The sequence below is a fragment of the Anser anser genome (assembly GCF_964211835.1).
Source record: "Anser anser genome assembly, chromosome: 24".
In the NCBI taxonomy this organism is placed as follows: domain Eukaryota; kingdom Metazoa; phylum Chordata; class Aves; order Anseriformes; family Anatidae; genus Anser; species Anser anser.
In genome coordinates this window covers 819,886-961,122 of record NC_139745.1, presented here as the reverse complement: position 1 = coordinate 961,122, position 141,237 = coordinate 819,886, and the positions used below count along the sequence as shown (strand labels likewise).

The following is a 141,237-nucleotide window of genomic DNA, read 5'->3' as shown; positions in this document are numbered from 1 at the left end:
TTCCAGGCAATACAGAGGCGAGTGTCAGAGAAGGAAAAAGAGACTGTTGCAAGGGCAAGAGCTGGATCCCGTATTTCTGTAAGTACATCACTAAAAAATTCCTACAAATAGTGAATTACAAGTGTTTTCAGAGATTTCTACTTGCCAATCAACTTCATATCTGCATACTGACACATAACTGAGGGCAGATGAGGCCTCAGTACATTATTTTGTCATTCCAGATGTCGTAAATACTAGGCACTCATTTTAATGTGCTGCTTCTCAATGTTAGTAGAGGAGGGAAGGAATCCTGGTAGTTGCAAATGTTGTGGAGGATGAGATGGGAACTCAAAGTACAGCTAATAGCTTAGTTTTGCAGGCTGGTCTTTGACATCAGCCCTAGGCTATAAGATTAAGAGGTCGATTGGAAGCTTACCATAACTTAAATTACATTTTAACCTCACACTTTATTTTATTATAGCTTCTGTCCTGCTAGCATCTCCAATGTATATTCAAATATTCTCCCTATTGTTTTTACAAGCTCCTGTAGCTCTTAAGAAGTCATAATAAAAAGACCAGTGGAAGCGTTTTTCTCCCCTTGTCCCAAGTCTTTGTGTTAAGTATGCATTCTTAACTTGTACAAGGGAATATATTTATCACTTGGTTTGTGCTCTTAAAAAATAAGTGACAGACAATGACACCTGATCTGAGTAAACAGACTCGCTCTTCATCTCTCAGTTGCGTCTGATACTTGCTGAGACAATCTAAATTCAAAAATTAAATCTGAAGATGAATCTAAGTCTAGTTTTAATTACCTTAAGTTAAATCTGAAAGTTGAAGTGGCAGTAGCATTCTCAAAGAACTATCTGGACAGTACATGCCTTTGTCTTTTAGATACGTCAGTTGATTTTGCTGCTGCTTCTGGTAGTCTACAAGTCTAATAACTTATTTATCTCTTCCAGGCTGATGAGCGGTTCAGAGAAGAACAGCTAGTTTCATTTGATAGGTAACACTTCTTGCATTCTTGGTTTGTACTGTTACCTATCTATAACTAAAATTATTGTGGTAAGGTATATTATTGTAACTTGGGCAAAGCTCTGTTAGCTAAATGAAAAGCCAAAAGATGTGAAATGCAATTATTACAGTACTCGTAGTATACAGCATAGAAAAAAAAAACCCACTAAGTGCATATGACAGTATTTTACCCTCCTTAAATGTAGGTTATTGATTACTGCCCAAATGGAAATAGTACAGTCCCTAGAATGTAGCAGTTGGGGCTTCTGGTTTTCTGGACTGTGAGCATGAGATTACCAGACATGTTTTCCATCACCATGACTCTTTCCACAAAGAGCTCTATACTTACTCTATAGGTTTGGCTATTATCTAGCAGCTGAGTTAGAGCTATTACAGACTAGTGTATGAGGCTGCCTTAAATTCAGAAGCCCTGGACATAATAACAAACAGATGTTATGATGCGCAACTCAACGTTACGATAGCGTCAGAACATACAGGTTCCGCAGTAACTGTGCGCTTGCATAGCAAGTAAGTTTGCAGCATGTTTTATCAACTCTATAGTGTGAGTAAAGTGAACTTTAGACGCTCTGAAAGTTTGTGATTACTGTGTCAGTTTCCACTATGTGTATTTTAGAAATGCGGGGTTGGCCCTATCTGTATAAACCTCCTAGTGTTCTAACTCGAGACCTAGCTTACGTGTCTCATCTACCCACACTCCCTCTGCAAACTGTGCCGCATCTGATCAGCTGTTTGGGATGCGTCCCCTTTGTTAGCCCTGTGTTTCCACGTACTGAGTCAGAACTGAAGACCCCACATTGTTCAGTTATACATACGCTGTGGTGAGTTTGAAGGCCTTGCTCACTAAAGGAAGGGGAACCACCTAAGTACCTGTTCATGCAGAGGCCTTTGGCTCATTGAGCCATAGTGGCATGTAGCAGCTACTCCGCTTTTAAAATTGTCCTTGTGTGCTACATGTCAGAAACTTCTGCCTTAAATACCTGAAAACCCTACAGTCATCTCAGAGCTGAATTCCAATGTCTCAGCTGTCTCTGGTCTAGTCATGTAGCTTAATTTGGTTTCTTTTTTATCTTATGATTTAGAGCTGTATACCCAACAGGCATATTGTGACATTAGTGTTTTCAGGTACGCTTCCCTCTTCAAAGAGGGAGATGCTACACTTGAGCTTCTTATGCAGAACACATAGATGACCTCGTATTATGCGTACTGCCTTCACTGCAAACTGTTTGTGTAATGTACACAGCAGTTACAAAGTGCTGAAATCAAGATGGGGGTAGATGAGGTGCAGAGTTATTTCTTTCTTAACATCTCTCTTGGTGTGTGATTTAACTTGCAGTTCTTAATTAAACTAATTAATTAAAATATACTCTTTATTCATATCTCCAAATGCCAGATTGCAAGTGAGCATCTTTGAACTGAGATGCTTCTCAGGTGTTCTTTTGTTCTGATAGTGTTGTGCTTGCAGGCTACTTTCCACCAAGAATTTCACCCTGACTGATCTCCCCCTTTTTGGGGTGGATGGTGAGAGGAAAGGAAGGTACAGATATTAAAAAAAAAAAAAAGTTTCTTCTATAACATTATAGGCAATGGTCACATCTTAGCATAGAATATCATATGCATGTACTGCTTTCCAGTTTCTTCACGTTTCCTGGCCTGTCCCTACTATGCAATTGTTCCTCTTTGTAGTTGTCCTAAATCTGCCTCTGTATCCAGTTGCAAGACCAGGAACATGAGAGATTGTTTTGTAGGAGTCTTTTTAACTTTAATTCACTGTTACTTTGGTATAAAGGTAGTATGGAAATAAGCCTACGCTGAAACAAACAGTATCTTACTTTCTTTCCATCTCTTCCCAGTGGTGAAGATTGGAATCAAATGCAATCTCAGGAAGATGATGTGGCAATAACTGAACAGGACCTTGAACTTATTAAAGAAAGAGAAACAGCAATCAGGCAGTTAGAGGTGAACAGTAGATTCTGCATGGTTAACAGTACTTGGAGATGAACCGAAGAAGTTGTGTGGTGCTAACTAATGGGATGGGCTGAAGAGACCTGAAGCTGGAGGAACAGAGTTTCTTGTAGGGAGGATTGATGCCAAGATCAATCTCCCTGCTCCTGTTGAAGGAGACTGGGTATATTTTCCTTCAGTGAAAGGAAAGATCCTGGCGATCCTTCAGAGATGGTAGGAGCAACTCATGTCACAATGTCCATCTCAATTCCCTACTGTGCTAATTGCTAGTGGCATGAAACAAATAGTGAGTAGTGGGAACATTGTGGGCTTCAGTGTTCATCCTGAGTTCCAGCAATAGTAGCATCGAGTCCCTTCTGTCAGTGAATGATGGTATCTATTCTGTTATTTCAAGCAATGTTCAGAAGAGGTACTAAGAATGAGGCTTAGAAAAGCTGTAACCAGTGTTTGTTGTAACTTGTCAAATTTGTCTTCAGGCAGACATTTTGGATGTCAATCAGATATTTAAGGATTTAGCCATGATGATTCATGACCAAGGAGATATGATTGGTAAGTGTTTGGATAATAGGAAGTTTCTCTTTAGTTTAATTGCATAGTCTGCCTGCATAGTTCAATTTTTCTGATATTTTGTATAAAAAGTATCATCATATTTCTGATATTTTTTCTAAACAGTGAAGCTTTGAATTCTTTTGCAACACGTTCTCTTATTTTTCCATAGATAGCATAGAGGCAAATGTGGAAAGTGCAGAAGTTCATGTGGAAAGAGCCAGCGAGCAGTTACAGAGAGCTGCCTATTATCAGGTAAATTCTGCGTGCTTGCATTATTATCAATGTACAAGTGAGCAATAATGGTACAGGCATAGCAGGACACATGTTAAGGATTGTAGCACACCAAATGAGCTATTTAAAAACAGCTTGTGCAAGCTGGCACTCCCACAAAACAGTTCTGAAAGGAATAGATAAAGCGCTTAAGTCAAGAAAATAGTATTGAATTTAGCATTCTAATTCAGATGAAGGAACAGACAGACTATACATTCTCTATATATGCTTAGCAAGTTAAATGTTCAGCTCTTTGCCATTCTCAGGAGAAGGCAGAACAGTTCTGCTAACAACAAATTCTCATGTTGTACCCATCTTGTAAACATCAGCCAAGGCAAAATTACATGTAAAGATGCAAAAACAAATAAAATCTTTGCCCAGATTAAGGAAACTTCTGATGACCAGGGTTTACAGCACCTTTCTAACTGCTCAGTTTCTATCCTGTAGTCTGATCTTCCTGTCCCGTTCACTCTTTTGCAGTGGTTCTCACTGCTGCTTAAATCTCCTTTACAATGCTCGTAGTTTTCTGTAGCATCTGTTCATTGTTGTTCATGGAAGTGCCTTCCCAGTGACAGGATGAGAGGCAGTGGGCACAAACCGGAACACAAGAGGTGCCACCTGAACACCAGGAAGCACTTCTGCACCGTGTGGGTGACTGAGTGCTAGTAAGAAGCTGCCCAGAGAGGCTGTGGGGTCTCCCTCCTTGGAGATGTTCAGAAGCCGTCTGGACTTGGTCCTGGGCACCCTGCTCTAGGTGTCTCTGCTCGGGCAGGGGGTTGGACCAGATAGACCCAGAGGTCGCTGCCAACCTCAACCATTCTGTGATTGTTGTACCTTACGTGTGGACTTAGGTTCTGTGAAGGAGCGAGGGTTCTGCTGGAGTCAGCCCTATAAACACTTCAATGCTGGGACTTCAGACTCCCATACAAGGTAGAAAACTGGACGCTCTCAAGCTATTGAGTGGGGAGATGCTGGAAAGCAATAGAATTCCAGTGCTGTTTAAGCTGCAAGGAGGGGAAAGTAGCTTTTGCCACCTGGCAACATGTAGTATTCCCTGTCTCCATGGCTTTCTTATTGATATTTCAAAACTTTTATTAAATCCAAGTCTGGAAGCTATTAGGCATATATTGGATGTGTTTTTCTGGACAGAAAAGGAAGTATTATAACTAGTCTCAAATCCTTAAAGTTATAAATATTTGGTGTATGTAGACAGACTGTAGCTTCCTATGATGAATAAGATGATCAAAGCTGTAAAGTCCAGGTACAGTAACTATATATTAAATCATTTAAACTGTAGAAATGCGATGATACTTCTGCACCACCTCCAAGTTGCTATGTGGAGATTGCATCAGAGGACTAGCGTTTTTATTTGTTTTACCTAGAAAATCCAAATAGCTAGAGATGTTTAGCTTTCCTTTGAAGCTGTGGGGGCATCCCTTAGGATGAAAAATATATGGTAGGCATTAAATTCCTTTCTGTAGCTAACTTGAAGTAAAGCTTGTGTTTTCCATAAAAGCAGCAAGTCTTGTTGCATTTTGACTTAATTGCCTGTCTTGGACCACTGTGCTCCTAAGCTAGCTACGTTTAGCTGCAGGATCGTGCTGTTTAAGGAACATGCAAGTGTACAGACTGCTCTGGTTACTTCCGCTGAATAAGTATGGATATTGAGTACTCTAGTTCACTGAAGCTAGTTACATTAACTGATAAAACTCTTGCTTTTTTGTCATCATCTGTTTTTGGTATAAGTGGTGTAAGTGGCTTTTTTTTTTTCTTCTTTTATTAGAAGAAATCCCGTAAGAAGATCTGTATCCTGATTGTTGGTCTTGCTGTGGCTTCTATAATCATAGGCTTGATTATCTGGCAGACAAAAAAGTGAAATCTTCACGTGGAACCTTCTCTCATTGCTGAGAATTTTTTTCCCCCCCAGCACGAACAGGCTGACTAGTCTCAGAAATGAATTGACCACCCTGAGAGAGAGCACAAGCTGGTACTACTTCTAGTAATAGCAACTAATATTAGCAACTAATGTGCAGATAACTAGTATTTGGAATTAGTGAACCATGGAGACAGTATCTATCAGTTTATATACAAATTATCTTGTTTTATGTAACTAACATCTTGTGGTTTTGCTTTCTGTAATATATTATTCCCTGTCCCAACTGTACGCTGAAGTGTGATCGATAATTGGAGATGTCTTGTTTTTTGACAAGTGGCACAATCTTAACTTTTTATATGTATAGGTAACTTGTTGGACTGGAATAAGAATGACATTCAAAGAGGGCACAACAATGATTTGCACTACCTTAATTCAGCAGTTTCTAAAGTCTCCAGCATCTGCCCCATGGTTTTTATTAGTCTCCAAGTGGCCGTGGTTCTAAATTCAATTGAAGAGAGATGCCATGGCAGATCTGAAAGGCAAGGAGAAGTATGTATGGATGATAGTTGGAACCACTGTGTACTTAGTAACTGGTCAGTTTGGCCTTGAGGCTCGTTGTTTTTAATTTTTGTGCATGTTTTTTTGTTTTGTTTTGTTTTTCAGAACACACAATTTGAGGACAAGGGTGTCCTTTAACTTACAGTCTGTCAATGCAGCTTCCTTAGAGAAACTAGCTGACTTGTTGTTAGACAAATAAATCTCTTCCAATGCTGACTCAAAGCACTAAAATACAGAGTTTAGCTGCTTGCTCCTAATAGTTTTTTTCAGGGAGAAAACTGTGCAAAGATAAGGAAGTGGGCACTTAAGTTTACAAGCCAGCAAGATAGATGAGTTATAGGTGAAATCTTGCATCTGGAAGATTATTGTAGTGTATTAGTAAATATTGTATGGCTTGTGAATATCTGGTATTTTCCATTCTTTATGAAATAAAGTGCAGAAATTGGTTGGGTGAAGTGCTAGGTTTTTGAGACTGTGGATGAGCGTGCAAATGAAAAAGATTGCTGGTTCCAACTGTCTTGCTAGCAGAGCTGGACAGAATGTAGCAAGCACTCCTCACTGTGTAGCTCTGAACTGACATGCACTGAGGGAACAGCAATCTGTCCAAAGCCCAACACAGTGTGGTAAATGCATCATACTGACCCATTTTGTATTTAATCCTTATTCCATGTCTCCTGTATAATAAAGTAAATGTGAAAGCTGGGAAGGGAGGATGTTCTCCCAATTGCACAGTGGTTTGCACTATTGCGCCATCATTCCATCTAATAACCGTTAATAAACACTTTTAAAAGCCTTTGTCACAGCTTCTTTCTCTTGCGATTTGGACATCTACCCTGCTTTATATAAGCAACAGCAGTGTTTCTTCTGACGTTAATTGTGTGGTCCCTGATTCTTCAGAATGAAACAGCTGAAACCACTGATTTTTTCACGTGGACATAAAACACACTAGCTGATATAAAATTGAATCTGATGCAGGTAAACCTTGACTACTTGCAGAGCAGTAGAACTTGAAGTCCTTGCTGAAGCTGTACTGTAAAATCGTACTTGAGAGCAAGGAAACCGACTGTATGTTGTTCTGCTCCTTATTTAAAATAGATCCTGCTGCTTCACGCATTGCCTGCTGCAAGGGGAGATTCCTTTGGATCTTACACCTCTGTAAAAAATGAAAGAGCTTACGCCTCCCCCTGCTTTAAAGCGAGCCTGGGTGCCTTATTTCCAGCCAATTTCAGGCAGTGAGAACTGAGAACACCAGTCCAGCTCGCTGGACTTAGGGTTGCTGCAGTTGCTTGACTCCTTTGGCCTCCTCGCTTTGTGGAGCTTAGCTGCGTAGCTGCTGCAGGAACTACTTTGAACAACGATCTTGAGCGATGGTCGGAAGCGTGAGACGTTGCAGTGAGAAGCGCATCTCTGCTGCAGCAGGGGCAGCTTGGTGCCACGCGTGGCGGGCTCACGGGTGGCTTGCGCTGCGCGGAGAGCCGGGGAAGGGATGAGCTTATTTGTGGGAGCAGCTGCTCTTCCTGTAGGGCTCTGGGTGCTTGCCCCTTTTAGGAGCAGCTCTTGTGGGAGTTGTGGCTCCTTGCTCCTTCAGAGCAGCCTGCTTTTCCTCCCTCGAAGTCCCGTTATTTGGAACGGTAACGCGGTGCGGGGCGGGTGCGAGCTGCCACCTGCTCTGTGCTCTGTCTGCCGTTCGCTAAAAGGCGAGCAGCACGCCTCAAAGCGACGCTTTGGAGCCCCGTTACGGAGCCGTTCAACCCAGGCTGTCCCTCGGCCGCTGGCCCCCAGCCCTGCCCCCCCGGCTCCCACACGGGGCCCGGCCCCGGCTCCCCGCTCCGCTCGGGGCCCCGCCCCCGGGGGCTGCGGCGGCGCCGCGCGGGGCACGCTGGGCCCGCGTCCCGCGCCGGTCCTGCCGCTTCCCAGCCTGCCTCCGCCCGCCTGAATGGGGCAGACGCAAAATGGCGGCGAACGCGAACTCGGCCGGCGGCGGCGGCGGCCTCTCGCTCTTCGAGTGCCCCAGCTGGTGAGCGGGCCGGGGCCGCTCCTCGCCGCGGGGCCGAGGCGCAGAGCGGCTGCCGGGCAGGGCCGGGGGAGCGGCACCGCGGCCGGGGCTGGCGCGGGCGTGCGTGGGGAGCCAGGGGCGGGCCGGGCCGCGGGCCGGCGGCGGCGGCTGAGGGGCGCGGGGATGGGGCCGCCGGCCCGGGCCCGGGCTCCCTCGTTCCGCAGAGGCGGTCGCGGAGCAGCGGCGGCCGCGCCGGGCCTGTCAGCGGTCCCGGCAGGGCAGCTCCGCGGGTGCGTCCCTCAGCGGCCCTCGCCTGCTTGGCGCTGGGGCGGTGCGCGGGGAGCGCGGTGGAGGTGCTGTGCCTCCTCCCGGGGCTCGGGCGGCATTCGCCGCGTACGGGATGCACGCCGCACGAGAAATCTGTCAGCTTGAAATAAGCCTGTGTGGTTTTTGTTTGTTTGTTTGTTTGTTTTGCGTTGCGTTGGGTTAGGAAGTCAGGGCAAAGCGGTGAGCTGCGGGCGCAGCCTTAGGAGCGTGAATTTTGCTGATTTTAGAATCGTAGGAGAGGCTCCGTTGGAAGGGACCTCTGGAAATCATCTGGCCCGGCCTTCTGTTGAAAACAGGGCCTTAGGTGAGGCTGTCTGGGGCCCTGTTTTGCTTAGCACTTCTGGATAGATGGCTAATAACAGGTCTCTGCTGTGCCATCTCCTTCGGGTGCCACATCACTGATTATTCAGGGGATGTGTGCAGGTTTAGTTTAGGTCACATAGAAAATGACACGACATTAATGTTGAAAACTCAAGGGCTTACATATTTGTATGAGCTAGCCGCATATACGTGTTCCTGATTGCAGTCTTTAATTGCATAGTCATCTGGATTTTACTGCAGGTCTCCTGCTTTTTGGTGCTTGATGGTAGTGCTTAATGCATGGATGCTTAGTGAATGTGCTTTCATATTTGTACATGTTCTATAAGTGCCTGCTTCAGTTAGTACAACCATTTAAATCTTAAATAAAAAGCGTGCTGAATGTGTACAATATCAAGTATCTGTATGAGGCAAGATGGCTGTAAAATAGTGATGTGATAGAGTTAGATAAAAACAAAAAAATACTCAGTATGTTCTGGATGTTCAGCTTGAAATTTGAAACATCATAGTTGTTTTTTTTTTTCTTAGCATTTTTATACAATAGTGTTCACAACTTGGATTATATTTGGTGGTAAATCTGAACAATTTCTGCCTCTAAAAGCCACAGATTGAACAGCTGGAACAGTATAGCTTGCTAAATGCCTAGTTTCAGTCACTTGCAAGCTATTGCAGAAGAATTCCTAAATAAATACCATCTGGAGGGCAGGACTGTATAGACTATAACTGTAAGGGCCTCTTCAGCTACATACTTTCTGACTTCCGCTACAAACAGGACAGGGTCTTACAGACAGACAGCTTTCTTCGTTGTGCTGGTGCTCACCTTACTTGTTTTTGAAGCACAATCTATTGCCCTGAATATTAAGGCAATGAGATGGGAGTCAGGAATATGATCCAAGCTGGAGTTTTCACACCCAGAAGAAAGGAGGTCGTGTTCAGGTACTGGGGCCTGTTTCTTTCTGACAATTCCAAGCTTTTTGGTGATAAATTTTTTGCAATCTGTATGTTCTTTTACCATAATTTCCTAAAGTACTTTGCAGGTAAACCAAAGCTCCTATGTGGACGCTCACCTTGTGCATTCTAAGGGAGCTCTTTATTTTTCTTACACCTCTATTGTACATGTGCAAATTGTAATATTTTAGGTACTGAGTCAGTACAAGCTGTATGTTTACACAAGGATACTAAAAGGCATACCTGATACAGTTTGATCTTACTCAAATTGTCATGCAAAGGTGTGATAATTAACGTCGATGAAAGATTCCTTTTTGTGGACAAAAAAACTTAAAGTTTTGCTTAACACTTGTTTCATAAACCTAAAAATAATAATAATCTGGAGCAGGAAAGCAATACAGATAGCTACCACTACGAGTGCATTTGTTTTCTGCTAAAAGTACAGGCAACTCAAAATGGAAAATATTAGGCAGTTGTGGCTAGTGGTATTCTACTGTCTCATCCACTAGGAGGGAGGAGCTCTCCTAGTTTGTTCGGTTTATTTACTTACGGTTTATTTTTCTTTTCTAGAAAAAGAGTAGAATATATTTATTGTTAAAGCTTTATGTGACTTCCCCTGGCATCTACTGCATTACAGATTCTCACAATTTGAAAGTAGTTATTTCCTCCAGGGCAAACCAAAGAGCACACAGATATGACATTGAATAAGTGATGGGTCTTTCATGGCTAGGATTCTCTAGAGTGAAAATAGCTTGCAGTAGCAGGCTTGGAGCAGTGGTATCATTATTTGAAGCTCTGACTTCCAGAAAATCTCAGTGTATACATATGCTGCATGGGCATTGAAAAATCTTTTGTCTAGGTAGCAGCACAGATCTTAGCAAAGAGAGATATAACCATGGAGTTACAGGGGATCTTCGTGGTGAGGAGCAGCTTCTTCTGCAGTGAGTTCTTTTCAATCTAATTAACTTACATTAAAATCAAAATCATAGTCTTTACCTGTCTATTTATTTTTCTGCCTCCAAGTGGAGCTGCCATGGGGACTGTGAACACCCATCATATGAGAAATATATCTTAAACATGATTAGAAATAGTTTTTTTCTTGTCTTTAAGTTGTTGGCCATGCTTTCGATGCCTGCTCCCACTGTTGTATCTGTTCTCCCCTAACATGGATAATGTTTTAGTGTCCGGTTTCCAGAAAAGACTGAACGGTTTTGTTGGCTTTAAGGTTGGACTTTGAATTAGTTCTCATGCTGGTATGGGTTACTTCTTCATAGTTCATAACATACTTATTCTTTCTTATGTTTTTTTAAAGTATTATTTCCAACTAGTTGGTCTTTTTCCAACAACAGAACTAGCTTAAGACAGATTAAAAATAATGAATGCTGTCTTAATAGTATTTCCTTACATAAGTGCTTGCTTATGCATGTACTGTAATTCTTCCATATGCATTAGTAAAGACATAGACTACAGGTTTTAAAATTGGAATAAAGTTGTTGTAAAGATGTTGATAACGCTTTTTGTGGATTAAATTTAGTCATATCATGAGATTAGAAAATGTCCTTATAAAACAGTTACATATCCTAGCTTTATTAACACCCTAGCATACCTTCTGAGGTAGTTTTAACGAGTAACAGTAGTTTATATCAGATATAAATTATCTGGGCCCGCTTTTTAGGTGAGTGTCATGAGTTAAATAGTTATTGTCCATCTCTCCTTTTGTCCTGGTTTAACCTGCATTTGGGATCAGGAATCTCTCCTTACTCTGTCTGGACAAACCAGTAGTTGGGGTGTCAGGCCTGTTCTGGAATGTACATACATTTAAAATAATATGTTCTAAAAGTCACAGTGGCATCTCTTCAGTTCTCTGAGCAAAGAACAGGGTGTTCTTGGCAATCATTTTACACAGATCTCTGGAGAGGGCATGCTCTAGAGTTCTGGAAGTTCTACCTTGTCCTTGAAGTTGGGCGTGACGGCGTGCATGGTAGTCACCTAGGCCAACATTTTAGGAATTGGCTAAATTAGGCTTCCGAGTCCACATTTAGAAACCTAAATAATTGACCTGATTTTAAATTAACACAATAAGATTAAAGTTGTCCTGTCTATGTCCTTAACAGCTAAAACTCAAAATTTCTCTTTAGGCTGGATAGGACTTGCTTCAGTGAGGCTGCTCGGTTTCAGCTGGATATAGGTGTTGTAACCCTGTTGGTATGTCAACGCTGAACCCTAGCGTTGTTGAAAAGTTACTGTCAGCTCATTTGTTTGACTTCTGTTCCATTATTCGGCATTTCTCCGCTAGCATCACATCCCAAAGCATTAATGGCTTTGTCCGCTTTTTCTGAAATGTTTCATTTTTTGTTGCCCCTTCCAGGGTTAAGCTCAGCTAGGCTTGTCTTCATCTTCTTGACTGTCCATACCTACTTTTTCCATTACTGTATGGTTCTGCAATAGATGGTTTGCCATCAAGGGCAGAGATCATCTATACAAATCCCTCACGGACTCATCCTGGCATAACGCAGAGACCAGCGCCTCTAGAGCGTGAGGTGAAGAAACTGAAAAAAAACATTGTTTAGTTTCAAATACAGAAAAATTGGTGACAAGCGTAGTCAGCATAAAGATGTCAGAGTCCTATCCAGTCCTTTGGTATAATTTGGTGTAATTTTAACATGAGAACAATAAAAATAAGACAAAATACAGAAGTGTAGGGTGGACGGTAGAATCACAGAATATCTTGAGGTGGAAGGGACCCAGCAAGATTATTGAGTCTCACTCCTGGTCCAACGCAGGACCACCCAAAAATCAAACCCTCTCTCAGAGCATTGTCCAAATGCTCCTTGAACTCACGGCAGGCTCAGCGCCATGACCGTGTCCCTGGGGAGCCTGCGCCATTTGCTCAGTCACACTCTCGGTGAAGAGCCCTTTCCTGATATCCACCCTGACCCTCCCCTGTCCCAGCTCCGTGCCGTCCCCTCGGGTCCTGTCGCTGTCCCCAGAGAGCAGAGCTCAGCGCCTGCCCCTCCGCTCCCCTCGTGAGGGAGCTGCAGGCCGCCATGAGGCCTCCCCTCGGCCTGCTCTGCTCGGGGCTGAACAAACCAAGGGACTTCAGCTGCTCCTCATATATCTTCCCCTCTAGACCCTTCACTGTCTTCGTGGCCCTCCTTTGGATACTCTCTAACTCTTATATCTTTCTTATACTGTGGCACCCAAAACTGCACACAGTACTCGAGGTGAGGCCGCAGCAGTGCAGAGCAGGACGATCCCTCCCCTCGACCGGCTAGCAGTGCTGTGCCTGGTGCGCCCCAGGGTACGGTTGGCCCTCCTGGCTGCCAGGGCACGCTGATGACCCAGATTCAACTTGCTGGCAAACAGAACCCCAGACCCCTTTCTGCAGGGATGTTCTCCAGCCTCACATCCCCCAGTCTGTACGTATAGCCAGGGCTGCCCCTTCCCAGGTGCAGAATCCGGCACTTGCTCTTGTTAAACTTCATACACCGCTGTTTGCCCAGATCTCTAACGAACTGCCTAAGTTAGGAACCTCTAAAAGCCAAAAACTTAATATTCAGAAATAAAAGGATAAAGCGCAAGTACGTGGGTTAATCAGGGAATGACCGTCATTCGCTAGTAACATCGTTGTTCATAAATAGATAAATAAAAAGACTAATACTCCACTTGATGTGTAATAGTGTAATGTGTGATGTGATGTGTAATATCTCTGTAAAGTAAAGGGGTGGCACCGCTGTTTTAAGAAGGTACTTATGAAAAAGTGTCTTCTCTGTTACCTGCATTTAGGAAAGCTCTGTTTGGATTGAAATAGATGCAATGGACAAATTCATAGATGGAACACTGGAGATTTTACTGAGACAGAACAGAGCTCCAGTCACCCAGTAAATAGAAATAATGCTGGTTTTCACTGGCTTCATATTTTTAAAGAGGGACAAGAGGGAATGGTACAGGCAATTTTTTTTTTTTTAAAAAAAAAAAAGACAACTGAAGGACAAGAACAATAAACAAATTTGGTATGGAAATGAAAGGAATTAATGATAAAAATAAGATAGAAATGAAACTATCCAAGTAACAAGGCTTTTGAACAACTATCTGGTAAGCATAGTGGTTACAGCAAGATGGCCTGCCAGAGCAGTGGCTGGCCTTGCTGATTTTTTTAGGTCCTTTCTTTTCTTCATTGCTACAGGGAAATTATCCTTCAACATACTTGTTCTCATTCAAAAAATGTAGGTATAGTTTTATCAAATAATTGTTCAATTGTTGCTCACTACTTAATGTTCATTTTTCTGTTTAATTCAGTGCAGTTCAAATTGAATTTTTGATGCCATGAAACAGTATCACAGAATGGCTGAGCTTGGAAGGGACCTCTGGAGATCACCTGGTCCCACCCCCCGGCTGAGCAGGATCACCTGGAGCACCTTGCGCAGGATGGCATCCAGGCGGGTTTTGATTGTCTCCGGAGAAGGAGACTCCACAGCCTCTCTGGGCAACCTGTCCCAGTGCTCTGTCACCCTCCCGGTAAAGAAATGTCCCGTCACATTGAGCCGGAACCTCCTGGACTTCAGTTTGTGCCTCTCGTCCTGTCGCTGGGCACGACTGAAAGGAGACCGGCTCCGTGCTCTCGACACCCTCCCCTCAGATACTTATGCACACTGATGAGCTCTCCCCTCAGTCTCCTCTGTTCCAGGCTAAACAGGCCCAGCTCTCCCAGCCTGTCCTCGTTCGACAGGTGCTCCGGTTCTCTCATCATCTCCACAGCCCTCCTCTGGACTCGCTCCAGCAGCTCCGTGTCCCTCTGGTACTGGGGAGCTCAGAACTGGGCACGGTGCTCCACGTGTGGCCTCCCCAGGGCTGAGCAGAGGGGAGGATCGCCTCCCTTGGCCTGCGGGCAACACTGCTGAATGCAGCCCGGCATCCCCTCGGCCTTCTTGGCCACAAGGGCACGCTGCTGGCTCATGGTCAGCCTGCTGGCCACCAGGACTCCCAGGTCCTTCCCTGCAGAGCTGCTCTCCAGCAGGTCATCCCCCAGCCTGTACTGGTGCTAGGGGTTATTCCTCCCTATGTGCAGGGCCCTGCACTTGCCCTCGTTGAACCTCAGGAGGTTCCTCTTGGCCCAACCCTCCAGCCTGTCAAGGTCCCTCTGAATGCAGCACAGCCCTTTGGGGGGTATCAACCACTCCTCCCGGCTTTCTGTCATCAGACCTTTAGTTCTCACTAACAGAATATTTATGGCTGTGCTCTCAGGAATTAAATTCTGTCTATGATTTCCAAATTTCACTGTGTTCCATAGAGACTTTATTTCTGAGTAAGTAACCAAGGGAACCAGAGTGAACCAGTAAAATCTTGTACTGCATGGAATTGTGCATTGTAACAAGCAGATACGGTGCCAAGGTGAAGTTGGGCAAATGCTTTGAATCATAGGATGGCTTGGGTTGGAAGGGACCTTAAAGATCACCTAGTGCCAACCCCCCTGCCTTGGGCAGGGATGCCACCCACCAGATCAGGTTGCCCAGGACCTCATGTGGTTCATGTGGGCCCACGTCTCAAGCTTGTCCAGGTCCCTTTGGATGACATCCCTTCATTCTACACACACAGGAAAGGTCATCAAGTTTGAACTGTAAGGTTTTTTTTTAACTGTATTTCTTACAACTGGAAGTTTGGCAAGAATCATTTTAATGCTTCTAAAAATAGAGGAAACCGTAAACGTTTCTTATCAACCTGTATTATTGAAAGTCAAAATGCCCTAACCGTTATATGTCTTCCAGACAGAATGAGGTTGGATCAGAATTACTGGTCAGCTCTTTTGGCAACCCTCTTCATCCAAGTTGGGAGAAACCATTCTGTGTGAGCTAAAGTAATTACCCCAAATATATTGGCCTTAACTTTCTTATAATACCTCTTTGTATTAAGTCACCTAACCAAGTTACAGTGCTAGCTTGGTCTCGACATCTGTGGTGTGTGTGCTGAGCTTTGAGAAAGGCATATGACTTATTTCCGTTGCTGATACACAAGATCACCAACATCAGCCTGTGTTTTGATAAGAAGGGGATCTTTCTTTATTCTGATTTCTTTCCGTAGGAAAGAGCTTAAGAATGGTAGGACTAATTAAAAGCGTCAGCCAAGGTGGCTTCCCATTATGATAGTGACCGATAACTTATGCACAAGCCCTGTGTATTCTGACCTCTTGACTACACTCTTGGCTTTTGGCTATCAGAAGTTAAGGGATTTTGTGAGCTGAATACTGTGTCTGGATGGTCGTGTTTAACAACTAACACCAGACCTAATCTCCACAAGTGTTCTGATTTTCCTTTGTTATCTTACAGTTTAACTCCACAACATCAAGTGACAGTGCTTTCCACAAACCATGCAAATGTTAAAAAAGGTGCTCTCCTTGTTTTCAAATCCAAGTCTCCTTGTTTCCTGTGTTTCAAGAAATAATAAATATGCTAGCTTTGTAGCACTCATTAAGAGGACTAAGGGAATAAATACTTGCCTGTGTGTTGCTTTTTTTTTCCTTAAGAGAGGTACTCCCATTTATTTTTTCCCTTTGTGCAAGAATACCTGGTTATCGTTCTTGTGCCCTTCTCTACAGGGTAACAAGAGCTTTCAAGATTGGAAAATGTTTTATTTCTGTAGCTTATACCTTGTGATGTCTTTTGTTTTTTGTCAGCTGTTGAGGAGTGTTCTTCTGATTCTTTCTGAACAAAGTCATGATGGCTCCAGATCTTTCCTGAGTGGCAATAAGGAATTTGGAACTCATAGTTGCATATGCATGGTTGAGGTGGTCTTCCTCTGTTGCATATATAAGCACTCAAGAGTACTCTTTCTTCCCACTCTTTCCCTCCAGAATGTCTTCTGAAGCAGTTGTTCTGTATCACAGGATTTATTTGCAGTATTGTGGTACAATTTGAGTTTCTTACATAGTGGTTTTCTTAAGTGATTCTTCTCATTTGTTCATTGGCTCCCTTTTTTCCAGACTGCGTAAAAACATCACAGAGCCCTGACTATTGATTGTTTACATTCCTTTGTGGATTACTGTATCTTTTCCCTGTCACACCTTAATTTTCATAAGACCATTTGATGATTTTGTCAAAAGTTTTTTAAAAATGGTGGTCTACTACACCAATACCCTTGCTGACATCATCTTAGTTGTCTCCAGTAATTCTGGTACACTGTGAGATACTACTTGCCTCTTCAAAATTCAAGAATGTGAATTCTTTCTCTTAAGTGTTATTTTTAAGTATTATCTCAAAGATATAGGAAGCTGTACTACAGATGGCTAGCCTAGGCTTCTCTGTGGTCTGGAAAAGGAACAACTGAAAGATACGTTGGATGTCTTGAATAGCGTACAGAAAATCTGTAGAAGGCAAGTATTTGCTGTCCTTTTCAGAATAACCAGGGGTTGTAAGATGAAATTAGTAGCAGATTTGTGGCCAAGAAGTGGAGATGGTGCTTTAGCTCTTTGTAGGTGATCTGTGAAACCATTTGCGTAAGATTCTGTGAATACATTAAGTTTACAGGGGTTCGCAGAGCAATTTATGTGGATACCTGTGTGTATAGACAGCAACCACGGAAGTCCTTGAGCTGGCAACTGTTGGAAACCAGGGAAGTATTGCTGTGTGAGGCATCCCATATTGGTTACTGGAGGTGCTTTTCTTTTGCAAAAGGTTCTATACTCTGTGTCACTTTGGTCTGCCCAATACAATTCCATAGGAATGCGAGAGAGAGAGTTCTTAATGTTTATCATACAGAAACAGCACTGCAGTCTTGATAGCCCTCTTGTTTTACAGAGGCACTTGAATATAGTATTTTTGGACTACTGTGTAAGTAGTACACATCTTTTATGTATTTTTGAAGAGAATCGTTTTAAGGAAAGTTCACCTTGCAGTGTTGGAAAAAATATATTAAAAAAAAAAATCCATTAATCCATTTGGGAATATTATGAGTGTGAAGACAGTCCGTTTTGTAACTCCCCATCTATTCTACAGGTAGTGAATAGCATGTACTTTTGTTTCATTGTCTGTTGGTGACATTTTTAGTCTCATTTCTCTGCTCGTTTATCATAGTCCATGAATACGTGCACTCTCTCTTGCAGGAAGTCAAATGATTTGGCTGGTAAGTATCAGTTTTTTCAACATGCCACATTCATAACTCCTTCTCATGATGCTCAGCTCATCTAAGTAGAACAGAAACCACTTCAGCGCTTGACTGTATTCTCCTAAACAAAGATGCTCCTTCAGCACGGCGGTTGTCGTCTTGGCATTATTACAGATGCTGAAAGGAGCAGAATATGTGTAATTCAAAACAAGATCTACCCTTCTTTAAAACAAGAAAAATGCTTCCCTGGCATTGGAAGAATTGTCATGCCCCATGTGTGGTCACCTATCTCCAAATGAAAATACTGTTGAATATTGGAGTACGGATTAGATGACTGTTGTGGTCGGACTGTTAATCAATTCCTGTGTCTGCCAGATCCTTTTTGTAATATGTTTTCTACCTATTTCCCAGTCAGAATTTGAATTTACTGTTTGTAGTTTCCACATTGCCCCTGAAATATGTTTTAAAATTAGTATCATTGGTTGATGCCTTAATTTATCTGAGAGCTGAGGGTAGTTTAAGCAATAGATTGTTGAACTCTTTAAGTGTAGAAGACTGATACTTGGAGTCTCTTAGAATACTTGGGTAAATATCTGGGTTTTGCATTTCATTACTCCTTTTTACAAATTGCTATAAATTCTCCTTTATTGACACTTACTTGAGTTCCTTGTACTCATTTTCAGTGAAGAAAAATTCTAGTGTAGGGTGTCCTCTTAGCTCTGATCAAGACAATTAATTTAATGATACTGTCATATTCTCCTTTCCAATCAGCTGTGCTAATTCGGTGGAAGGCTCCTCTTCTTCCGAGTCAGCCTTGGAAGATCCAGTCTATTTTGTTTCAGTTCAGTATATTAAATGAATGGTCAGTAACAGTCCATTTGCAGGTCTGATTTTAAGGTCACGTGCAGGATGCTGGCCTGTAGAGAGCAGAAGGTGCTCAGGCATTGGGGGTTGTGATACGTGACCTGAAGGGTGCAGAACAACCTCTTCTCTGTCAAACGCAAGCGCTTCTGGTGGAGCCAACTTGTGAAGTGAGATCACTTGTCTCACAGCAGTGCTAAGCCAGGCTGCCCATACCTGATCTATGGAGATAAGATTCTGGAGACCTCAAGTAACTTCTCCGTCCTTCATAACAGTGTAGGAAGAATAATTTAATGGATATTTTAACACATCAGTCAGTAGGAGAAAGAGAACGTTTTTGTATTGAAAATAAGAGAGGGAAAACTGTTCTAATGAGCACAGTACCAACTTTCTAATAAACTTTCTTCCAGTAGATTTTTGCAAGTGGTTTCTTTTCAGTCTTTTACCTCCTTGATGCATAAGATTGGGGGTCTGACAGGGCAGAGCATATGAGGGTTGTTGATACTTCCAGGTAGAGCTGTTAATACTGGTACTCAGTGACTGCGATTAATTACAGTTTAGAACATAGAACTTTTTTTTTTTCATTCAGGCTTTTACAGGAATCAAACTTCAGCAACCTTAGAGTGACACTGATTTAGTCTTTTCTAAAGGGCTTTTCTTACCAGAAGTGATTTCTATGAGTTTGATTTGGTAGTATGCTAATTGGTGTTTACAGCCTTACTCTGTTCAGTCTTTTATAGGAATAGGTAGAGAGGGGAGTTTACTGTCTGCAAAGGATTCTCAGTCCGTAAGAAACCAGAGAATGGATAAATTTTTAAAGAGTCTTAATTCACAGCTGAGGGCAACATCTTCCTCTGCTGCTGCTAGGCTTTTTTTGTGTGTTCAAAAATAAAGGTGAAGGTAAAAGCAGATTTAAAATAGCAACACTTTTCGTGATGCTACAGATAGGTTGAGGATGTTGCTAAAATCTTTTTTTTTAAGACATGCAGACCCTTGAGGAACCAGGAAGAGCTCACTGAAGAGGGGGGAAGCAGAGGCAAGACTGAGTAAGGGGACTTGCTTGTAGAGGTAATTTGCTGGAAGGCTTACTGATTTTTAGAGGAGGTGTGGCAGCTTTTCTATCGTCCAAGTAAGGCAGGCTTTGCAAAAATTATCAAGGGAAGTTATGTTGCAGAGTAACTAGAACTTGGCAATTTCAGTGGAATGGAGAAAAACAAGTTTTCTTTTTGCCCTCCAGCACTGGCAGAGACACTGAGAAGTGGACCTGAGGAGTAAATCTGTGAATGAAACCTGTCTTACAATGAAAAATGAGAGCTGAGACCTTAGAGCAGCACAGAGAGAGAGAGCGCGCTGCCTGGCTATGTGGTCCTAGAGGAATATTTAAGAGGAGATGGTCCCCTAGCAGTATTTGAGTGCTTGGCAGACTCAGTTTTTGTAAAACTAATCATCCACGTAGTGTAGCTTCATTGGGGGCATTTGTACTTGCTGATGTTTCCCCACACTGCCAGAATCCCATTCCTAGGAGAGAGTCACCATTTTAGCAGACTGCCCTTGGAACCTTGATTTGTCTGCTTAGGGCAGCAAAGATGGTGAAGAGTCTAGAGGGGAAGGCATACGAGGAGCAGTTGAAGTCACTTGGATTGTTCAGCCTGGTGAAGAGGAGACTGAGGGGAGACCTCACCGTGTCTGCAGCTTCCTCACGAAGAGGAGCGGAGGGGCAGGCGCTGCTCTCTGGTGACCAGCGACAGGACCCAGGGAACAGCTTGAAGCTGTGACAGGGGTGGTTCAAGGCTGGATATCAGGTAAAGGTTCTTCACTGGGAGGGTGATCAAGCACTGGAACAGGCTCCTCAGGGAAGTGGTCACGGCACTGAGCCTGCCAGAGCTCAAGAAGCGTTTTGCCAACACTCAAACACACGGTCTGATTTTTTGGGTGGTCCTTTGGGGACTCAAGAGTTGGTCTCGATGATCCTTGTGGGTCCCTTCCAACTCAGATATTCTACGATTCTACGCTTTTCCATGCTGCCATTTGTTTTTCATCCAAAAGAATAAAAAAGTACCAGCTATGTCCATCTTTGACATCTTATTTTGGTACGAAAACTTGTGGAAGTCCAACTGGTGTTTTCAGGAAGGGCCAGGGAGAGATCTAAGCAGGCTGGTGAAATGGATTTGAAGCAAGAATGAAAAATACTTGTGCAATACTTGAGAAAGAAATGAAGTAGGAATAATAGAGGACATGTATGAAGTTATCTAGGAGAGCATGTGTATAGTAACCAACTGACCTGAGGACGCAGAATAGACCTTCAAAACGCCCCAGGAGCAGAAACATCTATATTTAACCTCTTCAAACAACTTACAGGTGACCTTTCTTCTGCAACCATGTTGAGAATGTCACTGCCCATTGTCACCATTCTCTTGGCTTGTGTGCAGTCAGAAAAGCAGTAAATGGGAATGTGATCTCTGTGGCTCTTCTGAAGGGCAGCAGTGCAGCTGAGAACTGGGTCGCCGCTATTTCACAGAAAGCCTAATGCAGCCACAGAGACAAGCAGCAGTGATATTACCAGTAAAGCAGTACTACAAATACAGATTCTTAAAGGTTTGAGCAGAAAAAGATCGTTTGCTCCGAGCAGCCAAAGATCTTGCGTTGTGAAGGGCAGCATATCGATACCATGGGCATGTCACGTTGTGACCACGGAACGCCAAGCGTGTTTCTGATGCTGCTAATCCTTGTGTGTTAGATACGTGTTGGCATTGCTTTGCTGTGCATTGCCAAGTCCTGTGTGCCTCTGTGCTCCCTTTGCCCAGGTGGAAATAAAGCTGACTGGAGAATCTGCTTCCCAGGGTGAGGAGGGATGGAGCAAGAGGGATGGGGGAACTTCGCTGTTTGTGGTTGAGAATTTGGTGGAGAAAGGCTGTACAGTTGTAGGATAAGCGTCCCTTTGCTGTCTAATGCTGTGGTCTCTTCCATGCTACCTGTGTTGGTAGGAAAGGTTGATTATAGGATGAGCGTGGAAGAACACCAGCCATTGGCCAACATTTTTCTATATTGTTACTAATATGCATGAAGCCCCCTTTAGGCTTTTGGTCATTACCATTTCTAGAGGTGAGCATGGTAGAAGTTTCTACTCCTCTCCACAGCTAAAGGATCTACTGCTTTGAAGGTAACATGAGAAAATGGAGCCCTTGAGCAGGCCCTTAAGTGGACGGGTACATTCTGTCCTCTTCTCTAGTTGTTGGGGCCTTCCTGTTGGGAGGTGCTCTGTTAATTTTGTAAATTAGCTATTTTTTGGCTGGAGAAGTAAAGCTTGAAATGCTTCATGTTCTGTGAGTTTAAATCATATTGTAAAAATACATGGTTTGTTTGTAGTCAGAAGGAATCTGCAGGGAGGAAAAAGACAATCTTTGGTAGTTTCATATTTTTCCCAAAATAAATCTGCTTCCTTTTGTTTAGTCAGTAGATGTAATACAGTATTAGCTCTAATACTGATAAACCTTTTACCAAATATTTTGATGCCATATTTAACTTTTTTTTGTTTTCCAGGGCAGGAAAACCTCCACCTGGCTTACATCTGGATGTAGTCAAAGGAGACAAACTCATTGAGGTATGAAAGTAGATGCTGTATGAGTTCAGTGTATCATAAACGTAGGCACTAACAGTAGAAAATTTTCCAATGTTTTCCACACTTAGAAGTATTTCCCTTCTCTCTGATGTTCATTATTTTCAAATCACTGTTATGTTCTGAAACTTCTGAATGAAGTGAAAGTGTTTTCTGCCTGTACTGTCTCTACCTATGCAGTGCTTTTATCAGTTATCTTCCTATTAGATGCAGTGTTTAAAGGGATATAAAACTGCGGTGTTCAGCTTTCAAACAATGACAATTTGATCCCGGAATACTAACCCTGTCCTAGTGAGAGAGGAAAAAATAAAACGTTTGTGAGGGAAGTCAGTAGTTGGCAGAGCCTTATTGCTTCCAAACTTAATTTTGGACTAAAGTTTCCATTTTGTTTCCGACAACATACTTGTATAGGTAGTGTCAGACTGGAGCCAGAAGGCACATTGTCTTAGGAATTTCAGGAGCAGGAACTCAAATAACATGGGGAAAGAGATCTCAAATAGAAAAGACTAAGAATAAAAATTCGTGTTATGCTGCTTCTTTGAGGTACTCATCTGGTCAGTTCAGTTTTTATGTTGTTTTACAGTAAGGTTAACTGGACATCCCATGTTTTACAAGATTGTTGCCCTGTCTGATAGCATGAAATACAGCGTGATCTTCATCCCATGCTCTAGATCTGTGGTGTTGTGATTAACACAGATGTGAACCATTTTTATTACTGCAAAGGAATCTTTCTCCTCTATTTCGTGTTGTCTTAGCTCACTCTGTTGAGTCATATTATTGGTGTTGTACTGATTGACGTTCAGATTTTTCAAAAGGAGATCTTTCAGTCAAAAGTAATAAATTAAAACAAGGCTGGGGGGGAGGGCTTATACCTTTGGTGACAGAGAGGATGCAAGCCAGTGACCCTATTGTAGTCATCAAGAGACTTCTAACCTCCAATTGACTGAAAAAGACAAAAGTTTCTGGACTACAGAAGCTTACAAAGTTGAGTCAACTCTTATGAACAGAAGTTTGGAAAATTAAGAGCTCAATGTTAGATGAAGAAGGGCTTCGGCAACCCCATCCCTGGAGGTGTTCTAGGCCGGGTTGGATGGGGCCTTGGCCAACCTGACCTAGTGGGTGGCGTCCCTGCCCATGGCAGGGGGCTTGGAACTAAGATGATCTTTAAGGTCCCTTCCAACACAAGCCATGCTATGATTCTGTGAACTTTCTGTCTTTCCTGGTTTGTGCTGTATGCTACCACAGGAGCATCGGAAAGTAACAAGTGTTCTTTCTAGTGTCTAGCAGAGAGATTTCCTCTTTAAAATTTGATTAAGAGAACATAATGTGCTCTGCAAAGGAAAGAAAGTGGAGATCTTGCAAATAACCTTGTATTTTCCCAGGCCAGAAACCAATAAAATGATTATTTGTGGTGATATAGTCCATAACTGCTGGTTTTACAGATTGTTTTGAGAGAGTACTCCTAGTCCAAATTTGAAGACTCAGACAATTGGCAAAGCTAGCCTTGACCTATGAGAGATCTTTGCTCAGCCTTAGTTTGAAAGCAGAATCACAGAATGGTAGGGGTTGGAAGGGACCTCGAGAGATCATCAGGTCCAACCCCCCTGCCAAAGCAGGTTCCTTAGAGCGGGCTGCCCAGCTAGATACTAACACGTTTATCACATCTTCACAGTACTTCATTAGATCATACAAGGCATGAATGAGTTGGCTCCTACCAGCCACTTGGACTGCATTGTAGCTATCCCACTCCAGCGCTTCCTAGGCACTATAGCTTTCAACCCCATTGCATTTTTTGTTTTCAAACCACAGCCTGTGTCTTCGGCTTCTTATGGTACTGTTACATGTTCAGAAACATTTTTAGAAGTCAGAGAGCTGTATTAGGCCTGCTTCTCAGCTCAGCCTTCCCACTGCCATCCTACCGGTAGCATCTGGGGTAAGGGTTGTATTTGGCATAAGGTTTTCCACTTTTTCTTTCAGGCCATGTAATGAGATACAGTGAGCAAAGCCTAGTTTTTTTGGTTTGTTTTGTGTTTGTTTTTTTCTGGCATGTGGCAGGTGGCCAAACATAATGCAGCCTTCCCACCTTTGAGACTTACTCTATGAGACCGGCTTTTTCTTATCATGTTTCTTTTGGATTTTGGAGAATGGAGAGCTTTAGGATGAAAGAGTTTATATGGAGCTCTCTGCTAAATTAATCCATAAAGGCTACCGTAGGAGACCTGGTTGGGAATGAAAAAAGGCAACAGAACGCTATATGGATGCTGAGCATGCATCATTGCTTTTGACAATAGGCAAACAAATTCAGTGTTGATAAACTGGCAGTCCTGGTGTCCTCAGAATCTGAGGATGGGTAGTTAGGCTGTGCTGACCAAAGCTTTTGGATCTACAGAAGGCCCAAGTTGGCTTCGTAAGCCTGGCATCTCCTTCTGTATTGGAGAAAAAAAAAAAAAAGTGATACAACAAACATCCAAATTCCTTTGTCCTGCCATCAACTCTCTTGATAACCTAAAGGAGTTTTTTTGCCGTTCCAAAGCGTAGTGTTAGCAGCTGTTGCTACTCTGCTATCCAAGTACTCTGAGGTTCAGTGGGGAATGCGATAGCACGGAGATAAGGAATGACTGTAGAGCTTGTATTTTGTCTCCTGAGTATCTGCTGTAGGTTATCAGTGTCAAAGCATCTCAGTGCGGTACAGTTTGACTGCCATACAGTGTGTGCCATGTGGTGAGTGCCAGAGCAAGTGCTGACTGGGTACAGGCACCTGTGTGTGTATCTGGCTTCCTCTAGTGCTCTGTCTGCTAAAGTGAGGGTGAGAAAAGCTGGCTCAGTTGTGGAAGTCCTAGCAGACTGTTTCATGTACCATGCTTGCTTGCTCCTATGGTTGTTTGGTGGCCTTGTACGTTGTCTCTTGTAATCACCATAATTGAGAACTTAAGTCAGCAGCTATACATAATGTACTGTGTGTATGTGTGGGAACTCTTCAACAGATGAGCGTAATTTGGATCTGATACATCTATTTCTGGTTTTGGTTTGGGATGTGTGGTAAATAGTTTTACTGTTCTTTGTCTTTCAGGGTAGGCAGTAGTAACCAACTAAGAACATCCTTAAATCTTTGCGGATTATTGTGCACTTGATACTAACCGAGCCATCTGTATCCCAGGTCTTGTATAGAGGTCTGAGGTATACTTTGTGATTGCTGGGTCTGAAAAGTGCAACATTAAAACAAACCATGAAGTGTTTAAGCTCAGTGTATAAAGGATGACACTGGGTTATAGCTCAGAGGCACAAAAATTGTTAGAAACGTTATACTGAAGTAAAGGCAATAAAATGATTTTTGCTGTTGGTGATTTGTTGCAACATTTCAAATTTATGAATTTGTTTCAGTCTTTGCAAAATCTCTTGAAACACTGTTTAATGAGTGTAAGTTCCACAGATGGAACCGAGCTTGGCAAGGCATGCAAAGAATAACAGGAAGGGATTCTATAGGTACATTGCCCAGAAAAGAAAGGCCAAGGAGAGTGTCCCCCTTCTGATGGATGAGAAGGGAGAACTGGTAGGAACAGACATGGAGAAGGCTGAGGTACTCAACAACTTCTTTGCCTCATTCTTCACTGTCAGTCAGGTTTCCCACCTCTCTTGTTTCCCTGAACCCACAGATGGGGGCTGGGGGAGCAAAGTCCCACCCACCGTAAGCGAAGAGCGGGTCCAAGACCACCTGATGAAACTGAACAAGCACAAGTCTCTGGGCCCTGATGCCACGCATCCCAGGGTCCTGAAGGAATTGGCTGATGTAGTTGCCAAGCCCCTCTCCATCGTATTTGAAAAGTCCTGGCAGTCAGGCGAACTCCCTGGTGACTGGAAAAAGGGAAACATTGCTCCCATTTTTAAAAAGGGAATAAAAGAGGACCTAGGGAATTACAGACCAGTAAGCACCACCTCTGTGCCTGGCAAGGTCATGGAAAAGATCCTCCTGGAAGCAATGTCAAGGCACATGCAACACGAAGAGGTGATCCGAGGCAGCCAGCATGGCTTCACCAAGGATAAATCACGCCTGAGCAATCTGGCGGCCTTGTGTGATGGAGTGACTGCATCAGTTGACAAGGGAAGACTGACCGATGTCATCTACCTGGACTTCTGTAAGGCCTTTGACATGGTCCCACATGACATCCTGATCTCCCAAGTTGGAGAGATATGGATTTGATGGGTCGACCATTCAGTGGACAAGGAATTGGCCTGAAGGTCACACCCAGAGAGTGGTGGTCAGTGGCTCTACGTCTGGGTGGAGGCCGGTGATGAGTAGTGTTGCTCAGGGGCCTGTCCTGGGACTGGTACTGTTTAATGTCTCGATCAGGCTATTGAAACATTGTGTGGGCTTTGGTAAATGTTTCAGAAAAGCAGGAGAAACCATCTGTTAACAAATATCTAATGGATTGCCAGCTTTTGACTTGTGGAGCTGGAAGCATCACAGGTCAAATTAAGCTCTTGCAGTGCAGTGAGGAAGGTGGCTGCACTGCTTAGGTTCTTCAGCATTTAGGTTTAAAGAGTTCCTTTTAGTAAAGAATGTTAGTAGGAATACGCTGTACACACCATAGGACAGTGTCAACATGTTCCTTTGGTTTTCTTAAGTGTTTTACATAACTGATATTACAGTACGCAAAATCTTGCTTGAAGAAGAGATTAGAACTAGGATGAATTTTAAGAAGAAAGGCTTAAAATTAATAGTTTGCTTGAATAGGCTAGTATGGATTCATATGGCAGAACATCTTCAGTTTTACATCTTTATAATAAAGGTCTGAAATCTATATGCCCATTTCTCTTTTGAAATTTTATAATTTTGATGTTAAATGATCTCTAGTCCAATATAGAACATAGATTCCTGGCTTCAACGAGGCCTGAGATCATCTGCCTCAAGTGACACATAAAAATCACTGGGAGTGGATGTGAGAGAGAACCTTCTGTAGTGAGACACTCATACTTCCTTCCAGGCTGTCTTACATTAGCTGTTAAAGAAGGGAATAACTGGGTATCTTCCATATTCAGCTGCTTCAATTTTTAAAAGAGAAGATGTGAGTTTCTATATTGAACAGTGTCAGGCAAAACTGAAATATTGATCAGGTGTTGATGCTTTTCTTTGAATTTGCTCTCTTTATTCATGGTCTTGAACTTTTTCAGGAAGATCCAAAAGATTATAGGAGTCTAATATGTTCTTCTGTTTGATATTCTACCTCAGAAACTCATAATTGATGAGAAGAAATACTATCTCTTTGGGAGAAATCCTGATCTGTGTGATTTTACCATTGACCACCAGTCTTGCTCTCGGGTCCATGCTGCCTTGGTCTATCACAAACATCTCAAGAGGGTTTTCCTCATAGATCTAAACAGCAGTAAGTAACATGACATATAACCAGACAGAAGTACTATGTTTCAGTGCTTAAACATCTTTGAACGAGACGCTCCTTTTCTTTGTTATTGTTGTTTACACTGTGTGGCTAGATGGCGGTAATCTAAATTAGCATCCTAGTGAAAGATTGGCAATGGTTAGGAGCAATAGAATGTATGCTCCAGTCAACTTACCTGTGCTTCACATGGTGTTGAAAACAGTAGTTCTAGACTCTTAGGAGGAGTCTTCCTTTCAAGAGAGAGGAAGAAAGTGACTTGAACTTCATTTCGCAATTATAATGAAGCTTTCTGTTCTGAGGGCAGTTTCCCAAGAACTAAAACCTGATATACTGAGAGAATGATTCCAGACGTGGTACATTGAGACCTGCAAGAATCCAGAAACTGAATGATGTTTATTTTCATGATTTTCTATGGGCTGATGTGAGTTATCTTAGTTTGTGAGACATCAGGTAAAACATATGTAATAACTAATGTTTTCAGCAGTATTTCAGTGACTTGTATTTCATGGCAATCATGTACAGCTTCTGAACGTCTCGAGTCATAAACTTGAATACTGTGAGCTCAAGCAGATGACTTACAGACTTTTCCATTCTGATGTTCTTCTCAGCACATGGCACATTCTTGGGTCATATCCGTTTGGAAGCTCACAAACCCCAGCAGATACCCATTGACTCCACAGTTTCATTTGGTGCTTCTACGCGGGCATATACTCTGCGAGAGAAGCCTCAGACACTGCCATCAGCAGTTAAAGGAGATGAGAAAATGGGCGGTGAAGATGAAGAGCTCAAGGGTTTGCTGGGCCTGCCAGAAGAGGAGACAGAACTTGATGTGAGTATGATGTTACGTTGTACCAAGATGGCATATCCATCTAAACAAATGGCATTCCCTACTTGTTTGCTTGGTTCAGGTTCTTAATTTCTTGTTCTCGAAGATATCTGCTGGCAGAAGACCCCTCAGACTATACACAAATCATCTCGTTCTACCACAATAAGCCTGTCTTCATGCTGCTTCCCAGAATCAGTGCCCTAATCCTACTATTCCAATTATCTTTTCACAAAAGGTTGCAGAGAGCTTTCTTGTCTCTCTCCAGTTAGCATTGCCCTAGGTCAGGGGTGATTTCCCACACTGTTCTCCATTGCCAAATAACAGTGAATGCAGCCCTGTTTCCTACCGTTAGCCAGTGGAGTGGAAAAGCAGTTTGCATGATATTCAGAGGATCTGGTCCAAATCCTCTGTTCAGGCAGAGTCAGCTAGAGCAGGTTGCTGAGGACCATGCTCAGTTGGGTTTTGAATATCTTCACAGACAAAATTCCACAACCTCTCTGGGCAATCTGTTGCAGCACTGAAACACTTTTTCTTCCTAGCAGTCTAAAGTTGAACCTACAGTGGGTACAACCAGTGATTAACACAGACTTCATACACTAGGCACTTAGTAAACAGTTTCTTCTTCAAATTTTTTATTAGAACCTGACAGAGTTTAATACAGCCCACAACAAAAGAATTTCCACGCTAACCATAGAGGAAGGAAACTTGGATATTCAGAGACCAAAGAGAAAACGGAAGAATTCCAGAGTGACGTTCAGTGATGATGATGAAATCATCAATCCAGGTAAGTAGTTGGCTTTACGCTCTAGTTCATGACTATAAAGGCCCTCTTTCCAGTGTTCACATAGAGATTCCTCGTGGCTGTATACAGATGAGGAGAACAAAAATTTGACAGTGAATATTTGAGAATATTCTGCTATTTCAGAGAAGCAGTCACATCCTACTTAAGTCTGTGACTTCTGCCTTTTTCATCTCCCTGTAAAATCTCTGCATGATTTTTTGCAGGATACAGATACCACACTCAGCTTCATTGTTCAGTTTTTAATCAGATGTTGGAAAACTTTCATCCTTTTTGACCCATGAGATGTTCTAAATTATTTGCCTTCTCTAGAATCTAAATCAGAACTGAATTTATAGTTTGTTTTTTAACATGGCCCTTAATGCTTTCCCTTCATGTTGCCTAATGAATTCTGTATCTGACTCATGCTGAGCGTTTTTTGCTACCTGTCTGCATATCTAATCCAAAAGAACGCTTCTGAAGATGTATCCAATTCCTCATTAGCTGTTTTTCTTCCTTATCTGTTTTATATTAATGCCATTCCTATTAATGATAATTCGTATGACTAGTATTCCTATTAAGTGCAGTTTAATAAGTCTTAACGTATAGTCTGAAGTTACTTTCATTTGGAAGGGCATACCACACAGAATAACCATTTTGTTTCATCAAATTATGCACTTCAGGTCTCAGAACATCCTGGTGTTTGATTTTCAGAGTTCGTTGAAAGATTCAGAATTCTTCTGACTCTATCTTCAAGGTCTCCCAAGGTCTTGCAGGGCTAGCTCTTGTGCCTTTGAGCATGCATAGTGCTTTGTACAGCAGCGGCTTTTAGCCCAGAACTCCATTCTGTCCGAACAGTACAAATAGACTGTCCATCCCCTTTCCCCAGAGCACTTCTACGTTTTCCTCGAGTGGAAGTTTTTCCTTAATAGAATAACTGATGAACCCACCTTGAGACAAAGCCACTAGGTGTCCCCACCCATACACTTAGCTCCTCTTTTTGTTTAAGCATGCTTGTGTTTACTGAGGGCTACTAGAGTGCTGGCTTTTAGAAGAGAAGGTCCATGTACCAATTCTTCATATAGGCTGCTTTACTTGACATGTTTTATCTTTTTCTGTGTTGTTACTGAAAGCTGCACTGTTCTTGCCTTTACAGAGGATGTGGACCCTTCTGTTGGGCGTTTCAGGAACATGGTACAGACAGCAGTAGTCCCTGTTAAGGTACATAGCAACTTCCAGCTCTCTATTTGATCCATTATTACACTGATGAACTCAACATGTGGATTACACCTTAGAAGTATTGCAAATTTAAATATATATATATATAAACAATTTGACCACTTTCCTTAAAGTCCATCTTTAGCTCCTTTCTTTAACACAGGGGATCAATGGCATTTTTTTTTCCTCCCAAAAAGAACCACTTTCCAGAAATTCAGTATGGTAGTTCTAGGCATCAGTTAAAATTGTGGGAAGTACGGAAAACAAAAAGCAAAAATGAGAGAGTATTTGTTTGAACAGTGTAAATGATAAAGATTTCATAAGGTTGTTTACTAGAACTAGCAGGGTTAAGATTTCCCCCAAGATGAGTATGTTGCCAGTACAATATTTAATTTGAATACTCTAGGAAGATATGCAAACTTCCACTCATTTCTTTATAAGTGGCTAGTCGAGGTGTATTTTGGGAGGAAAATGGCATTGGCATCCAGTTTAAGTTGCTTGCTTGTTTCATATATTTTGAGTAATTCTTTAAATACTTTCTTCTACAGAAAAAGCGACTGGACAATCCAGGCTCACTGACCACAGATGATTCTGCATCACGGCGTATGCAAAACTTTCCCTACAGTGGAGGATTATATGGTGGCTTACCTCCAACTCACAATGAGGCGGGTTCCCAATCACATGGCGTCCATGGGACAGCACTCATTGGTGGTCTGCCAATGCCCTACCCCAATCTTGCCCCAGATGTGGACTTGACTCCTGTTGTACCCTCAACAGTTAACATGAACCCAGCTCCAAATCCTGCTGTCTTTAATCCTGAAGCTGTGAATGAACCCAAGAAGAAGAAATATGCAAAGGAGGCATGGCCGGGCAAGAAGCCAACCCCTTCCCTACTGATCTGAGTTAGGTTTTGTTGAGGGAGGGTGGGAGTTATGAACTCCACAAACTGTTTATGTGTAGTATTGTCCTTTTGAAATTTTAATGTCCTAACCAGATGTAATATGGAGATTGGAGAAGTGAAATAATTCTTTAAAGATCTGTCTTCAAACATTTTTATATCTGTTAAAAAAACAACAACAAAACAATATAGCTACCATCTCCCTTTGAACCAAAATATCTGGCAGCCTTTTCTTAGCCTCTGTCCCCTGAGGTCTCTTACTCTGAATTTTGATCCATAAGTTGAAGGGGCAGAATCACACAATTTAATTATCATTTATGGCATGACCCTGCAAATGCGTGTATTTAGGTGTCGTGCTTACTATGAGTAATATTGTTGCTGCTGGACTTGCTCATAGCAGGTCAGCTGTATCAGTAAATGTTTGTGGGGCCAGGCCTTTCAGAAATCCCACTGCTCTGAGTTCTAAAACTTGCAAAATACAGGCCAGCTTTTATTTTTACCTTTTCAAAACCCTACCAACGTGGGGCATTCTTTTTTTTTTTTCCTAGTTTGGCTGCAGCTTGTTTTAATTTCCACCTAAGACACTACATCATCCTGAGTTGATGAGTACCTGGAGTTGAGATAGACAAGGAATAGATGGACTTCCTAAGTTGTGGGGTCCAGTATTGCACAACGGAGTGCCGTGTAGATGGATAAAGGGGTACACGCATGGATGGATCCGAGCTTGTGTTGGTACTAAGGGCAGCATACAAGCATGGCAAGTCTAGGTACATTTGACTGTTGGATAGACACTATCTACAGTGTACAAATAATCATTGACAAAGTAGTGATAACTTACGGTGGAGTTAACACAGAGGAAGACACCTTTTTAAACTTGGTGGCCCTTTTAACTTAAATAATTTTGCTTTTATTTACAAACGGAACTTGTGAGCTTAGAGTATATGAGATGTGACAAGGCACACATGCAAATGAGCAGCCATCGGCAGTGTCAGAGTATTCGTATGTGTAACAACTAAAACTGTAATCTACACACTATTTTGGTTTTTGGCTGCTAGTAACAGTGGGTAGGAATCAAGTGCTACCTAAAGCTAGAATATGAATTCCTAGTAGAGGGTCTGCCTCACCTTGAATAAAAGAAGCACACAAGTTGGTTTCATGGCATTACTTTTTTTTTTGACTATTTAATCATTTTCTCCCATTGAATAAAATGAGAAATGTGATTTGGACTGTTGCTTTACCCCATCAAGTCCGCAGTTTCAGATTTCAAAATCTGATTCAAACGTATTCAGACCCTATGACTTTATACAAGGTAAGGCCAGAGCCCTTTCTTTCTTAGGTTTATTTTCATTTTTTTTACGTTGCATAATGCAGTTCAGCTACATAGTCACATTCCTTTGTTTGGGGGAATCCTCCAGGAAATGTGCCCTAAAATGGCAGTAGTATATCCAGCTGTTCATTAATGTGTACGGTACTGTAGCTACCTGGCTATGTAGAGTTGTGAAAATATGATGGTTGCTGGAACAGTGCTGTTTTATAGTGCATCTGCTGTGCTGTAGGCACTAGACCTGTTTTGAACAGATGCTGCAAAATCAGTGCAACTTCTGCATCTGCAGAGTGATTGCTTCTATCATGGTATTGAGGTAAAAAAGAGCTAGTAGCTACCCCGTTCACAAGAGTGATGCCTTTAGAGACTGGCTTGTTCCTCTCCATGCCTTCATATCTAGCTCAAACTATTACATGAATGAATGTGGTAACGTCTCCATGATATAGTTATGCCACTCTGTGCATAGTTGCTATTAAAAATGAATCGGTCCTATTACGTTCTTCTTTCAAACACTCCGTACTCTCTTAAAATCTTTCTCACTTTAATTTTTAGTTTTGCTTCTTTACAGGATGTAGTTTTCTTTTTCCAGCCAGTCAGTTTTATGAAGGCAACTCTTTACGGTAAGACTAGTTAGAGCAAGTAAAAGTTGAACAGGTCGTCTTTTTTTCTTTTCTGTTTTTGTTTGTTGGGTTTTGGTAGGGTTTTTTGTTTGTTTTGCAAGTGGCTCTTTGCAAGAACTTTCTTGAAAAGGGAAGCTTTACTGAAAATTGGTTTTTAAAGCTCTTCTCCTCCCTGGGTTTTTACAAGCTCTCATTATTTCAGAGCTTAGAGGCCATAGCTGGCCAGTACAGGAGGGGACAGTATAACATCCAGGGGCTTTGTACAGAAGTTTGTACACTTGTGTAATATGTAATAGGCCTTTTCACACTTTCTGTTGAGCTTTTTACCTGTAACCTTTACTATGTTGTAAATTAAACGCAAATTTTGCCAGTTTGGAGAGTGTAGTGTGTTCGTTCCCAATCTACACTTCTGCAGTAGACACTGTGCATTGTCTTGTGGCCTGTTAAAGGGTTTCTGCCATTGCAAAATGCAACTGTCACTGAAGGTCTCAGTAGCTGGCTCAGGCTGCAGCTCTTAAAACTGCTGCAGCTTCATTGCTTGTGACCTGCTGCTTTGCTGCCTTGTGCTGCAGTGCATTGCACTTTGCACGCAACAGTGCCACTTAACAGTGGGTTTTAAACAACAGTTGGCATTTTCTGAGTGGAGTTTTATCTGGTTCTAGCAGAATCCTCTCTCTGCAAAAGTTATGTTTCAGAGTCTAGCTTAGCTCTTCTTAGCCTGGCTTGCTGCCTCTGGCCTGTGTGCCATCCTTTGTCACTGTGTCTCTGCAGCTCATCCTAAACTTTCAGGGGAGAGCTGTATTAACAGCAAACTGGGACTCTGTTAAAGATGACCATGGTTCCTGCCATGTAATATTGAGAGGGGTTCCTAAGCTGTAATGAATTTAGTAACGTTTAGGCTATAGATTGGTATTTCTTTTCAATCCAGCAATATTTAAGCATCTGGAGCAGCTGTGTCTTCATTTTTGTCTGACAGCAGAAGAATGGATCTTCACAGAAATTAAGAAATCTGCTGATCTACCACAGGTAGAAATAGTTGGTGTAGGTTAAGCAATTAGCTTTGTGGTCTGACTTTTTAAGTGTCAGGGTGGCTAGCAGTTGATTTCCTAGAAGAGTATTAAAAAGGAGGAAACTTGTATGGTTATCTAAAGCACTCTCTGTAATGCAGTCTGCAGAGATGGAAATAGAGAAGTGGAGAAGAGTTTGCAGCTAAATAAATGATTGATCTGAAGAATAATGGGAGTGTTTTCCAGGAACATTGGCCCTGAAGCATTTGTCAGATTGTAACAAGGTTGTATTTCAAAACCAGGAGAGAGAAGAGTAGGACAAGAGCGCAGCACCCAGCAGCCATCCCGAGAGCTAGTAATGAGCTTCCAGAAGCTATCAATTCACAGTGCGCTTTGCAATAAGATACCAGTGTTTTAGACCCTGTGAGGAAGTTCCTGACTGACTGCTCTTGGAGAGCAGATAACTGCTCCCTGGGGCGTTTTAGGAGAGTAGGAACAGCTTCCGCTGCAGAACAGGTGAGTGTTCCAGCTGAAGTACGTGGTCATGCAACTACACCAAGTGCTTTGAAACAGCCGGTGTAATTGGGAAGGACTGCAGCAGAGGGATGGGCTGGGAGATGTGGCTCAGGACAAGCCAAAGAACTGGGGCTGTGGAATGGCTGTTACTGGTCTCAAAGGTCAGGTGGTGCTTGAGAGTTTGTTTTTCAAAAGCAGACCGATACAGTCAGATAATTTGTAGATTCTCTGGACTCAAAACTGTTTGTTTTAATCTAGCAGTGGCAAGTAAAGAGGAAAAAAACCTCACTTCAACCTCTGCTCAACACTAGGAAAAGCTTCTCATTCGTACAAGCTCTGTGGTGCTACTGAGACTACGCTGCTTGTGCTGTGTAGTGGACAGGAGTGTTAGTGCAAGGTGGACAGGGTGCAGTAGGATCGTGCCCAGTTCAGGACAGACAGCTTTGTGGTTTGGGTCACCATCTTCTACCCCTGGAAGTCCCATAACCAGTAAGCGGTACCTGGCGTAGTGGCAACAGCTTAGTGTAACTGTGATGCTTTTCCCCACCTCCTTCAAGAGGTCCTGCATCTTCCACAATAGCTGTCCAGCAGTTTTGATGGTTGCTTTGGTGTTATCTTTTGCTTCTTATGAATCCCCCAGAAATGCTGTCCTCTTCAGAGCAGCTGTAAGAAGGGGAGAAGCTGCTAAAGAGCCCACATCTGTGCTGTCCTCCATGATGTGTATGCTGTATGTCTTGTCATATCACCTGGCATGTTCTGACAAATTCAGGCACATTTGCAGAACACGGTAGAGGAGGAGAAGGAGGTCTCAAATAACAGGTGTGCTCCAAGTGCTGCTCTGGTTGTTCTGATATGTCTGCCGTGGTTGAAGTTGTTTACTGCTGCTTTGCAAAGATACCCAGATGGAAAGCTGCCAGCATCTGCGCAGGGCTGTGAGGACCTGGCCAGTAGTACTGGCTTAACCTATCAACTCTGGCCGTAGCTGGCCACAGGAGCTTTTTTGACTCATTTCTGGACTGCAGTGGATCAGTTCCTGCCAGAGGCTCCTCACCTACTTCTAGACGTGTCTAAGGGGAGTGAGTTGAGGCTCAAGGAGCACCAGCAGCATTTTTCCTGGTGGGTGAGCAGTGGTATGTTTATGCCTGTATTATGTCAGGGCAAGTCCTTAATGAAAGGAGGCACAACAACACAACAAGTTGCTTATCCAGTGTCTTTGTGAAAGTACTGGCTTTATGATTTCAGGAGTTTGCAGGAGTTCATTCTGCATTAGCCTTTCTTCTATAGGCATAGTAGTGTGCTCAGTTACTTTGATAGCAATGTCAGGGTTTGGTGGAGATGAGGAAAAGCCTGGAAGTGGCCTGTTTAACCAGTAGTTCTGCTGCCTGCTTAAGCTCAGATACCTCATAGCTCTGATACTGCTTGCTTTTTGACAGGTCAGAGGTGGTTTGTGCTCCACTGTGGAAAGCATTACAAGCCTTCAAGGTGAGGACACTTCAGGCTGACAGACTACTGTTGCTTTGGTCGTAGCAGCTGACTTAACGTTTCTCCTGTGCTAGTCTTCCTTGAGCCCTGCTTGTGGGATCTCAACTCCTGCTTCTGTCTGAGGAGCTCTGACCTCCCGCTTGTTGTAACTTCAGGACTTCAAGTGTAGTCAAACAACAGTAAGCTTAGGACTTTGAATGACAAGCAGGGCAGGATGACTTGAAACTGCCTAAAATCTGTGGAAACTCCAGTTGTCTGCCCTGCAAGGCGAGGCAATTCTTTAGGCAATTTTTAGGTTTCCCCAGTTGAGTGTGGACACCAGAAGAGCAGGTGGACAACTTTGGTCTCCGTAGGTGCTCATGGCAGTGTGATTTCCCACCCATGGCCTGAAGCTGACCTGGCCAAGCCTTGTTCCTGGCTTTCCACAGGAGCTTTCCTCTGCCATACAGCACAGACATCATCTGTTTGTCTCTGAGTGCCTCTACTTCTGTGTCTGTTTCATTTTGCTTTCTTCTGGGCAAGCCACACAAAGACAATGGAGACTGAACCCTCAGGACAGGAGCATGAAAAGTACAGCAGGTACAACGAAAAGTGCTGATAGCTAATCATCCTCCCTGGGCCTGCGAATACTGTCCAGAGGCCAAGCTAACGGCTAAAATGGACAGAGTAAGAAAGTGTGTGCTGCAAGCCCAGGTGGGCTTTTAAAGACTACAAATTTAAAGACTACAAATAACAAGTAGTAAATGATCTGATGTCATGTGGTACCCTGCGCGTGAGAATAGGAAACCAGTGTTTTCCCAGCTATCCACCAGCTGTCGCCTGCACCGAAGGGACACGACAGGATGATACTGCATCTCCTTGAGCATCTACTGCAGGGACTTGGAGAGCAGCTAGCAGCCCTGCGTGCTGGGGTGGAGTGAGTCCTGTGCCTGCAGGGACTGCCCGTGCGGTTCGAGAACCTGCCTATTGGCTTTCAGTTCAGTGTAGATCCCAAAATGCCCTTTAGAACATTGCGCAGCTGAGGGATTTGCCAAGGGCCCAGTCAGGTTTCCAGTAGCACCCGGAACTGTCACCTCCATCTGATGCTGAGTACAACGCAGGGCAAGCAGCAGACAAGTAGCTTATAGGGTACTCTGAATCTTTTCAACAGAAATATAAGACTTTGGATACAATCAGCCTATTCCAACCAGAGAAAACAAAACCATGGGTTTGGTGTCCCTTATCAAGCCCACCTGTCTCCTGCCAAAAAAGCTCTGCACTGCACTGACCGGCTAGGCACGCGCTTGGGGGATGCTGCACGCGAGATCTGCCATCGAGCTCAGTGAAAGCTGAGATAAACCACATGAATGTTTCTTCAGCAGCCTCCTCTCTGCCAGGAGATGGCACTACGGGGTGTTTCAGACAAGCTGTCGTGCTGTAGAAAGAGCTGTCCTTTGCATGCAGCACTGAGGTTGGTAGAGCTCGGCCAGGCGCCTACCCAGCTGCTCCCTTGCTCCCCCTCCTAAGCCGGATGGTGAGGAGAAAGTAAAATGAAAAAAACTCACTGGTTCAGATAAGGACGTGGATCACTTATGGATTACTGTCACGTATTAAGCAGACAGCTTGGGGGAGATTAAGTTCACTTATTACCAATTGATAACACAGTAAGGCAGTAAGAAAAAAATAAATAAAAGCACCTCCCATCCCCCTTCCCTGGCACAACTTTGATCTCAATTTTTCTACCTCCTCCCCTGAAGCAGTGCAGAGGAGAAGGGAATGGGGGTTGCAGTCAGTCCATTACACATCTCTGCTGCTCCTTCTCGGTCCCTCTCTGCCCCTGCTCCCCGTGGGGTCCCTCCCACGGGATGCCGTCCTTCCCGAACTGAGCCTGCGGGGGCTGCAGCTCTTCAAGCACTGCTCCCACACGGCTCCGTCCCACGGGGTCCATCCCCCAGGAGCAAACTGATCCAGCACGGGTCCCCCGCTCCTGCCTGGGCTCCTCTCCATGAGCTGCTGCAGCACGGAGATCTGCTCCCCTGTGGTACCCCATGGGTGCAGGGGACAGCCTGCTCCACCATGGGCCTCAGGGGAACTTCTGCCCCAGTGCCTGGAGCACCTCCTGCTCCTCCTTCACCAACCTTGGTGTCTGCAGGATTCCTTCTGTCTCAGTTTCTCAGTCCTCTCTCTCCCAGCTGCTGTTGCACAGCATTTTTTCCCCTTTCTTCCCACAGAGCTCATGGCTCAGCTCTGGTCAGCAGTTGGGTCCCTTTTGGAGCCCTCCAGAACTGGCTCGTTTCTAACACAGGGCAGCTTCTGGACTCTTCTCACAGAGCCCCCAGCCCTCACTACCAACACCTTGCCTTAGAAGCCCAATACATGTTTGCTCTTCCCTCGTCACACTTAGTCATCAGCCTAGGAGCACAGAAACTTCATGTGATTTATGAGACTTGTTTGCTGAGTTCTCATCACTTCCTTGTGGGTTTTTGGGTGGAAAAAAAAGCCAGTTCCAGGAAAAAAAGTTTCTTTTGAAAGGGCTGCTTCTGTCCACCCTGTCTTTTGCAGAAATCAACTGTGTGAAACTGATAATAGCCCTCTGGCTGCAGGCAGTTGCTAGCCAACAGTTGTTCCTATTTTGATATCACTGGGCCCTTCTGTTGTGTTTCATCTTTCTGTTCCCTTTTAACCACTTTGTCTCAGTTACTCCATATGCAGAAGAGAATATGCACTAGGATGTAGGTGTCAGTTGCTTCTTGATGACCAAAATCCTGGTCAAGATGTAGGTGTTGACCCACACCCTGTTCACTATTTGAATTTCTGCGAATCATCTTCAGCAACTTTTTTTTACCTAAGTGTGTCAGTGATGTAGGTATGTAGGTAAAATAGGTATTTTCTTCCATCTCAGACAAATGCACAATTGGAGGGAAAAAAAAACACAATTGCAGTCACTTTACTGTCAGTGAGCTGAACCAAGAGGGAGATTGTGGCAACTTCCTCTGATTGTAGTAACTTCCTCTTCCCCTGTTACCTCTACTGACCATTCTCACCCTTATTATATGCTTAAGGAGGGGGAAGGATCCCCTCGAGAGGAGTTTCCATCTCAGTTCCCTGTGCTGTTGGTGACCCCTCTTCCTCGGCCTTTCGGCTGCACGGCTTGCGCCGGCCTCTGGCCTTAGTGAGGCGCCGGGTGCTGTTTGCTGGGAGGAGCAGTGGGTCACCGAGCTCTGATGTCCTCCTGCAGAGTTGGAGTACCTCTCCGTGTTGTCCCACTGTCAGGGCACCCCTGTGAAGGGACCGCCTGCCAGGCCTCTGCATTTCAGTTCAGAGAGGTGGAGACAGTGGTGACAAAGGGGCCCCCAGCCCAGGGGCCGTGTGCCTAGCCCGAGCCTAGGTCCCTGACCTCAGGCTCAGGGTGCCTGATTTGTCCTTTCCTTTCCTGGTCCCTGTGGGGAAGTGAGAGCTGTGTGTGGAAGGGGTGGGATTTGTTTGTGACACCAGCAGTTCCCAGGGCCCTGCAGCCACTGTCCCGTTCCTCCCCTTGCAGGCAGAGCTAGCAGGAAGACACCAGCCTGGCGAGAGCAGGAGGAAGCGAAAGCGTTATGTGCGATTAGTTCCACTCATTTATTCAGCCCAGGGTTTTGGCTGTGTTTGGGATCACAGAGCCCTGACAAGTTTGCTGCCTCTTCCTCCTACAACTGCTCGGTTACTTTGCTTCCTACAGGCATCCCAAACCTCACGGGGCCATTACACGTGCTTCCAGGTAGCTGCAAAGCATTAGCCTTGTTCACCTCTCCCTTGAACCTTGAGTAGATGAAATCAGGCTCAAGGCGAAGCTACCATGAGAGCACAGCGGGTGTTGCTGCCCGCAAATCAGAGCCAGTCAGCCCTTTGGGCTGTTGTCAGCCAACTTGGACATCTCTCCCTGCCTTAAGTCCAGGCAAGGGGCAGGGAAACAAGCGTGCAGCCCAAAACAAGCACATTTGAAAGACTCGTACGACGAGGGAGAGTAGACTCTTGTCTCAGAACAGAGATGGAGGAGTCGTCTCACCCCTGCCCATGAAGTGCCCCTGAACAATAGATACGAGGTTCTAAGGCAGGAGAGAGGAGACTCCGGGAGAACGAGTAAAGACCTCGGAAAGACCAAAGAGAACTCAGAAAGGCCGACCACGCAAAGTTGGCTCTGGCTCCCAACTGCTTCAAAACCAGTGCCACAAAAAAGGCACAAAGGGTGTTAGTCATTGGAGACTCCTCTCTGAGAGGCACCGAGGCTCCCATTTGCCATCTAGACAATCTCTCCAGAGAGGTTTGCTGCCTGGGGCCTGTATTTGTGACATTACAAAGAGACTACCGAGTCTGGTGGGTTCCAAAGACTCCCACTTCCTGCTTTTTCAAGTAGGATCAAACGAAGCTGTACCGAGGAAACTCTGAAATATCAAAAAGGAAAAAACCATGTCCCTTGGAAATACGTTGAAGGGGTTGGGAGCGCAAGTAGCGTTCTCCTCTGTCCTCCCAGTTGGTGACTGGGACCCAGGAAGAAGGAGACGAAGGGGCCAAGTGAATTGGCTGCGAGGCTGGTGGCGAGCCAAGGTTTTGGGTTCTACAACCTTGGACAAACTTTTGAGAGACTGGGCCTGCTGATGCTGGATGGGGTGCAGCTGACCGGGTGGGACAAGAACTTACTGACAGCAGCCCTGCAGAGAAGGACTTGGGGGTTCTGGTAGACGAAAAGCTCGGCATGAGCCAGCAGTGCACGCTGGCAGCCCAGAAGGCCAACTGTGTCCTGGGCTGAACCAAGAGAGGCATGGCCAGCAGGTGGAGGGAGGTGATTGTCCCCCTCTGCTCTGCCCTTGTGAGGCCCCACCTGGAGTCTTGCGTCCAGGTCTGGAGCCCCCCCCAGCATGTTGACCTGTCAGAGCGGGTCCAGAGGAGAGCCACGAAGGTGATCAAGGAGCTGGAGCACCTCTCCTATGAAGAAAGGCTGAGAGAGCTGGGGCCGTTCAGCCTACAGAAGAGAAGGATCTGGGATGACCTCACTGTGACCTTTCAATACTTTGCTCAATCAGATAATGACAGGACAAGGAGGAATGGTTTTAAACTGAAAGAGGGGAGATTTAAATTAGATGTTAGGAGGAAATTCTTCACTCAGAGGGTGGTGAGGCACTGGAACAGGTTGCCCAGAGAGGTTCTGGCTGCCCCATCCCTGGAGGTGTTCAAGGCCAGGTTGGATGAGGCCCTGGGCAACCTGATCTGGTGGGTGGCATCCCTGCCCGTGGCAGGGGGGCTGGAACTAGGTGATCTTTGAGGTCCCTTCCAACCCGAGCCATTCTATGATTATATGATTCTCCCTATCCTCACTCCCCTTCTCATGCAGTTCTTCACATCCCTAAAGAAAAGAGATGCTCCTGGCCCATCTCCTTCCTCTTTGGCTCCGACTCACTTTGGCCAAGGCCAGGCTTGTCGCTGCTGGAACTCAGCAGCCTTGAGACTTGCTCATAAAGGCCTCTTTCAAGCAAGATCCAGTGTATGATCCTACCACCTCCATGCTCGCTGTCTCCAAATCCAGGGCTTGGATACCTCCATGACTCCTTGTATTTTTCCAAATTTCCATGGAGATTTGGACACCAGGTCCTCAAATGTCCTGTCACAGTTGCACTCTACACTTTGCAAACTAGCATCCCCCTTGATCATGTGTCCTTGTATCACTCACCTGCTCTGGGAATCAGGGGCGGGTGGACCTGCATCTCACAACAGTGTCAAGATGCAAAAATGCATCACTGAGCAGAGCTGCACTAGTGCTGGGTTTCCTGTGTGCTGTTTCTGCTTGGGTGTTAGTTTTTCAGTCTGTGGGATGAAACTTCAGCAAAGACCAAGGACAGTCTTTGGTGTCTGCTCCAACTACAACCAGCTTGTTAGCTTGGTAAACTATAGGCTGCTAAGCCTGGGAGCAGCTGTACGGTATTGATATTTAAAATATATACATGTATGTATTTTGTTAGCTTTACTAGAATTCTCACGGTTCTGTTTAAGCCACTGTATGTTTCTGTCCCATTTCATTTAATTTCCCCGTGTCCTCTTATTTTTAAACATATTTTTATCCACCCCTGGATGTGATAATGAGCTTAATGGAGTACATGCTAAACATATATGGCTATAACTTGACTCTCCACCCAAATCATGCTAAACATCACCATGTGGGGGGAAGTTCAAGTTTAGAGTATAAAGGACAATTGTTAGTGTTAGAAAAAACAGCAATAGTGTTAGCATTAGTTAGATAAAGTGAGAAAAAAAAGTTAGAAAAGTGGGTGGCGGGGGGAGAGAAGAGATTGGAGACCTAGAAGAGGCAGTTGGTGGGCTGTGCTCCTCCAAGACAACGATGCCTTCTTGGTAAGCTCTGCACCTTCACTTTTTGGTGAGGAATACCCCAGACAGCATTTTGCTAGCACTGTTATCATATATTAGCGTTATTGCAGTAAGTATATTTGTCAACAGCAATTGCGAATCTGTTATGTCTTGTCGACTTATTAAATACTTTCAATTTTGCAAACCTGTCTCAGCAAAAGTCCTTGGCAGGGCTCTGAAACAGGCAAACGTTTGACTACCTTTTTATGTGACACATATAGGGGGTGGTTTTGGGAGCTGGGCTAGTTTTGTCTGGTGAAGAAGAGGAGAAGGGTGATCTAATAGCGGCCCACAACTACTCGAAGGAGAGTTTCACAGGCAATGGAGCCAACCTGTTCCCAGACGTGGCAGACAAGACAGCAAGGGCCAATGGCCACACCTGCAGCCTGGGACATGCAAGGCTCAGCAACAGGAAAGCATCTCATTTGGGAGGGATGTGCAGCCCTGGGACAGGTCACCAGAGAGGTGTGGGGTCTCCCTCCCTGTAGGTTGTCAAGACATTGGCACAGCTGAGCTGCTCTGGTGCCGAGGACAGTCCAGCTCCAAGTGGCAGCTTGGCCTGAAATCCTTTGGACACCTCTGCTGCTGTGACATGCTGGAAGGCATACTGAAATTGCCTTCTGTGGGGGAATCACAGTGCCCCGGCACTCTCTGTCCCTTAGATTGCTTTGTGCTCTTCTTAACAGTAGGAAACACACACGTTTCTATGAAGGAATTAAGAAATTCCTGTTCAGCAAATGGAGTCAAAGCAGAGCAAGACACCTTTTTGTGCATCATCTATTTAAAAATACCTTTCTTCAAGTTTTATTCCTACATGCAGGCCCATCCTCCTGCTGTTCCTAGCCTGCCGCTTCAGTTTGATTCATCAGCTGAGTCGAAGGAAAGTTGTTAGAAAGATGAGGCTCACCAGGAGCTGCAGATCTCAGAAATGACGTTTCCATCTCAGCAGCCTGTGTGACTGGTGCGTGGAGCCTGCGGCCATGGGGACCGTGCTCCACTGCTTCGGCAAGGGACGGACTCACCTCTATGGGAGGCCGAGCTGGGTGCTGCTGCCTGTGCTGGATGCAGGAATGTGGCTGCTGCCTTGCCCAGGGCTGAGGCAGCCACACAGAGATCCCATCTGGACCTGCTGCTTCCCCTCTGCTCCTCTGCGTGCTGAACACAGCCAGGGCGTGATGCAGGAGGGATTTGTGACTGGGGCAAGGGGAATCTGAATGCCTGGAGGTGAGCAGGATAGAGGTGCCCGTGTGCTTCCAAGGAGTGAGGGCTGCCTGGACACAGCCCTTCAGTAGCTCAGCCATGGTCCGTTCAGACCTGGCCTCCGCCCCACAGCACCGTCACTCTGTCTGGCCTCAGACACAGAGGGGTAGGGCAGGCTGGCACATGGGAGGTGTGCCATGGGGACAGCCTGGGCAGGACGGGCCGGAGCATTGGTCCAGCCAGGACAGCACCATGGCAGAGCCAAGGGTCTGTGCCTTTGCCTGCCCTCAGCACCATCAGCATGGGCAGGGCAGGGCTAGGAGCCACCAGGCTGTGACAGGCCGTGGGTGACAGGAATTGGGCTGTCCCAGCAGCTCATCGGTCTGTTTACACGGACTGGAAAGCTGCCAGCAGCAAGTATCTGGAGCAGGAACTTACCACTGCTAGAAGCAGAAGTGAAAACCATGCAGAAGTGAAAGCAGAGCCCAGAGCTGTCTTAGGTCACTCCCTGCAGAGGACCCCGGAGCACGCAGCAGCACAGGCATGGAGCCCCTCTCCTTCCAGGAGTACATCTGCTCCCTGGACCCCACCACCCTACCCCGCATCCTCAGGATATGCTCTGGTGTCTACTTCCAAGGTGAGTGCTGGGTGCCCGCTGACGCAAAGGAGTGCCCCAAGGCTGTGCCACCTCCCCATGGCCCTGAGAGATGAAGCCCTGATCGGTGTAATTTCCTCTGCTGATGGCCGTGTTGGTGGTGAGATGGAGTCAGAAATTAGCAAATGTTTTTGCTGGATTTCTGGGTCTCCCAAAAAAATGGGAATGCACAGTGGGATCCTGCCCACTGTGCCAACACCAATGTGGAAGATACCATCAGGACTTGTGAGATTTCTAGCACTAGGTCACACTGACTTTTAAGGAGCAGGAGAAGCAGTGGTCTAATTCTTTTTCCCTGTAGCTCAGCACAGATGGATGCTTAGCTCTCCCAAAGAGCCTTTGCCCTTGATAACATCTTAAATTTGCTAAATGCGTAAAACTGCCACCATTCATTGAAACAACAGCAGTTAACATGTTTAGCAGTTGCTGGTAGTTGTGGTGAGGAGGCTGGAGCAGGGCGTTTGTCATGAGTCCATCCCAGAGGGGGGAGAAGTTTTAGGCTGCAAAATGTTTGGTAGCAGCTCGTAGAGTGCAGAAATTCAGGGTCAGAAGGGTTCATTGCTCGTGGTGGACGGTATCATGGCATGGCAGCGTAGTCTGAGGAGCTCCTGCTCCATGAAAGGCAGTGTGTCCCAGGACATACTTACCCTGTTCCTTCGCAGTACCAACTCTTTCCCACAGCTTGGAAATGGTGTTTGCATTTGGCATCCAATTACATTGTTCAGTCTCCAGCCATTCCTGTTGTACTCTTCTGCACCGTTTATCTCCTCTGTTATGACATCTGCACCGTTATCAGCACTGGAAGCTTTCCCGGGCATGGATTGTACAAGCTTCTAGGTATTTCTGACTGCTTAGAAGTAAGTGTCAGCACAACAAGGACCCCTTGGCCAGCTCTTCCGGGGCTCCCAGCTACATATTCCCTTGGCTGCTGGTGGATGGTGTTAGACCCTCATAGGCAGATGATTATGCACCGGGGTTAGTCAGCATTGCACTCTGCAGATGTGTTATCTTGCAGAGATAATGTTTCTTAAACATTTTGAGTTGCATATTTCTGGATTTCCTGCCATTACTTCTGGCTTTCTGTTTTGGGGACGGCAGGTGGGCGGGGAGGGTGTCTCCAAGAACTTCAGCAAAACTCCTGCCACTCTCAGCCCTTTCTCAGCCTCCTCCCTCAGCCAAACACTCTTCATGTCCTCCACATTCTTGCTAATATTTTGTGTTGCAACTGCTGTGGCTTGATGCTGTGATGGAGCTGAGGAGCAACTCCTTCATAGACTTTGTGCTACTGATCACCACCCTCTGGGCCAATAACCCAGTTTTCAGTCCAGCACAGCAGGCACTTATCTAACCCATACTTCATCTGCTTCTCTATGAGGATGTGATGGGAGACATGCCAAAATTTTTGGTGCCAAAAACCTTACTGAAGTTAAGGTAAAACACCACCCACTGCTCTCCCCTTGTCCACCAAGCCTAACACCTCATTGTAGAAGGTGATCAGGTTGGTTAAGCACAATATGATCCCCTTTTGATAATCTATGCTAATCTCAATCAGCAAAGCTTTTCATACAAAGATTAACAACAGTTAAAAAATGCTGGTAGAGGCAGATTCTTCCAGGAAATCCTGAGGGATGCTGGTTGCTCAGCCCTCTCCAGTTGTGCTGAGCTCCACTACACTTGGCACCAGGGTGTCCAGCTGCAGCCCCACTTGTGCAGGGCAGCAGCAGCAGCAGAAAGTGTGGCCTTGTGTGATCCAGAGCAATCTCTGCCCACTGGTAATCAAAGCATGTGGGCTCAAAATTAATCAGCCGAGAAGAAATAAACCCATTTGTGAGCAGCTTGCAAGCAGCAGCTGATGGGCTTGGCAGGAGTTGCTTCCTGCACGGCTCCCAGAGCACAAGTGCCCATGCTGATGGGTGGCGGCTCCCTGTCCCCATGCTCTGGGAGGAGACGGGCTAGCAGAGTTGCTGGAGCCACTCCACAGCCAGATGTGACCCAGGTGGGCTGCCTGGGGCCATGTGGGACACCTGCACCCCACAGCCCAGCCTCAGCACAGTGGCTGTCAATGACAACATGTCCCTCCTCTCCCTGCAGGGTCCGTGTATGAGATCTCAGGCAATGAGTGCTGTTTGTCAACTGGTGACCTGCTGAAAATCACAGCTGTCACGCTGCAGAAGGTTGTCTGTGAGAATGTGCGCACGGGGCAGACAACGGAGCTGCTGCCAACATTTAAGGGTGAGCAAGGACACCCTTCCCCAGCCCACCACAACCGAGCCCACGGCACCCCACGGGGCCCTCCTCCCTGGGAGCCCTTTGCACCTGCCAGGGTCTCAGCCTTGCCCTCCCACAGGTCTTTTCCAGCCTGCCCCAGACCTGGGGCCATGCCCCACGCCACAGGAACCTTTCCTGGGGGTCAGCATGAAGAAGGGCCTGACGCTGCCTCAGGCGCTGGAGTGGGGGGGCAGGCAGAGACAGCCCCTGCGGTGCCCCACCATCGGCCCCCACGCCCTGCTCCTGAGCCCCGTCTACGAGGTGCAGGCCACCATGAACCGTGAGTCCTGCTGTGGGGTCAAGCAGGGGTGCTGGGGGTGGGGGGGGGGGGGGCCTTACACGGGTTTGTTGCTAGAGCCCTGACACGGGCAGCGTGGGTGGTCACAGGCAGGGTGGGCACAAGGTGAGGTTCTCCACAGCATGGGGAGAGGCCGAGCACGAGATCAGGGTGGCTCTGCCCCTGCAGTGCGAAGGGATGAGGTGAAGATCCCCTCCACGCTGGAGGTGGACGTGGAGGATGTGACAGAGGAGTCGCAGGACGTTCACTTCTCCCGGCCACTGCTGCTGAGCGAGGTGCTGGGGATGGAGGAGGTGCTGCCGACACAGGCCGAGATCCTGGAGGGGCCCCGCAGTGCCACCATCTTTGAGAGCGCCTGGGTCCCCCGCCTGCGGAAGGGACAGCGGCTGCAGATCCACAGCTGCTCCCACACCTGGAGGGTCCTGGCCTCTGCCCGCAGCGGCACCCGCCGTTTCCTTCTCTCCAGTGCCTACCAGGGCCGCTTCAGGCGGCGGCCCCGGCAGTTTGCAGGGGTGCAGGAGCTGGCAGCCAGCCTGCAGCCTGGCCAGCAGCTGCACGTGGTGGTAACGCAGGACTGTGAGGGCCGCGAGGACGACGTGCCCCCACTCAGTGTGGGTGACCGGCTGGAGGCCCGGCAGCTACTACTGGCTGGTGGCAGCACCCGGCTCCTGTGCCTCCGCCATAGTGAGGAGGAGGATGAGGAGGAGGAGGGCGAGGAGCTGCTGCTGCCACTGGATCTGGGGGGCAGCTTTGTGGAGGAGGCGTGTGACAACAAGAAGTACAGGCTGACGGAGCTGGTGGAGCTGTTGCCACTGCCATGTGACGTCCGGGTGGTGGCCACAGACCCGGCCCTGGAGAGGGATGTGCTGGGCTCCTTCCCTGCACTGCGGCTGGAGGCCCGCATCACCCAGCCCTTTCTGGTCAGCAGCTTCTGTGAGGAGCCAGATAAGGGCTTTGAGATCCCACCCCAGTGGTTGGACCTCTCCCTTGTCCTCACTGAGGAGCCCGTCCACTCCCAGGCCCCCTCCACACACTGCTCCCATGTGGAGGAGCTGACCGAGGCCTTCTACTACAAGCTGCTGGCGCAGCTGCCAGGTGGCTCAGCCCCGCCACCCCCACGGCCCCCCAAGCCAAAGTCCGCTGGTAGGGCTGTGCAGGTGCAGCCAAGCCCTGCCCCGAAGCAGAAGGACAGGACACGCTCCAGGGGAAAGCGCTCCCTGGCCCCGAGCCCCACCACCAGCTCCCAGACACGCCTGGCTCCTCCACTGCCGCCGCCGTTGGTCCTTCCCCAGAAGGTGAAGAGCCTCACTACCCATCGGAGCACCCCCAATGAGTACAGCCCACGCCCCCGTCTGCTGGCATCTCCCCGGTCCCGCAAGGCTCCCAGTAACACAGGTGAGGGGACGGGGCCCCCAGCAGCAATAGCGGGTTCTATGTGTGTATTATTTGTATTGTTGTGGGGCACTGCTGGCCATGAGGCACCTGGGGCTGTTCTCATGGGGACATGAGGCAGGGACGTTCTGCTGGAGAGACCGGCACCCACCTACCCAACCCCAGACCAGCTGGGTTTCCATGGGTGGCTGCCCCATCCCTTGTCCCACACATGGGCCGTAGCATGAGGGAAAACAAGGTCTAGCCTCCAGGGCTATTGAGAAACGAACGCTGTACACGAGCACTTGGCCTTGACCTGCTATCAAATGCAGAATGTTCCTGCCCCACAGATTGCAAGGGACCCGTGGCACTGGAAGCCAGTGTCTATAGTGGCGAGAAGCCCTTTTCCTTCCAGGTGCTTGGTCCCATACTTGCTGGGGCTACTGCTGAGTCCTGGTGCAGGTACTCCTCCTGCACCACCACACCAGGGAGGAGGGGAGGGCAGGCTGAGGCATCCCCCTGTAGGGTTTCCACCATGCTCCAGCTCCATTTATGTACATAGTCTGTGCTTCTCTCTTGCAGACATGGAGAAAAGCAGTGATGAACATGACTATGAAGTCATTGAAGAAGACATTCAAAAGACAATTCACAAAATGCAGACTGTTTTTCCTTTCTAATCATCTGGTTTCTGGAAGCTGTCCAGCCTCCGAATTTTCTTAGATCTTGTATTAAATTAAGGCTATTAAATAGCCTATTAAATAAAGGCTAAATACAACCTTAGGGGTCCACAGCACAAATTCCAACTGCCTCGATGATGCAAATAATGCGTCCCCCTTTCCTTGAATGCATCCTAGTCTGCATTAGCAGAGGAGTGGCCAGCAGGTCAAGGGAGGGGCTTGTCCCCCCTCTGCTCTGCCCCTGTGAGGCCCTACTAGTGAAGACTCCAGTCCTGCATCCAGGCCTGGGGTCCCCAGCACAAGAAGGATGTGGGGCTGTTTGAGTGGGTCCAGAGGACCATGAAGGTGATCAAGGAGCTGGAGCACCTCTCCTGCAAAGAAAGGCTGGGAGAGCTGGGGCTGTTCAGCCTACAGAAGAGAAGGCTCTGGGGTCACCTCACTGCAGCTTTTCAGTACTTAAAGGGGACTTACAGAAAGGATGGAGAACAACTTTTTGCTTGGGCAATGACAGGACAAGGGGGAATGGTTTTAAACTAAAAGTGGGGAGATTTAGATCAGAGGTTAATAGGAAATTCTTCACTGTAAGGGTAGTAAGGCACTGGAACAGGTTGCCCAGAAAAGTTGTGGATGCCCCATCCCTGGAGGTGTTCAAGGCCAGGTTGGATGAGGCCCTGAGCAACCTGATCTAGTGGGTGGCATCCCTGCTGATGGCAGGGGGATTGGAACTGGATGATCTTTAATGTCCCTTCCAACCTCAGCCCCATATGATTCTATGCATGCAAGCAGCCCATATGCCTGAGGAACAGCCACATACGCAGACTAAATCCTCCCTGCTCTGCTGTAGCTGGCTGTTGTGCAATGGATTGCGTCCTCTGCTGTCACTCGTGGGACTCTCCAACTGCACCAGAGCAGCAAACAGTTGGGCAACCATCCTGGGAAATGAGCAGTCACCAAGATGTCATTGAGGTGCTGGCCAAGGCCCTAGAACATGTATCTCACTCTGCTCCTATGCACTAATATCATCCACACACTTTCTGCATAATAGCTTGGCTGGATCCTAAGGATGTGCCGTGCTCACAGCCATTTCAAACTGAAAAGTTCTAGAACTAATTCTTCTGTTGCAGTTGTTTTGCGGGAATCTACCAAAGGCTCATGAACCAGCATCAGCAGCTTTCTATATATCCTACTCCTACTGGACGAAGCATTGCCATCCTGCCTGGCTGCTGCAGCGCCAGGCAGCACCAACACAGGGCAATTTCCAGACCTCGCTACTTCAGATTAGAAGCAGGTACAAATCAGAGCTGGAAAATAAGTTTTTCAATTCCTTTACTAGTAAACTTTTTTTTTTTGTGAAGTGTAATTTTGGGTTGTTTTTCAGTTCATGTCATTCCTCGCCTAGGGTCTAGAGCAGATTTACAAAGTCACAGAGAGCATCTCCTCCCTTCCAACTTGGCTAAAACCCTACATGGGATTTGGGCTGGTTTCCTTCTCTTTGTTTTCACCCTGTGATTTACTGTCAGTATCAGGGTTCTCTCCTCAAATCACAGCATTGTGACTAAGACACTGACTCTTGCTGTTGAGATCATTTCACTGAATACTCATCAAAGCAAGAACTCATCTCTCCTGCAAACAAGCACTGTCACCATTTACAGCACCTAAACATTACGTACAAAGCTTCAACCAAGCAACCCACTGCAGTCACCCCAGAACACAATTTTTGCTTGCCCTGGAAGAAAAGAGTAATTGTTGAACTATGGCTGAGGATGAAGAGAGGAGCAGGAGCTTGGACTTCACCCTTGGCTCACTCATAGCTTTAAACATAGGCATTTTTCAAAGCAACAAACACTTCTGTCCCCAGCAGATCCAAACCCTACACCAAATTGTCCTGACGGCCAGACAAAAGCAGATGTCCTTTGATGCTTTGAAGAAAAAGCCAACTGGGGCCTAGGTAAAGAATTAAACTCCCTCTACAGCTGAAGACATTTTAACACTCCACTCACAAGCGTTTCATATAGTCCTACAACTACTCTCTTTACTGCAGGCAATTCCACTCACCTTCACTTCCAAAAATAATCATTTTCTTCCTAATCTGCACGCCACCTGCAAAATTGAAATTATTGTACTCTGGCTTCTAGGTCTGCTAGTCTCCATAGCAGTCTCACTTGTTACACATCCATAGTATGATTTAGCCCCAAAAGTACACCATGGGCTACAGCTGTGCCACCATCTGAACCCGCACAGGATACCTTGATTTTGCTACAGCATTAACAACGTAAGCAGATGCCAGTGTCACAAATGGGCAGACAGGGAAGAACTGCTTTCCCAAAGCCGGGTCACCTCATCCCTCTCATATAAAAATCTGAACTGAGACCCATAGTTTGCAACTCCCGTGGAAGCCAGCTGCAAAGCAGGGAGCACAAGCCATTGACTGCATGTGCTTTCTCCAGTAGGTCCCATACCTCGGTGAAAGCAGCAATCAGCTCTCAAACGCCAGGTCAACACAGCGCAGCAAACCAGGCTCCTCTCTGGTGGACAGCAGGCACAGTGCAGTTTTATCAGCATTTGGTTTGAAAGATCCCGGGTCCTGCTTTTCAGCAATGCTAAACACATTTGCCACAGAAACCGTGCATCCTCTTTGTGAGACCAGCTATGTTCTTTACAGGTTCATTGTGAACAATGCTTCTGAGTATTTATTAACTACTCAAATGTTCCCATTGACAATTGCAAAACAATTCCCAGGAGGTAGTTTTCAGCTTTGCATTTTATACAACAGGAAGCACGTAATGAATGAGAACAGATACCCTGAAGCAGCTGTCAACAGCATGCTGCCTCACTGAGCAAAACAGGATTGTGCAGAGAAAGGAGATGCAAATTTGTTACCTCCACACCGATGCATCACCACTATCCACACTGCTGCTTCCTAACTCAGTGTTTTCCTCTGTAATATCTTAAACAAACAAATCCCACCGCAACTTGTTACATGATGTAATTCATTTCAGCTTCACCTAAAGTGCTTTTGGTGGCAGAAATGATCCTGGCTCCACTTAAAACACTGGTACAACTTGTAGTTTCTTTCAGTAGTAGAATTATTTAATGTTTTCATGTCCAGATGTTCGTATCAGTTTGACTTTTTAAACCAATTTACCAAGTTAAGAAAATTTAAACCAGTTTAAGAAAAAATAAGTATAGTTAACTAAATCCTCGGAAAGCATGAGCTATGTTTTTACCCACGCATCTAAGTTTTATCAGCACATATGTTTTCTTTCATTAGGGAAGAACAAAAGCCTCTAGAGCTACACAAACATGCAAGACTAGCCAAGTTAAATTTTTATTGGATATAAAATTCAAAAGCTCCAGTAATAAGATTACCTCATAGTACAAATATAGATTTAAATGCACAAACTAATTACAAATCTAGTCATGATTACTGTACATTAGTGGAATATTACGCTTGGCTACCCACTTTGTGAATTAAATGGAATGAAAGGTGTGGTAGTAGAAACAGCTCCAGAAACAAAAGTCAGTATGCCCACAACAAGATTAGAAAGGTTTTTTTTTCTTTCTAACAGTCATTCTACTAAGAGACAAAAACAAACCGAAGGCTCTGAAGCTTTGAGTTCAGTTTTCCCATATTTGCTTATGCTTCCATCACATGGTCATGGCACAGTAATCAAGTCCAACGAACAGAATCCTCCTACACGTTCTGCTTGTCCTTGAGTTCCAACGTGTAGGCATTCACAGAATAACTGTGACTCTTACAGACTAGAAAGAGCAAAGATCACCTTCTACATTGCAAAGCTCGGCAGGTTAACTTGAAACACAGACAAGCATTTGCTTAAAAACAAATCCAGCTAGAAAGAATTTCACTCAGCATCCGTAGACTTATAGTGATCATCATCCACAGTGGAGTAGATGTGTCCCTCGCTGCTAAGGAATTCAACTGCTTGCCTTTGAAGAAAAAAAGTCAATTGCTAAGTAGTCCACGTCAACACTTTTCTCTCAGGTATTTCCTATCTACAGCACCCCCTTCCCACCGTTCCTTTCCAGCATCTTCCAAGGGATGCTCCCAGTGACTGTATCTTGTTAGCAATTAAAGAGCTGCTCCACCAATTAGTAGGTACAGAAAGACTTTGAAAGCTATGTCAGTATCATCCCCCAGCAATGCTCAGTCTCTGAGAACAGAGAAGGCCCCCACTCTCAGCATTTTTTTCCAGATAAAAGCAGAACCTACGGCTCTGGTTCAAACAGGACAGAACACAGGAATATAATAGACATTAATACTGTCTTTAAATTTCACTGTTCTTCTCAGTGTCAGGGAGAAGCTATAAGAAACAGCTAAGAAGAAAAACAAAACCAACCACCACCATCCCCCACTGTATTCCAAAATTTTGTTTGGGATGTAGAGAGAGAGAAAAATTGTCCTTGAACAGGAAAAAATACTGCTGAAGCACACCCAGGTACCTATTGCTTTGCTACTGAGCTACTGAACAGCTTGTTTTGAAAACAGAGTGATGCACATTATCATCACTTCAACAGACAATGTCTCGTTCTAAACCGTTTCACAGAAGAATTCAAAAGTTCAGGCTCACTACTACATGAAATTACCAGCCCTGTTTAAAAAGCAGGGATCTAGGCTTGCCCACTATTTTCTTCTTTGCCTCCTTTTATCAGTCTCCGTGAAGGACTACCCATATTTCAAGCACATCCTTTGTTTCTACACACTTACTTGATTGTTGACATGCTGACATTGTGGAGCTGAAGTTTCAGCTCTTGAAGACTCATACCTTCTGGGACAGGGCAGTTTTTAATCAGGTTCAGCACCTGGAAGAACAAGAACTACACCATTAGCACACAGCTAAGCTTCTCTACATTAGACAGCAAGGTCAAGGAAGAATTACCAGTCTTCAAAGAATAATCACTGCTTTATCCTACATCGCTCTGCAGCAGCATCCACTGCAACAGCTGTCTCTGGAGAAGCTGCTTGCACCCACCTGACTCTGATGTGCTGTGAGTCCATTCACTGGCAGACTGCCACCTCCACCATAGCCCCCCACGTCACCTATCCCAGCAGAGGTAAATGACTGAGGCGCTCTTGATGCTGCCTGCAATTACAAGAGTAGAAGAACTGTAGTTACACAGGCTGCTGTAAACCCAGGGCATGACAGACTCAGTGTTATATGTCAGAGACACAGTAATTAAAAATAGATTTCCAGAAGAAACCAATGGGAATTGACTGCAACACAATGTCTCTCCAAGGAAGCCAGCACTCCTATTACACCCTCACTGTAGCTCTTCAACAGTTGCAGAATTTCCATCCCCACAACTTGTATACGATTTCCCCAACGAACCAAGAGTTCACTCTCCTTGGGAGATAAACAATAATCCCGTAACGGCTAGCATGGAGTCATGAACTTGAAGTACGTACCATAAGATTTTTTCTGAGGATCATATGCGCATTAACAATCTCTAGTATGTGCGTGGTGAACTCATTCATGTTTTCCAGAGGCATGATCTTAAATGCCACCAAGCTTTTCTTATTCTTTCAGAGATTAAAAAAAAAAACAGAAAAAGAAAAAACAAGTACAATTAACAATATACAATTAACATGACAGCAACAGAATGTGCTTAATCATTCTAGCCAGGAACAGGGACAGTGGTGGGTAGGGAGTTTTTCTGCACGTAACAAGCATCAAAGTTTTTGGACTTAAGTTTTCATATGTGATCATGCAAAGCAGCGCAGGACAGGACAGCTTCTCTTTTGAACGGCTAGTAAGTAACTGCACTTTGCAGCATTATTTAAAGGGTGACTGTTATGAGGCAACTCGACTACATAATATGCTGCAGGAAGCATCCCCATTACCCAGATCATGGTTTAAGCTCTACAGGACAAGCATCCAATAACCTGGTGGCCAGTACTCTTTTCCGCTGAAAATAATTCACTGATAAACAGTGGCATTTTAAATGCATCTTCCATCCTTTCAATTTAGTAACAATATGAGTGATTCATACAGCACAGGCAAAAACATTCAAGGATTTGTCCACAGAAAAGGATAATCAAAGATCACAAATAACCGGATATTCTAAAGGGAGCCTACTAACACTTAACCAGATCCACTAATCCTTCAAGCCGCTGCTCCTGCCTCATTACTTGAGGAATCACATATGACCTCACCTGGAAGGACCGAAGATGACCAGCTACTTTTACATAAGTTCCTGGAGGTACCACGATATTCTCGCCACCTGCCTCCTTACAGAGAGGAAAAGGAGAAAGCAAGGTGTTGCTATTCACATTTCCATTTCTCAATTATCACAATCAATAACTTAAGAAAGGAGGTGTAAAGCCTCAAGCAAACACAAGTTGTATCCATTCCTATGACCATTAAGAGCAGTTAGGTAAATATAACTGTAAGTGAAAAATAGAACTTATCGATAAACGTAAAATTGAACTTATGATAAACATGCAGTTAGCCAACAGAATGTCTGCTGAATTACTCTCCCAGAGCTGTTCAACAGAACTCTGCTGTTCACTTGCAAATGCATTTAGATTTAAAGGCCTGCTATATCTGCATGAGAGTCCAGTGAGAACTAGCAGCACTTCAGGAATCATGCATAGGAAGACGAGACAATGTGCACTGGTACATCTTAATCGCGGAGTCACATACAAAACCTCTTTCACTCCCTGGTTTTATATTTCTTATGCAGTATTGAGCATGCATCTCTCAGTACAGCTATGGTTGACCTTCAGCAGCAAAACTCTAAAAAAAATTATCTGAAGTGATTCATTGCAGAACTACGTATGAATTACAAAACAGGAGAATAATCATGCACAACACCAGTGATCTCTGTTACAGCAACATCTTCCTTGGCTTTCAGAGGCATGTTATTCCCAAAACACTTTTCTAAACAGCTCTTTTTGTTTTGAAAACTACTCTCTCCACAGATCCTAAGTGCCTTCCACATAGCAGCCTCGGTAGCAAATCTGGCGCTTACATCAGTATCAACCCACTGCCTGACATCCATCGGCGCTGCCGTCATGTCGTCCACCTTGTAGAGAATGTTCGTTGGCGCTTTCTCAGCGTGCCGAATGATCCCCAGAATGGTGACCTGCGTTTGAAGACGGCCGAGTTAGCCGGGGAAGGGCCGGAGGCGAGCGCGTTCCTACTCGCGGCCTTCCCGCCGGTCCCCGCCGGTCCCCTCGAGGGCCACCCCCGACGCCCACCTGCGAGATCTCCACGTCCCGGATCCTGAAGGTCTCGTCGACCTGCTCGGCCGCCAGCAGCTGCGACACGGTGCAGGGCACGATGTTCTGGGAGCGGGCTCGCTGCAAGGGGAGGGCGGCGCCGTCAGCGCCTCCGGGCACCGGCCGCCCGCCGCGGCCCAGCGCTCCGGGGGCCGGGCGAGGCCCCGCCGCCGGCTTACCTGCTTCTTCTCCGCCTGGGTGCCGCTGGGCGAGCTGAAGCCTCCCGGGGACTGCGCGTAGCCGCCCGCGGGCCCCGAGCTGCCCGCGGGCCCGTAGCCGCCGTCAAAATTACCTGGGGAGGGAAGGGGAGAGCCCGTCAGGCGGCGGCGACGCGCCCGCCGCTAGCGCCGCGAGGGGCCGGGGCCGGGGCCGGGGCCGGGGCCTCGGCGGCCCTGGGCGCCCCCGGCCTCCGCCCGGCCCCAGCCCGGCCCCAGCCCTCCGGGCCCTGCCCGCACCGTGCCCGCTCCACATGGCGGCGGCGGCGGCGACAGCGGCGGCGGCGCTCGAATGGCGGGTGCCCGCCAGCCCGCGCGCCCCGCCCCTCCTCGCGCCCAATCCGCGGGCCCGCTGCGTCGGCCCGCAGCCAATCGTAATCGGCCTTCTTCCGGCTCCTGCCAATGGGGGGGAGGCCGCAGGGAGGCTGGCGGCGCCGCGGGGAGCGCTGGCGCTGCGAGGGGGCGGCTCGGCGGCGGCGGCGGGGCGGGCGGGGCGGGGCGGGCAGGGCGGGGCACTGCTCGGCTCGGCACGGCAGGGCACGGCTGGGCGGGGCACGGCAGTGCTGTGCTTGGCTCGGCACGGCAGGGCACTGCTCGGCTGGGCAGGGCACGGCTCGGCACGGCAGCCGCTGGCCGGCATGAAGGCGACCGTGCTCCTCCTGCTGTGGCCGCTGGCCCTGGCAGGTGAGCGGAGGGAGCGCGCCCCGCTGCCCGGCCGGCGGCCCCGAGCGGCGGCGGCGGGGCGCTTCTGGCACGTCACGGACCTGCACTGGGACCCCGAGTACGAGGCGGCGGCGGCGGCCGGGCAGGGCTGCCCGTCGGGCGGCTCGCAGGCCGGGCCGGGCGCGGGGCCGTGGGGCAGCTACCTGTGCGACGCGCCCTGGCGCCTGCTCAACTCCTCCGTCTTCGCCATGCGCGGCCTCCTGCGGCGGCCGGACTTCGTCCTGTGGAGCGGGTGAGGGCTGCGCGCCGCGGCCGCCTCCCCTGCCCGGGGGCAGCGGCCGTGCGGGCGGGAGCGACGCGCCCCGGGCTCCTCGGGCTCGCCTGTTTCTGCGTCTCTCTCTCTTTTTTTTTTCTCTGACGCCGTGGGAGCCGGCCGCTCGTGTCCGCGTCTGTAGAGAGCTTCGGCCGCGAGGGGAAACCGTCAGGTGCTCGAGGAATCGGCAGCGCCGGTTCTGTGGGTGCTCGTGCTCTCGGGTCGTGGCTTGGTCCCGCCTGCTCCCAGGGTCGCCAGGGCTCGGATGGGAGCCTCGAGGAGAGACCGGGGAGCCGGAGGGCCCGGCCGTGAAGGGTTTGTGGCAGACGTGGGGCTGCCTGTGTGGTAGCCCTTTGGGAGAGGTGAGATCTGGGCTTGTCTTATAATGTAACCCGGAGGCTTGGCGAGAGCATGGCCGCGAGAAGGCCTCCCGATGGGAGCTGTGCTCCCGACAGGCCCGTCCGTGAGAAACTAAATAAACGAAGGGAAGGTGTTGCAATTCACCATCCCTTTCTTTTCCTTTAAATTGTTGCCAGCTCTGGCTGACTTCACGCAGAGCGTGAATACCTGAAAAACTTGCAGGTGTGGGACGTGCTGTTTGTGTTGGTGCCCCAAACCCTGCCTGTTAGAGGCATCAGGAGAAGGCTGGAAAACAGCTTGTGGCGTTTCTTCAGGCTGTCCTGATTCACAGTGCAGTTGCTAAATTCATTGTTCCTGCTTTGTATGTGCGCGGAAGATTGTTCCTACTCAGAAATAGTTATGTCATTGGTCTTTATAATTAAAAAGAAAAAATCAAAGTAAGAGTCAATTTCCCCCAGTTCTTTGACATTGTTTTGAGTTTTGATCTTCCTCTCTGATGGGCTTGTAATCCTTGATAGCCCAGCATCATCTGCAAATGCCATAAGCATATTAGTGAAAACACTGAAGTGTGGGTCTGCCAGATTTTTGGAGGCAGATCTCAGTGATTGCTGCCTTAATGAAGGCATCCATTTGTTTCATTTTCACTGAAAGAGTTGTTATCCTGTTGGTATCTTGAGTACAAACAGATTTGTTCCCCTATTGCTGATCAAATTTTGCCCTGAGATTGCAAAATGCTTTCTCTTTTATGATCTCCGATCAGCTGTATTAAATGCCCTGAAGTAGGGTGAGCCTCCATTTCTCATGCTTGTGTATAGGTTTATCAAGGTATAATAAAGTGGAGCAAGTTTTCACTTTGAGTGATTCCCTGAAACTCCTTCAATGCTGTGGCTAGCCAGCATAGTGCCGATTCCTAGCCCCAAAAGCCTCTGACTTTATCTTCTAAGAGACAAAAAGAAAACAGAGGGCACAAGTGCAAGCTCTCTGCCTTGCTTATCACTTTAAGCATATGTCTTGCTAGACAAAGGCATTGACCATGCTGTTTCTGTTTCTCCAGAGATGATACTCCTCATGTCCCCAACGAGAGTCTTGGAGAAGAAAAGGTTCTACACATAATTGAAAATCTGACCTCTCTGATAAAACAGGTATTTCCAGGTAGGACTTGAGGGAAAGAAAAGGGGAGAGAAGTACAGAGTTTCATGGGAAGGACTTACCGGTGTGGAGCAATGACATAACAGGGAAGGGGGAGGGCCCAGAAAGGCTGTGGGTGATATGACTCCTTTGTCCTCTTGTTAGTTGCTGTATGGAGTGAGGCATGTCTGAACTGAGGCACCTGATGCATTCTGGTTAACGCAGAAGAGAGGAAAAAAAAGTTTCTGTAATCACTCATTAAGACAAAAAAGCTTGCAAAAATTCTTTTTATGTTATCTGTCTCGACAGTGGGGGAAGGAGTGTTACTAATGGTGAGAGCTCATTGATTCATCTGTAAAGCCATGTCTTTCGGTGGCTTGCTCCAAGGAGGGATTGTCTTTGCAGCATTGCATCCCGTCGATGCAACCATGTGTGTGTAGTGTGGGTGATAATGCTCTTATAAAGCTCTCAAGCCATGCTATTCTTTTTGAGTCTGCAAGTGCATTGAAGAACTTTGATGAGGATGAACTCTGAAACAAGCATGGACTTCTCTGTGCCTCCTTGTCTCTGTCTCTAGATACTAAAGTCTATGCGGCTATGGGCAATCACGACTTCCACCCCAAGAATCAGTTTCCAGGAAAGGGGCATAGGATCTACAACCAAACAGCTGAAATGTGGCGTCCCTGGTTGAATGAAGCTTCTATTCCTCTGTTCAGAGCAGGTATAGCACCACTGGCTCACATTGGCAGCACTCTGGAGAACTGGGGCTGATTCGGAGAACATCACAAGTCATTTTCCCTTCTTTTATGCTCAGAGCAACAGTATTTTCAGGGAAAGGGTACAATTTAATGCTGATTTCTAGCACTGAGTTCTACTGCATGTGAGAAAAGAAATTTCTCTATGCTTTAATCTCTCCTGCTTTCTTCGAGTTACTGGCAAGTATCCCTGCAGAGGATGCACAGTGGTAAGCTTTGGTGAGGGGGAGAGGGGGGGAAATGTGTTCTAAGCAAGCTGTTGGTACAGGCCAGCACCGTGGCTCTCTACAACTGCCCAGCTCCTGCTCCTGCACATTGTCCTTGTGCAGCATCTACCTTCACCGTGAGAGGCCTAAGAGGGGCAAGAGATGCATAGGGAAGAGTCGCACCAAGTACCCAACTTGGACTGGTCAGAGCGCTGTTGGCGCGTTGTCCAGTGACTCTGCTGTGGCTATTGACAAAGAGCTGAGAGAGGTGGAAACACAGGGATCTGGGGTCACGATAGCCAACTGGACCAGACCTCCAGCTCCTTCCCTGATGGTTGCATTTTGCAGGAGCCTTCTACAGTGAGAAGCTGCCCAGCCCAAATACAAGGGGGCGAATGATTGTTCTCAATACCAATCTGTACTATGATCAGAATAGTGAGACAGCTGGCGAGGAAGATCCTGGAGGGCAGTTCCAGTGGCTGGAAGAAACGCTGACCAATGCCTCTAAAGCAGAAGAAATGGTATTAAAATAAACAAACAAACTTCGCAGAGGGCTTCTCCCAGCATGGAAGCTCTTCTTGCCCCTGATCTCCCCTCCGTGCAGTCACCGCCAGCCAGTGCTCTGTAGGAAGTATGGGCTCTGCGTTCAGTGTGGCTGTTCACTTTTGTAGGTCTACATTGTGGGGCACATCCCTCCTGGTTTCTTCGAGAAGAAACGAGGCAAGCCCTGGTTCCGGAGTGATTTTAATAAACGATACTTGAAAATTGTGCAGAAGCACCACAGAGTGATTGCTGCCCAGTTTTTCGGACACCATCACACAGACAGCTTTCGGATGTTTTACAGTGATACAGGTACTGGTTCTGGTCACCCACATCTTTGCATGGTATCTCTGCCAACCCCAATAAAATCACTGTACGTGGGTATTTTCAGTGACTGCCAACCAAATGCAGCTGGAAAGCCAGAAGAGGCTTGTTTTTATCTTACTTTCTAAAAAATTTAGTAAAATGCTTTGGTCAACAAAACACGACAACGGCCATGATCCCTACCCACAACCTGTAGCTCCTGCTCTCCTCCCTCTTTCCCCTCAAATTTTGTAGTTTGCCCTCGATGCTGATCTTACTGCATGTTGATGGGCTTTGGACATTAGCTGAGACATAAGGGAGCGATTACGAACCTTTGCATTGGGTTTGTGGGTAGTGCTCTGGGTGTCCTTTGAGCGTGGTTCTCTTGTGCACCCCTCACCGTAAGAGTCTTCTACAGATGTGGAAAGCCTCTTCTTAGTTGCAGCAGTCCCATGTTCAATTCCTCATGCTGTTCAACGTGCTGGTCTTTAGGCACGCGCTGTTGGAACTAGGGCTGGTGACAAAGCTGTTTGCAGGGTGATCTGTTCCCGAGATGCTCGCTGCAGTCTGGAGCGACTTCGAATTCATGTTTTGTTTTGCCTTTTCATTAAGGTTCTCCAATCAATGTCATGTTCTTGGCCCCCGGAGTGACTCCCTGGAAAACAACATTACCTGGAGTGAACAATGGAGCCAACAACCCTGGGATCCGGGTGATTGACTATGATCCCGACACACTTCAAGTGCAGGTAGGGGATCCCCTTGTACTTTGCACTGCGGTTTAGAAGGGTATTTTAATTCCTTCCTGTGGTTTAAACAGGCAGAACTGCAGAATAGAAGAGGCTTTGCTGGAGACAACCTCTAACCAGATACTTCAGTCTTGTAGCTTGCACAAAGTTTTAGTAAGAGCGTCAGTGAGTGAAGGCAAGGTGACCACATTCAGCTGGTCCAGGCCTCCTGCTGGGATGCATTCCAGGCCAGCGCAGGACAGACTTCGCTACGTTCTTTGTGTCTTTAGTTAGTCTCCTTTGATACTTGCTTTACCATGCAGGCAATATGGATCACAGGACTTCTCTTTGGGAACTGACAGACTTGTTGAACCCCCTCGAAAAAATATGAACTGTCTAGAAGCTTATTTGGGTCCCCCCTAACTGCTGAATTGATTCATTTATAATGGGATCTGAATTTAGGTGAATTGTAGGGTCTGCTTCTGTTTGATTTGTCTCTTACTTGTGAATGGTGTTTTGTGTCTTTCTTTGCAATGGGTTAAAGCAGCTCTGCACATGTTTATAGGATAAGAAATTTATTCTTGTCTGTCCTAAAATACACTGCATAAGACAAGGGAGCTAGTGAAGCTGAGAGGAAAAAGGGCAAGAGACTGAGAACAGAACTTTTGAAAAACTTTATTCTTTAAGTTGCTCATGTTTGAGAAAATAATTTCATTCAGTAAGTTACACTGCTCCAGGCCTCAGCTCTGCCAGTGAACTGTATTGATGATATATACCAGAGTGATTTTTAAAGTAGGCCAGGCACAACATTCCTGATGTTTGGAGATAAAAATCAGACAGAGAAAAGCCATCCCTTCATTCCTTATGAAATAGTAGATGGGATAATGCTTCTTTTGTGGTGTGTTCTGGAGGCTCTCACCTGCATCGTCTATCCCCAGGTTGACGTCTTGATAGAAAGCCCCTGTTGGGAGATGGCTCGCCCCTCACTGGGCTGGGAGATGTGTTACTTGCTGCCAATCTGTGAATACGCTTCACTCTTTTACACACTGGCATCTGGGAGAAGGGGCTGATAGCATCCTAGGCAAACGTTTCACTCAAGGGCTGATCTTCTCCTGATTTGTCGTTGTTCTGTTTTTCTCACTCTGCAGGATGTGGTGACTTACTACTTGAACTTAACACGTGCCAACATGATGGGCCCAGTATGGGAGGAAGAGTATAGGCTGACGGAAGCCTTCCAAATCCCAGATGGCTCTGCACACTCCATGCAGACAGTGCTAGAGAGGATATCGAAGGATGCAAAGTACCTACAGCAATATTATGAGTTTAATTCTGTCAAATATGACCTCGACCTGTGTGGGGAGGACTGCCGTGTTGACCATGTTTGTGCCATCAGGGAAATTGATTTTACAAGATACGATGAGTGCGTTAAAGCCAACAGCTCTACTACTGCCATCACCAGTGTTTGCCTTTTATTACTCTGCTTGCTCTTAGGGGCTCTTCAGTCCCCAGCAAGCAGTCTCATGAGTTAGATCAAGAATGAATGAGGAGAGGACAGTTTCACAGTGAATTAGCAATTGTGAATGCTTTCGGAATTGAGAACTTATTTGGAAACTAAGACAAAATCAGCGTCTTTTACTAAAAGTTCTACGATGTCAACTAGACCACTTCTAGAAAGGCTCGATGTATCAGTGATTGCTATGTTGCCTTTTTGTGCCAGACTGACCTGCATCAGAGGGTTTGTCTTCCTTCTGCTGCGACTTCTGTGGTAGTTGCAGAAATCAGATGAAATCCAGGCCTCCCCATAAAGTTTAACTTACCTTCTGAATGTATGAGAACTGTGAGCTGCCACATGCTCCTGAGGAGCCTGCTGCCAGCTGAATTCTTCATTTTGGCACACGCTCCTCTTCTGAAAAGATGGCAGAACTGGTGGCCTGCAAAGTTTTGGTGGCCTTGTACAGCGGCAGCTTTCCCTCTGGTTTGTGAGCAAAGCCAGGTGGGGTTAGTGCTTCCTTTTACAGTGTATGAATTGCAAACAAGTTTAGGCCATGACATTCACATGTCAGTGTCCAAGATACGGTTCCAGTATAAGCTTGATTTTATTTTTCTTTTTTCCAAGCATCTTCTGTGTTCTGTTAACTCTCATACACTTATTTTCTAACTTCAGCTGGGCATTGCAAACTGACCTTGACTACTTCACTGTTAAGAAAGACTTAATGATTTGGTAATTTGCCAGCTTTGGGCTTTGCTCAGCTCCTGTGAGAACCACAAGGGAACAAATACAAAGTAATTCTGGGCCTTCCAGGTACAGGTGGATGAGCCAGTGAAGAAATACTCTCATTGTCTGTAAAATGCAGATTCCAGGGGTCTGACTGCAGGCTAAAGTGAGCAGGAGCTTGTAAGGCAGTAGGGTGCTGCATACAGCCTGAGCATCCTGCTGTATCAGTGCAGTCCCAGGCTACTCTTGCAGGCTGTCTGCGTGGTACCTGCAAACCATTTTGCTGGAGAAGTAAGGTTCGAAGAACGAAAAGAGCTGCAAAAGGAAGGATGAAAACAGTCACCTGTGAGCTGAGCAGTGTAGGTCAGGCATGTGAGTGTGGTGTCAGGCCCACGAGAGAAGTGGCAGTGGAACAGACGTGTTGGAAGAGAAACAAGGACACAGGAGGAACAGCTTGGCCGAAGTTGGTATTTACCCCTGGTACAGCTCAGGAGTGTATACGGGACCACTGTCACAGCACACACAGGTGCCAGGGAGGGAGGGATGCAGATGTCTGCTCTAGCAGACCGTCAGGACGGTCACGGTGCTTCCAGCCGGTCCTGGGACAGCTGGTTTGGTGCTGGAGTCCTTGTAATGGCCCGGGCCCCTCTCTGAGCATCTGCCCTCCTGCTCCTGGCCCTGCAGGATCCGAAAGGGAATGCTAGTGGACGGCGAGCATTTCTAGGTTTTGCTGTGTCCTGAAAATCACCTTGCTGTTTGCATCAGCATTCCACATGGCAGTACTTCGAACCCACCGCTCTGATGTCTGGCTGTCCCGGGATCTGCTTTGCAGCTTCCCGACGTGGGCGGGGAGGGCTGGTGGGGGGAAGCGGCCGGGGCCGCAGCCCCGGGAGGCGGCAGAGGAGCCCGCGGGGCTGGGCTGGGCGGGAGCGGCTCCCCGGGGGCGTGCTCGGGGCGAGCGCTGCCGGCCCGTCAAAGGGGCCCGGTGTCAAGGCTCCTGTAAATCGGCTGCTGTGCACGGATTAAGTGGGGGGGGCGAACGATTACAAAGTTCACGGGGCAATAAAACCGCGCCGCCGAGCACTGAGCGCTCTGTCGAGGCCGGGCCTCTTCTCCGCGGGGGGAGAAGCGGGGCCAAGGAGCCGCCCCAGGGGCCGGGCCGCGGGGCCGGGGGGCGGCGCTGCCGGGAGGGCCGGGCCGGGCCGGGCCGGGCGGTGGCGGCCCCGGGCATGGCGGCGCGGTGCCCGCCGCGGTTCGGGCCGCTGCAGCTGCTGCTGGCGGCGGCGGGGGCGGCGGCGGCGGCGCTGGACGTGTGCGCGGACGCCTGGGTGGCGGCGGGGTACGCGCGGGCCGGGCACCCCGGCTGGGCCGCGCTGGGGCTGGCGCTGCTGGCCGCCGCCTCGGCCGCCGCCCAGGCCTGCAGCTGGCTCTGGTTCCGCTCCGACCCGGCCGCGCTGCGCCCCGAGCTGCCCCGCTGCCTGCTCGCCGCCCTCCACCTCCTCCAGCTCGGCTTCTTCTACAGGTACGGCCCGGGGCAGGGCCCCGCTCTCGTGTCCCACCCCCCCGCCCCGGCCCGCACCTCCCGCGCTCTCCGCTCCCTCCGTGGCGGCTCCGGCCCCGCCGGCGCCTCGACCCCCGCCCCGGGTGTCCCCCCCCGGGTGTCCCCCCCCGGCCCCGCCGGGCCGCCCCTGGCCCCGGCCCCGGGCTGGGAGCGGGCCCCGCCCGGGCCCCGTCCCGGCAGAGCCGCGGCCGCCCCCTGCGGGACGGGCCCGGACCGCGGCCCCGGTCCCGCGCTTTCGGCCCCGAGTCAGGGCCGGTCGTCACCCCCCTGCCCGCCCGGCTTCTCCTTGCCCCTCGCTGCCGGCCCTTTCTGGCGTGGCAACCAGCGACAGCGAGCGGAAGCGTCGAGACTAGACGGTGCCTCGTCTTTTTACAGTAAAGATAGCGCCTGCGTCCGTCTCTGTTCCCAGGAGCGAAGATCAGCTCCCAGGACGGTGGAGCAGAGCACGGATCGTGTTTTGGCTTCTGCTCCCCCCTTCTTTTCGGGGGGCAGCACGGCCACGGTGTGCTTTGCCTCCCCGCTGAAGGAGACGGCCTGGCTGCTTGCTGAACTTCCCCCGCAGAAATCAGGGGTTAGGTCAGAGGGCAGGACGCGCACCGCTCTGTGCCTCGGTTTTCTTTTTCCTGGTGCACGAGCAAGCAGATGCCAGGGGCAGAGAAGCTCTTGTACGTGAAAGGCCTGGAAGCTGTGCAGGGGGCACGGGGCGGTTGCTGCGGGACCCCTCTGGTGGGGGCTGGCACCTTGCTGGTGTACCTCTGTCGTGGGGAAGGGAATTGCTTAAGACCGAGCTGAAATGAGCGGCAGCTCCAGGCTCGGACTTGCTGGTGCCACGTGTCCCACCAGGGCAGCGCGTGGTTGTCGATGGGCGCGCTGCTGCAGGCGCCCCTGGCCCCACGCAGCTCCTCACCGCAGCCGTGGCCCCGTGCAGGTGTCTCCACGCTCTGAAGGTGGGCTGGAAGGTGTGCTGGGCAAAGGCAGCGTCGGAGGAGGAGCAGAACCGCATGGCCTTTCTCTCCCATGACATCAGCATGCTGCGCCTCTTCGAGACCTTCCTGGAGAACACCCCGCAGCTCACCCTGCTCCTCTACGTTATCCTGCGGACGAACAAGGCAGAGCCATCCCAGGGTGAGGGGGCTGGAACTGGGGAGGGGTTGTGGGCTGCAGGCTTGAGCCTGAAGGGCAGGAGGGACCTGGTAGGATGTCTGCAGGCTGTAGGACCGAGCAGGATGCTGTTCTTCTGCCTTTGCTTGAGGTTCTCCAGTCATTCACGTCTCACATCCATCGCTTCCTTGATAGAATATGCAAAAGGGTGGACCCAGTCCTGTGTGCCCCACTGGCCTACGCTGGGCCTGGAGAGGGTTGAAGCTGGGGGACCTCTGTGATCATTCCCCTGTGTCCCCTAGGCTGTGCCTGAGGTGCGCCCCCCTGCACCTACCTCACCTTGTGGTCCTGTACAGCACAGCATGCCCTTGGCCAGGGCCCAAGGGTCAGGAGCGCAGTCAGGAGCATGCTGGGGAGCAGGGAGGTGCTGTTGGGGACACGTGTGGAGAGTGGAGCGGAGCCCATGGAGGAGGTGCTTTGGTACCCATCCCAGAAAGGGGATGAGCCCCCTAAGTATCACTGTGAAGAAGCAGGGAGCTGAACCATGTCCTGGCTCTGTGGAGCCAGAGCTCATCTCCTGCCACTGTGTGCTGGGGGTTTCCCTGGCTGGGGAAATGGGCTCTGCAGAGCTCTTTGGTCCTGGCGCCTCTTCCCCATCTCCTGCTCCAGCCGCCAGGCTTGGGCAAGGGAGAAGTCCTCCAGGAGCGGCACCAGCCTGCTCCTTGGGGAGGGCGGGAAGCCAGGGAGGCAAGAGAAGAAACAGAGGTGCCGATGCTCTGACTCCCCAGGGCTGCTGCTTTGCATGCTGGTGGAATGCGCGTTTTAGCAATGTCTGGCAGGGCGATATTTGGAGCAGGGCCAACCCCAGCTCGGTCTGCCCGTTGCATCTCTGCTGCTGTGTTTGCAGGACTGGGGATCTGCACTGCCTTCCTGTGTGTGACCTGGTCTCTGCTGGACTATCACCAGTCCCTGCGCTCCTTCTTGCAGGACAAGTATGAGCTGAGCCTGGGCTCCTCAGCTGTCTACTTCCTGTGGAACCTCTCCCTCACCTGCCCCCGCATCCTCGTGGTCGCCCTCTTTGCCTTGCTGTGGCCCTACGGCGTCGCTGTTCACTTCCTGCTCGTGTGGCTGGCGATGTTCCTCTGGGTCAGCTTGCAGGGCACGGACTTCATGGAGTCGCCTGGCCCCGAGCAGCTCTACCGGGCCATTGTGGCTGTGATCCTGTACTTCAGCTGGTTCAACGTGGCTCCGGGGAGGACGCTGTACCGCAGCATCATCTATCATGGCTTCATCCTGGTGGACAGCACGCTGCTGGCCCTGTCCTGGCTCTTGTGCCGCTCCCCTTCGGACGAGCACTTGTACCTCATCCCGGTGGTCTCTGCTGCCCTGCCCTGCTATCTCCTGGGGCTGCTGCTGAGAGTCAGCTACTACAAGTGGCTGCACCCCAGCGCACGAGCCCAGCAGCAGGACAGCTATGATGAGGTGGATGCCAACAGGAGGACCGATGGGCTGGAGTTTCGGACTGTCTTGGAGCCGGACCTTGTGAACAGGAGGATGCAGTGGCTGGCCCAGCGCCAGTTCGTGGTACCTGTCCTGGCAGAGCAGCACTTGCTGAACGGGGCTGCTGCTGCCGACGCTGCTGTCTGAGGCCGGGTCCTCCAGCTTCTCAGGAAGGAGTCCTGCCTCGTCAAGGCGTTCTGACTTGCTGGGGAGGGAGGTTTGCTAGTGCTCTCGGTTATTCCTCTGTGTGCCCCAGGCTGCTGTTTTGGGCAGCTTGGTGCTACGTCCGGGATGCTGGAGGGGCTGGGCCGAAAGCTGGGGAGATCTGCGAGTGCCTGGCCAGTCCCACGGCACAAAGCAGGGCTCCCACTGCTACACTGGAGGAGAGCCACGGTGCTCGGGGCAGAGGCCAGTACATTGTGAATGCACTGTTGTGTCAACCTCTCTCATTATTTATTATTAGGCTTTTCAAAAAAAACAAACAAAACAACTGTTCATCCTCTTTGTCTGTGCCTCTCTTGGTGCCTGCTGCCAAGGTTGCTCCTCATGGACGTGGCTGCTGGTAGTAGAGGGCTCATTCCCTCCTTGGCAGCAGCTGTGGGTGTTTCTGTTTGCAGGCAGAATTTTCCCACTTCTGGTGTTTTGCTGTTAAGGTCAAAAATTGCCCAGTATCGAGGTGTGACTCGGAGCCCTGCTGAGAGGGGCAGAGAAGAAGGTGAGGGCTCTCTGTGCAGCCTGGCACCCACCTGGGAGAGTGGCTGCCTTGGGAGGGCAGCGGTTGTAGGGTGCCTGCAGCTCTGTCGGGTGTTAGAGGGGTCCTGGGGTGGGATGCGGGGCCAGGGCTCATGTAAGTAGTGGCCTCACCTCCTGGCAGCGCTTCACCACTTTGAAAACGTGGGAGCACTTTCACACAGGGCCCTGCTCGTGCTGCCCCTTGATGCCTTTCCCGCTGTCCGGGGAGATGGGCAGCGCTGAGCTCAGCTCTCTTCAGGAGCTCGGCTCCTGTGCAGAGAGAGGGCACGGGACAAAGCAGCTCCTGCCTGCGGAGGGGCCTGTGCTGGAGTTCCTGCAGCCCCCAGCAAGCCGCTCCTCCTCCATCATCACTTGCAGAAAGAGCTTGCGTGAGCAGGGTAAGAGGCACTTGGGCGGCAGGCCCTGCGCTGTGCCCATGCTCTTGTCCCTGGGGCAGCTCAGGGCAGCCACAGCACGGCCGGGAGCTGGGGCCAGGCCCCGCTGCCCCGTGTCTGCTGCCCCACACCCCCACACGCACCCTGGGCCCAGGCTGGTGGGGCTGCAGCTTGGCTCAGCACTTGTGGCTTATTTGTCCCCTTACAGTCCCTTTGTAGCCATTCCTACCGCCACCAGCTACCGCTGTGACCAGGCTGGAACGACCCAGGGTCGGTTCCTTGGCTGTAACGGTGGCGCAGGGCTGAGGGCCAGACATGGGGCTGCAGCACGGGAACTGTGGCAGAGCCTGGCCCCGTTGCCCGGACACACGGTGCTTGCCCAAGCAGGCTCCAAGGCACCTCCTGGCTCCTGCTGCTGTTGCGTGGCCCACCACAGCCCCTTCCCCATCCACCCCCCTGTCACAGGAGGGGACTGGCCCGTACCAGGTGCTGAGGGAAGGGCGGTGCAGGGGGAGGCAGCCAGATGCAGCTGAACTGCTCCTGTCCCATGAACCTGCCACAAGATAAGCCCAGGGCAAAGGGCTGGTGCAGCAGCTGTGCTGTGGTGCCACTGGAGGAAGCTGGTTGCTGGACTTGTGCAAAAAGGGAAGGGGTGGGGGGGGGGAAGGCAGGGTTTGTGCCTCACTACCCAAGCATGATGCGACTTACGTGGGCAGCAGAGCAGAGCCAAAGGCCGTGGAACTGCACTGCTGTCTCCTGCAGGAACCCCCAGGAGAGCAGGGCCCTCCAGGGGCTGTGCTGGGACCTGAGGCGCAGCCACCCAAACGCCTTCGCTGTCACTGACCCCAGCCAGGGCCAGCACCGAGGGCAGGGACCAGCTGCGGGGAGGGGCTGTCAGAGAACAGACTGAAGCACTGACTATAGAAAATAAAGACTTTATTTTTTTTCCAGTTCATAGGACAGCTCCCGTTACACAGAACACAAACAGGCAACGGCTGCGCAGCCAGCAGCCCCTGGGGCTCCCCTCCTTCCGCCGTGCTGGGATGTCAGCGCAGAAAAGGCTGCTGCGGGCTCGGGGGGGCTCCTGCTGCTTTCTGCGCCACCGCAGGCTGAGGGCCAACACTGGCATTTCCCCCAGAGCATGTGGAGGCACCACACACACCGTGATCAGATGGTTGGTTTTTAAGACTCTGCATCTGCAGTTAAAAGCAGGGAGGAGGCCAGCAGCTGCTTGTGTGCACCCAGGCCAGCTCAGCAGGCCAGCGGGCGTTCGTTCACGTATTTGGATTTATCAGCGGTTCAGCTTACAGCCAGGTCAGGAATAACAGGAGAGCAAAGAGACACAGAAGCAAATCAATGCTTGGTTAAAGAGGCTGTACCTGCCACACGAGACAGGCAAAGTCTTAACATCAGCCAGCAGCGGGGGAAAAAAAATAAAATAGCCAGGTCAACCTTTATTATTAAACAAACACAGAAATGTACCATCAACCTCCTATTATAAAAGTACTTTACATACATTCAAGGAGACATCGTATAAATAGCAGTATGAAATGTCACTGGCTGCAACAGGTCCACACTCAGCTAAAATTTTGCTGCCATCTTAAAGTTTCTTTAAAACATTTTAAAAGTAAACAAACACAAAGCAAAGCCTGCCAGCTTCTGGGCTGCTTGGTACCTTGGTTCCAGCACTCGCTGTGAGTGCCTGGGCAAAACACATCCCACCTCCTAGCACGGACCGACATGGCTCTCCTGCAAGCGACTTTAGACGTTAGTGAAGCAGCGAGGCCACTTCCCTGTGCCAGGCAGTGGGAGGTTAAGGCACGGGTTTCCATCCCAAAGTTCAGCTGGCTGGAGTACAAGACGTGCTCACAGGCTGGGACATCTCCAAGCCTGCTTACAAGACCTTTGGATGGGCTGGGGACCTGCAGAGAGAGATTTAGGAACCAGCACAGACTCTTCCGTAACTTAGAGGTGTCCTGATCTAGGAACATTTCAGAAACAATGGAGCTGCTTCTCCACATGGCTCCCTTCCTCTCAGATCTGCTCTTGCTGATGCAGTAACAAGTCTTCTTCAGAGCCCTCAGGTGAACCTAACTCTCAGCCCTGCGCCATCTCCATCCTCCCACTCTGCACAGGGCTCACGCTGCTGCCAAACACCAGCATGCACCCACAGCATGAAAGCAGAAATTGGCTCCTCAGGTCTTCTGATGGGACAAGAGCTCACATTGCTCACAGGCAGCAGCTGCTACACGCACACAGCACAATCCTGAAGCAGCGGTTCCCTGTGAAAATATGCAGACCCAGAGCGTCCGCCTGAGAGCAAAGCACTAGGCCAACACCTGGCAAGGAGCTGGATGGAAAGCAGATGGCTCCTGACTCCTGGCCATCTTGGAGTGAGGAAAAACTCTTGATTTTTATATATTTTTTAAAACCAAAACTGGAGCTAGGAACATCTGAAACAGAGACCTCCATGTTCAGTCCCTCAGCTCTGGGGATCCAATGCCCTAGGACCTCTTCAGCAGTGGTGACCAGAGCCAGCACAGGGACAGACACCAACCCGTCACTCACAGGCCACATCACAGTGCATGGGCTGAGCCAACACAGCAACTCCCCCAGCACTGATGGAAATTATTCCTCAGTAATTAATGCCATGAAAGGAATGCAGCAGATATCACCTGCTTCTGTAGGCACAGCCTGAGTGGGTCAGCGTCCTCCCGAAGTGACAGGTTGGGTCTTTCAGACCAGACCCAGATGGGTTACGCTGGGCTGCAGATGAGATCTGGAAGAGTTTGGGTGCAGCTGCGGTGTTTGCTGAGCCCCACTACACACCTCTGCTTTTCCTGCTGAGCCAGACATCTGGCCTCTGTACAAAAACTTCAGGCGCCTGCCAATTTTGTGCCATCAGGGTACAGGCAGGTGGCAGACACCACCAAACACAGCCTGATCTCACACAAAACCAGCCCCCTGTGCCAGCACCCGGTCTTCAGCTGGTTATTTCTGGCTAGTGGTACTGCAGGTCACTGACTCCCCCCTTTTTTTCCGAGATAGTAGCAAAAATATCAGTGTAATCATCACTTCCAAGGTCAGTGTGCTCCAGGCTGGCAAGTCACAGTGTCTTACAAAATTAAGTCCCCCTTAACAAGGATTTTATTTTGTTTCTAACTATGTAGAGTTAGGCTAATGCAAAGAAGAATATAAGAAAATTGAATCTGATTCTACTAAAAGGAACATACTCTCACAAATGGAGTCAGAAAAGCAGAGGTGAAGATTAGTTACCATACCCTTCTTTGTAACATTTATGAGGATTTAGTTCTCTCCCAAATTATTCCTCGTCCAAATGAGGTTTCTGTTCACTTCTCAGCACTATCTGCAATAGTGTCGTGCTGTATCCAATGTTCACAGGCAGTTTCATTTTCCCATATAAGGAAAATCTGTGGGATCTGCAGTTTGGGTTGTGGATTGCTGGAATCCAACAACCTACTACTTGTTAACAGGGTTTGGAGCCATGTGCAATGTACACACATTGGCTAGAAGCCAATGGGATCAACCAACAGCAACACTTTCCTTTATGAGGAACCCCAGAAACATTCCCTTATCTTTTTATTTTCCAGAAATCCCACACTGAAGAAATAACGTAAGGATATCATAATAAATTATCTGCTTTGAACACCCAGGAAAGGAGAGAGGACACACTTTCACATCAGTAGAGGTATTTTGACATTTTCATTAGTATTTCCCATGGAAAAAAACAACAGCTCTTTTCGGCTTTGCAAAACAAGGGAAATTCAGCTCTGCCGTCAGTATTTTTCTATAAAAATAAGGTTTTATGTTTACTTGGGTTCTATAACTAAGCTGAATAGAAAAGCAGAAGTATCTGTTAGAGCCTTCTCCACTGGATTACCCCGTCACTCTGGAGACTACCTGCTAGAAGAATTCAGCTGGCTTCTGTGAGTCTCTTCTTCAGACAAGCTCTAGCTCTGCTGAGTCTAGTGCTTCTTTATAGGACACCTTTTGTACTTGGCAGGGCCTACGCTCCTGAGGAAAGGACCTGGTGTCACGTTCTACTGCACAATTTGCATTAGGTGTGTATTCTTCATCAAGCTGAAAATCGAGTCCCCAAATGTATGAGATTTCTGCCTCCCCAGCAATGGAGAGGGCTTGCAGGAGCTGCAGTCACACCTTTGCTCCAGTGTCTTACAAGAAGTCTAACTCAAGGGCTTGGTGAAGGGACACAAGGTCTGCGTGGTTTGTGATCCTCCAGAAAGGCATGTTGTGCTGTAACAAGAAGATTAACAAAGTCCATTTTATGGGAGTGATTTTGCAGCTAGGTGGAAGCAGTCAAGGTACACCTGCAGAGTTGTGCAATACAGCATTTGTGACAGCACATACCATGCTCAGGAAGGATCTCAGCCGTATGCACACTGGTATCTGAACCTTATCTTATCTGCACAATAGTTCGTGATGGGTGCCAGCACTGACTATCAGCCACTTTGGGCAGTCATGATGGAAACCTCAGATGAAAAGCCTCCAAGACTCCAAGGGAATCTGTGTGGATGACAGCTCTGGCACATGGCAGTCAGTGTGACGCCCGAGAGATGCTGTCCTGACAGTAATCCATGCACTTAACTGCCTTTAATTAACACGAGTGAACAATCTACTCAGGCTTGTTCAATCAAACTTTTAGCTCCTTATCTGTAATTCAAACTAAGAGTAGATGCTGTGTATTGATCTGACTGCTGGCAATCAACTCCTGACTCCCTCAGTGCTTCTGAGAAATTGCATTACCCTGATTGATAGACTCATGCTCTGATCAAGGCCTGCCACATCAAGATACTGTCCCTGTAAAAACAGGGACAGTGCTACACTAACAGTCTGCAAGTACACATGAACTTCAAACCTAGACAAGAGTAAAACAGAACCTTTAAACCCTCAAGAGCCAGATAACTTCCCGTCTTCATGTAGTAAAAGATTTCTTGCAAAGGCAAAGTTTCCCCTCTCTGCCTCTGGCGTGAAGAATTCAGCCTTGGAAAAAGAGTACTTGCAATAAAAGACTGTTACTGTAACCTCCCTGTGCATCAACCCATATCCCACCTCTGCAGAAACCCACCTGCTTAGCTGCAACCTCTTCATCACGCCCATCTCCAATTACCACATAGGTGACTTTCTTTCCAAATCGTGACACAATCCTCTCAAAACAGCTTTCTTTGCCTGCCAGAAGAGAAACCACTATAATGAGCCTTAGGCAGAGAGAAACAGAAGCCTGAACTAACCCCTTCTTCCCAGAACAAAAATACATTTTTGTCTTACTGGAACCCAGTTTGGTTCATAAGACCAGAAGCCACCACAATTAACACGACTAGCTGCATCACAGCAGTCACAAGCACTTCTCAGCTGCAGAAACTGTGTTTCCTGTGTAAAAATCCTAGCTAGCCCACAAAAGACACCTCAATGCCAGGTGTCTCAGCGCAGACCCTTACCTATTTTTGTAGCACTATAAATATTTTCAATGGGAAACACCTCGCCCAATCCATATAGAAGAACTTTGGCAAGAGCTGGCACCAGTTGGGTGGTTGTGATCAGGATGTTCACACAGTTTTTTCTAAAAGAAAAAAAAACCACACTTGTAAAAGCACACCTACGCCTTGTAGTGCTGAAGGGTACTCTGGGCAACTTGCTCAGCTTTCCGAAGTGCCATGAACTTTGCTGCCCTGCTTCTCCGAGTCTTTGTAGGCCAAGATTTTGATTTGTTTTAAACAAAAATTCTCCCGAAGAAATGTAATTTTCTGAGCACAGTCTTATTAAGAGGACTTTCCTAGCAAAGGATGTTGCCATAGAAAGACCCCAAAGGGTGCTCACGAGTGGGGTTCCTGCACACATTCACTTCATTTCCTAGAACCTATGACAAGCAGCAGTAATGTACTTGTGAGCATTGCTGTAAGTGCATGCAAATCTAAGAGAGAATAACTGAGAAAGCAACGTACACGTTTCCAGTTTCCATACCTGGACTGTATGAGTAGCAGGGACTTTAATGCAGTTTCCAGCCAGGAATCTGTTAACACTTCTATGTCGGTTCTTAGTCGCTGCAGAGCTTCCCTCTTCTGTGGGCTAAGAAGGCCTGGAAAGCAAGCAACACATTTTCTCAGCTGCATTGGTAAGCCCTGTGCAGTTCTTAGGATACATACAACAAAATGTATCGACTCATACAAAAAATGAGTAGGTGTCGTGCAAGGTCACAAGCAGCAGCAGGGGAAGGAACTCCTGCAGTCATCCCGTCAGACTTCCTACTCCACACAGGCCCAAGGACCCTTCCCATCTTAATCACAGAATCAGAGAATCACAGAATGGCTGAGCTTGGAAGGGACCTCTGGAGATCACCTGGTCCAACCCCCCGGCTGAGCAGGATCACCTGGAGCACCTTGCGCAGGATGGCATCCAGGCGGGTTTTGATTGTCTCCGGAGAAGGAGACTCCACAGCCTCTCTGGGCAACCTGTCCCAGTGCTCTGTCACCCTCCCAGTAAAGAAATGCCCCCTCATATTGAGCCGGAACCTCCTGGGCTTCAGTCTGTGCCTCTCGTCCTGTCGCTGGGCACGACTGAAAGGAGACCGGCTCCGTGCTCTCGACACCCTCCCCTCAGATACTTATGCACACTGATGAGCTCTCCCCTCAGTCTCCTCTGTTCCAGGCTAAACAGGCCCAGCTCTCCCAGCCTGTCCTCGTTCGACAGGTGCTCCGGTTCTCTCATCATCTCCACAGCCCTCCTCTGGACTCGCTCCAGCAGCTCCGTGTCCCTCTGGTACTGGGGAGCTCAGAACTGGGCACGGTGCCCCACGTGTGGCCTCCCCAGGGCTGAGCAGAGGGGAGGATCGCCTCCCTTGGCCTGCGGGCAACACTGCTGAATGCAGCCCGGCATCCCCTCGGCCTTCTTGGCCACAAGGGCACGCTGCTGGCTCATGGTCAGCCTGCTGGCCACCAGGACTCCCAGGTCCTTCTCTGCAGAGCTGTACTTAATGCCTTTTAAACATCATTTTCTCAAAACATCCAGTTGCAAACGGTCAGAAATGGTGCCTATACAGTCAAATCTGCTTCCATTATTAAATAAAACAAAAAAAAATAGAGCCCCTTGAGTCTGAAACTGTTTCCACCTAATTTCCAGCCATGCAATACGACTCCTCCTTGTCACTCCTGCCCCACCACTCCTCACTACACGCAATATACTGTAGTCCTCTGACAATGAGGCCACAGAGGGATTCATTCCGGGCTGCGCTGACAACTACTTTACCTTTAGACAGGTCCTGAAAAACTCCACATCCAGGTTTCCCACATGCAAAATATGAAATAATGTCTGATCCCTACCAGAAATAAGGTAATTGTGGTACAGTAAAATGCAGACTTTATTAATACAACTTTTAAGGCTGAAGGTTATAGTTCTGACCACCCTTTTTGTTTGTTTTTCAGAAAGTACGTCAAAGAAAATGTTGTGTCAAGCTTCTTTTGCATAGGCTAAGGGTACTCAAACCTGCAACCCACCAGGCTGTCACACAGTCAGATGAGCTGCTCCAGCAGCACTGTGTTCCTAGGGATCTCAATGCTAAGATTCAGACTAAACAGAAACTTTCTCAACATCTGACTTCTGTGGAATAGAGTTGCAGTATGCATCTTTATTACTGCTGTGGCATTGGAAGAGAAGCAAGATCAGAAGATTTTAAGTGACTTTGTGAACAGACTTAGAGATGTCATGTCAGACTAAGCACGGCAACCAAAAGAACAAACGCTTTACTTCTTGACAATTGCGTAATAAAAGATTTTATGAAGACATAGGTGAAAAGGTCTCCTAAGCAGAATGTTATATAAGTCATTTAGGCCTGTTCTACGCAGGGTGATAGGCAGCCTTTCATTCAAAAGTAGCAAAGGGACACTGCACCAAACCCTTCTCTGAGATATATGGTTGACTGACCAACCCTATCTACGTAAGTCAGAGAGCACACTGGAAAACTGTTCAGTTTTGGAAGATGCAGCCTCTCAGATTACAGAGAGAGATGATCCTAGTTAGCATTAGCAGAACAGTGAATTTTCATGTTCAAACATTTAGGAAAGCAAAAACTACTGTACAAAAACTACAGCTACTCAGAAGAACCAAGTCTGGCGTTACAAACTCTGGTTAGTGCTCCAGATACTGGTGCATGGGAACACTCACCTCCAACATTAGTTTTGTATTTGTCGTAGATCTCTCGTACCCTGCGGTAGCGGAATGCTAGTTTTCTCATCCAGTCCACTCCACCTTGGACACCAACTGATGAACTGTGATTTGCATTACTTCCTGAGCCACTGAAGCCATCCGTGGAGAAATTGTAGTTGCTATTAAAAAAAAAAAAAAAAAAAACAGATCTATTACGTGTGCCACAGCAGCAGAGCCACTGTGACCCCTCTGGCTGGGTTGCAGATTTCAGCTCTGACAGCAGCTAGAAAAGCACCATGAAGAACTCTGCACAACCACCTCTGCACCCCGATGGTGGAGGCCAGCTACTCTGGGCAATGTGCTCTAATATCACCTACACTTGCTTTCAGTTCTCAACTGCTGTACTGAAATTTGTTGATTCAACTTCTCTTGCATACCCCCAATACAAAACCAACTTTTGCTCTTCGCTCACTTCCTCCGCAATACAGAACATCCTTCCCACTACCCTCTCTCATTCTGCAGTGCTAAATCCCCATGTGGTATTTTCCAAACATAACAACTGCCTCTCTAGATCACAGCTACAGTTCCACAAGCAGATGAGCTGCTTTACCAGCTCATGACTGCAGGAAGCAGGTTCTGCTTCACCACTTTCTCCGTGTTTCTTTCTCCCTGACAGACAGGCACTTCTCAGACCTTTCCATGAGCCAGTTCAACTCACTAATGCAGCAGAATAACTATCCCCCTGTCTGACTATGTATAAAATCAGCTCACAGGGAGGTGCAAACTGTAGGGAGACTTTAAAAAGTCAAAATCATCAAGTTTGGAGTGCGGGTTCTCCACTCACTACACATCACTGAGCATATAGGTAATATTAAACAGTTCGACAATGCAATTCCCATTATAATTCCAAAAGTTTTCTGTAGGTCTTAAAAAAAAAACAAAAACCACAGCAAACAAACACCACTGGCTGAGTTTCAGACCGTGCACAATGCTGGCCTCCATTCCTTAACCCCATTACAGTTTGGTTTCTTTCTGAAGCCCTGCAAAATAAACCAGATTGCATCAGCTGTACGTTTCATGCATTCTTCAGTACGTCACCTTAAATCTTGGCCATTATCATCAGATGCCACATCTTCTATGTGTACCTGGTCACACTCCTGTTTAAAACAGGAAAAAAAAAAGCAGAAGCCACTGTTGTAATCCAGAAACATATCAAACTTTGCAGATTAAAAGAAGCACGATACAGAACGATCCCTTCACATTTGCCAACACCACCAAACACAGCTATACTGCCTCCACAAACCTATACACAGCTTCCATTAGCTTTGTTTTCCAGTGCTTCCATTAGCTTTGTTTTACTTTGCACCACCTACAAGTCCTTGCCACGACAGGGATTTGAAGCACCAGAAAGGTCAGAAAAAAACCAAACATGTTTTTATGACATTTTGTCTGCAAAGAAGAAACCTCAACACCTGCTGAACAAGTTGAACTGATCATCTGATCATCACTTATCATCTGAAACACTTCTGCCATTTCACAAAAACAAGCTAAACAAAAGCGAAAGTACCCCCAAACCATATTATCTGGTCAACTGATGATACTCCGTTTAAACAATAACATAACGGTCAATTTTCTTTTACTAGAGATCCACAGCACAAATCTTGGATTGAAGCATCAATACCTTATTGCTTTGGCATTGCTGCTTAGTACAGCTGACTTAACCCACAGATAAACTGCAAGTACCTTAGAACTACAAGCAAAATTTCCCCACCTCAAAAATTTCCCACTGCAACTACTACCAACAGCAGTGAGTGATGTTGACTACATAGTTCACGTGTCAGTGACTATCCTTCCAGCACGACAGACCTTTTTTTTTTTCCCTGGGGCAGAGATGTAACTGTCATTACCACTTTTGTGAAATTCATAGCTGCCATAAATGTAAACTTCATTGAAGTTTCCATTTGCATTAACAAAAACATCTTGTGTTTTCCCACCATGTACGCCAGTGATGCATCTACATTTAACAGGTCACTCTTCATACTCAGATTTAAACTAGGCCCGTAAATTCTGCAAATTAGGTTCATGAATCCATATTTTTGTGCTCAAATTTCAAAGATGACATAAGTCAGGAAATCTGCTTCTAACCACTAAATTCCAGACTATGCCAAAATTTCACACCTCCCCAGATAGCTTGCATTAGTCTTTTCACTGCTATCTGATAATGTCATAGCATAGGATATTGCCATGATGCAAGCAAAGATTTACATTCAGCTTCTGGGAAAGTGCAGAACAGACAGATGTATTTAATTTGGCAAAGAATAGTGTGCATGAAAGAGGATGGACGCTGAACAGAAGTCCCTCAAGAAGAAAAGGAATGGGAGAGCAGCAAAGATAGCTTGTGAGAATGGAGGGTAGCACCTCCGTAGGTACAGCCTGCTTGTCTGTGGAAGCACATCCTTCATAGTTGTTACACAGTCAGTGTGACCTACTGGTTCACTGGCTGAGACTGTTTTTTGTTTAGCCAAAGCCCCAAGAACTAACATTCTACAGGTCACCTTTTTCTCCAGATCTCTGGTCTCTATTTCAAATATAGCATCAGCGAAAGCAAAATGCTTACCAGTCCAGAATGAAACTATAATACAAAGTAGGCATCGCTCTTAATGTTTTCAGGTACAAGTAGAAACCCATAGGAGAGCTAGGAGAGCTCATGACACTGGAAGTGTCCAGGATGCCCCTGTCTCAGATAAAAGAGAACAAACACCCCTTTGATTTGGCTCTGCTTAGAACCACTTAAGTTTTGGCATACCATTATTCATTATTGACTTGCTGTGAAGCACATCTGCCTTCACAAACTCTGCAGTGTAACTCTAATTAATATGGAGTTTTGCTTTTTAAAAAACATTTGCCATGTACCTCTAAGTCATTGAAAAACAGGTGAGTATCAGCTACTTCAAAAATCATCTCCTCCATTGACAGACCAGAGCCAATCACTAGAGTTGGATCCTGACAAAACAAAAAGAGAAAATGTAAACTCATCACGGTTACAGGCTAAAAGTAAGTTATGACAAATCTTTCATCGGTTACTTTGTACAGAATTTCAAATGCCTATCAAGAATGATGTAATTCCATCTGGTAATACATTGACTCAAAATGTTAAAAAAAACACTTCAGTACTTCATGGCAGGGACTGAAGCACTTTTAGAAGCAACACATATATTCTAAAATCTTCAATGTATTTTGAAAGAGAAAAAATACTTCTTTTGTACTGTGTCCTCAATAATTCCCAATAATGATAAAAGCAGTCTGACATTGTTAGAACGGAAGTGTTTGTGATGTTAATAATCTAACTTTGTATAATAATCTAACTTTGTATAAAGCCAAATCTAGTGTTCCTTTTCTCCCCTCCAATTTGCAACAAGTTAGAAGTATCATACTACACATTTAAAACAAAATAGAATTCTATTCCTTTTCCAGAGATTAACATTTACTTCTGTATAACACATGATTTTTTTTCACATAAAAGACAGCATTACCTTGCCATATTTTTGAGCGTAAGACCCTGTGAGAAGTGAATGGAAGATTATGATGGTCTCATCCAGGTCCCAGAGAAACACTCGCTGGGTAGAGAATAAAATCAAGTCAGAATCATAGAATCACGGAATCATTAAGGTCGGAAAAGACCTGCAAGATCATCTGGTCCAACCATCTCCCTGCTACCAATATCACCCGCTAAACCATGTCCTTAAGCACCAGATTCAACCTTTTCTTAAACACCACCTCCCTGGGCAACCCGTTCCAATGCCTGACCGCTCTTTCTGAGAAGAAATGTCTCCTCATTTCCAACCTGAACCTCCCCTGGTGCAACTTGAGGCCCTTCCCTCTTGTCCTATCACTAGTTACTTGTGAGAAGAGGCCGACCCCCAGCTCCCCACACCTTCCTTTCAGGCAGTTGTGGAGAGCAATGAGGTCTCCCCTGAGCCTCCTCTTCTCCAGACTGAACAACCCCAGCTCCCTCAGCCACTCCCTTGTGTTCCAGGCCCTTCACCAGCTTCGTAGCCCTTCTCTGGACAAGGCTCCAGGGCCTCGATGTCCTTCTTGTAGTGAGGGGCCCAAAGCTGAACACAGCACTCGAGGTGCAGCCTCACCAGAGCTGAGTACAGGGGGACGATCACCTCCCTGTTCCTGCTGGCTGCACTATTCCTGACACAAGCCAGGATGCCGTTGGCCTTCTTGGCCACCTGGGCACACTGCTGGCGCATGTTCAGGTGAGCATTGGCCAACACCCCCGGATCCTTTTCCTCTGCACAGCTTTCCAGACACTCTGCCCCAAGCCTGTAGCATTGCATGGGGTCATTGTGGCCAAAGTGCAGGACCCAGCACTTAGCCATGTTGAACCTCATCCCTTGGCCTCTGCCCATCGATCCAACCTCTCCAGGTCCCTCTGCGGGGCCTTCCTACCCTCCAGCAGAACGACAATTCCCCCCAGCTAGAGTTGTAGAGTTGAGATAGTTCAAGTACGGTGCTATAATAAAGGAACAACTTCTAGGGTTCATTTGGTGGTTAGTTGCAGTATGCTTTTTAACAGATATGAACAACAGCATTCATCTCACAGACTAAATACATTATTAGACTCTTCCAGTGTAGTGTGGTGGAGTTTATATACTGGAACAGGGCAACTATACGCTCCGGGTGAGACTCGTTTGATCAATTTTTTCTCAAAAGCTTCTCTTGTTTTTATAGTTATAAAAGCAAAAAACTAGAGTGATAATGAAATTTAGAGCCCAGATAGGGTAGATATTTACTGCTGATGATGTAGATAGCAACAGGTAAATGACCTTGGTGTTTATCAGAGACACCTTTGTTAAGATAAATAAAGGGGATTGGCTGTTGTGACTAATAGAGTTTTAGTACAGAAGGACTTTGACAGACTGGAGAACTGGGCCAGCAGGAACTACAAGAAGTTCAATAACTGCAGATTCTGCATGTGGGGGTAGAATAACCCCTTAAATAGGTCCAGGCTGGAAAGAGCTGGAGGGTACAGTGGACACCAGGTGCAACATGAGCCAGCAGTGCACTCTCCCTGTAGATAAGATTAACTGCATGCTGGAGAATACGGTGAACAGCTGATGGAGCGAAGGTGTTCCACTCTGGCACTGGGAAGGTCACCCCAGAATACTGGGTCCAGTGTTGTATCCCCTGTTCAAGAGGCATGTGAGGAAACTGGAGAGCAGTCAGCAAAGGGCTGCTGAGGCTGAGGGAGCTATGATGGTTTATCTTTGCAAAGAGGACACTACGAGTGATCTAATAGCAGCCCACAACTACTTGAAGAATAACTGTGAAGATAATGGAGACAAATTCTCAGTAGTGACAGATGGAAAAATGCAATGGAAAAAAGAACAGGCAAATTCCAGCTTGGGAGATTCTGGATAGAGAAAGGAAACCTGCTTCCCAAGGTGGGTGTGGTAGTCCCAGGACATCAATATATAGATGCAGGACCTCCAACCTTGGAGGTTCTCAAGACTCAACAAAGTTATGGTCATCCTCTTCTAGTGCTGGGGAGAGCCCTGCTCTGAGCAGGGTCACAGGAATTTCCTACATTCCTTTCATTTCCTACATTCTCCTTTCATTTCCATGTACACAGGAGGAAGGAAAGAGAGAACTTTTACCTCCACACCATTCTGTAATGCTACCTGTAGAAAACAACATTAGTACTTACCTCCAGTTCACTGTCCTGTGAGGAGGAGGTGTCTGCTTTCCTCTTCCCTCTGTTCTTCCCAGGGATGTTTTTTCTTGCCTGCTCATCTAACTCTTTACTTGCTGTTGCTCTTGACAATGATGGACTTGTGGATGCATCTCCTGCAGAATGAAATCACAGAGCTCTCATCCCCTCATGCCTCAAAACAAACACCAACACAAAACTCACAGCATTTGACCACAAGCTCCCCCTGCAACAGGTAAGACATTATCTTGCTTTATTGAATCAATAGTACTCGAGCCATTGTTAAAACATAAAGCATGATTTCTTTGTCCCATCATTTCAAAACAGCTTTGTCTCCTGAATTCAGTACCCGTCAGGACTGACCTACTTACTGCATTCTGCTGCAGTAAAAGACATAGCACCCTTCAACGTAAGGCCTGTAAATCCCTCAAAAGTCTCACTATCCTAGCACTGCTTTATTCTTCAATTGTTTCTTTTAATGCTTCCTGAGAGTTTCTGTCAGAAACTCTTAATCTGGAATGGAAGTACAAAGGAAAGTATTGAGTAATGCCTGTCCATCCTAGATTTCCTGGGCTAGTGAAATGATTTTTTTGTGTTGAGCAATCCTATATGAGACATGCTGTTTTCAGCATACACTACTCCCTCCTGTTCCACTGCAAAATATCTTTAGAGTAACAGTTAAGCAATAGCCAGTGTATGGAGTTATCTGGAGTATGTTCATCGTACACAAATCCACAGCATGCTGACTGTACATGAGACATACGTAGACTACAGCTACATTGCCCAACCATTCCCCCCCAAAAAACAAAACAAGAAAACAAACAAACAAAAAAACCAGCGATGTAGTTGGCCCTCAAGACAAAGGCTTGGCCAAGCAGCATGGCCATGACTGAAAAGGGATACATTAAAGAGCCAATTCGCCAACCGGTAAGAGCTCCTTTCACGGGGAAAGGGTAAAGCACCATCACCCAGTAAATAAATGTTTTGCTTTGCAGAGTACTATGACAATGGGAGACACCCTCTGAAACCTCTATTAACATTTCACACAGAAGATTTAACATCCCAGGCATCTGCCTGACTTATTCAGAAATAGGACCAGAACTCTATCAGGAATGCAGAAAGGCATAGGGTTATCCACGTCCTCATTCAGGGTTACCAGATGGATGACCTGGACCAGTTTTTGACTCTGGAGCCAAGCCAACTTGAAAGCTTTTGAATTCAGTCTGGGTCTTGAGCATGAAGCAATTAATGAACATCGACCAATTCCTATGAAAATTCACATAGAATGGTGAACTCAAGAGTACTCCTGAACTACGAAAATGTCACTGAGAACGTTAACAACTGGGCCATTCTCTGACTGGTGGCTTGAAGTAACAGGTCAATTGCACGGAGCTTTCAGAATCAAGTAAAAACAGATTCAGGTGTGTAGATCTCCTGCTGTTTGCTCCAACTAGAGGACAACTACTTCTTGAAAAAGGCAAAGCACTCGAAGCACTATGCTTCTTGATTTACAACATCAGTGTGCTTTTCGTCATCACCTCACCGTGGTATCCCACAAGGTAAAGATGGGTTGACAGGAAAGGTATGGACAACACCTCCTGTCCTAACAAAGGACTCAAGCCCTTTTGGAGCTACAGGAGTGTATGATCGCTCTTTCTGGAACCCACGGAGAAGGAATTGTTTCCAAGTTCTACTACCCAAGAAGGGAAAACCCAGTCAGTAGGACCCAGTGGACTGGCCAGGAATTCTGCCCAGCCAGAGCTCACAGCATTATCAGCAAAGTCATCCAGTACTGCTATCTGTATTCTCTCTTTGAGGGGAAAAAACAAACAAGCAAACAAAAAAAAGCATTTAGAAAGACACCAATTCTTGACATGTAAGAGCTAGGAATACAGGTGTAGTGAGGTCAAAGTGTTAATTATTACTACGGGTTAAACTAGGCAACTTGTTCGGAACTGGACAGCAGTTCAGAAGCAGCTTTCCCAAAACACAATGTTGCATGCAGAGTTCTCCTTCTCTGTGCGAAGAGGACTGAATACACTCAAAATCTGGCATTTGCCTAGTAGATGGGTTTTGCCAAAACAATGGTAGATATCTGGAATGCAGGTCAAGTTAGTGGGGATAGGCCTCCAGGAGAGAATGCTCTGGTGAAATCCAGCTATCAGAGACAAGCCTCAAAAATAGCTCAGAGGCCATGTTCACAGGGCAGCCACTCAGCAAGGCACTAGATGGACTGAGACCCCAGAAAACACTGTAGAAGTTACAAGGAATTAAGAAAATAAAGGCCCTGAGATAAGCTTAGAAAAAGGCAATATTTAAAGCAAAAGAATCCAACTATTGGATCCCTGTTCCATTCCCTTGGGCATCTAAGGAACCAAGGACCCACAGTGCACTCGGTGTACTCATGCCCAAGGCATGCGGGGAGTAGGTGAGCTAAGACGTAGCAAGTTCTGTTTCTAAGAGCCTGTGACACAATCATTTACAGGACGAAAAGATCTATGGAAAATCACAAGCAGAAAGGAAAAAAAAAAAAAGACTATTATGAAGACCTAATTGTAGTCACTCTTCTTTAAAACACCTTAAAACAGAACTTAAAACTTCCAGCAAGCACCAAAGGCTGTGGAGAGGGTTTAAACAGCAGTGGTGGACTGATGCTGGTTATCAGATAGGTACCCACCCAGCTGCTTGTTCATTCTTCCCTCCAGTGGGCCAGGGGAGAAAACAGGTAGAGCAAAAGTGAAAAAACTTGTGGGTTGAGACAAAAACAAGTCTTTGTCTTGTAACAAGAAAGGAGGAAAAAAAAAAAAAAATCAAAACCAGGTGCTGCAAAGGCCCACCACATCCCACAACGGGCTGATACCCAGCCAGTCTCCAAGCAACAGCTGCCTTGGAAGCCAAAACGCCCTGCCACCTTCTTCCTCTGTGTCAGTTTTTATTGCAGAGCATGTCGTTATATGGTATATATACCATACATATATATATATATGGTATATATATTTGGCTACTTTGGATCAGTTGTCCCTGCTGTGTCCCCTTCCAGCCAAAAGTGTGCTATCAACACTGCTTTGGCAGTTAGCTTCATCCCAGCCAGACACAGCACACTAACAAAAACAGAGTGAATCTTTTTTATTTTTCTTACCTATCAATCTACAACAGACATCAGATTTCACTTGATAAGTGCTCTACAACACAAACAGGATCTCATAACACCTTGTGTAAGATGCTGGAGGAAGCACTAAGTCTTTGCTTTTATCGTTGTTAAATTTAGAAAACTGTATTTTTGTTGAGAAAAATCTTAGTCAATCAATGCCTCTACAAGCTGGTACTTTATATAGCATTAGTGGAGAAGGTCAGCCAAAGATGTGACTTCTCTAGAAAAGTCAGTTCTCTAGAAAAGTCAGCCCTTCTACATTTCTTCTATTAACAGCTAAAATCTGCCCCGACAAGTGTCAGGTAACTTAATACTATGCAGATCTGTTCACGTACAAAGCACAGCAGCTTTCAACGGTTTACATGATGAAGCAGACAGAAGAGAGGAAAGTAAAGGATGCGCTCCTGGGCACATCAGAGACCAACTCATTGAGAGGTTGTGGCCAAACTACAGCTCTTGAAAATGCATGAGAAGTTCCAAAGGGTCTCCTTACCTGGGATTGGCAGCTGTGTCATGACTGCCAGGTCATGTGAATACCTGGCTGCAGAAAGGAACGAGTTAGGAGCTATCAAGGCTGGGTATCACATAGATGCCCTGGAGCCCATGTGGACACCTAGCCCTGACACGTGACAAGAGGCAACATACCCCAGAGAGCTGCTGTCAACTCCCCTTCCAGTCACCCCTGGAATTCCCTCTCTCTACAGCACTTAGAGTATATGGTGTGTGTCTCCCGAACCACAGCAGTATAAGATTTCCAATACGTAAGTCCGCCTGGCCCACCACATAGTCTGCACATCAGTGAGACAGAGCGTGATGATGGAAGCAAGCATCCTGCCCAGGATTGCGCAGCACACAAATGTGCTGCAATTACACATTTTGAAATAACGTTTTCTCCATGTCTGCACGCTGTATTGTTTATCAAAGGTATTAGCCACCCCGTTACAGATGCCGCCCTGTTACAGATGCAACCATTACCAGAGGAGTGTCTCTGCACCGTCCGTGTAGGCACCATGGCGTTTGGTTTTTCAGTCGGATACGTAGTTGTTGCTAACGCAGTACTCTCCGCGCTGCTGTCTGCTGGTGTTATGGCCCCAAAGCCAGAACTTGGGTAACACGTCTGGTACTGACTCTGGCCAAGGATTGTGTACGTAGGATATTCCTATTAGAGGGAAGGATCGGTTACGATAGGACACTCCTTTCAGAAAACATTCTATATCATGGTGACTTTTACACTAGAATATGCCTGTCAAAGAAAAATGTCAGCAAGAGCAAGTCTGACTTTGACTTTTTGCTATTTCCTTCCACACATGCAGGAAATCCCCAAAAAAGGATTGAAAGAGATGACTTCCCAATGGCCTCCACAGCAGGTAAGTTCTGCCCACAGAAGGCCAGAAACCACAGGGCCTTTCTTCTGCCTCTAGTTTCTTCAAAAATGAATTTATATGAATGATGTGACAGTAACAAGGGAGCATCGAGTTGATGCCAAGGCATCAGTCCATTCTCTGTCTTCTGGAATTTGTCTTTGTCTTGCGTTTTACTTTGACACCAGATGTACTGACAGCGATAGAGAACGGCCCTGGCATTGGCTCAGAATACAATCCCAGCCACAAGAGCTAAAGGATAAAGTGCCTTTACTCATGACCTGCCTTCAGAAGGCTATTAAATTGCACACTGTGATGAAAGGTATCTATTTCTGAAGACAATTTACTCATTCTGAAGTTGATCACTGAAATCAGAGGGCTCCTGAACTCAAGCTATACTTGAGGATTTTCATTTCTGCTACTGATAGTAAAGAAAACAGCCACCCTCTAAGTGCCATGTCACGTTCTTCTGGCACACTGCACGCTCCCAGTTCACTCAGGGAGCTTCTTGGATTTGTGAACATACATCAGGCACCTCAGTCTGCACTACTATCCAGGAAAGCTTTTCTCCTTAAAATTCTAAGCAAGTTTATGCTAACGAAAGAACCTTAAAAAGCAGCAGTGTAATATACAAGGAATCTGCTTTAACCCTTGGATTTCCCACAGCTCCTATATTCTCCTTCTGCGAAGCTGTGATGTTGAAGGGTTCCTTTGTAATATCTGAATATTCAGACTGGCAGTTAACTGCTGCCTGCAGGGAGAAAGCAGTGCTATCTATTACCCACAGTAGGTCATAGTGTAAGGGAGAAGGGCTCTGTATTAGCCTCAAGGCTTTTTGATTTTGTTTTATTCTAACTATCAGAACGTATATCTCACTCAACTTTTTTGATGGCATACAACATACATTCCCTTCTTGCTGAGGGAGATCAAAGGTATTCAAAAGCTGTCCAACTATAATCCTCCCTGTAGTTTGGTTCTAATAATAGTTCTATTGTTTCTTCTCCAGCGTCTCTCGTGAAGAGATCTCAGTGCTCTGTTTAAGATTCACCGCACAATCAGCAGATAAGGACAGAGCTACGGACAGCTCAAATAAGTTTGCTGTGAAGGCCAAAGGGAAGAGCAACATGGTCAAAGACATCGAAAGAGCAATTTTGCCGACTTAGAGTAACATATCGAACCCTGTAATTTTCGTAACCATTGTGCTCTACTTAAAGTTGTGCAAATATTTTGCTTTCTTTTGTTAGTTTTGAATAATGTGTTAAACAAAGGTGAACGAGATGCTGCACGTAAATATACCAAGAAGGAAATTTTACCTGTGAGATGCTGGCTACGGCTGATGTAGAAATATTGACAACAGTTGAGGATGTAGAGACTGGATTGGCATTGGTAGTTGATGCTGTAAAATTAAGAATTACTTCATATATATATATGTTTCAAGAGAAATACGAGAGACAAGACCAACCTAAGATGTAAAATAAGTTACTAAGTTCTTACTGGCTTAGGTGCAAGCATTTGTGCTTCCAGCAGAACTCTGCTTGTAAAGGCCAAAAAAGTGTTGGGGTGTATCCTGAAACCAGTTACATTTCCACCAGGCTTACGGGGAGGAGAGCTGACACACAGTGATCTTTAAAAACATCATTTTCAAGTGTTTCAGAAATTTTACCTAGAGCTTTTAAAAAGATTTTTTCCTCCTCCGTGCCTGCTAAGCAACTGGAGTTTAATCAGAATGGCTACATGACTTTACGAAAAGTTTTGAGAAGACAGAAATCACATTCTGATGTTTAATTATTAGCAATTAAAAATGAATCAGAATAAACAACAGACATGAAGTGTGTTTAAATCAGTTCAATAACCAAATGCTTATCTGTTTGCATTGGAATTAGTATATTTAGTTTAATTAGATCAAAAAAATAAGGAAAGAGTAAAAATATTTCAAAAATATAAAAAGGGTGCTTCCTACTGGAGAAGTGAATACATCTCCCCATACATATCCCTGTGAGATTACAACTAGTTTTTGGATAAGAGTTTATGAAATAATTTGTCAACAGCATGTAGGACAAATTGTTAGAGACTTCTAGTTGTTAGTAAGAATTTTAAGATGTTTAATACTCTTCACATCACTGCATTCAGTTCTTCTAAAGCACGTAAGAGGCAACTAGACCTTCTGGGAACAACTAATGGCATCTGCTATATGTCATTTAGCAGATTTGATGATTTTACAGCAACAGGGCCATAACATTAAACATTACTCCACAGAGTTTCAGGAACCTCAAGGATTAGTGAAAACAAATACAGGAGTAAGCACGAACAAAACCAGCACGTACTAAACCAAGTGCCACCAAGAAATATTTTCTTTTGCTAAACCTAATTTCTTTACACACAAATAAAACCAAAAATTGTTAGACACTTATGAAAAGACTTGCAGAAATCCACAATATCACCTACTTTACCATCACTCTGAGAAAAGCCTTTCTGCAAATAACATCCATGCAGAATTCACCCCAAGACTGAAGAACTCAACATCCTGAAGACTTCAGTCTTTCTAACCCCAGGGAAGCTGCGAAGGGGAACAGACCACCACGAACTCTTAATCAATATACGTTGTGTTACAGCAAGCACAGGTACTACCTGGTAAACAGCTCCTGGAAAGAGGAATCGATCCAAAATATGCCTCAAAAAAGATGAAAAACAAAAGAAATATATCTTAAAAGAAGTGCAGAAATACACAGTATTTACAAGAGGTGGGAAATGTGAAGTGGCCTCTCTACAGAAGCAAAAATAAAGGCATGTGATTAGCCCCTGGGAATCCCCTCATAGACAGGAGCAGCAGTGTTCAAAAACAGGTGGAAGAAAGTTTTTGGGGGTGAACATTTAGAAAAAGGAAAAAAAGACTGCACTAAACAGTAATAATGGCAATGAAGATATTCAAGTGCATGTTGTAGCTATGCAGCTACTAGACTAGAAGCAGGAGCTGTGAGAGTCAGGGACTTGACAGATACTCCTCAAATGCAATTGCTGAAGAGCAAGGGATAGTTTCCAAATAAAAATCCTTTTAACTATACATATTACGGAAACAATCAAAGCTGCTGTTTATAGTAAGAAAATGCCACCTGGTAGGGCACTGTGAAGCACGGATCTCCAGAAAAGCTCCTTGCTAACACAGAATGAAGCTGCTGGGAAGCTGGAAGAAATGAACTACCAAAGTTGTTCCACCACGTCGCTCAGAGTTATCATGGAGAGCAAACAGAAAGAGATTCGCATCTGTAGTGCACTGAAGAGGCTGCTTCTCCACTGAGATGGATCACAGAAGTTAAAAAATAAACAGCAAAAACCTTCCAAGAGCTGGGACTCTGGTAAAAATACAGACCCCCCAATCCCCAACTTCATTGTTTATCTTAACTCCAGTCTCATTCCAAGATTACTTTTTTAATTATCCTGTATCTATAAAATGTAACACATCAGATCTTTACAAACGGCTTCCACTACATAGATCAAGCAATTCTGTCTGCACTGGGGGTCAGCACCTTTGCCTGTAAATGGGCCAAAAACACACAAAAATGTTTTGCATGGATGTGCCAGAAGGGACTTTTCATGATCATTTCATGATCTCAGTTTTAATGGACCTGCAAACACCAGTCTTTGCCTTGAAGCTGCCATGTCTCTTTTTCTCTTCTGATTTCTCTTTTTCTCCCCCACTTCCAGAGCCCATCTTCAGACCTTTCATCCCTAACTCCCCTGCCTCGTTCATCCCATTCTGTTTTGCTTCAGTTGATTTCAAAAATCCTCTTTCAAGCTGCTTCGTGTGCTGGGAAGGGAAATGGTAATTAATGCATTTTACATTTCACTTGGCTGCTTTGCTCACATGGAAGGAAGAGGTGAGGCAAGAAGCAGCCATCCCTCCCATGTCACTGTCAGCACTTCACAGAGCCTCTGCTCCTTGCCACCACAGCTACAGCTTGCATGAGGACAAAAAGCAAAATTCTCAGTCCCTAAGTGCACCTGACCTATTACCAGGGTTTAAATATCATATTAGTTCAGTCCAGCATTAGTCTGCAGACTAAATTGTATTGATCATGCACTGTAAACATGTCCATTGGGCCAGCAGCACTGTTTAGCACTCTGTTTTGTTTGAAAACAAAAAGATAGATCTTCAAGAGATCAGTGGTCTTTTTCCATCCTTCCAGCTCCTGTTCTCCACCACCTCCCCTGCACCACCAGTCCAAGTACAGACTTGACCCTTCAGCGGGCAGTCTGCTAACTTGCTGAAAAGGAAACGGCAAAACCAAAAAAGGAAGAGCTTCCTGCCAGTTTGCAAAATGTTTTACAGAAAAGCAATAGCACTTACACAATTCAGGTGATTTTTTTCACACTTTCAAAGAGCAGTCCGAAGGGAAACTCTCCTCACAACATGACACTCCCAGGCCACATTCTTACAGATGTACAGGTCAAGTATTTTAAAATCCTTCTGTGAAGTGAGGACTGACCAGGAATCTCCTTTACCTCATTTATTCCCAGGGATTTACCTGCTTGCTGTGGCACATCAGCTGACAAAACTCCTTGAGGTCACATTATGCAGAACTATTTCTGACAAATTCCCCTTTGCAATTAGGGCTAGTGCTGTAAAACATTACCATTTATTCTGCCAGTTGAAGTACCTGGAGAAGAGTTATATTTAAAGAATGGTAGATTTCCAGTGGTGTACTTCTAATCACAAACTATGAATGTGAGAAGTAAATTGAGAATAAACACTACATTGTGCCATTTACTGTCACAATGAAATAAAGCTCAGCACGTACCATGACATAAAATGTCTTTCCTATCAGTGAAAGACATGCTAAAAAAAAAAAATCTACTACCTAATTATTCTCCTTTACCTGGCACTCATTAGAACACATCTGGATATGGCATTCAGTTTTGGTCCTCAAGCACATGAAAAATGCTGCTAAACTTGAACAGGTCTCTCACAGAACCACCCAAACGGTCAGAAGCTGGAGCATGTGCCCTGCGAAGGGATGCTGGGGCAGTGGGCTTCTTCAGGCTGGAGAAGAGATGGCTTTGGGGCACCTAACATCAGCCTGCAGTATCTACAAGGACATAATCAAGAAGACAGCACCAGGTTCTTTTTGCAGGTGCACAGACAGAGAAAGAGATAAATGGTCAAAGGGTCAGCTCATGAAGGAGAGGATGCTCTGACTTGACAAAAAAAATAAATCATGATGACAGTCTGTCACTGGAGGTGGTGAAACCCCGATCCTTGGAGGTTTGTGATACCCAAATGGATAAAGCCCTGAGCAGCCTGGTCTGAATTCAGTGCCAACCATTCTTTGAGCAGGAGGATGGACTAAAGATTCCTGAAGTCCCTGAGTTATTCTATGAAAATATCACACATGTAATAGATTAAGTATTCCTGAAATGCTTCCTACAAGCTATAGAGACAAATTTTCATAATTCATCACCCAAATGCAAATGGCAAAAATTCAGTCTAAAAACAGGGTAATTATTTGCACATATTTGCCATAAGCTAATTGCTATGGAAGCCAGTGAAAGTCAGCACACAGCTTCTTAGATCGGACACTTTTGGCAGCGGGAATATCTGTAGACTAGTTCTGTAATCACAAATCCACTTTCTAGTAGAGCTACCAAGCTGGAGGCCTCACGCAGCCAGACAAGCAATATATCCTGGTCTGTGTGTGTGTGTGGGGGGGTGCATATACATATAATATATGAGCCTTCTACTGCCAGAAGGAAATAAAAAAAATCCAGCCTGAGTCAGTACATTTACTGACTTCAAGCTAAAGACCAACAACAAGCTGCAAGAACATTCCCAGTAAAGGCATGCAAGAACACAACATTTAGTCTTCTTTCCCCATCCCATTTTCTCTTCACCCTGTTAAGTCCATCAGCATGGCACCAACAAGCCAGCCTGGTGCATACAGAGGTACATAGCAAATACAAAACCAAACACATACACACGCTCAAATAGAAAAGAGACAAAGCATAAAGAAGCATGCACAAACCAAGAACAAACGTGCAAGCCTCTCTTATTTGTGGTATCTATACTCAATTAGGTGGAGAGAGATGCAGATAAAAACCATGCCAAGTTACCTTCAATGGAATAAGAATAATGTGCTGGGCTGGGCTGGCTTGTGGTTAACCCTGTAGTGCAGGTAAGAACACTGTGCTGACTTGTAGATGGAGTCTGAATTAAACCACTTTCAGGTTTCATACCTGGCCACAGTGCACCTGAATCAGATAAATTGGACCAGTTATAAACAAATATGCTGGGACCAAACAGCATGCTGCTACCTCAGATTAAGATTTTTTGCTTGTTACAAAAGCAAGGAACAAATCACACATGGAAAATGTTTAATTTCTGCATTAGGAAGCCCTGATTGTCAGGCAGCACACGGGTTAGAGCTGCTGACAAAACTCGCTGAAAGAGAAAATTAAACCCACCAACAAGACCAACTTCCAAAGCTTTCAATTAAAAACCCATTAGTGTAACAGTAAGACTCACTGCCACGTAGGTGTAAAGGCACTGCTAATACCTCTGATGTTTTGGGCTGAGTTTCACAGCATTGTAAATGACCTCAGCTGTTACATAGCGAGGCTGGGGTTGGTATCAGTTAATCTCAAAGTCAACGCTTCTACTGCTTCACTGGGTTTTGGGTCAAATACTTAAAACCAAGCTAGAAGTCAGTAATTTTCATAGACTGACATAAGAGAAAATGGAGCTCAAAAAAAAAGGGGGGGGGAATCTGAAAGTTTCCTCTAACTTTTCTGCCATTCTAGAAGGTATTTGTAACAATAATGGCCAAAGCACACATACAGCAATGTGATTTTTAATTTGTATGTACAAGGCACACACAGGAAGTGTGGTTTCAGCTCAGGCACTGTGTTAAGGTCTAGTCTGCTGCACTGACAGTGGTGACAACAGCATCTGACTACAGTAACTCATCTGAGACCTGGCTCTTCAGGACTCTTCAGGCGCTTTTTGTTCTTGTTGTTTTGTTTGTTTGTTTGTTTCTGAATTCAAATTTCATCGTTTCTGTTTCTTGCAATTGTAAGTCCCGGGAATCCAGCTGAGGTCTGAAAGATGACTGTCAAATACTCAAGATGCTCCAACTTTTCCACCCTCCTGGACTAAGATTTGTTTCTAGGAAGTAGAAAAATTTTCCCTTGGAATAAGATACTGCATTTTTAAGAGTGGGCAGAAAAGCGCGTTCATTCTTTCAATACCAGACTGACGGGATAAAAGGATGCTGAGGTCACATTTTTATGGAATTAATGACTCAAAATTATCAACCCAGAGTATGAAATACATCTAGTAGTTAAAGCTGCTGCAGTCCCCACGGCAAAAGTCTAACCTGCCTGGGGTTAACCTACAGCCAGTTAAATGCATTTCTCCCTGGCCTGCAGTAAAAAAGCAGGAATTAGCTGAGAAGATCTACTTAAAAACAAGCAGGAGCGTGCAAAGCAGAGGGACAAAGGACATCTGGAGCTAGGCACAAAGCTCAGGGCCAGCAGAAAGACCAACCTCTCTCTTAAACCCCTTCCAGTTCAGGGAGGAAAGCACCAGCATCATGGCTACAAAAAACAACTGCAGCCTTTCAGCTGCTCCAGCAGGACGAGCCATGGGCTACGAGCTCGGAGTGTCTTAGGCAGAAGGTCACAGGAGATCCTAGAGCCAGACGAGGAGTATCTCCAAGAGCTCACTCCTCACTGCAGCTTTGTCAGAATCAAATTCTGCAATGGTTCTTTGAGACTGGGTATGTAAATAAATCAGTCAGTCACCCATGAGTCAAATTAACTCACCCATCTGGCTATCTGTATAGCCACTCAGGGTTTTGGTTCTTGTTTTTGTTATGGTTTCAAACCTTGAGAACCGTGATAATCAGCAAACAAAAGGGAAAAACGGATTTAAGGACGATTGCAAACATATTGCAGAAATTCCAGGACAAAACGTATGGGAAACAGATCCTTTAAGGAGAGTAGAAGGCATTGTTTTTGTTTAGTCTAGAAAGGGAATGCTACGGTCTTCAATTAAGTAAGTAGTTTTTAGAGAGGACAGTAACCAAAGCTCCTCACAGTGCGAGATCAGTGGACAAGTAGCAAAGGGCATTGATATCAGACAGTCACAGAACACACCAAGGTGCCTAACCGCTGTGATGGTGAAACACAAACCACCTCCGGATGCTGTAGGATAATCATCATACACCGGGTTTAAAGCCAGATCAAACAGACATGTCAGAGGTGTTCACAGGGTTGGTTGGATGCAAGTGCAGGAGCTAACTCAGGGCGTGTGTGAAGACATCTTTCAGACCCAGCTTTCCACGACCGTCTCCTTGTCATCACTCCACGTGCCTTCTACGTGATGCTCTACATTCGGTTCAGAAAGGCACGCTCTTGCGCTGGCGATGCACATTCTTCCCTGTTGTCCTGCATTTAGAAACTAGTGCAGGCTCCCAGATGACAAAGAAAGCAGGACGAGATGGGTGTAAGAGTCCTGCACATCTGATGGCAGCACTGCAGCTGAGGCAGAAGAATGCCACAGGACACGTGTACATACACAGAAAGGCCCCACACAGGCTAGTCTACCACGAGTATGTTTTTCTGGAATTAATGTAAACCATCACATCCACAATATTTCTAACACAACCTTAAAGCCACGCACATACAGCTTGTTTGTCATTACTCTCATTTTAATGTGTTGTTTTTTTTAAATAAATCTCTCCAGACCACAAATACATTTTGTGTGCAACAGTCAGCAGAGCACTAAACACCAAAAAAATTATTCCAGCACAAGGACAAGTGACAAACAGGCATATATATATATATATATACACATATATATATATACACACAGACAGAAGGCCATCTCTTCTCCAAAGGCAGCACCCTGAACTGAGTGATCTTAAGACTATGCTTGTGTTTGTCAGCTTGCTTCAACTTCACGCATAAAATACACCTGCCTTGCTCCAGTTAAGAAATCCATGATGCCTTCTTTTTGACATAGAAGCGAATGCACAGTAATAAGACATGCAAACCTTTGGAGAAGGCCCTTTGATGTGCTGGTAAAACGCCTGGCCTAGCTGGCCAAGTTCTCACCTGCTCAATGGAGATACTATGAGCGGACAATTTCTAGACTTTCCTTTGCACCATGCATATTTGGTCCTCAACACTCCACCTGACCTGTCCATCTTCTCGGTATGATCACATAGGTACTACTCCAGTAATGGAAATCATACTGGAAACGGCACTTTTAATATTTCCCTAACACTTAAATTCGGACTAAAAAATAGGGTATTTAATAGTAGTCCATGAAAACTTTACCAATGCATTTCAGTAATTGATCACATTTCAAAAAATATTTAATGGACAAAAGTTGCTATGAAGTCAATAGAAAATGCTGATCTCTTGCCCAGGTCTTCAGAAGACACTTTGAATGAAACAGCAGAAATTAACAGTTAATTAGCTAATTACTGACAGATTCCACAGACTTTGAATTAAAAAAAAAAGGTAGAAAAACACCACTGCCACCAACAAAACACCACACAGACAAACAAAACTCTACCAAAAAAAAAAATCTACCACCCCACTATGAAAATTTCACAGACAGGTCTGAAATACCTTTTTAAAACATCTTGGCCTACAAAATCAAACCAAACAAACAAAAAAAAAAAGTACACACAGCACAGTAAAATACAGAGAAGCAGCCTCAGTGCACTGTCCACAACAAACTGTCAATAAACACCAAACAAGTGAAGGAAACGACACCACCAGCCACTGTTTAGATGCACCAGAAGACCACGAAAGCAAAGGGCAGGCACCCTGGGAAGAAGAGCACATTCCAGCGACCATACCACAGAGTCAGGCACGGTCTGTCAGTAAGCGACTGTTTGACAACACCCAACATTAATTCACAAAAAAAAAAAAGCCAAGGAGTACAGTGTTTAGAAAGATAGCAGACAAACTACAGTGGCAACTGAAGGCTTGGGTCTGGACACGATGGAGGACTTAGCCTGGATGATCTTCAAAGGTCCCTCCCAACCCAAACCACTCTACAATTCTGTGACATGGCATCAAACCTCTCCATGCTCATTCATCCTTCCAGGGACAAGCTTTCCTGAAGGAATGACTGGAGAGTTCAGAAATCACAATGGACATATCTGAACCTTACTGGAAGGGACTGCGCTGGAAGTGCAGAAGCAGCAAACAGCAGCAGCCACCCAAATGCCCCTCTTCTCCTGAAGAGCCTCGAGTCTCTCTTTAAAACAGCTCTCACACCCTGCAAAGCTCCTACTCCATGTCTTTCAAGCAGTTAGAACAACATATCTCAGCATTAATACAGTGCTAATGTGATCTGGGAAACACTGTTTGATTAAACCCTAATGTCCCAGCTACTACAAAATTATCATTCTACTCCTAAGGATCCCTCAACGACAAACGAAAATTTCTTTCCAATAATCCCAGCTATATGGGGGGAGAGCGAGAAGAAAAGGGGCCGGAGGGGAAGAAGTGCATACATAAGTTTTACATGGTGACCGTTCTCATAAAGGTAACAATTTGTGCCAAATCACATAGCAGTGTAACATAGCTAATAAGAATGAGCACAGCTGCATCTGCTTTTCCACACCATCTTTCAAAAATACCATGACAAATCAGTTGTTTTGTAATATATATAAAAGTACTGGCTCTGTCAGTGGCTAGCAAGCCATACAAGTTGCTTTGCTTTTATACAATTAGTTCTTCAGCTATAAAAGACTATCCTTTTACACCCTGAATTCCTAAGATTTTAGCACTGAAAATAAATTGGCAAGAGGCTCTGTTAATATAGCTATGCAATACGACCACAACCCCCCAGCACAAACGTTTCATGGCTATCTCACAGCTGCACAGCTCACTGACAACACGTTGTTCTCTCCTGTGTTACCTGCGTGGAAGGGTGACGCTCTCCCCTCTCAGCAGAGCTAGGCACTGAGGGGCAGCCTCCGCCACCACACATTTTTGAGAGCTGGCAACATCACACATTTTCATATATGAAACCAAGCAGAGCGAGATCAAAAATGAAAAGAGAAGTTTAAATGTTAATTTGTAATAACCAGTCACATAATTTCATAAATGTGGGGATACTTAATCATTTTTTTTTCTCCAGCATTTGTCACTTCAATATATAGAGCATGAGAAAAGACCAGACAGCTCCTTTCACTAACTCACATCTCTCAGAAGTAGATGTTTCTGTCTGCACTACTCATCCCCAACCCCCTTTATACTTCACAGAGAAAAACAGCAATTATCTTCTAAAACAGACCAAGACCCCAGGAGGTGTGTCTCTCCATGCTCTATAAGGGAAGCATATGGTGAATAGCTCAAACCTTGCCATCCCGCTTTAGATGCTCAGTTACAACAGGACACTTATCCTCCAATCATCTGCAAAAACGGCAATGGCTGATAGAGGGCTCAAGTATCAGAGCAACATAAGCAAACTTATTTGTTGAGAAAAACTCAGAGACATTTTAGCATGAAATCTGCATTTGGTGAAACATGAGATAACAAAAAAGTCTTATTCCTGGCCAGCAAAAAGGAAAGGAAAAATATCTTCAACCAGTATGGGGCTTTGCATGATTTCACTGACCAGGAAACTGCACAAATGCAGCTATACCATAACTGGAGAAAATGATGACCCCAAACTATGAAATATCTGGCAAGCTTCATGGATAGACTTTCAAATTACTGGCCAGGAAAACAACTTTGGAAAAATAGGATTTTATAATATGAAGTCCCATCTAAAAGTGGCTCCCACTAAATCAGAGCTATTGCCACAAAACATCTTTCTCACATTTCGCTTCAATCCACGGTTTAAGCCACGCACGTGCTCTTCTACATGCTCTTCTCTCCAATACATCTGGTTAAACTTAACATTTGCTTTTTAATGAGACACAAAACAGTAACTACAGGCACTGAGAAGTCTTTGAAAATTTACTTCTTACCGAAAGGAGGTAGTCCGTAGGTTTGGGTGGTCTGGGGGTAGATCGTGTAGGGCTGAGATTGCTGTAGTGCTTGGTACTGAGTCTGACCAGGGTAAGGGCTCATTGTTTCCGATACAGGTACAGAAAGGATATGTGCATATGGCCTTATTAAAAAGAAGGAAAAAAAAAAAACAACCACTATTCACCTTATGCAGCTTTCAACCTCCAAGGCAGAAGACACCTTATTAAATCGCTTTAGAAAGAAGAAACAATTCACACTGACACACGCTCTCAGTGTAACACCCACTCGTGTTTCCTAATCTGACAGGCTCTTGGTTTGCTTGTTTCTTCCAGTGAAACCAGAGGAAGCTCTCTCCTTCACAGCAACAGAACACTACTTCTTTCTTCAGGACTGGGAAGGCAAGGAGAGAGGGGAAGAAAGAACTCCCTTTTCCAATAGGCATGAGCAGTTAGTTTCAATCATCATGCCTCCCAGCATCAATTTCTAAAGCTAATTTTGTATAGCATTATGTATCAGAACTAATGGAACAAAGAGACTATACAAAAGTAAGCATGGGGGATTTAGACCTACTATTCTGTGCTATGGGGAAAAACTATTAACATCCCCAAATGTGGTAAACAACCAGCAAAATCTTATACTCCCCTTATATTCATTTATGTCTGCCTATTCCTCAAATACTACAGGCAGTATTCAACAAGACTATTGTGTTATTACTTGAAGGTGCTCATTCATCCTTGTGAAGGTAAGACAATGGCCACTGAAGCCAAAGGGTGACTTCTCCCCAGGGAAGTGGTCACTGCACCGAGCCTGTCTGAATTTAAGAAGCGATTGCACTGTGCACTTAGTCACATGGTCTGAACTTTTGGGTAGACCTGTGTGGTGCCAGGAGTTGGACTTGATGATCCTTAAGGGTCCCTTCCAACTCGGGATATTCTATGATTCTATGATTCTACTAGCTTCAGTGTCCACAGCAGTAAGTGTCTGTTGCCTAGCAGATATGAAAGTGCAAGTAAAGCATAACAGAAATGCATAAAGATGCAAAAGATTACTTCAGAAAGGAGTTACAACATTTTATAACAATTGTTCAACTTACTTTGTAGAATACATTTGTGAGGTATAATCATTTGATGACCTTGGGATATAATCAGTGCATGTCATAACTGGAAAAAAAATAGTTTATATAATTACACAGGAGATTTCAAAACCCAACAATTAATGTCAGTTAAATATCACCACATGCAGTCCATTTTAACCAACACACAGTATTTAACAAAAGTTTTTTAGTTCCTTGGATATCTGTTTTAAAGTGAATTCTGAAAAAAATGGAGCATTAAAACAACAAAGATGTTCTTGCTGATCCACGGCAGGTAAATGCTTCAGTCAGTGCAACTTCCCCCTTTGTAGGTGTGCTTTCTCTTTACCAGCTGGTGCCCTCAGTTTTTGCAATTATCATTACAAAACCTCGACTTCAACCCCCGCCCACACCCTTGCACATCCCAAACGGCCTTCATGTGCACCAAAGTTTATGTTTCATTTCTGCACCCCGGAGCAGGCACCTGAGCAGCGCCCAGGCCTGGCACAGTACAGCTCATTTTCTGCTTACGCAGGAGTTCGCAGGCTCATTTTCTCACACGAACTCGGTATGACTCCTGCCAAAGAAGTAAGAGCAGAGAACATGCTTTTCCGCGTACTGCCTGTACCCATAGCATGGCTCCAACAACCTCTCTTTCTTTAGAAGAGCTGCTCCCAGCTTAACAAACTCAATCCCACAGACCATGGGCTGAGCACAGTGCACAAAGCTCAGAGTCCGAAAACGGATGACCTCAAAAGAAATTTGACAATTGCATATAACGGAACGCTTCTGGTTTTTAACACTGTCTATGGTTCTAGAATACCTCTTATGAGACAGTTCTCAATGATAACACTGGGGTGGAAAAGGGTGCCATTAAAAATATTGAATTCAGATGAGCAGACCTGAAAAATACTCAGTTGTCCATCAAACTAGGGAAGTGAGGATGTGCAGGACCCCTTGCACAGTTTCTAGCACCATACAGCCCCTCTTGCACAACACCTCCATAGAGAACCATGGTGCAGCGATCTCCAAGCTAAACAACATTTTTGGCTGTGAGTCTGTAGAGTGCGTGGGTTCATCAGTTCAGTTCTATAAGCACCAAACCCAAATTCTTAGCAAACACAGCTGTGCTGCTTATGGATCCATGCAACTTCTAGAATTTCCAAATGCCTTATCCAGATAGACAGCAGATTTTGCAGGCTGACACTTCTGGTAACTCCCAGAACAGCAACAGCAGATTGATTAAAACAGCAAACATGCAATCTGTTAGCAATGGGAAGTTATATGTTACATATTTTCAACTAAGTTGAACTGATTTACATTTGTAAGTAACTACAGGTAGTCAGAAATATTCTGCACAGAAATTTAATTCCATAATAGCCCCAGCCCTCTTTTTCTAGACGGGAGGACAGATTCCACCTCTCACTTACTATGCAATCTTTTTAATTTTCTTCCTCAGTTTCCCCTCCACTTACTTTAAGGAATTTCTGCAGACATTAGATATAGTTCTGAGTCTAAGACTAAGTGTATAGTGTATTACTAGAAAAGACCCAACCAGCTGTGTAGAGATAATGACTTATAAAACTAAAATCTTTTATAACGGGCATTATTATTGATCAACACAACCCTTCCCTGAACAAAAACAATGCACACGGCAGGTAAGACACAGCAGTAACCAGCAGCAAGTTTGGGGACAGTAATACAGAAGTAGATAGCAAATGGTATCTGCATACCATTAGCCACACAAAGAGAGGCATCAGTGCTTTGTTAGCACCACACGAAACTTTCACCTTACAACTGATAGCGAGGATAGGCTAAAGATTACAAGGAGGAGACAAACCTAGCACTTGATGAAGCAAAATACTAAGACCAGTGAAAGAAATGAGGAAAGACGCCAAGAGCAGAAGAACTCTGAGATACTTACTCTCACTTGACATGGGAAGGTTTGAACCAAGGTTTGAAGATTCAGGTTTCTGATCGCTGACTTCTGTGTTGCTCACATGACTGCCAGGACAAATAAAAGCTAATCATTAGCATTATGAACCTTTGCATTAACATCCTTGGGCATCTTAACCCCCGGTTTCAGCCTTCCAAACTGAGAGAAACTGACTCTTAACAGAAACTAGCTCTGCACTCTTTGATATTTCACACAGACATCCTAAGAGACAGATCTGCAACTCTGATTAGACACTAAACTGTCATCACCTTCAGCATGTTAACTCACCAACTGGTCTCTGGATACGAGGCTATATCTTCACCGACAGCTCAGCAGACCTTGCAGAACTTGGCGCTGCCGCCTGCAGTGCTAAGTATGAACTTTCCTCCTGGCCACCTAATCCCTGCAGTTCAGGCACCCGCCAGGCTCTTCCATGAGAGTTTAATTTGCTAAACCAGCACAAAAAAATCATGGGGTTGTTTTTGCTGGGATAATAGACTAAAACTTGGTGCAGAGGGTGAGCTACAAGCAGGAACTCCTCCTCTCAGGAGCAATAGCCTATTCTGTTGTCTCCCTCACCTTGTAAAACTGCAGTCTGAAAACATCTGAATAAAACAGATGCCTCAAAACTTCGTGAAAAGCTGTGTTGCAGAACTAAAAATAATAAAATTAACAATAAAACCAAAAAAGGAAAAAGCTATTTCATTAAGAAATTAAATGTTCTTCATACTCTACATACAAAGCCAACACTTACATGTAACTAAAGTAATGCATTAAAAATTCAATATAATCTAGTAATTGTGCAAACATTTCTGAAGTATAAAACTGACACCCATCTCAAGGATACTTAAACGCTGGCCTTCAGGGCCAAACCCAGCCACAAGGCAACCCCCCTTGCAAGTGGGAGTCTGAGACAACAGCGCCACAACACACCACTCCCTGCAGCATCAGCTTAGCTCCTGGAGGCACAGGGGAGGAAGAAGCTGAGGAGAAGGCAATCAACCAGCAATGCCCACTGAGCTCCATCCACCCCAGGACTGCCTCCTCCTGGCTGTGACAGCCCCTTGCTGCCCTGGTTCTTGTGCTGCGATGGGTTTGAGGCTGGGAGGCAGTGCCGGGCAGGGAGTACAGCTCTCCTGGCACAGCATGAGGGTATGGGAAGAGCTGAGTAGCGAGTGTTTGATTTCTCACACATGTAAGAATTCTTTCCTTCAGCTGGAGAAAAGGAATGAAGCTTGATCAAAATGCATTATCTGGGTTTTTCCCCTGAAAACCCGTATAAACGAGAATCCTTGATTTTTATTATTTTTTTTTTTTAATATTAGTAGCTGAACAGACTTCAATAACATATTTTGAGTTTTGCAAGAAAATAACACTTCTGTGAAGACTTGGGGCACTTGTCTACTATTATTCTTGGGGAAAACAATCCTGTGATTCTGTGGCACAGATAGTCAGTCAGTGGCTGCTAAATTGCATGCAGTTTGTAAACAGGTTGAGAGCTGTACAGCTACTTCTTGAGATCACTTCCTATGGAAAATGTAATAGCAGATAAAATAAAATTTCTGGTTATACCATACTTGCCCATGTTTCCTCTCTTTCTCATTGCTACTCCACTACTCACATACCTGTGCTCTTGGGACACATTCATCCCAAGAGCTTTCGTCAGAAACAACTTTTCAGTTCTCCCCAGCTCACAGAGAAATTGTCACTTGTACTGCAACTGCCTTATACCACGGAGAGGTTCCCACAAACCAGCCTTGCATGGTATATTCAAAGGGTTAGACTCTCTTATGCAGCTGCATGCCTAATGCTCCCAGGACAGACTATCCCCACTGGTTACAGTCCTTCCCTTCCCCACTTGCAGAATTGAGTTAAAACAAAAAAATTGAAAGTACCGGCATCAGCTGAAAATCACACTGTTGTAGAGAAAGAGGTCTAATTATTTTAAAGTATTTCGTAGGTTATACTTACAATCAAACATAGATTTATCAGAATAGAACAACAATATTTAAGCAGAACTACGATTAGGTTACAAATACCCCCCACCCCCTTTCTACTTTTAAATACTATACAAGGATGTTTACACTCAATAGGGCCGAATCCTGAGGCTACTGGTGTCCGCAGGAAGGCAGCGTGATGGGTGAAGGAGAACCCACACCCTTCACACCAGCGTTCAGACCTGCCTGGGGTGCAATCGACAGAGAGCAGAGGCACTGCTAGGCCAGGCGCATCTCACCTGGCACTGGCTGGAAATGGAGCTCGCAGCAATTTGCTCAAGTTTCCAACTTCTAGGCACACAATGAATTTCACACGCTGTTTGCTCACTGTTTCCTGTCAAACTTTTTCCTTCAATATTCTTTTTTTAATAATTTTATAGCTACTAATATAATTCCGGGCTTCCATATACCACACCCACTCCTACATGCATGGCACACGCTCTCCTCGCTCGCATTGGAATGTCAAAGGATCCACAAAGAAATCTTTCTTCAGTTGTTGTCACTCACAGGAACAGAATAAAACCAAGTAAGCCATCCTCTCTATATATAATTATAGTGATTAACTCCTGAACATAACATACATGAGAAAGCCTCTACTATGCAAAAATAGTGCAATACAACAGCTTTAAACAAAAGAGGCTATCAGATTAAGAGCTTTTAATTTCTTAAAACAGTCATCCACAGTTTTGCTGAGAAACGTAGCACAGATATTATCGAGTCAATCAGAAGAAATGCATGTTACATGCAGTACACAACAGCCTCAGCAGATTCTGTGAACAACACGATGCTTGATGACGCAATTAAAACTCTCTGTAGTTACTTTTATAAAAGCTTAATAAATACCAATCAGCTTTTTTTTTTTTTAATTGGGAACTTAATCTCAAAATTATAGCCAATACAAAATTGAGTTATATTTGCCCTCTGTGGCAAATACAGTAATATGCAAGCTTCTAAAATAGAAGTTTATAATCATATAAAAGCACTAGTAATTGTTTCATGCTAAAATCAAATTCAAAATTGCGTACCTCAAGCTTTGTTCTCTGGATTCCTGCATCTTGGCTTTTTTCACCTGCAAAGACAGAAATGTTTGGAGACACAACTAAAAAGAGCTGTCCTTGACAGAATCCACGTACACAGACCTCCATTAGCAGATCACAACTGGTTACTATAGAGTTCGCATTAGTAGCTAAATACAGAAAGCCTTGCATTGAACTCCAGAGCTAACCAGTGTAACCATGGATTCTTCATCTCAAAACAAGCTTTTTCTAAATTAGAAAAGAAGTTCTACAGCTGAATGTGTTAGCAAATTGCCAGGTTCCTTAAATAAATAACAGGAGATGATATATACAGCTACGTAAGTCTGATAAGGACTATTTTATGGAAATTAGATAAAAGAGACATTTTTATTTTTTTTTTTAAATCTTATTCTGCATAATTTGGTACAGCTGCCAAAGGCTGGTGTTCCTTGCTCTTCCTTTAAGTAATGTATAAAGATAGGAACTTAAATATTTTTCCTGTTCATATCAGTAATAACTTAGGAGCTCTGATTTTTATTTCTGAATAAAACCAATATAGTTGAATCCAGTTCCCACAGAGTGTGTTATACACCCGAAAGCACTGCCTTGAGCACAAATTTGGTTTCTTGCATGCAGGCTACAAATACTATTTTGAAATTCTGGGCAGGATGAAAGGGTTAGTTTCTATAGAAAGGGTTAGTTTCTTTGACCTGTAGTTTTTTGAGCAAGGTGTTCCTGTGGTATGCTGGCTTTACTTCCCCTATCTTCTCCCTCTAACAGAAAGTTTTGCAGCCTTCCAAACTCCTGGAGCACCTTTAGATGCCAACTATCCTGTTTCTGTACCGCAGCTGCACTCCGTTCATCCCAGTTTCTGCAGGGCACTTAGCAAGCACCAATTTTCAGCATCTCTCTTCTGCAAACAGAGTCTGGGAAGGCACGTGCTCCAAATAATGCACCAAAACAGCTACAAGAATTACAAACCACTAACTTGAGTACAATGGTCAAAGAAAGACTGCTGCCACATACAAAAGTTGCTAGCAGAAAGGCCTCCCTATGTTACTCCAGTGTTTCTCTCTGCGGAATTATAAATAAAAAAAACAGGAACAAGCAATTTCAGCATGAGATGCCAAAATGTGTTCAAGACGTTATTTATTTATTTATTTATTTATTTATTTAACTGAATTAATAAAATGCTGGTGAATTCCTGATGGGAAGCGGGAAACAGTAGGCAGAGGTACAAAAGGGTTCAAGGCAGCAGCAAGGGGAAAGGAGTAAGAAAAGAGTAAGGAAGTACAGCTGGCAGGAGTCTTCTCTCAGTCTGCTTTCATCTCCTCATTTTTTAGAATGGGAGGTAGAGAGAGAAATCAGCTGGCCAAAAGCGGGGCTTTGCAAATACACGTCAGTTTTACTGAAATTATCATCAAGTCCAGAATGGAACAACTGTTCCTGTAACGCCTCTTCACAGTCAGGACCCGAGCTCAAAGTACTGCTCTGCCTGTTTCTGTCCCAGGACTTAACTTCCATCCTCCATCGCACCACAAGGCTACTTGCTGTGCCTTACCTTCCTCTGAAGGGAGATCTTCCACCCTCTGCCAGAAGCCTGCTTTCTCTGTTGCACTCAGAACAATATTTGAATGAGTTTTCCTTTAAGTCAATAGCTGACTTCATTAAAATATCAATAAATATCTGGAGAGAGTTTCACACTCCCGTTTTAAATGCCTCTGGAATGGGATCGCTAGTGCCAGCACGCAGGGTAAGTCAGCAAAACAGCAATTTGATTTTCACATCCCTGCCTTAACTAGCTAGTCTTGGACCGGCCTCATCATCTGCAGGCTTTTATGAGCAAATCTCCCAAATGTCTAATCGCTAAGTGATAGTATTTACAAAATCTTGAAACGTCGGTGAGATTTTTTTTACCACCGGTCCATACCGACATAAGTAAATGACCTGATTTTGGCTTTTCTTTTTTTTTTTTTTTTGTTTCTTTTGAGGGGTGGGAAGGGGGAAGTGAAATACATTAAACTCAAAGTCTGGTGACTTCTATAGAGGCTCCTTTCTGGATTCAGTTATCAACAGTTTGCAATAAACATTATTTTTAGAATAAACATACTAATCCTCTTGCCATGATTAAGAAAAGCAAAATCATTGGAGAAAGAAAACAAGTTTGTACAATGTAGATTCTGGGCTACTAGGCAGAAAGGATCTTAAGTTGGCTTTTTTATTGGCAAAATTAACTTGTTTAAAGAATGGTCTCACTAAAAAAAACAAAAAAAACTTTTCCTTCCTCCTGTAGGAATATGCCACTATATTCAAAATACCATCTCATTCAACAGTTGTGATCAATATAGTCTCAAATTCTGTCTCAGAATGACTGACTGGCATAAGGTATATAAATGAAATTATTAAGAAAATTTTCAGCAGACAATTACATAAGAATCTGTTTATAGATAATGCTCTCGTGTACCAAAACCAAGCTGTATTCAGTCTCTTATGCCCTAAGGAATAAAGTTCTATGAAGACAATTTTGATTATGTAATTAACAGATAATCCTGTTTCTCTATACACATTTAATTCAGTTTTAAATCCGACAAATATCTGGAGTTCAAATTACGTTCCTGCTGATTAGTCTCACGTTCTGTGCATAAAGGCTCATGTACATAATTTGCTTGTGTTAAACAGTATTTTGAACAACTATAAATTTGTCATAAACTGCAAAACTGCATAAATGACCATACAGCGTATTTTCTAAACTAGTTAACTGAAAAAGATAGTATTGTCACACTCAAACAGCCTCAAAATATTTTCAATGGGAAAATTACCTGATTTCCCTTAGCATGTTACTTTGTTTTTGTGTGCATTTGAAAATATCTCCAAAATTAAAATAAGCTTCACTCCCAGAGTAACTTGGTAAATTATTGTTGTGTTTGCCTCACCTTTTATCTGGAGATATAATGTTAAAAACTTTTTTTTATTATTACAATATTACTTATGTCTCAGATATACACATTTAACTTCATATCATACTGTTTTAATAATCACTCTATCCAAAACTTATGTGACATTTTATTATCAGTAACTTACAATGCACATGATATTTCAAACATCGAAGATGTCTGTACAGAAATTTTTAACTTAAGACATTACCTCCTTACACGAATAACCTGTTAAATTAAGAATTTTAATTAATGTTTTCCAGCAATGGAGACGATGCTATGCTTAGGATCATAGAACTTTTTCAAGATCATAAGCACAAGAAGAATTACAGACTATATACCAGCATGCTGATTCTGTCATTAAAACAATGATTTTTAATATATCTAGAAAAAACTTTAAATGGTCTGATTTTCTGAGCAAAGGAATTGTAGGCATAATTTTACATAGAAAGATTACAGAATTCAGGCATACATAACTATTCCTTTTAGTACTGTTGTCTGTATAGTAAATTACATGTATAACAAGTTTTATTAACAGTAAAGTGATTTTTCACCTCCAGATAAATACAGTGAGTATAAGGCTTATTGTCTATTATTAATTGAAATAACGATATTGAATTTATGAGATCACTTATTAGTTTTACATGTTCATTTTTAGTATTTTTAAATGTACTTACTGGTTGTTCGGGTAAATCTTGTGGCTCTTCCATGGGTCTTACTATTTTAATGCTTAAATGATTCAAATCGTGTGTTCCTCAGCAGTCTTCAAAGCCTGTTAAAAAAGGTGTTCATAGCTTTATGTACTTTTGGGGGTCTTATCATTTAGGCTATCAGAGAACATTAATTGTTATCTATTCCACCCACAAGCTTTCTAAACTCATGTTGCCATCTCCCATGTAAGAGACAAAATTCATATATGGAAAGATTTCATAAACAAGGGATTTAGCTTTAAGCTTCAAGATACAAACAGACATTTTTAATCACGTGGCACATTTCTACAACATTCACTTGTACCATACTGACTACAGAAGCTAATGTATCAATCAGACATGCACCATGATTTTAAAAACACTTTAAATGATCAAGTCTGGTCTACTAGGTCAGTAAACAGAGTGATTCAATCTAACCTGTTTTAATTTAGAACATTTATATAACAAACACACAAAAAAAAATCAGGACAAGACCGTACACCTAAATGTATTTACATGCAGTACTGTCTATTGCCAAATTCACAATGGAAGTTTATTATTTCAGTTGCATCCTTCAAAAAGAGGAGTTTGATTAACATTTGCTACCAGAATATAACATTTATTTTAGATAGTAACCCAGTAGCATTTAGCATAGAGTTCTTATATACCATACCAAAGAGCTGCTGTACCTCAGGTTTTAAAACTGTGAAAAGGAACTGTTGCGGGTTATTGTCACAACCTTATTAATTTTTGCAACTTGCTGGACAAAAGATGAAGGCGTGTCCTCTACAGCTTTCTCCTCTACCTGACTATTGCTCATAAACGATGTTTTCCTATTTATTCCATTGCTCTTCTTTGACCCCCTCTTCTCGGAGCCAATTTATTAAACACAAACTCTAACCTCTTCAGACAAACTCCATCTCAGCCGTACCAAAAGCAAGGAGACGTCTCTGCTCCCATCCCGGCAGAGCCGTCCCTTACATACGGAAACACGTCTACTATTGCACACAGAGCAAAATCCTAAATGGGTTACGGCAATTAGAGAAAACACTGAAATACGCTTAGTGGTTTGGAAGAAACACAACACAGCAACAATACATGTACCTACCCTGCAGAGGTAACAATCTACTCCTGCCTCCCCAGCCATGAAACTTTGCTTTAAATCGCGGTGGAAATGCGAAAGGCTATTTACTCAGCTCTGCTTTCTCATTCCTTTCCGTTTTCACATCCTGTCTAGAGCTTTCAAGCACCTTCACAGTATGAAGCTGTGCCCTTGAAAACAGACTGCACAAGTTAACAGAAACAATTTTCCAGGGTCCCCAAAACAACTGCTACCTCCCCCTCCTGACCCCTGCCAGACCCACTGAACTCTTAGCTTACACGGCCAGTCCGCTCCCAGACCTGGGCGGCTGCTGCGAAGCACTCCACTCCAACCACGCGGAGGTTTTGGAGGCTGGAGTAATTTCATATTATCCATGAAAACGTATATGATTTATTTTCCCTTATTAGGGGAAAGGTAAAGGTATTAAATGCCAACGTAGAATTTCATTGAGGATTTGAGTATTTTCCAAGGCTACCTCCATAATCGAAGGCTACTTATTCTTACCTTTACTGCCTTAACTGTAAAACAGCTGAAGTTACAGTTAGACGCTTCAATAGCTTAGTTTCTTCTCCAACGAGTCTACATACATACAAGAAAGCGTGCAAAGTACCACTGTCACCATTACAATTTTTCTCTACCAGTTTTGTTATTATTTTAAATATAAAATCTTATTTCCTTTGTGTTATAATAGGAATAATACAGGAAAATCAAGACAGAAGAGAAACAGTGGCATTCAAAGATTAGGAATAGCAGAGTGGAATACAATTGCCAACTGCAATGATGTTTGATTTTGATATCAACAAGCCCGGTTCTGTCCCTTGTCCCTTGGTTTTGTTATTTGACACTGTTTCATTGTGTAATTACTTAGACAATTCCCAAACTAAACTCTTCAGTATGAAAAAAGATTTCAAATCAAGCTTTGAACCATACAGCAGTAGCCTCCCATTTCGCATTTTGTTTTAAAGCTGTGAGCAGTGCTTTCATTTTGTTTTTGAGAGGTCACAAAGTAATAAGACAAAAAGAGTTCACGCCGGAACATAGAACTGCATCACAGAATGGCTTGGGTTGGAAGGGACCTTAACGATCATCTAACTCCAACCCCCTGCCATAGGCAGGGAACGTGTTAGATACACTATTGAACAAAACTCTTTCCACAAGACTAGGGCACCTTGTAGCACCTGGAAGCAAACGAACAAAGCAAGGTAGATGAGCAGTAACTTCTTGCCTAGATGAGAAGTGAAAACTTGACCTCTACTGGCTTCACGTTGCCTTCTAGAGAATAATCCATCCCTTCAGAAATTGCAGGTTGGGCAGAAGACCTCTTGCAAAGGTCTAGTGTTCATAGCTGTTTTACAGAGAAGCAGGCTGAACAACTAGGAGAAACAGCATGCATTCCTGGGTGACAAGGATGTGATTAGCCACTACACCTGCCCTAGCTGGGAGTGATAGAGTCTTTCTCTAGCAAATGCTTCCTACACCACAAACAATTTAAGCTGACAAAACTGGAACTGCTGCTGAAGGAAGGGTTCCTGCTTCTCCCTTACCTCCAGCAAACCACTCTGGCTCGCCTGACATCCCTTCCTTTGTCTGGCAAAGCATTTGTGTGGCTGAGCAGCAGTCTGGATCTGATCTTGTTCTACGGAAAAAACAAACAAACAGAAAAGAGCCACCCAAACACAGCACTTCTGCTAGGATACTTCAAGTGGGACCAGCTCCAATCTTACACAGTCCCATGCTTAGGGGATCCACAAGGGAGGAAAAGGTGCAAGAGCATGCAAGCGGGAGAGGTAAATGCCCTTTTTCATTAATAACCACTGTAACACCACGGTTTCATTTACTGTTTTACTTATGTTTCACTTTGGAAAAACTGGGGACACGAAGTCACTGCAATATACCTACGGCTCAGCGGCCTTTCCATCTGCACCGTCCGCCCACCCGCCAGCTTCTGCAGAGCATCTCCACGACCTCTCAGGCTGGCCACGGCCGCGAGGCAGCCCAGGAGCTCGCCCCGCTGCCGCCGGCACCCGCAGGCGCAGGGCTGGGCAGGGAGCTGCCTCGCTCGCTGCTCCCGAGCGCGGCCGCCAGCAGTTTCAGCGCGGACGCCCCGGGGAAGAGGATTCATGGAGCAGCTGTTCTGGCCGCGTTGGCTTCGCTGGCAGCACCCGCGGGCAGGGCTGGTCCCCCCGCGCGGGGCGGCACGCTGCCCTCCGGCCACCCCAAGCAGCTCCGGGCGCTACCGAGTTGCCTCCGAGCCGGGGTCAGCGCCAGCAGCACGGCGCAGGGCTTGGGTTTCCAAAAACAAACCCGGCACCTTGCACCTGCTCAGCGTGAACTACCTTGGGCTATTACCTTACCCGGCAAACAGCTCTCCCTGAACAAAGTTGATTTTTAAAAACTGAAGACAGACAAATGATTTTTTTTTTCCAGCATCTCAAATCTCAGATTTTTAACTTACATAAAACTCGAGGCACCTGTGCTTTAGATAAGCTTACCACACAGTTTCTAACTCTTTTAAACCATAAGCAACTACAACGGAAGAGATACCAAAACAGATCTTCAGTATCATTAGTTCCAAAGAAAGTCCAAATCGTTGCAGTGACACCCGTGACCAGAGGTGACAATGTAATCGCTGTGCAGAGGAACAGGGACTGCCACCAGTTCTGCTCCCCCTTCCCATGCAAAAGCACCGCTTCCCACAGCTAACTACTGCTTGCTAACCTCCAAAAAGAAGAAATCAGTGATTAACAGCTTCGGGAACAGCTGGGTTTGGTCACTTTTTCTGTCTACATCCGTATTTTCTTTCTTATTTTATCGCTTGTGAGGGGAGGTCCGAGAAGTTGCTTCTGATGGTCAGAATACTTCCATGGGCCACTAGGCTTATGAATGAAAAAAGCCTGTACAAAAGATAACCGAGTGTGCCGCGAAGCATCACATAGCTTAGTGAAATGAACAATATTCAGAACAATGAAAGAGTCAGCACTTATACTCTGGAAAACTGGCAAAATATTTTTTTTCCCCTACAGGGTATGGTTTTCATTATTTACCCAAAGAATTTTTTTTGTAATATCTGACTTAAGCAACATTTCAAAATTTAATCGAGACTTGTTGAATAGTGATCCTAGTTTAATTCCAACTTGCCCAGAACACCAACGATGTAAAATATCGTGGATAGGTTTTGCACCTCATTTTATCTTGCTCGCTCAATTTATTGAAACATATTACAAAAATTTCAAAACACGGCATTAAAGCATAGGTATGGACAAGAGAATTACACAGACCAGTTGTCTGTCTTCTGTTCTGCATAATATTGCTATGCTACTAATTCCCTATTAAAAGCCCTGGCAAGCTATGTACAGTTTCTTGCACTAAAACCTGGTTTTAAAAATCCCCAAATGCAAAGTCTAGCTTGATTAATTTTTTTTTAGAACTACATATTATAGATATAATTTGCAAAAGCTACCTGCTACTAGCATCAGGCTAGACTGCTATTTCTTTTCATTCTGTTCTTTTCAAGCTCATCTGATTTGGCTTTCAATATAAAATTTCGGCTGAGGAACAGTTCTCTCAAGCTGCAAATAATTAAAGTCAAGGACACTGTGATAAAACCAACAAGCTGTAATTATACTGATTAGAAATAAAGCTGCTTGAATATTGTTTTATATTACTTTAAAATAGTCACTATTTCCCTTAGAAAAAAACAAAAAACTTTAGCTGGTCTAATGAAATTAAAGCTATTAAATAGAAAGTTGAAATAAAATGTTTTGTAGGTTTATGCATAATAATGTGATCTGTGCAGCTCCTTCCATTCCTTATTTACTCAAGGGCCAGCAGCTTACCACGGAGAGCAACGGATACAGGAATTAAGCAAAAGAGGAGTCTAAGCTTCTTCTATTTTCCAGTGGAGCATTTCGTGGCAATCTGTCCCGTTCTGCCACACTACGCACACGCAGGGTCGCAGAGTTCAGCCGAAGTGATTTAAACCCTCACCCACCCAGAGCAGGATTTCTCCCGGCTACACGCTTTTACCCTGCGCTACTCTGGGTGCCATCCCACTTTGGTCAGAGGCGCAGCACCTGGCACAGCGGGATGTGGTGAATACCTCCCCCCCCCGACATTTTCATTTTTTAAGTACAAAAGGAAGAAAAAGAGAGAAGAGACATACTAACATTACTATACACTGCACAGCTACCAAGTGCTTTTTATTCTGCAGGTTCATCACCTGAGTTTTAATCTTCAGGCAAAACAGGCTAGCCACCAGCTCCCACACAGGGCACGAGCTGCCGTTTGGGTAGAGCTTTCTTGTTCGATAGGAAGCTTCTTGACAACCTCCTCCTTCCCCCACATGCCAGCATCCTCATATCCAACAGTGATACTACTTCATCAGCCAAGCTGCCAAAACACTTTCAATTTGAAATCCAGACCAGCCAAACTAACTTTCTGCCTGCACCAAGAAAGCAAACCCAGCCCTCTTCCCATTTTTACGGGGTCTCTTTGGAAGGGCTGGCAAGAACAGGCGCTCACCTCAAGTTCCGAAGAATTTCCCATTTTGTTTTTAAACAGCCTGAATAAAGATCACAGGAAATGACAGCATCAGTCTGGTTCCTGGGTTGGTTTGTAAAATAATGGCTCCTTAAGAAACTGTCAGGAATTGAACAATTCTGAGTACTACGCTTCATTTTTCCTTCCTTCAGGCAGAAAGAAGAAGGTAACGCTTTACAATGCTGTACCATTACAACGATGCAAACAAACTGAATGAGTAAACAGATGCCCTGGCCTGTCAAATGGTCTGTCTGGTAAGCTGGAATACAAATTCAAAAAAATTTAAAGACGGTAAGAAGAAAAGCGAGTCGCAGCATTCACTACACTAACGCAGTTCCAGTGGCGTGCAAAGACAGAGAAGAAAGAGAGGCCCATCTAGGTGCCCTCCTCCACTAAGGACCAAAATCCAAAGCCTTTGATTTCACACGCGGACCTACAGGAATTGCTGTGAATCTTCACATTTGTTAATTCACAAATATCATATTAAGGCCACACATTCAGTATCTGACAGTCTTCCTGCAACTGCCAAGCAGATGAGAATACGGGCATTATTTCAGCATTTGAAAATACAAATGTAAGAAGAGGGAAAAAGAATTCAAACTTCTAACTTCACAATGTGAAAGTCCCAAATCCTGCTTAGTAAAATTATCAACAGTCAACTCCTCAGGGAACAGTCTTGCTCTCCAGCACAATCCTTAAAACCTCTCCCTAATATCCATCTTAAGGGCACCATACAATAACTCATGCTTCGGTCTGTTAATTCCACCTTCACCCTAAGTACAGTTCTCTGACGTGTTCCTTTTTGTAACAGCAGAGAGTAGCCATCAAAAAAAAAAAAAAGAAATAAAAAAGGAATAAACTTAATGAATGAAAGCTGTGCTACACACCAGCCTGCTGATTTCCTATCTTTAAGAATTCAGTGGATCTCACGGCAAAGATTTATACTCTGCTATTCCTCATTCTCCATGCACACACCCACACACAGAGATACACACACACACAACACACACAGATATTTCCAAAATATTGTGAAGAATACCAGAGAATAAACGGTGAGATCTGCTGGATTGTTTACTGCTCTCTATCCATGTTCTCTTCACATCTTTATTAACCGGGGAAGACTCGGAATAAAACCCTGTAAGAGTTACAGGGAAGGCAGATTATACGCCTTATTTCTGAAGGTACGAGTGGCCATGACAAGCACATAAACACAGCTCCGTAGGACATCAGGTTCATGGTTTGATTAAAATTTCATAAACTAAAAAGGGAAGGAAAAAGCGTAGGATCTAAAAATTGAGAAAAATACTGAACTTAAACGTGGCAACAAAAATAGGCATTGTTTAGGCTAAAAATGGATTTCATTAATAGGAATTTTCATGTTATTTTTTTAAGCCCCTGAAGTGTTATTGACACGAAGCCTGTCTGCAGTTCAGTTAGCTTGAACAATGACACACAGGCAGCTTGGCTGCCCGGTTCTTACACAATTCTGTTAAATTTGATTTTGAAACGTAACAGGGAAATTTTTAATGGGGAACTGTTTTCACAAAAGGAAAATTTGGAAATAACAACTTCATCTCTGAGAAAAACAACTCCCACTGAGCCCAGAAACAAGTGGATGATTTCTTCTCGTTAGATCTGACATTTGCAGAGCCCACACAGAACAAGAACACAGAAGTGCCATTAGCCTTTTACTTACAAAACAAAGTACAATAATTTACACACACATAAGAAAAGTAAAAAAGTCAATTAGCTCCTCTTTCCACGAGGAAATCTAAAACTTTTTTTTTTAGATAACAATGAGGTTATCTAAAACATTTTTGTGTTTTAGATAAACAACAATTGGGTTGCAAATTTCTGGAGGTGCAGCTCTGCAAAAAAAGAAAAGTGATGCTTGTCTTAAGAGCTTTTAAAAACAAACTTTCAGACAATAGAGCATATTAACTTCCATTTCTAGATGCCACTTTCAACACATTAAAAGAGATTTGTAAAGTTACTGAAGCCACAAAATACTGAACTTTTTAATCCTTTATCAGTCAGACAAAAAGCCTGCATTGTATTAACCACAAAAAAGGCATTATTTACATTATGCAGCTCTAAACTTTATTTTCAATAAGAGATTTTGTGCATACACATCAAAAATTCATACAGCTACTACCACACAGTACCAGGAAATTAAGCTAAAGTTCCGCTAGACAGAAACTGTTTCAACACTCAACTTTCACCATTATTTTGTTAAAAAGGTTTTAACTATAGTAAATTTACCTATTTCTCTTGTTATTTTGCATTAGAGGCAGCCATGGTATTTATCACTGTGCAATCAGTTCTGCGGACATCTGTAGCTATTTGTGTCTTAGCAACAACAGTTGCTAGAGTAACCTGCTCAAAAAAATTAAAGAAAGAATAAAGTACCGGATATTTGAGATTTTTTACTAGGAAAAAAACAGTTTAAATGACTGTGTTCGATACTCAGCTGCTCGGTAACAGCCACGGCTTCTAATTAAGCATAATTCTTACGCCATTTGCTCCACAGGGCACGAGCCCTGCCGGCAGAGGCAGGTGGGAGCACGGAAACACCCTCCTGGCCAGAGCAACGGCCCGCCTCGCCCGAGCAGCGCAGTCTCCAACAGCAGATGCCACCCGCGGGCAGTGCGCGCGCAAGCCTGGCCGCCATGCAGGCCCCTCACGCCCCCCGCCAGCAGGCCCGGCGGTAGGACTGCCGGGGGACACAGAATCACACAGAATCGTCTAGGTTGGAAGAGACCTCCAAGATCACCCAGTCCAACCTCCGACCCAACACTAACAAGTCCTCCACTAAACCATATCACGAGGCTCTACATCTAAACGTCTCTTAAAGACCTCCAGGGATGGTGACTGTGTCACTATAAAGGCGCTCTCTGTCAATTTTTGAATGGTCGTATCAATCCTCAGAGGTCACTGATAACTGAAAAATGGCAAATGTCACGTTCAAAACAGGCAATAAAGGAAATGCAAGCCAGACGGAATTGCTTTAGTGGCCCAGAGGACTGCAGAGCAAATTTACATGGAGACCATTCCCATGCACGTGAATGGCAAGAAAGCAGCTGGGAAGAGCCATTGTGGATCCATCCAAGGCCAACAGTTCCTGACCAACCAGACTGCCTTTTCTGATAAAATGGTGGGCTCCACGGAAGAAGAGAGCTGCTGACTTCATTTCAGTAATGCAAAGTCCCTCAGCAACCTTGCAGCCAAACTGTGCAGGTATAAACTACGGACAGACGACACAGCAGATGAAAAACCGTCTGGACTGCCAGATTCAATGTAGGTGAAGTGCCAGGTGTAGAGCCATGGAAGGAAGGAAGAAGTTTTTAGAGCTGCTTAGTATGGCAAAGTGACACTGGAGTAACCTCAAACATTTTTAAAGTTTGGTGCTTTGTTTCGTGAAGCAACTTCTTGGGCCCAAAATCTATCCTTACTTCTGTTGCTCAGTGCTACTGTGCATGGGGATAGTGTATATTTTGGGGGGGAGAAAGAAGGAGCGTGTCCAGAGAAGGGCTACAAGGCTGCTGAAGGGCCTGGGACACAACTCCTGTGAGGAGCAGCTGCGGGAACTGGGGTTGTTTGGTCTGGAGAAGAGGAAGCTCAGGGGAGACCTTGTTGCTCTCTGCCTGAAAGGAAGGTGTGGGGAGCTGGGGGTCAGCCTCTTCTCACAGATAACCAACAACAGGCCTAGAGGGAATGGCCTCAAGTTGTGCCAGGGGAGGCTTAGGTTGGAAATAGTCAGTTAGCTATAGACTGGTCAGCCTCACCTCCATCCCTGGAAAGGTGATGGAGCAACTTATCCTTAGTGTTGTCTCTAGTCGTATCAAGGATAAGAGGGTCATTAGAGGCAGTCAACATGGCTTCACCAAGGGGAAGTCATGTTTGACCAACATGATAAGCCTCTTATGAGGATATAACCGGGTGGATAGATGATGGAAAGGCAGCGGACGTGGTCTATCTTGACTTCAATAAAGCCTTTGACACCGTCTCCCACAGCATCCTCGCAGCTAAACTGAGGATGATGGGGTAGCGAGGTGGATTGTGAACTGGCTGAAGGGAAGAAGCCAGAGAGTTGTGGTCAGCGGGACAGAGTCGAGTTGGAGGCCTGTATCTAGTGGAGTTCCTCAAGGGTCGGTACTGGGACCAGAGTTGTTCAATATATTAATCGATAACTTAGATGAGGGAATGGAGTGCGCCATCAGCAAGTCTGCTGATGACACTGAACCGTGAGGAGTGGCTGACGCGCCGGAAGGCCGAGCTGCCATCCAGCAGGACCTTGACAGGTTGGAGAATTGGGCGGGGAGAAACTTAATGAAATATAATGAAATATAATCCAGGGAGATGCTGAGGAAACTGGTCTTGTTTAGCCTGAAGAACAGAAGCTGAAGGAAGTAACAGGAATCTAATTGCTGTCTTCCACTGCTAAAAGAACATCATAGAAAAGACGCAGCCAGACTCATCTCAAGTGCCTTGAGAAAGAGGCAATGGTCACAAATTGTAACAAGGAAAATTCCAGCTGGACCTAAGGAAAAAATTCTTCACTGTGAGAGTGGGTCACACTGGAGAAGTGACCCACAAGGATGGTGACATCCACCCTTGCACATTTTCAAAACCCTGAAACCTGGTTTCAGAAAACCTGGACAAGACCCTGAACAACCCACCTCCTGTGAGCAGAAGACTGAAGCAGGCAACCTCCTGAAATCCCTTGTAATCCAAAGCTTTCTGTAATTCTGTCCTTTCACCAGCTTTCCATTGGTAGTGAACCTCTCCTCTAGACTTGGGAAAACTTAGCTTCTTTAACAGAACTTTGTCAGAGGTTTTTTGAAAATCAATTATGCCTATTGCTTTCATCTATCCACATACTTGCACAACTCCCATGGTTTAAGAAGGTGGAATTTTCCTCTACATAATCCATGCTGACACTTTTCCAGCAGACTGCATTTTCCACTAAACAGGGATTTTGTCTTTCATAACTCTTTATCATCTCACTGCTGCTGGAAGTCAGTCATCTGTAGGGAGTTCCCAGGGTATCTAAAGCAAAACATCTTTAGCAGTAACATACAAGGAATTCACTGACCTTCTCTGTGATGGCCTTATCACACGCCTCAGGTGCCCACTCCTTGAGCCCTGATCACCAAGCAGTCCCACACAATCGCTACCTGACTTCCTTCTTTTGATGAATTTAGAGAATGTTTTACCACTGGTTTGAGCTTCCTTTTGCAAGGTGCTCTTCAGTTTCCTTTTTACCCCTTTTAATTCTGTCTGCATTTCACCTGCCATGTTGCAGATTTTCCTGGTCTCACCTGGGCATTCTTTCCATTTGTTAAGCATTCATCTTTTCCACATGATGGCTTATTATTATTATTATTATTATTATTATTATTATTATTTATTTTTATCTGGTAGCTTTCCCACTGAGCCACATAGAGATTCTGGGGGTACAAACCGTAATTTTTTTTTAACAGCCTTCAAGCTGCATGTAGGCTACATTTTGTGCAGGCCTTTTTAAGCTTGGGGGGAAACTGTAAACTACTTAATTCATTTTTATGTATTTTAATTTCTTGAAGTTGAACATCCATGTGCTGAATTTATTTGGTCTGCTGTCCCCTTCTACCCAGTTACATCTAATTGTACTGTAGTTGCTATTACAACTGTCCCACTTATAGCTCAAAGTAGATCCTATGCACCACCACACTCAGAAAGATAGCTTCTCTTGTAGGTTTAACGTCGGTTGCTGTAGGAAGCAGTCATTCACAGAGTCAGAAAAATGTTCACTCTGCATTTCTTCCTGATGTGCTATAGAATTAGTCTCTGTCTAGGTAGCTGAAATCTCCTACTACTACTCTTCTAAATTTGCAACTTCTTTGATCTCATATAACAGTTCCTCATCACTATCACCGTCCTGATTCAGCAGTTGCCAGAAAAATCCTAGTAGTATACTTAAGGTCTGGGATCTTCACCCATACAGACACGTACTTCTCTTTTCCTGTATTTTTAAGGCTGTTACCCTTTACACAGTCCTTCAAGTACAGTGTTTTTCTCCCACCAGATTACCCTACTCTACCATTCCTGTAAAGCTGACATTGCCGCATCCCAAACATGATCTCCTTCCACTGTATCTCACAGATAGCTGTTGCAGTACAGTTAGCATTTGATGGCAGTCACGGTAGTTCTCAGTATCAAAACAACATCTGTAATCACACTTAAAATAATTGGTGTGATTACAGGATCTACAACTGATTAACGCTGTTGTGTGAAGAGTCACCTAGCACAAGAAAGAACACATTTCACTTACGATTCAACAACCTCAAACCTTATAACTGGCTTTATATTATCATCAACAGGTATCAAACAAACGTAGGCTTAGACGGTAAAAGATTAACTTCTATCTTCTCACCACATCTCACTGGCAAAATCCTTTTCCTTCTCTGCTCTTAGTAGGTCAGCCAAGTTTCAAAGAAGAATGAACTCCACAAATGGAAGCAACATCTCCTCTGTTAGGTATAATCTGGGCAAAGCGATATATGATGATTTTCTTCCCAATCCTGTATTAAAGGTCTCCTTTCTCCCCATTCTCTCTTTCTTTCCTGTTAGTTCGGATGCTCTTCAGTATGAATCATAATTAGTAAATGCTGTCAGTGACCAAATCAAATGCAACCTAAGAACCTATGACCTGATCCTGAGGATGACATGTACTATCTTTTATAAAAACAGAGAGAAGGGGCTATTATTTATTTATTGTATGTTTTTTATAGTTATTATTTTTGTAATGTTTACTTTTATTGTCTAACACACCTATTCTCCAGACTACAACAATCAATTAAAAACAATCTATACACAAATCCCCAAAAATAGTACAAAGTTTCTACACAGGCCTCAAAAGATCTTGTAGACGGGAAAACAAAATTTTCAGTTAAAAACACATTCACATTTCCTTTGTCTTCCCTGCTGTCTTTCCATCTGTTCTCATTTCCATTTTGTTCTTTCATGCCATCACTTCAAGAGTACTCAAATACAGTAACTTCTAAAAGTGATGTCTCGTTCCCATCAACTTTCTTCTCCAGAAAACAAAAAGTATATTTCTAGACAACTAAATTCTGGTGACATGAACTTTCAATCTTTAGATCTGTCCTACCTTCACGCTTTCTCTTTACTATTGAGAAAAACAGCTTTTTCTCCCTGCATTCTTCCAAGTCTTCTTCTAAAAGTAGCAAAGAAGTGCATTCTGGCCAATATTAAAAAAACAAAACAAAACAAAACAGGAGGGTAAGAAAAAGAGAGTATGAATTATTGAACACTGCTCCAGGCATCACGTAAAACAGGCCCTCTATCCTTTTGGTATGTACAAGTGTTGCTTGATTCCAGGGAGAAACAAACAAGATCATGAAGATATCTTCATTGCTATGGATATATTTTCCTTCAGACCTTATCATTGAGAATTAATCCCTAACCAGACAACAAATAAATCCTAGCAAAAATAGTGCTGTGTGTTCTGATATTTCTGATTATTATAGACTAAAATCTGGAACGCAAAATGAATTTGGGCGGATTAAGCACTACATCATTCTTTTACCAAGATATTTATAATTAGTTGAGTCGCAGCAAATGATATCATGCATTTTATTTTTAGCTGACACCAGTTGCAAAGCGAATCATGTTATACAAACTACCACAGAGGTAATCAAAAACCATTTAACCTTACGCTCTGTTAAGCTGCAATTAGTTTTGCTTAGCCATTGGCCTGGGCGATGAATGCAGGCACAACCCATTTTTGCTGCTCAGGGCGCCCGGTTGGCTGTAACTCTCGTGACTGAGCGCCCACTCCCAGCAGCGACTGATACGCCCCAGGTTTCGGCAGAACCAGCAGCGGCACACACCTTCACGCCTGCAAGGCCAGAGGAGAGCTCGCTGCCGGCTCTTCCCATCCTCCGAGCAACAGGACACTCGTGCTCTTTCTGGCACAAGGCGCAGACGAGGCGCAGCTCTTCAGAGACATCTTGTCCAAACTTCTGCAATGAGATCTCAGGAACTTGCCCAGCTGACAGGATAGTGAATTTTGACCAAGCATAGATGATTTATTCAAAAGGCTTTAGAAGGAAAATGAGAACGGCGAATATTTTATTTCAGGGCTTTTCTTACTGCATCTCAACAAGGAATTACCTTCTTGCTCACCACATGAAACTGGTAACCTTTGAGAAATAAAGCCCGCAGTATTTTCTACTGCCTTTTAGCTCCAAAAGCTGTTCTCATCAAGACACTCCCAAAGTGCCGTCTTCTTTGAGTTGAGCCTAAGCCATCAGTCTGCCAAAAAAGCTGCCTTGAAATAGTCCGCTTTTTACTCTCACCATTGCAAGAAGCAGCTGCATGACAAACACTGGATTATGACAGCATCAGCCTTTAAAAACTACTGTCTTCAGTAAAGACAACCATATGTTCTTTACAACAGCATCCAAAAAAAGGTCATATCGTTCAGAGACTAGAGAAGCTCAGCCAACAACTTGTTGCCGTTTTTTACTTCAGCATAAAGGTAAATTGTTTGGGTCCTCGAATGCTACAATACAGCTTAATAATTCAAAGAACTGTCAAGCAACATTTGCCATCTTATTTTAAAATGCTGAGAGTAGTGGTATCATTGACTTATGGTGACATTTTGGCTTCCTTCAGGTCAGGTAAGAGTGTTTTATAATGGGGTTTTTTTAAGCCAGAAGAATTAATTTTTTCCTCATACAGAATGTCAACCTAGCAGCAGGCCTGGCATGACAGATAACTACTGGATAGAAAAAAAATTGACACAGTAGAAAAAGAAGAATAAAACTTGTGTGTCCATACAGTCCTCCAGAATACCAGACAAAGTAACAAAGTAGTAGTTTGTATTATTTTTGAGTCCCTTTATCTTCCAGAAAGGCAAACTCCCCTCCCTGTACCCCAAAAGTTCTGGATTGACAGGAAACGGAGGTTTAAAACTAATAAAAAGCAAGGCAATGGTTTCTGAAATGTCAAGAACTCTTACAATGGTATTGAACAAAACATGAGACACAGTGCAAATGGGACCAGACTTCTACATAAAACTTCAAAACCTGGAATCCACAGAGTTGTTTTCCTGTGACGGTATTTTTCCCCCATAGGTAAAAGAGAACAGCTATGCCTTTACCAGGAAAGGAGAGTGAAGATTTTTTTTTTCAGCAAACTACTGAAAAAATAAAGCCTACTTCAGAATACTTCCACGTGGTTTTCATAGAATCATCACAGAATGCTTTGGGTTGGAAGGGTCCTTGAAGACCACCTAATGCCAACCCCCTGCCACGGGCAGGGCCCCCCCCCACCAGCCCAGGTGCCCCCAGCCCCATCCAGCCTGGCCTGGGGCACTGCCAGGGATGGGGCACCCACAGCTCCTCTGGGCAGCCTGGGCCAGGGCCTCATCGCTCTCAGAGTAAAGAATTTCTACCTTCTAAATAATCTAAACCTTCCCTCTTTTGAAAAGAGTTTTGAACAGAGCTGTCATCTCTCTGCGCTGAAGAGTGATTAATCATCTGCTTTTGCAAATGATACAGGTGCTAAATACTGAATATGCCTTCCTCTTCCCTGCTCATCTTAAATCAATCGTAACTAAGGAAGAATTTGTTAAGCTCTGTCAAATATAATAGCGCAAAACAATCGTCATGGAAAAGACGTTAGTATGAGACTATTTTGTAAAATTTTCAAAATGGAATTACACATGATAGTATGATATTTATAGAAAAATAAACCATCACCCAAGGTTTAAAGCTGCCATACACTTTATGTTACGTTCCAGTTGATGACTTTCAGAGAAAACAGGACTATCGATATTTAAATTGAAGCAACACAAACTTCAAGTCTCAAAGGAAGCTCTTGGGATGTGAGAATAGATCGCTAGACATGGAGATCTCTCAAGAGGAGAAACCCATCTTCTGCTGAACTGAAGAACCATTCAATTGCCCCTGAAATTAGACAAGCCATATTCTTAATTCCAGTAGTTTATCTAAGAGATGAAGAAAAATCCCAATCAGATTCATCACAATAGTAGGCTGTTTTTCTAAATACAAATCTGTTTTTTTTAGTTGTATAACCCAGTTAAGAACTGTCCGGTGACATCCTGGGAAAGACAGAACAGCAGTGACTGGTGTCGTGTAGATCAAAAGGACACCATACACTGAAGAGCCTGCAGTGACATGCTGTGTTTTCTCACCTCAACACTATTCTAAACACCAGCTTTGTGTAAGGCATTAGAATAGGAGGGAAGCTGACCCCCTGCAGCAACACCTTAACTGAAGCTCTAGATGCGGCTGCAGGAAGGAAGAAAAGATGTGAAGTTCCTGCCTCAGGTACCGGAGTACCTTCAGTCACAGCACCCACGTGAGCCGATTTAATCGCTGCTAGAGAAGGGCCACCACAGAGAATACTGCTGAAGAGCTGCTTGTTTTGCTGCCTTTTAACAAATTAAAGGAAAAACTTCCAGACAAATTAGGATTAAAAAAAAAAAGAGAATAAATTAAGGATAAGACAAAGGAAGGAAAAACTGAAAAATGCCTCCCTCAACTTACAACTAACCAGAGTGTGCCGCTGGTCATGGTTTGGGTGACCAAAGAAAACACTCACAAGACGCTGCAAGAGACAACATTGCCTGGAGGTGGGTTGTGCTTGTAGACATTGCTGGGTAGGAGATCATACAGAAACCTCCTGTTGTTAAATTCTCATGGGATTACATTTAGGCACTCAAAAGTTTCCTGTACATCTCAATCCTGACAGCTCCTTTTTCCCTTGCAGAGAAGAAATAAAAAATATTCCTATTTCTGATAAGTAAGAATACAGGCACTGAGTTACTCATGCCCACCCTCAGACAGTATCTGCTGTAAATCTTGAAGCTTTATGCATTATGTGACTTATGCATGAGAACGCACTACTTGTCAGGGTTTTCATCCAATTACAAAAAATCAGTATGTTTTATCCAGTTTTACGTGTAACCATATATAACCTTCAGTACACAAAAGCTAGGACACAGCACGCTTAACTTGCTGTACAGGTACTCCAACCTGTTAACACAAAATGTAGAAACCCTTTTAATAAACTATTTGACATATTCAATTCAAAACTCATTCAACATCTCAATGTTTATAGGGCAAAGTTTTAAGAAGCTACAAATCCTTCAAAAGTCAGCAATTACTCGGGCATTACCGCAAGTCGCACACATCTGTGATGGGGAAGTGACGGTTCCGCAATCCCATCTGTCACACAAACAACACGCAGCGACCAGCGGGCCATAACTGCTGCTGCGGCATGGAAGAGCTGAGATAGAGGTAGAAGCCGCAGAAGGACACTGTGCAGTAGTTCCAGTGGTTTGTGAACTGCTAGACCTTAACCACAGCCACCTTGTAAATGGTTAGAAACGGGAACGTAGCTGCGTAATGCTGGTTGCGTGGTGAAAGCTGGATTGCAGAACTGCACAACTAAGAAGTAATGTACCACGGGTGATTTTTTTAAAAAAGCTAACTTGATAGCTACATTTGGATAAGTCATTAGTTTTGCAGATTAAGAAAACTACAGTCTTTACGCATTTTTAAAAGTAGCTAATTACAAAAACAGTGACTTGAGGTATGTGAATTGTCACAATTCTGAACAAAAGCTTATCTTATTTGGTATCTTGAATTTAAGATAATCAGGAAGAAGCAGAAGTGAGGAAAAACAAACAACAGAGGCAGGTGACAGTTGTAAAAATCTTCTCCTACCAGCTAATACAGTTGACTTTTAATTGCTAGTCAGAAATTACCAGACTATGGATGAAGTGCATAACAGGCGCAGAAGTAGAGGTAGCTCCATACAGAGAGGTCCACCGCAACATAATCTGATAATCCATCTGATTTACTACAGTTAAGGACTGCATTAAGGACTAGCTCTAGTCTGCAAACAATTTAGCCACACCATGCAGTGCAGAGACCAAACCAATAAGGCATGCTGTGCCTGACCTGGCTCCACACAAAAAACTCTGCAGAGGATTCCCAGACCCAGGAATGTCCGGCAGAGCTGACCTGGGTCCAACGCAGCTATGAAGCCCAACTGGTCATGGTACTACCAAGCTCAAACACATCGTCTTGGACATATCTGCACAAGCTCCAGCGCAAACAACAATTAAATCCATCCAGACTAAGATGTACAGATACATTTATGGATGTTAAGATATTCAAATGCATCCAGACGAGGGTGCAAGAGCTGGAAGGCATGCCCTATGAGGAGAGGCTGAGGACACGTGGGTTGTCTAGTCTAGAGAAAAGGAGGCCAAGAGGTGACCTCCTTGCTCTCTGCAACTCCCTGAGGAGGGGGAGCACAGAGGGAGGTCTCTTCTCCCTGGTAACTGATCACAGGATGCACAGGAATGGCACCGAGCTGTGCCGAGAGATGTTCAGACTGGGCATGAGGAAAAATTTCTTTACCGTGAGAGTGCTCAAACACTGGAACGGGCTTCCTAGTGAGGTGGTTGGTGCCCCATGCCTGGCAACGTTCAGGAGACATTTGGACAGTGCCCTCAGTAATATGCTTTAACTTCTGGCTAGCCCTGAAGAGGTCAGGCAGTTGGACCAGGTGATCTTTGCAGCTCCCTTCCAACTGCAGCGCTCCATCAACTGCCTCCTGGCAAAGCCAACGCAGACTGAGCGAGGCCGCCCTGAGCCGGAGCTACCCACCACTCGCGGCCCTACGAACAACCCCCCGAGGCCCCGGCGCGTCCCGAGCCGCCCGCAGCCCGTTCTTCCTCCCCAGGGACCCCACGGAAGCCGCTCCCGTCCTCCCGAGCTGGGGCAGTCCCCGAGCGGCTTCCTGCGGCTCTCGGCTGCTCCCGGGCGCCGCCGGGAGCGCCGGGCCCCGCCGTGCCGCGGGGGGCAGCGGCGGCCGGGCGCTGAGTCCCGGGCTCCGCCCCGGCCGCGCTCCGCCATCGGCCTCCGTGCCGGCGGGGGAGGGCGGCGGAGGGCGGCACGCGGCCCCGAGCCGCGGCCCGCTGGGCCCGGGGGGCTCCGCGGAGAGGGAGAGCGGCGCGCGGCCGGGCCCCCCCTCGGCGGGCTCTTACCGAGAGGCGGCTCCGCGGCCGGGCCCGGGAGCGCGGCCCGCATCCGACATGGCAGCGGCGGCCCCGCAGCGCCTCGCCCCCGCCAGCGGCGGCCCGACCCGGAACCAGAGCGCGCTCGGCCACGGAAGTGGCGCCGCGGCCCGGAGGCGCCTCAGCGCGGGGCGGGGCCGGGCGGGGGCTGCTCGCCAGGGGCCGCCTCGGGCGGCTGCGGCGGGGGCGGCGGGGGCGGCCGTCGCCGTGCCGAGGGGAGCCGCGGGGAGCCGCGGGGCGCTGCCGCTCGGTGCCGCGGCCCGGGAGGGTCCCCGGGGCCGCGTGGGCTGGGGGCGGCAGCCCGGAGCCAGCCGCTGCCGTGCCGTGCTGTGCTTCTCGTTCGGTGTTTCCCTGCTGGGGGTGTTATTAATTATAATTTCAGCCTGAGCGTCGGAGCGTCTGTTTGATTTTATTATTTTTTTTTGGTCTGGTAAGTTTTTTGAGAGCGCAAACCTTTTTTCAGAAGTTGCTTCCCCTGTGAAATTATTTTTTTCCCTTCCCTTTTAGCAGGTCAAAACTTGCTGAGGTTTTAATTTTCACCTTTCTCAAGAGTTCACGTGGTGATTAGAAGGAAAAAAAAAAACACCTCCAAAATCGAAAGGAACGCAACTAGGCTGTCAAACAAGCTTTGTCTGCAGATACTGAGGCTTTTCCCCTAAGGGTAAATACAGAAAGATGAGAAGACGGGATCTTAAAGGCCAAAACCCTTGGAAGAAGTACTTTATTTAGAAGAATTTTTGAGGATCAATTTTATTGCAAATTAAAGCACTGTAATGCAACGCTGCTGTAAAACAAAATAATTTCAGGAACAAAAGTAGAAGCTCAGACTGTTTTTTAAAATGCATTTTTACTGACTTAATGATTGCAACATATCCTGCTGAAGTGTCCTCAGAGTTCTTTCTCCATTGTCCCCTTTCCTCAGAAGCAACTTTACATTTGTTCTCTGAGGTCACACTTGCCTTACGGTTGCCTTCCGTGGAGCAAAGCATATTTAAAAACAGTAAGTAACCTACACTGTAAGCTGTGCTGTAAGCTTTCTAGGAATCAACAGAAGACCACATCACCACATAGAATAATGCCTCCCCGTTTCTTCTAAGAGTTACCAAGCTCAGCTCTTACGTGGCTGTGTGGCATTTGAGCTCTGCTATCACATCAGCTGGTGAGGGGAAAAGGGAACAGTCCCACCCTGTCTGTCAGCTGCAAGAGCTTCTCAGGCAGACTGTGGCATCTCAGGAGGGCTAAAATGCAGAAGTAGATTCCTCCAGCAAGCAGGATTTAGGCTTTTAGATGAGAGATCGCCACCCTTGCTGTGCACTATGAGTGACTACAGAAAACAGGGCTAAGCTTTGAGCATTTCTGAGGGACGTGGTCAGGGAAAAGTCTCTGCTAAGAGCAGAGTCCGGTCTACTACTACTGGAGCAGAGTCCAGGACCAGGAGGCGAATACATTCAGTTTAGGATCAGATTCAGTTATTTGCCTTGTATGGGGCCTGGAGTGCACAGCTCACCTCAGGAGATGGCATCAGAAAAAGTGTCTTTGTTCTTTTGCTCATTCACATGCATAAACATAAAAGCTGCTTAAGGATCTTCAGGAGATAGATCTGAAGGACCCCTGTCTCAACTGGATATAGGCAAGTCTGATACTAATGTTGGTCCTATCTTTGGAAAGACTTGAGCTTGTCCTTCAACTTCTCCTTGTTACTGATGGGTGTAGGAAGGCTGCTGTGAATGCATATAAATAACGAGTATCACAATGTCAGATGCGCTTTTCCTGTCATCAGCCAGTCTCCTATATAGTTTGAGGAACCGAAAGGTTGTAAAAAAACAAGTAGCTTCCCTTCCCTGCCCTGCCCTGCCCAATTTCCTGTGCTGGATTGAGCAATTTGGGTCAGAAACAGGAACCTCAATTGTCTCGTGATTCGTAACAGAACTCAGTAACGCTGGAAAACCACTTTGCCTTAGGTCCCTACCGACTGCAGCAAGCCCTCAATGGGGCTGGCTGGTCTCAAGTGTTTCCCAGGTGCATGACTTACATAGTGCACCACATCACTGTGCATTTACTGGTTTACTCAGAAAATGGCCATGGACTATGGACAATGGCCAATGGACTAATACTTCATTCATGGTAGGATATCAAGAACCAGTCAGCTTCATTTCTTCATTGCAGAAATAAAAAGGCTGGGGGAAGGAAATAATGCACAGCTCCTTTTTGGAATCCTAAGTTTAAATAAATAAGAATAAAAATACAGAAGATTTTTAACCTTTTTTTCTTCTCACAGTAATGCCCGTGCTGACAACCGTCTTCTGTTAACTGGAGCCTCCAAAGTGAGAGTGGATCTCCACAAACACATGCAGTCAGCCAAAAAATACCAAACTTTGTGCAAGAGGCCACTTATTTGCCCATTCTGCAATCGTACAAGAAGCCAGGGCAGACAACAGTCCCCCTTGGACACAATGATGATTTGGGATGGGGGCTGAGGCGCTGCCAATTTCTCTTCCTTTTCTTGTCTTTGTCCAGTTACATGTCTAATTCAAAAGCTGAGAGCAAAGACAAAAGTTCATAATAGCTGCTCCTAGGCATCTGTGAAGTACGGACCCCGACAGATCATGCGAGTATAGGTGCATCTCTCTTCTTTGGTGGCACTGTTAGGAACTCCTTGGACTATGTCCCTTCTAGCCACTCAGGAGCTTCTTTGGCTCATACTCTTAACAGAACCATGCAAGCTGCTCAGAAAAGTTACTCGATTATGTTAGCAGCTCAGTGTGTTCCTCCAGGTTTTTCGGAAGCCTCTTACAGCTCAGACACTGGACTCTTCTTGGGAGCTGGGTGGGCAAAGGACAAGGGATGGTGCTACCTGGGCTGACACAATGGATAATTTCAGTGTACTTTACTTCCAGTTGCTCACTGCAGACACTTGATGTGTTTCTTTCAGGCAGATTGCCCGAGCTGTTGTCAGTGTCCTCAGCCCAGACAGAAAAGTGCTTTTCTCACAGATTATTACAGGTTCCAGTTCTGCTAGATGCGTGTGATAGAAGGAATCACAGAATGGTTGAGGTTGGCAGCGACCTCTGGGTCTATCTGGTCCAACCCCCTGCCCGAGCAGAGATACCTAGAGCAGGGTGCCCAGGACCAAGTCCAGACGGCTTCTGAACATCTCCGAGGAGGGAGACCCCACAGCCTCTCTGGGCAGCCTCTTCCAGTGCTCAGTCACCCACACAGTGCAGAAGTGCTTCCTGGTGTTCAGGAGGATCCTCCTGTGTTCCAGTTTGTGCCCATTGCCTCTTGTCCTTTCACAAATGAGCATTCATTCTTCTATCTAAGGGATAAAGGAAATATAATAGCCTGGTCCTCTGTTGTGTCCCTCAGTGCCTTCTCTTGAGAAAAGATGAATGACTGATGCACACTTCCCAGTCTCAGCAATTAGAACCCATCTGACCTAAATCCTAATGGCATCCTCTTGGTGAATGGTGCCCTCAATCACTGTGTCTGTGGTCTGCCTGGAGCACTTTCGACTCCCTTTCATGTTTTTCAGGTTTTCTGACACATGCTTCTGGAACTTCTTGGTGAGGAAGCAGTAGATGACTGGGTCCAACACACAGTTCGTACTCAAGAGGCACAAAGTCACTTGGTGAGCATCATTGAGTTGCTGGCGCAAAGGATGGTTCTCCTTCTGCCATTGCTCCAGAACAGTCAGTGTCCAGGGCAGGTCCACAATGTGATGAGGTACAAAGCTTATGATGAACACCACTAGCACTGTGCAAACCATCCAGAGCGCCCTTTGCTTGACATGAGCACTCTTCCGCTGCTGCCCTGATTTGGAGAAGAGGGTCCTGATAATGACGATGTTCCAGGCTAGGATAAATAAAAAAACGATATAGAAGAGGATGCAGATGATGACATGAATGGCAAGAACAGGTGTAACATTGCTAGTAGAGTCATAGCGCTCAAAGCAACGCGTGTAATTCTTCGAGCCCATTTTCTCCACGTTAGTATTATCATCAAAAACGTAATACAAAGAGATGCCCACTGTTACGATCCAGATAGCTGCTGATAAAAAGATCCCCCTTCTCCGAGTGGTAAACTGAGCAGCTCTAATGGGATTAGTCACGGCTTGGTAGCGGTTGTATGTGATGACCATCAGAAAGGCAACAGAAGCGTAGGTGTTAACGAAAAATAAGCAGCCAGCTACATTACAGAGGAACTTGTGCATGAACCAGTCTCCATTGTGGTGATAGTAAATAATCCACAGTGGCATTGTAATCAGGAAGAGCAGGTCAGCTATTGTCAGGTTCAGCATGAATATCTTGATTTCATTGAGTTTCTTGGTGTGATAAATACGTCTGAAAATCCAGAGCACGTAGCAGTTGGCGACAAAGCCCAGAATGAAAATGATGCTGTAGAAAACAGTGAAGAGGTCATAGCGAAACGGAGAGTCTATTGGGGATGCACTACCTTCAGCACCACCTTTATCGTCTCCAGACATTGTGCTGCCGAGTGGACACGTCTGATGCAGAATTTCCTGCTCTACCTTTTCTTCTTACCTAAAAATATAAAGCATAAAATGACCTGATTGGTAGTGTGCCACTGCTAAGCCAAAACCCACCTTTCATTTTCAGCTGCCTGTGACCACAGGAGTTTTGCCGTATGCCCTGGGTCAACCTGCAGGTACCTGCCCTGTCCAATTGTTCCTGTCTTCTATCCTGTTTCCATGCCATTCCACCCTCTGTGACGTCATCCAGTGTTTTTTTGCTGCACTGCAGATCTCAGATCACTAATTTCAAAAGAGTTTTCTGTATTAAGGTTCTTATAACAGATAAAATCACTCTGCTCCCAGCTAAGTAGACTGAGCTTCTAAATCTTTTACTGTAAGCAAACAGGTTTTCCATTTGTCTCATTTTTCCTGTGGTTCTTTCTTAATGCTTCCTAACTTGCCTACATTTATTTTAACCTAGAAATTCTAGAACTGAAACAATATCTAGTAAAAATATCTCACTAGTGCCGCATTTCCAGAGTTGGCTTTTACATGTTTTCTGCTTATGCTTGTAAAGATTTTGTTTTCTTAGTTACAGTCACTGCAGGGTCAAACATTGACTTCGTAGGCTGCCAGAGCTCTCAGTGTTTGTACTGAGTGAATGATGTGAAAGATGAGTCGCTAGCTCTAAAGGGTGATGTTTTGTTGTACATTCTTGATTCTTAGCTACAGCTCTCTTTCTTAAAAGCCTGGCTGTTGTCTATTGTACCATCATTTTGAATTCAGGTTGTCATCAAACCACTCTCTTTTTTCTTTTTTTTTTTTTTTTCCTACCATTTCTGCAATGAATGCAATTGTCAGCAACAGCAATTCTGTACTTTCTTATGTCATTGAAGCTACTGACAAACACAGTCTCTAATGAGACACTTTCTGGATTTTAATATTAGTAGTCCGCACCTCAGTTAGTATTTCTTCAGATTTTACCTACAGTTTTGACATCAAATTCCTGCATCATCAATACTGTATGTGTTCTTGTCCCACATTTGTGTGGGATTCAGTCTAATCCCTTACATACTTTAATATGCTTCTTTCACTATCCAGAGGATGTACATTCCTGTTCTTGGCTCTAGCACCAAAGACCTGTGTGGCACTGGACAAGCACTCACCTCTTCTTGACACAACCCTGCAGATCTGCTGGTTTCTTGCTCCCTCTGGAAGTCAGGGGAAGATAACCGACTAGAGCAGGGAAAGCAGTTTGAGAACCACCAGCAAGGGTACGAGGTTGCTCATTCACATCACACTGGCTGGGTTTGTAACTAATTTGAGTCAGCAAAGGGTTTGTAAAATGTAGAACATGGTGATTTACCTTGAGAAAGAGTACACTTTACCACTAGTCATGATGCCTAAATTTCTTGTGCAAGTTACGGTGGTAATGCCAAGTGCTGCACAGTGCAATGTGCTTGTCTTGGCTCTGCCAGCGCCATGGACAGCAAGCTTTTTACCCCAAAGACCACTGCCTCCTCAGAAAGCACCATCCTACCTCAAAACTTTCTGCATCTTCCCCAGCAGCAGAGACATGAAGCCCCAAATCACCCTGAGTTGAGTCACTTTTGTGCCCATGTGCCAGTGGTTCCTCATTTACACATTTGCAATTTTCCTCTGCAAATAGGGAAGTCATCTCTACCTCGAGAACACTCTCTTTCCTCAGAAAACTCTGCAAATGCCTTTGTACTTCTTCACAGCTGTTCGGAGAGGAAGGTGGTAGTCACCTTCCCACGCCTGTCCCTCCTTACTCCTCACGGGTGCTCTAAGGACATGGCAACTACAGATGTCCACAACTCGTTGTTGGACCTTCCCAGTGCTGCTTGCTGATGGACAGCACCAGGGTTTGAGTGCCTAAACTCAGTCCTTCAGCCATCTTCCATATGAAGAGACTCCAAAGCCTGGGAATTAACAAGTAACTGTGGCAGTACTAGTAGCTGGCCAGGTGACACGTGCATCTGTCCTCTTTCACCTTCATCTCTGGTGAGAACCCCCTGGTCTCTAAAAGGTAGTACCTGATCCAGGAGGTGGTAGCCAGGCGGTGAGGATGCCCTCAGGGTCTGACTGCAGAGGTCTGGCCCCTCCCCGAGGAGAACAACGTCTCAGCCCCTGCTGCCCTGTGGAGAGGTCCCAGAGCAGGCAGGGGCCTGTGCTGTTTCCTGCACTGACTTTGATTCGTGCAGGACCCAAAGCAAATCCTACTAGTCATCTTATGGCTCCATTTCCACCCCTTCATTTGTGGATGAAGAGTGGTGATAATCACAACATGGCCTTAAATAAACGTCTGTTAGACACAGCTCTTCCACTCCCTGAGGCACCACCCCGGTAAAGACATAAGCCAGTCGGAAAGGTTTGCATCTCTCAGCTCAGAGGCGCACCTAGCAGACACAGACGCTTAAGGGAAGGGATGAAGAGAGACTGGTGGGGACCTCTGTGTTTTATACACTGTTCTGATGTTAGAATAAGAAAGAAAATCAAGTCCTAATTACCTATGATCATTAGAGACCTTATGGTTCTTTCAAATCTGCCTCCTAAACCCCAGTTCTAAGTAGCTGCCAACTGCAGCAAATAGTTCTGGTGTTTGGGACTGGAATCTTTGGAATGAAAGATGCTCTATCACTGTAGCACTAAACTTGAATGTACCCAAAGTGGGAAAAAAGAAAAGGTGATGTATTCCCCTCACAGAAATCACGAGGAGATAAGTGCCCACATCCAATACCCAGCCATCACTGTCACTCAGAAACTGTTCCTTTGGACTCTGCTGCGGGGAAGTCCCTCTACCCTGCCATTTCTGGTGCTGCACACAGGGGCTCTGGTGGACTTCGCTGCTGGTCTTCCCAGGCCTGCCCATCAGCTGCCAGATTTAGCAGACACAAACCTGCGTGTCCTCCTCCACTGCAAAGCCGTGCACCTGAGGATAGGTTTGAGCTAAGGGGCTGCACTTTGACCAGTAGAAATGAAAGCAAGAACGTGCTCTACATTGTTAAGTCTGCTGGAAACCTCTGGCAAAGGTGCAGGATGGGTGACTGGAGATGATAATGCTTATACAGCCCTGGCAAGACTTGGTAGAGCTCATCTGTCTTGACAGTAGTAGATTGTGCAGTGTCAATGCCACAGTCCTTCAGGAAATAGAATAGAGAGAACAGCTCGGTTGGAAGGGACCTACAAAGATCACCGAGTCCAGCTGCCTGACCACTTGTCCTGGGTCTGCCTGGGACAGAGTTCCCTGTCCCCACAGCAGCCCACGTAGGCAGGACAGCGCTGATACAGCACCAGTGTTTTGCCTATTGCAGGCACAGCATCGGGGCTGCCTCCAGCCCCCACAGCCAGCAGGCTGAGGGTGGGCAAGTGGTGGGGAGGGGACATGGCCAGGGCATCTGGCCGGAACTGATCAAAGGCATATTCTGCACCATACGCTAACAGGCTCAGCAACAGAAGCTCAGGAAGGGGAAGGAGAAAAATCATGAGTTATTTTTCCTTTCTTGCTTGTCAAGCCAGGTATTCTACCACATACAGCTAGAAGAGAGCATGGCACCCTTCCCCTCTAAATTTACTCAATACCAACTTTACTCTGCAGCCTGAGGAACCTGAGTCCACATTTTCATGAGATGTCCTCAGCCCTAAATTCTGGAGTACCATACAGGGAATCTCACTCATTCTCTCCCGTTGAAGTGGTTCCCCTTTGCATAAAACATGTAAACTTTAAACTGAAAGAGAGCAGATTTAGATTAGATATAAGGATGAAATTCTTCACAATGAGGATGGTGAGGCACTGGAACGGGTTGCCCAGAGAATTTGTGGATGTCCCATCCCTGGAGGTGTTCAAGGCTAGGTCGGATGGGGTTTGGGCAACCCATTCCAGTGGAGGTTCCCTGCCCATGGCAGTGGGGGTGGATCTAGATGATCTTTAAGGTCCCTTCCAAGCCAAACCATTCTGTGACTCTGTGATTCTATGAAATGGTCTCCATGCCAGCAGAAGAGAAAAAAAGAGTGGTGGTTGGGTTGTAGGCTGGCAGATGTGGGTCCCGTTCACTGCAGCAGCAGACTGCACTGCATTACCAAAATCCTTGGCATCTGTAGCTCAAGCCACTGCCTAGTACACAAGTACCTCAACCAATAATCCCAAGTGGTTTATATTGTCAGCTCCACTGTAGGCAAAACTAGAGATGAAAGTAACCAGATGCACAGCAGAGTGTGGCTGGGACAAATACTTCGCTGGTCCCAGTCTCTCCAGCGGGCCATGCTCTCCCAATAAGGATTTACAGCTACAAGGTGCAAAGACCACACTAACACAAGCTATGGCATTAGCAAAAGCATTTTTCAGCAGTACCAATAAAGTCTATTTTGTGCTTACCACAGGCAAAGGGATTCAGTGCAGTATGTCCATCTTCAGCTTCAGTGGAGAAGTGATGTAAGTCTTATTGAAGGTGCTTGGTCCTCTTCCAATTGTTATATTCTTTGACAAGGGTCTGAAAGGTGCCCACGCAGGCAGCTCTCAAGAACAGGACACCAATGAGAGCAACTGCAGCATGACTGCAGAGTCACTAACGAAGAGGAAATGTGTGACCTCAGCCCAAAGGAAATGAGAAATAAAATAAACTGTAGAGGAAAGGCAATTAACCACAGCAAAGATCTGGAAAGTCCTTAAAGCTGTTTCCTCAAAGCATCTCTGCTTCTGATAATTGTGAAAGTTGGGGTTTTCCTCTAAAGGCAGAATAGGAATCCACCGTCTGTCCTTGTTTGGACCTCGGATTAGCGTTTGAACATCATTTTTCCAAACAGATGTATGGCAGAGGCCAGAAGAGTTTTGACTTAAAAACTTCGAGGAAAGGAAGTGTCAGGAAGCTCATATATCTCATGGGCAGACTCATTCCCTAGCAGAGTCTTCTTCACATTTGTGTTGGGAATAACAGACCCAGGAATCCAGCCATTGCAAACCTCCTTTTATCTCAGGGACCTTCAAGCAGCCACTGAGAAACACAGCGTGGCAGATCTTCACCTGAACCATCCACCTTCACATCCTGACCACCAAGATTTGGGGCAGCCTGAAGACCACTCATCACAGTGACGCAAATCGGTGCGGTGCCCAGGGCGACACCAGCGACAAGCAAAGCTGGACACATGGTCCTGGCTATGCCAGCAAATTCCAAACTGCAGCTCCCATGCTGGGCAGCCCTGGATCAATGCCAGGACGTACCACCCTCCTCATCAGCGGGGCGAGGGGACACCGGCAGACGGCACAAGGTGCACAGCAGCAATGCTGTTCTGTGGAGATGCTGACTTGGACCTGCCTGGTCATGGGCATGCTGAGGCGATGGGCTGTGCAGCACTGGGGCAGCTGGTGCTGCGCCTGCACCCACCCCCCAGCAGTGCCAGTGCCTTGGTATCCCCTGGCCAAGGGCAGACAAAGCCCCAGTGCTGATCTGGACTTCTTTGCCTGGGTCAGTTCCACCCTGGATCTTCTCCTGCACCAGCTCCTGGGGTGCAGACAGCCTCTCCCAGGGCCATTACAGAGCAGAGCGCCTCGGCGTGGTGCCCTGGGCCAAGCAGAGGCTGGCAATGCTGGCGGCCAGCGGGAGCCCAGTCGAGCTCCCAGCCCGGCAGGCACTGTGCAATTGCTGTGCTCAGCAAACCAGGATTTCCTGTTGCCCTGGGCCCTGCCTGCCCAGGCTCCAAAACACCCTGAGATGCACAGGGACAGCACAGGCTCCGAAAAGAAGAGCGAGAGCCCTGTCTGGAGTCTCTCGTCCTCAGCTGCAGGTGAACCTGAGAGCAGCTGCCATACGGGGTCCTTACCTGAACCCCCACAGCCTCAAGGGGTGGCACTGAGGCCAGTGGACCCCTGAGCCACCCTCCCCATCCCTGCATGGGTGATTTCTGTCCCTAGGACCGGGTGCACCACAGAGGTGCCATTTGCAACACAAGGCAGCAATGCAGCATCCGGCAGCTGGCACTAGCTGCATGAGCCCTGAACTGCTGCAGGATCACCCTTACCTCCCACAACAGCACGGGATGTCCAAGGAACGCAGAAGCCAACCAAGCTGAACAGGACCCAAACTCCGCTGGCACGAGGGAGCCCTGCAGGGGCAGCACTGCACCAGCATGGGAGACCCTGCCCAGCCTGAGCAGGGTGGGCCCTGCCTGGGGCTGCCAGCGTGGAGCAGGGGGAGGTGTGCCAGGGACAGCTGGGTTCTGTCTGCGCCAGACCCTGTCTGGGTGACCAGAAGGGTGAGATCAGGCTCCTGCAGCAATGCTACGGATCTGTGCTGGAACGGAGGCTGCAGCAGTCTCCTTCCCTCCATCACTTGCTTCTTCCCTCCATCCCCCTTCTCCATCAGCTGCTGTAAAGATGGACCAGGGAATCTGATCCTTCAGGGACTGGCCAGAGCCCCATTTATGCCCATACAACTGATTCTGGGAGCTTAAATTAAAAACCAACTAAGAACACTTCAGTGAGGTTAGCTGGTAGCCAGTCCATGACAGAGCAGGCGTTGAGACTGTCTTGTCACTGCAGGAAGGGGAGCATTAGCAAAGGCTATAGCAACTGCAAAACAAAGTGTGCTGTCCTGCTGCAGCCAAGTTCTTAGAGGAAATGAAAGCCCAAGAGGTTTTGGGCTGCGGAGGAGTTCTCATCAGAAATAATTTCTCCCTTTTCTGGGGCTGCAGCATTGCCTGTTTCTGTGTATGTGATTTCGAATTCAGTATTAAAATGCATCTTTGTTTCAGTGGCCCGGCTTACTGAGTGGTACTGACAGTTTTTGACTGCCCTGTTCTCAGTGTAATTTACCTCTCATCCAGTCCTAGGGAAGCACACAAATTCTGACAACACTGAATGCTATGCAAGACTAAGTCCCAAGAAAAACAAACAAACCTTGAACATGCCTTTACTTTTATCAACCAAACACGCAGTCTAATAAAAACAAATATATATATTTTTTACTATAACTTATTCCCATGTGACTCCAGCACCTCCCTGGGCAACCCATTCCAATGCCTAACTACTCTTTCTGAGAAGAAATTTCTCCCAATTTTCAACCTGAACCTCCCCTGGTGCAACTTGAGGCCCTTCCCTCTTGTCCTAAGAGTTTCTGCTACCTATCATACAGGTAGCAGAAACTCTTTGGTTTAGAAGATACAGTATTATTAGCAAATATCTGGAGGCCACTTTCCAAGAGCAAATCCACATTTTATTAGTGGAAACAAGCTCTCTGTGGCGTACAGAGGAGTAGCATTTTAGCAGATAGGCTTTGCATGCATTCTGAACTGCTCTGTTCAAGAGCAGTGAACAAGAACAACAAAATACCAGCAGCAAGCCTCTGAAAGCACTAGCCACTGCCCGCAGGATGAGAGCTGTGCAGGGCAGCATGCTGGATAAGCACACAGGTGAGTGCGATCCCTGCCAGTCCTGGTCACTGTGAGAAATCCTCTAGTGCCAGGACAGGTCTTTGGAAAGATGTGAAGTCATTTTTTCACCAAAGTGGATGGTGAGCTGATGCTAAACATTATTTTCTGTGAGTTTCCACTACTGATCTCACAACAACAGCACAATTTCCTTTTGCTCATTACAGGAAAGAAATATTGAATAAACTCTGTAGCTTTCCTTAGTGAGCACTTTCGAGCCTGGCACAACACATCCCCACCTTATTACCAAGTGTGCTGGAATGTGCCCAGGAGCTTGGTTTGCTCAGCTGCAGAATACCTTTCCCCTGGCTGCTGAGCTCCTCAGGGGGCAGTGAGCAGCTACTTCCCAGTAGCCATTTGACAGCTGCAGAAAGGCAGGGCAGGGCTTCAGCTGCCTACAGCGGCACTGCTGGGATAACCCAGGCTGGCAGCACACGCTGCTGCTAGGAGCCGGGCTGCCACATCGGCCCTGAGTGGAAGGGGGAGCAGGGCTGACTCTGTCTGGCGTTGGCACAGGGAGCCCGGTGCAGCCCTGCCCCAGTGGTCGGGGATGTAAGCTGTGGCGGACATGGCATAAGAATTTGTATCCTGCAGCTCAAGGCGGCTCAAAACCGGGGGTTTATCTCTGGGCCCCTTTGAGCAGGAAATCCACACGCACCAAGCGGCCAGGGCTCTCCAACACTGCTGCTGCTGCAGGATCCAACGCTCGACTCGCTTCCCAAGGACCAAACAGAATGCGTTTGGGTCCTCATCTTGTTGTGGGGATCATCTTAAAACACAGACCTCAGAAAAACTGCAACTGATCGAGCCGCCCACAGCCGGGTCCCTGTGCTCCCACAGCTCCACACTGCAGGGGTGACCTCCCGGCAGGGCTCCAAAGGCAATGCCACGGCCAGCAGCACGTCTCATCCCTGCTCGCTGGGCTCCGGGACCAAACACACACACACCTCCCCAGGGGCTGTGCAGGCAGACCATGTCCCAAGACACGGACAGGCAGAAAGAGCCTGCAGGGCTCGGGGAGGGAGGCAAGCAGAAAGCGGAGGATCCTCTTACCTCAGGGCCCGCTGGCCCAGCAGCCCCCAGCCCAACGGGTCCCTGCCACAAGCGGAGCCACCGGCGGGGCCACACCGGCAGCGTGTCCGTGTCTGGGAGGAGAACGGGGACGGGAAAGAAGGCGCCGGCCCGCAGGTGAGTGACTCACTTCCCTCTTGACACTGGTGACATGGCTCAGACATGCCCCGGCTGCACCCTTTTGCACAACAC

General features: G+C 45.8%; 8 protein-coding genes across 16 annotated transcripts in view; 5 read left to right on the top strand and 3 right to left on the bottom strand.

Moving 5' to 3' along the window:
- STX12 (syntaxin 12) overlaps window positions 1-7,022 on the top strand; it is a 15,349-nt gene extending 8,327 nt beyond the window's left edge. The window contains exons 4-9 of the mRNA XM_083810190.1: window positions 1-78; window positions 942-985; window positions 2,865-2,970; window positions 3,453-3,525; window positions 3,695-3,777; window positions 5,579-7,022. The exon at window positions 1-78 is cut by the window's left edge and continues 60 nt beyond it. Of these exons, the coding sequence (XP_083666316.1) occupies window positions 1-78; window positions 942-985; window positions 2,865-2,970; window positions 3,453-3,525; window positions 3,695-3,777; window positions 5,579-5,671 (477 nt within the window). The 3' untranslated portion in view covers window positions 5,672-7,022. The remainder of the gene's footprint in view (window positions 79-941; window positions 986-2,864; window positions 2,971-3,452; window positions 3,526-3,694; window positions 3,778-5,578) is intronic.
- A 1,064-nt stretch (window positions 7,023-8,086) lies between these two features.
- PPP1R8 (protein phosphatase 1 regulatory subunit 8) lies at window positions 8,087-33,825 on the top strand. 3 transcript variants are annotated; one of them, XM_083810192.1, is made up of 7 exons: window positions 8,087-8,246; window positions 22,317-22,377; window positions 27,620-27,773; window positions 28,397-28,617; window positions 29,254-29,398; window positions 30,549-30,613; window positions 31,159-33,825. In XM_083810192.1, the coding sequence occupies exons 1-7, from the start codon at window positions 8,182-8,184 to the stop codon at window positions 31,510-31,512; spliced, it is 1,065 nt and encodes a 354-aa protein (XP_083666318.1). In that variant the 5' UTR covers window positions 8,087-8,181; the 3' UTR covers window positions 31,513-33,825. The 3 variants fall into 3 exon arrangements, with proteins under 3 accessions (XP_083666318.1, XP_083666319.1, XP_083666317.1); XM_083810193.1 differs by lacking the exon at window positions 8,087-8,246 and adding an exon at window positions 8,451-9,806; XM_083810191.1 differs by lacking the exon at window positions 8,087-8,246 and adding an exon at window positions 14,232-14,257.
- Window positions 33,826-44,319: 10,494 nt separating this feature from the next.
- Window positions 44,320-52,892, top strand: THEMIS2 (thymocyte selection associated family member 2). Its single transcript, XM_083810184.1, has 5 exons — window positions 44,320-44,669; window positions 46,779-46,919; window positions 47,035-47,235; window positions 47,422-48,648; window positions 49,207-52,892. The coding sequence occupies exons 1-5, from the start codon at window positions 44,576-44,578 to the stop codon at window positions 49,299-49,301; spliced, it is 1,758 nt and encodes a 585-aa protein (XP_083666310.1). The 5' UTR covers window positions 44,320-44,575; the 3' UTR covers window positions 49,302-52,892.
- On the bottom strand, window positions 52,606-57,146 carry RPA2 (replication protein A2). Its single transcript, XM_083810194.1, has 9 exons — window positions 56,997-57,146; window positions 56,721-56,833; window positions 56,521-56,622; window positions 56,292-56,405; window positions 55,474-55,548; window positions 54,727-54,840; window positions 54,293-54,403; window positions 54,028-54,122; window positions 52,606-53,249 (listed from the first exon to the last, which is right to left on the bottom strand). Exons 1-9 carry the CDS (start codon window positions 57,010-57,012, stop codon window positions 53,165-53,167), a joined length of 825 nt encoding a protein of 274 aa, XP_083666320.1. The 5' UTR covers window positions 57,013-57,146; the 3' UTR covers window positions 52,606-53,164.
- A 116-nt stretch (window positions 57,147-57,262) lies between these two features.
- Window positions 57,263-63,816, top strand: SMPDL3B (sphingomyelin phosphodiesterase acid like 3B). The gene is given in 8 exon segments (XM_083810179.1): window positions 57,263-57,711; window positions 59,147-59,244; window positions 59,798-59,941; window positions 60,530-60,702; window positions 60,853-61,033; window positions 61,637-61,770; window positions 62,898-63,239; window positions 63,241-63,816. Coding segments are annotated over 8 exon segments (1,422 nt in total). The 5' UTR covers window positions 57,263-57,394; the 3' UTR covers window positions 63,274-63,816.
- A 1,348-nt stretch (window positions 63,817-65,164) lies between these two features.
- On the top strand, window positions 65,165-68,623 carry XKR8 (XK related 8). The gene is made up of 3 exons (XM_083810178.1): window positions 65,165-65,486; window positions 66,454-66,650; window positions 67,534-68,623. Exons 1-3 carry the CDS (start codon window positions 65,194-65,196, stop codon window positions 68,271-68,273), a joined length of 1,230 nt encoding a protein of 409 aa, XP_083666304.1. The 5' UTR covers window positions 65,165-65,193; the 3' UTR covers window positions 68,274-68,623.
- A 1,549-nt stretch (window positions 68,624-70,172) lies between these two features.
- On the bottom strand, window positions 70,173-137,111 carry EYA3 (EYA transcriptional coactivator and phosphatase 3). 7 transcript variants are annotated; one of them, XM_083810172.1, is made up of 19 exons: window positions 128,031-128,164; window positions 111,943-112,034; window positions 109,285-109,379; window positions 105,684-105,727; window positions 102,650-102,729; window positions 100,747-100,813; window positions 99,653-99,795; window positions 93,768-93,905; window positions 88,976-89,058; window positions 87,277-87,460; window positions 83,148-83,287; window positions 80,965-81,048; window positions 80,345-80,434; window positions 78,530-78,588; window positions 77,450-77,610; window positions 75,254-75,368; window positions 74,731-74,852; window positions 74,361-74,461; window positions 70,173-73,528 (listed from the first exon to the last, which is right to left on the bottom strand). In XM_083810172.1, the coding sequence occupies exons 3-19, from the start codon at window positions 109,315-109,317 to the stop codon at window positions 73,448-73,450; spliced, it is 1,725 nt and encodes a 574-aa protein (XP_083666298.1). In that variant the 5' UTR covers window positions 109,318-109,379; window positions 111,943-112,034; window positions 128,031-128,164; the 3' UTR covers window positions 70,173-73,447. The 7 variants fall into 7 exon arrangements, with proteins under 7 accessions (XP_083666298.1, XP_083666300.1, XP_083666297.1 ...); XM_083810174.1 differs by lacking the exons at window positions 111,943-112,034; window positions 128,031-128,164 and adding an exon at window positions 136,928-137,111; XM_083810171.1 differs by lacking the exon at window positions 111,943-112,034 and having other exon boundaries at window positions 128,031-128,167.
- PTAFR (platelet activating factor receptor) lies at window positions 131,497-132,543 on the bottom strand (the record flags this gene model as incomplete). Its single annotated transcript, XM_083809807.1, has 1 exon — window positions 131,497-132,543. The coding sequence occupies one exon, from the start codon at window positions 132,541-132,543 to the stop codon at window positions 131,497-131,499; it is 1,047 nt and encodes a 348-aa protein (XP_083665933.1).
- Window positions 137,112-141,237: the final 4,126 nt, after the last annotated feature.

Coding starts and splice junctions, on each gene's coding strand:
- XKR8 (XM_083810178.1), top strand. CDS start 65,194: ATGGCGGCGCGGTGCCCGCCGCGGTTCGGGCCGCTGCAGCTGCTGCTG. Junction 65,487..66,453: donor CAGCTCGGCTTCTTCTACAG/GTACGGCCCGGG, acceptor GGCCCCGTGCAG/GTGTCTCCACGCTCTGAAGG. Junction 66,651..67,533: donor CAAGGCAGAGCCATCCCAGG/GTGAGGGGGCTG, acceptor CTGTGTTTGCAG/GACTGGGGATCTGCACTGCC.
- EYA3 (XM_083810174.1), bottom strand. CDS start 109,317: ATGGAAGAGCCACAAGATTTACCCGAACAACCA. Junction 83,288..87,276: donor GGTGCAGAGACACTCCTCTG/GTAATGGTTGCA, acceptor TTCATTCTGCAG/GAGATGCATCCACAAGTCCA. Junction 81,049..83,147: donor CACAGGACAGTGAACTGGAG/GTAAGTACTAAT, acceptor TTCTCTACCCAG/CGAGTGTTTCTCTGGGACCT.
- THEMIS2 (XM_083810184.1), top strand. CDS start 44,576: ATGGAGCCCCTCTCCTTCCAGGAGTACATCTGCTCCCTGGACCCCACC. Junction 44,670..46,778: donor CTCTGGTGTCTACTTCCAAG/GTGAGTGCTGGG, acceptor CTCTCCCTGCAG/GGTCCGTGTATGAGATCTCA. Junction 46,920..47,034: donor GCTGCTGCCAACATTTAAGG/GTGAGCAAGGAC, acceptor GCCCTCCCACAG/GTCTTTTCCAGCCTGCCCCA.
- PPP1R8 (XM_083810192.1), top strand. CDS start 8,182: ATGGCGGCGAACGCGAACTCGGCCGGCGGCGGCGGCGGCCTCTCGCTC. Junction 8,247..22,316: donor CTCTTCGAGTGCCCCAGCTG/GTGAGCGGGCCG, acceptor TTTGTTTTCCAG/GGCAGGAAAACCTCCACCTG. Junction 28,618..29,253: donor AAGAGGAGACAGAACTTGAT/GTGAGTATGATG, acceptor ATTTTTTATTAG/AACCTGACAGAGTTTAATAC.
- RPA2 (XM_083810194.1), bottom strand. Junction 56,623..56,720: donor CCCAGGCGGAGAAGAAGCAG/GTAAGCCGGCGG, acceptor CTCCCCTTGCAG/CGAGCCCGCTCCCAGAACAT. Junction 54,123..54,292: donor TCACAGCACATCAGAGTCAG/GTGGGTGCAAGC, acceptor TTGTTCTTCCAG/GTGCTGAACCTGATTAAAAA.